At 40.6% G+C, this 144179-nt stretch overlaps 1 long non-coding RNA gene across 1 annotated transcript; it reads right to left on the reverse strand.

Annotated features, from left to right (window-relative positions):
* Window positions 1-11314: 11314 nt before the first annotated feature.
* LOC124595976 lies at window positions 11315-115907 on the reverse strand. The gene is made up of 6 exons (XR_006978271.1): window positions 115862-115907; window positions 115632-115775; window positions 89226-89449; window positions 89007-89137; window positions 49993-51133; window positions 11315-11762 (listed from the first exon to the last, which is right to left on the reverse strand). It is a non-coding gene; the product is annotated as an uncharacterized LOC124595976 (long non-coding RNA).
* Window positions 115908-144179: the final 28272 nt, after the last annotated feature.

Here is a 144179-nt window from a genome sequence, read left to right on the forward strand (position 1 = left end):
TTTTTAAAGAAACTTTTTCCCTTACTGTACATCATTAAAATGAAGGAAATAAAGTAAAGTGGATTACTGAAGGAATAAAATCACTAGCGAAAAAAAAAAAAAAAAAAAAAAAAAAAGCGGCTACATAGGGAGCTAAAACATAAAAGAAGTCATGATTTTATTACCTATGTAAAAAAAAATTACAAAAATACTTTTTTAAAAGTTGTGAAGGCAGCGAAAGAACTGGCAAATAATAGGTTTATTCTTGATAGAAAAATAAATCAAAGACATTATAGTCAGTGATCACGGCTGGAACAGGTGCCACAGCTAGAGGCCATGATATTTCGGAAAGATAGAGGACAAAACTATTGTAAATCCTGCTCAAATTTCTGAATTATTTAATGAATTGTTTGTAAACATAAATAAATCAAACATCATTGTAGAAGATTACCCGCAGAAGCTAAATTTCTTCAACAATGAGCAATTTGAAGGTGAACTTTTCATTACATTTACCAAAGCTATCATAAAAGATATAGAAAATGTGATATCATCACTAAAAAGTAAAACATCAGCAGAAGGGGATGGGATACCAATAAAAGTATTAAAAACAGTCTCTAAAATAATTGCACAGTCACTATCTACAACAGCTAACCAGTCTCAGCAAGAAGTTTATTTTCCAGACACATTGAAGTACACAGTACTTAAGCCATTATTCAAAAAAGGCACAAAAGAACATATGGGAAACTATCGCCCAAACTCTCTTCTTCCATCACTATCAAAAATATTTGAAAAGGCAGTCACCCAGTCACCATAAAAATTCAAAATTTCATAGAAAAATTTAAAATAATCTCAAAAAACCAGTATGGATTTCAAAAAGGCAAAACCACAATATCTGCTATAAACCATTTTGTAGATAATATTAGCTCCTCGCTAGACAACGCACTGCATGCCACAGGAATTTTTTTATGACCTATCAAAGGCCTTTGATACTGTAAACCACTCCTTGCTACTCTGTAAATTGGAAAAGTATGGAATTAGGGGCACGGTATTAAAATGGTTTAAGTCCTACGTGACCAACTGAACACAAAGAGTGGTTATATCATCAGAGAGAGGAACTTAACAGTACTGACCAAATTCCCCAAACTGTATTAAATACTTTAGAAAAACTAGATACCTGGTTTGATTTAAACAGGTTAAAATTAAACATAGAGAAGACTCAGCTAATGCAGTTTAATACAAAACAAGCAAAATGAAATTATATTGGGGTCAGTCACAGAAAACAAGGATTTGCAAGAAGCTAGATGTGTAAAATTCCTAGGAATGCAACTACATAAAAATCTATTATGAAGCTCAAATATGCATTACCTTGCAAATAAATTAAATAGCTTAGCATCTGCACTGAAGATATTGTACAATGCTAGCAGTATGGGCATAAAAAAAGTATTATATTACAGCTACTTGAGTCAGTATTAAAGTATGGAATTGTATTTTGGGGTAACTCAAACCATGTGTGTTGAATATTAGAACTTCAGAAAACCATCAGTAGAAATATGCACGATATAGGGCAGAGAAAGTCATCTCGCCCACTCCTAAAAAAAAATCTAAGTATATTAAGTGTTCCCTAACTATATATCTATGAGCTGATTATCTTTGTACACAGTAACCCTGATTTATTTGTAGCAAATCATTTTCAACATGATTACAACACCACTGTTTAAAACTTTATGCTGAAACTCCACATTATACGGGTACGAAAATTTGTAAAAAAAAAATTACAGGAAGAGAATTGCTCAGCATAAATTTAGAAACGCTGAAAAAAAAAAAAATAAAATAAAATAAAGATCTTGTGTGTGAAATTAGTGCAGAAATGTTACTATTCAGTAGAAAAATTCATGAATGACCTGAAAATTTGAGCATGAGAGAGAGAGAGAGAGAGAGAGAGAGAGAGAGAGAGAGAGAGAGAGAGAGAGAGAGAGAGAGAGAGCAAGTACTTAGGGTTGTTAATTTTTAAAAGTTTGTTACTTTCTATGAAAAATTATTAATTGCTTAATTATTTAATTAAATAGTACAGTACATTACTTTACTGATATTAAAAGAAAATTTGTAAACCTGTTTTTGTGTTCTGATGTGTCTCCTGTACATTAAGTCAATGACCTGAAATTGTATGTTATGAGACAATAGACTTCTATTCTATTCTATTCCATGCTGGATTATAGTCAGGGAACTGTGAGTGTTTATGACAATCATAAAATAATTATCTATATCAGTCACATTTTATTTACTTCCACAATGCATGAAGCAGTGGAAGTTATTGGGCATAATTTTGTAAACGCAAAAACCTGAAACTACCGAATTCATTGATTTGCTTTAAATGGCACTAAAGTAAAACTATTTCACTTTCAATGATAAAGTATACAAACGGCCAATGACAAGATGGCGACAAGTAAAGCTGTACATGATGTTACTGCTAAACTAAATTACAGTGATATACACTCCTGGAAATTGAAATAAGAACACCGTGAATTCATTGTCCCAGGAAGGGGAAACTTTATTGACACATTCCTGGGGTCAGATACATCACATGATCACACTGACAGAACCACAGGCACATAGACACAGGCAACAGAGCATGCACAATGTCGGCACTAGTACAGTGTATATCCACCTTTCGCAGCAATGCAGGCTGCTATTCTCCCATGGAGACGATCGTAGAGATGCTGGATGTAGTCCTGTGGAACGGCTTTCCATGCCATTTCCACCTGGCGCCTCAGTTGGACCAGCGTTCGTGCTGGACGTGCAGACCGCGTGAGACGACGCTTCATCCAGTCCCAAACATGCTCAATGGGGGACAGATCCGGAGATCTTGCTGGCCAGGGTAGTTGACTTACACCTTCTAGAGCACGTTGGGTGGCACGGGATACATGCGGACGTGCATTGTCCTGTTGGAACAGCAAGTTCCCTTGCCGGTCTAGGAATGGTAGAACGATGGGTTCGATGACGGTTTGGATGTACCGTGCACTATTCAGTGTCCCCTCGACGATCACCAGTGGTGTACGGCCAGTGTAGGAGATCGCTCCCCACACCATGATGCCGGGTGTTGGCCCTGTGTGCCTCGGTCGTATGCAGTCCTGATTGTGGCGCTCACCTGCACGGCGCCAAACACGCATACGACCATCATTGGCACCAAGGCAGAAGCGACTCTCATCGCTGAAGACGACACGTCTCCATTCGTCCCTCCATTCACGCCTGTCGCGACACCACTGGAGACGGGCTGCACGATGTTGGGGCGTGAGCGGAAGACGGCCTAACGGTGTGCGGGACCGTAGCCCAGCTTCATGGAGACGGTTGCGAATGGTCCTCGCCGATACCCCAGGAGCAACAGTGTCCCTAATTTGCTGGGAAGTGGCGGTGCGGTCCCCTACGGCACTGCGTAGGATCCTACAGTCTTGGCGTGCATCCGTGCGTCGCTGCGGTCCGGTCCCAGGTCGACGGGCACGTGCACCTTCCGCCGACCACTGGCGACAACATCGATATACTGTGGAGACTTCACGCCACACGTGTTGAGCAATTCGGCGGTACGTCCACCCGGCCTCCCGCATGCCCACTATACGCCCTCGCTCAAAGTCCGTCAACTGCACATACGGTTCACGTCCACGCTGTCGCGGCATGCTACCAGTGTTAAAGACTGCGATGGAGCTCCGTATGCCACGGCAAACTGGCTGACACTGACGGCGGCGGTGCACAAATGCTGCGCTGCTAGCGCCATTCGACGGCCAACACCGCGGTTCCTGGTGCGTCCGCTGTGCCGTGCGTGTGATCATTGCTTGCACAGCCCTCTCGCAGTGTCCGGAGCAAGTATGGTGGGTCTGACACACCGGTGTCAATGTGTTCTTTTTTCCATTTCCAGGAGTGTAGTTAAAAAGATCACTTGTGTGAAGTGCAAAGATGAACTTAAAATGTATAGTGAACGTATTTCAAGTTTACAATCAGTAATATTAGGATTAAGAAGAGAAAATGACAGCCTAAGGCATGCAAATATGGAGCTTAGGTCAAAACAAAGCACGGGTGTACTGCCGAAAGCTAGTAACTATAAGCCAATGGAATGGAAGACAGTGAACGGCAAATGCAAAGCAGAAGGCGAAAAAATGTCACCTACAGTGAGTAAACCAAGTTTCGAGTGCGAAAACAATTTTAATATCCTTTATTCCAAAAACTGTAGTAAAGTGACTGGATCGAAATATGAAGTAAATTCGAGTGTGCCTATGGAAAACGTTACAAAAAGTAATCTTCACAGCAAAAAAAGTGAAAACTCATGCAAAACAGTTAGATTTGCCCTACCTGTGCCTCAGCTCTTACCAGAAACCAATAGTGATAAATGTGAAAGTGTGAAATGTGGCAAAAACTAATTTCGTAAACTATGCAGTGGAGAAACAAACAAAAAAAATGGTAAAAAATACGATAGTCAAACCGTCGAAAAAAAGGTACAACGTTCTCTTATTAACAGACAGCCACGGCAGAAATTTTGTGAGTGTTTTACAGGACAATTACAAAGATATCCAAGCAATAGGAATAGTGAAACCAGGTGCAAGTACGAAATCTGTTACTGATGTCGACCTGCAGGGAAATAAGAAAGAAGAGAATGGATATGTAGTGTGTATAGCTGGTGCCAATGACATCGCAAGAAATGAAGAACAAAATTTCCTAGCAAGCCTGGAAAACTTCCTAGAAGCAAGTAAATCACGAAACACCATTATTACAACGCTGCCTCACAGGTATGATCTCATGTACAATTCGTGTGTAAATTAGTTGATTTGAAAAACAAACATTAAAATGAAACAAAAGTGCGCTCGTTTTGGCAAATGTAAAATATTAGATATAGGCAAACTGAAAAGAAGCCTACATACTAGACATGGTGTGCACCTAAATTTTGAAGGCAAAAAATTCTTATGCGACAAAATATGGGAAATTATCAAAGAAAAAGATGATTTAAACAGAATTCTCAGTCAAAAAGTAGACAATGATGTTTTTTTTAAAGGACAGCAGTATGTAACTAATAAAACAGAGCAGCTGAGTGTTTACCTAAATGAAACTAAGCACGTCTTCCTGGCAAGTGAATTGGGATGCAAGGAAGAGGAAGCATATGGTTACAGGCTAAAAAAATTACAAACTTATAAACTTGTACTGCACAAAGACATACAAAAGTGGTGGTGTAGGCATTTATAGTAGAAATGACGTAAAATGTGAAAAAGTTAAATGGATAGATGTTCTGAGTACTGAAATGGTATTTGAGGTTGCAGCAGTAAACCTGAAGTATGGAAACAACAGCCTTATTATAGCAGCACTGTATAGGTCACCTGGAAGTAACACAGAAGAGTTTCTAAATTGCCTAGAGGACTTGCTGGAGGGGACAGCAATGTATAAAAAACACCTGTTGCTTGTTGGAGACATCAACATAGACTCATTAAATAATAGTGTTAACTATTTGCGCTATATGGATATATTACAGTGTTATAACTTTAAACAAATGAACTCGGAACCTACAAGAGTCACTGCAAATACGAATACATGTATTGACCATGTTCTCACAAATGTAGGAAAAGAGGAACTAAATGAAAACACCTTAGAAAACTACATTTGTGATCACAGAGCCCTTACTATGGAAATTGATGCAGGGAACATAGATGTAACAAAGTGATACAGTTATATATATATATATATATATATATATATATATATATATATATATAAAAATTTAATCATTCTAAACTTAAGATGGCACTAGGGAATGAAAAATGGGAATATTTCTATAAGTTATTCAGTAACACTTTAAATGAAACCTGTCCTTTAGTTAAAAAAGTTAATAAAGCTGTAAACCATAAAGCCGAGAATCTCCCTTCTGAAATTATTGAACTGAGGGAGAAAATGAAAGATCGCTATATACTTTTTAGAGATACTAAACTACAATATTTCTCAGAAAAACAGAGAGAGTCCTTGACTAACCTAAAAGCACAGAAATATACCTCTGAAATAAGAAACTGTAGCTGTATAAGTAAAACTGCCTGGAAAATAATGCATAAAGAAAGTGGGAAACAGAATTCCTATGAACATAGCAACATTACATTAAAAGAAAATGGTGAAGAAATAAATGACCCAAAAGAAGTGTGTGAGAAATTTATACAAAAGTTCAGTACAGTTGGTTCAAATGAAGTTCATGTCAAGCCACACGATTTTAGTCTTGGAAAATCTAGACAATCCTTTCATATCCACGGCATTACTGAGAGGGACATCCTAGCAATCATATCAGCACTTCGACCAAAAATGTCTTGTGGCTGGGATGACATTTCACCTAAACTGCTAAAGGAATGCAGGGATGAATTAGTGAAACCCCTGACTCACTTGATAAATACCTCCCTCAGAAATGGAGTATTCCCTGACCTTTTGAAAATTACTGAAATTATACCAGTGCATAAAAAGGGATTAAAAACTGACACTAAAAACTACAGGCCAATATCATTAACCTCAGAACTAGGCAAATTGTTAGAGAGAGTAATACTAAATCAAGTTGAATCGTATTTCACCAAACACAATCTGTTAAACAACCTTACAGCATGGATTTAGAAAAGGGAGATCTACTACAACAGCAGTAGCATCTTTTATACATGAATATTAAATAAGCTGGACAAAAGTGACAAGGTAATAGGCACTTTCCTAGATATGAGTAAAGCCATTGATACTGTGAAGCTAGAAGAGTATGGGTTGAGAGGACTAGCCTTGAAACTACTTACCTCGCATTTGAAAGACAGGAAACAGTGTGTAAAGCTGACTTATCAAAATAATGAGCAGCTCCTAACAACCAAATCAAACTTCAGGACAATTCAATGTGGCGTGCCTCCTTGTATATGTAAATAATTTATTTGAAACCCAAAATTGCATGGTTGTAAACTATGCCGATGACATATCCTTCATCAGCTGTGGCAGTGATATGCAGTCTGCAGCTAACAGTACCGAGATCTGTTTCAATATTCTGTCCACATACCTTACAGCAAACAAGCTTCTTGTAAATAAAGACAAAACGGTAATAATGAAGTTCATCCACAGTTATAATGCTGCCGTAACTGATACTGCATTTACATCCCCATTGGGTCTTGCATATGCAAATTCACATAAATTTTTGGGCATCATTTTTGATGAACACTTATCATGGAAAGACCATATAGATAATATTGGCAAGAAAATCAGTAGAAATGTGTATCTACTGAAACGGGTCTCCGCCTTCTTGGACCATGATACTTTAAGGCAAATATATTTTGGGTTGATTCATCCGCACCTTCAGTATGGTATCGAGATATGGGGTGGGGCATCAGCAGTTCATATAGATAGACATTTTAGATTACAAAAAAAGGCAGTAAGAATGGTAGCAAAGGTAAATAAGAGAGAGCCAGACAGTCATGTTCGTGAAACAAAATCCTGAATTTCATATGAGAAACAGTAATGTACAAAACTATGATACACAGGGATGGGAAAATTTTCATAGAATTGTGACCAATAAAAAGGCAACAGACAACAGCCCACACAGAATGGGAGCAATTTTCTACCATGCACTACCCTGTGAACTCAAGAAAGTAAATCTAAATATGCTAAAGAGTAGACTGAAGCAATTATTAATAGAGAAGTGTTGTTACTCTATAGAGAGAAAACAGTGTATATAGACAATGTCTCCGATCTATCAGTGGTATAAAAGAACGTAATTATACACTGTATTATGTGTACGGTACTATTATAAATATATGCTAAATTGTGTTACACTATAGAGGAATCTACTTGTAGTGCCCTTTTGAAAAATAATGTATACAGACATGTGTCTGATCCATATGTTGTTATGAAAGAATGTAAATATTTTGCTGTATATGTGTAATGTAATTAAATTTTCCTGACTATGTCCAAAAACTTTTTGTTATATGGACAGAAAATAAATAAGTAGCAATGGGCTCCAACATATCTGGGCCTATAGCTAATATCTTCCTAAATTGAGCAAAAATTATTGACTCACAACATCAGGGTGGCGAAGTGGAACCAACATTTATTGTGACTATAATCTTGGCTCTGCTGCACAAAGTATACATTGTAAGAAACAATGGCTTACCATTTCACCCATTTGTATTTTGTTAACTGAGAATTATAAGTGGATGCATTATTATAATACAAATTCATGACAATAATGATAATCTATGAACAAATGCTTAAACCATAATATTTTCTTACAACATGCACATATAATGAACAAAATTTCTCCATGAAATGTACACAGTGGATAACACAATATAAAACACAATTCAGCAGAATTTCAAATTTTTGCGAGTGACCCTCTAAATATCCTGATTTGTATAGGGCATCTTTCAGTATGTTACTAAGCCTTGGTGAAGGGAATTGATTATGTACTAGTGATTACAGCTTGATTATATTGTTTCTCAAGTGGAGACTGACGTCATATTCATTCAACAGAACTAAATCTGAAAATCTTCTCTCAATATCCTTCCGAAAATCGAAATCAGATGAACAGGTTCCTGGTTCTCGCATGTGATGGTTGAAAGGGTTTTTCCAAAATGACTATCCACCATTTTATAGTTTTAAAATAGACTAACGGTGAGTTTGGACTAGGAATTCGAAAGTCTCTTTGACTGCTACGTACCTTAAAGACGACACGTCAAGTTGCAGGCAGGTACGAAAAAGACGACACTCACATGTAGCTTTTGGCCCTGTATTATTGAGAGATTCTTGGGGTTGTCAATGTGAAACAACCATAGAGAGCATCGTAACTGAGGACATGGGACTTGTCCATCTGGTGATCCCAAAGGGCCTGACAACATCTAGTGAACATATGTCTGACCAGCTTAAAAGATATTTGAAAGATGTTTTTTTCCCAGTGAGGCACAAAAACCTGCATAGTTGTTAGAGTCTTGGGGCTGTCAATGTGAAAGAACCATAGAGTGCATCCATCTGGTGATCCCGAAGGGCTTGACGGCAATTGGTACAGTCGTGAGCCGTATACAACTTTTGATGTTGGAAGAACTTTGTGAGAAGATCTTCAGATCTAGTTCTGCTGACCGATTATGATGTCAATTTCCACTTGAGTCACAATATAATCACGCTGCAGTCACTAGTAAGTAAATAATCAATTCTCTTTGCCAAGGCTTAGAAATGCACTGAAATATACCTGATATAAATCAGGATATTTCAAGGGTCATCCACAACAATTTGAAATCCTGCTGAATTATATTTTATATTGTGTTCTCCGTCATGCATAGAGAAATTTCATTCTTCATTTTATGTGCATCGTGAATAAAACATTATATTGTAAGCATTTATTTCTAGATCATTATTACTGTCCTGATTTTGCATAATAATAATAATAATAATAATAATAATAATACAGTACTTATTATTTTCAGTTATCAGAATACACAAGGGTGAAATGGTAAACTAAAAGCAAAAGAAAATAATTAACTGGACTAATAATGAATGTTTTGATATTTTAATAATGTATGTTGAAAATACTCTGACAGGACACTGTGTACAGCTTATTTTTCAGAGATGATATTTCAGAAACCAGCTTTATCACACATGGATGCATGTACCTTGAAAGCTTCTTTACTTTATGTTGTAACAAAAGTTTTCATTTTTCAAAATTAATTATGGGTTGTGGGATATTATGAAAAATTTCACATAATTACAAAATTCGATTACACAGTTTTCATGAATGTTAATTACATATCAACTTTTATAACAGAAACATTTTTTATATATCATTCTTTCAAAGACATTCCCCTCCTACTCTAATATGCCAAATTAGCTTTCGAGGTGTGTTTTACCTCTTAAAAAGGTAAATTGGGCACAAACAAAACCAAATATGTATTGCATTGTTTCGCCTCATGTACATACCCGCTAAGTTTCATCAACATTGTTTATTGATGCCTGGGAATGTTCCCTTGTCAGAAGTGTCGATCAGTATTAAAAAGACTGTACCCAGTAGCAGTCTCTGAAAAACAGACTTAGTCAAGAGAAAATCAATAAGGTTTTAAATTGTTCATGGTTCTTATTCACCCAGAACAATGTATTGCAGATTCTACTATTGATTACAACCATTCTTTGATTGTACATTCAATTCCATTATATTTAGAGCCTAATATGAACCCGATATATCATGCAATATAAGTCTACTGCACACCAGGAGTTAGATAAGTATAACAGCCACTTCAAGGATATGCAAACTGGGCATATTTTAATGTCAGCCAATGATAAAGCTGACATCACAGTTCATGCGAGGTATAATATAAAGACAATGAAAGAATGAGAAAGCAGAAATCCCAAGAAAATATTCCAGAAGGATACGGAAATTTCAGAACTGCAGTTCTTAACGAGTGATATAAAGCTAAAGCATTATAAAAATGCAACATCATAAAATTTTGTGGTTCTGAGACTATGTTTGCATACTGTGCAAACTATGTCATAACAATAACAATGGAGACAATCTAATCAGTGAGCTAAAAATTACAATTAATTTAATCAATTATGGATTTATACTGTCCTTATCAATATATGTTCAGCCATTCAAAGGTGCATGGTTAGCCACAAAATTAGTTGTGGTATTAAATAAAGTGGTAGAAGGAATATTATGTTAATGTACATTTCTGTATGCAGATGTAATACCTGAATACAAACAGCAGAAGCTAAGAGTCATCGACAGACACACACGACAGAGGAGATCTGCTAGTTTTTAAAATAAATGCTTTGTTGAATTAGAGTATATGCACACACATGTGCAAGCACACATGGACATTCACACACCCATGCCCATACAACATGCCAGCTGGACACAAAAAGTCTTCCTTTCTGCAGAACTTTCCTTGCTATTTTTATACCTGAATATGAGCACTCCATGCTTGCAACATATGGAAAATTAACTGACATAAATTATCGTGGGAAATGCTTCATAACATGAACGTAATATTGTGTAATGGTCATAGTATACTACTCTCAAAGTTCACTGAGGATTACTCTGCTAATGACTAACAGCAGTACAACTGGGAAACCATGCTGAATGTCAATATCTCTGAATTAACAAACTCTTCAAGAATCACAATATGGATTACAGTTTCCAAAATCCTGATGTTCAACACATTTTCAAATTCATGTTTATGTCAGCCTTTTTACATTCCATTAGCTTCTGTTACAGATGTTAATAAGTATATAATCTTCCTCTGTCTCACATACAGGTAATTATCATTTCATTAGGTAAAGTCTTGAGGCACCACAAATACTAAAATACTGACAGTAATTAACTTGAGAAGTTTCATTTTAAAACTACAGCTGATGGAAATCAATCAAATGATGGCAAGTATCTCTACAGCATAGTGACAATATATTGCTGGGATCTTGAAAATTTGTATACATCTCAGACCTTGAGTGGTGCTCTTGATGCAGCCTCTTCTTTCAGTACACTCAAGAATCAGTTCTGACTGAACTCATACAATGCTTTTTCAATGTAAAATATATTTATATCAAAATAAAGCTCTTGACTGTTAATAGTTTAATTATGTGGAATTTACGTGACACTTGAAAAATCCATGATTTTAGATGTAGCTTAATTACTTCCATCTGTAATATATGCTTGAATGGTTTTTTTCACTTACATAATCTTGTTAAAAAGTGAACCATTTTGTGACTTCTGAGGCCTCTTCTTCCAGGTGACACTATACAACACAGCTTGCTTCAAGAAGAAATATCTGAAACAAATGTAAAACAACTGGTGAACTTCCAAAATTGGAATAAAGTATTAAAAATGAAGCCAGGCAATCAATAAGATATGGAATAAATATAGACAGAAGATAGGCGGCACACATGGAGACATCATACAGTCTCAAGAATTTGAACTTTCATTCTTTTTCCTGCAATAATGAACGAACACACATCCAAAATTTCAGAAACTTAACAGGAAATGTGTAACTGCATACTGTCACCACACCGCTGAGACAGATAATACTTTTTGGGTGTTGAAGGAAGCAACTGGTACAAATAAATGATGACACTATAAATGATGACACTATAAATTCCTCACACTTATGAAGAAGTTGTGGTTCAGCACACATTAACATTGTAAAAGGTGCAGGGGTCATTGTCAAACAGCCCAAACACTGAACTTTTAGTTTTATTGCTTGTATTTCTTGGGTGAATAAACTGTACTGCACAACTGAACCATTTGCCTATTCATGATGTCTCTTTTTCACACATCACATCGTCCCTCTCACAGCAGCTGTCATGACAAATTGAGCTGTAGGTTGAGGAACACTGCAGTTGATGGAACAGCCTCAGCGACAATATTCCCAAACTCTATTGACTTCATGGTGGGAGGCAGGAGGGGGCAGATGGAAGGGAATTTTATCATCTTGGGTGAAGCGAATGAGATTCATATGAAAAACGAGAGAGGAGAAAAAGTAATTTTTATTGTATGTACTTATTCACATACCTCACAAGACATATTAGTTTAACAGCTGACCACAGGATAACCATCTATGCTATCAGCACCATCAACTGTATTTCAGAGACTGCACATTATGCACTTTCTCTTTCAGTACATCGAGATGCTCTTCTTTCATATCCGTTTCCTTTATAAGAGCTTTACCTTGACTTGGCAGTATATTAAATTTCACAGAATAAGATTAGGAGAAACAGCTGGTAAGGGTCTGGAACAACTTTTTTTTCCTCTATCATTATCACTTCTCTTTTCTGTCTTCTCTTCCCCTTCACCAATGAGCCTGCGTGAAGGTGGCCTCGTGTGAATAGGATTGATGACACAAATCCCACAATCGTGGTTGCTTGGTGAAGAAACCAGTGACAGAACTGCTTCCAGTGTTTAAAGACTGTCACCAGTAAGTGCTACAAATGCTGTAAGTGGTGAGGGTAGTAATGATTGTTCTGCAGAATGTCTCACAGGGTCATCTGGCTTACTCTGTACTGGCGGGCCAAGTACCTGGTACTGACATGGCGGTCACCTTCCACAGTGTTAATCACATTTATCTTCAAGTTTGGTGTTCAAATTATTCGGGTACATCCTTCGTGATGCCCTGCTTCCTGAAATGACTGTACCTCAGACAGTCGGAGAAACACTGTTGCAAACATTGAATACTGTGGTTATGTTGAATACCCCAACATTAAATTTCTGATTCAACATCCATGTGAAGCATACCTTCCCTCAATTCACAATACTAATTACACAAATGTCATTTCCTTACGAACATTAAGTTTTTCATGAAAATATTCATTTCAGAGGGAAATACAAAAGTCAAAGAAGATTTTCCCCAAGCCACATCTACACAACACCTCTTTTCTCAAGTACAAGCAAGTATGGACAGGTGAACAGCGAAATAGGCATCAAAACTAGCCACACACATAGAATGAACACATCTTCACTATTGTCTGCACATACTGCCCAAGTGCATTTGCCATGTGCATTTGCACTTCAGTACATGCTGTGTTTATTGTTGTAAAAAAAAGAGAGACAAGAAGAAGCCATGAACATGTCATGGGGTGAAACACAGACACCAGTCTTTCTCAGTGAATTTCTTCGATTAAATCTTACTGACAGGCAAGTGACATCATCATCTTGAAGCAATGTTTAGCACACTTCTTACTTGCTTCTGCAGGGAAAGACGAACTGTAGGAAAATTGGCTACACAGCATCCAAGCAACATTTTAACACTCAGCTGATAAACTACAAGATTTCATTGCGTTACAGTGGCATAAAATCAAGTCAAATTTTTAATATCACATAATATGCCTCATAAAATCAAAGACTGTGACATAGGTGACTTGTCAATTTTAAGACTAACATAGAGACTAATCAAATAATCTAAGGTGACAACACATTGTATTACTTTACACAGTTATCATTTTTAAAAATAAATCTACGGTTGAAATACACAGGGTGATTTTTTACTCAATGTACGAACTCTAGGGGCTGATCGATGGGAGGATACAGAACAAAAAAGGTCTAATGCACTTGTGTCTGGAAGTGCAAGATTTACACACTAGAGACCATTTATTCAATCATACTTTATTACAGAGACTGCAGTCTAATATGCGCTGTACCGTGCAGCCACAGTTACACTACGCATGGTTTCCTCCTAGAGGGTGGTACTGTTCCTCACACTTCATGCCCTAGTGCGCTCTCCTGCCATAGTAACAGGTAATGTTATGTTTGATTCATTTCTCTTGCTGACTCGCCTTGTAGTGAATGTGATACAGCGTCGTGCACAATGGCTCTGTATTTGAATCGAGAGCTTGCCGTCATGGCGTTTACCTGCGGAAAAACAAATGGCTATGGGCGACAGGCAGCAAGGTTTTATCAGGAGACCAATCCCCGCTGACAACAATCACAGTATTCAATGTTTGCAACAGTGTTTCTCCGACTGTCTGAGATACAGTCATTTCAGGAAGCAGGGAATCACGAAGGATGTACCCGAATCATTTGAACACCAGACTTGAAGATAAATGTGATTAACACTGTGGAAGGTGACTGCCATGTCAGTACCAGGTAGTTGGCCCGCCAGTACAGAGTAAGCCAGATGACCCTGTGAGACATTCTGCAGAACAATCATTACTACCCTCACCACTTACAGCATTTGTAGCACTTACTAGTGACAGTCTTTAAACACTGGAAGCAGTTCTGTCACTGGTTTCTTCACCAAGCAACCACAATTGTGGGATTTGTGTCATCCATCCTATTCACACGAGGCCACCTTCACGCAGAGTGGTATCTCCCAACTTTCATAACAACCATCTGCGGGACAGTAGGTAGAACCCCCATGGTATGACGACAGTGAATCAGCAAATCATCAGCATTGGTGCAGCCGGAATGTGTGGGACAGGATAACTGGGATCAGTCCTGCTACACAATGGTGCTCCAACCCAATTCACCATTAACATCTAGACGCATCTCAATCATGTCTTCCCTTGTCAATGGATCGAACAGGTGAGACAGAACACGCTATGGTGCGTACAAGCATGAGTTGAGGCACATGGAAACCATTTTCAACACAAACTGTAATTGTGGCTGCATGGTACAGTATGTATTACACCGCAGTCTCTGTAACACTGTATGACTGAATGAATGGTCTCTAGCATGCAAACCATGCATTTCCGGATGTAAGTTCACTAGATGTTTTTTTGTTCTATATCCTCTCTTTGACCAATTCCTTACATTCTGCTCATCGTTCTGGTTGCCAGCCTCTAAAAAACATACAGTAAACATTGTGTTTCATCAACTCTAACATTCTCAACATCTGCCCTTAAAATATGCATGTTTTCAATAAATGTATGTCATAAGTCTCAACCTTTTGGTGGATCTCATAGCTAACACTTAATATTTTGCAAATAAGAAGTTATGGTAATTGTTTCACAATAGCATTTCTAAATTTCTCAAACTCCGACTTTTGCAGAGCTTTGGTAAGTATGTCTGCCAGTTGTTGTTCTGTACTACATATTGTATCTCAAACAAGCCTTCCGCATGTTGCTTCTCTGTATTACTCATTAGTGGAGGTTCACAGTTATATGTTTTCTTCGTCTAACTAAATGTCCTTATTCGATCATTTTTATACCACTTTGATTGTCCACAAGTAGAATGGTCTTCACTCCTCTTTTGGTTACCTCTTGTAGTAGATGTTTGATGCATTTTATTTCCTTGGTACACTCTGCTGCAGAAATGTATTCTGCTTCAGTTGATGATGTAGTTATTACACTCCGTTTTTTGAAAAACCAACTACTGGGAACACAGTTCATGTCTCTTTATGCATTGTTTATAGCCATCATCTCAATACAGATTTAGATTAATAGAATCATATTCTTCTTCTTCTTCTTCTTCTTCTACTACTACTACTTCCTATGGCTTCATGATATGGATCCTCCTGATTTTCTTTACTTTTCTTCTCCCTGAACCGAAAGACGTCTTCATGGCCTTGCTGTCAGCCACAATGAAGTTTTCCAGTACAATCTTCACATACTATCCTTAATGAACAAATATCCCATTCTCTGTCCTCATTGTCTCCATACATAAACATATCTGGATTTTCTTTTCAAAATATTTCTTAAGGTTGTTCAGTATGTTTTAAGTTTCCTCAAATTCTTTTCCTATTATGATGTAATCAACATGAATAGCCATGTACATTTCTTCAGTTACGTAAATCAAACAACGGAAAATCCAGGATGGAATATACGAAGGTGGTTTGAAAAGTTCTCTGTCTGGAATAAAAAAAAAGTACTTACCTCACTGATTTTTTTTTCCCAATGTAGTCTTCTTGTAGATTAATGCACTTGGACCAACAATGTTCCTGTGCCTTGATCCCACCTCAAAAATGAGCTTCCTCCAGGCCTGCAAAATAGCTGTCTAATCCTGCTATCAATTCTTCGTTTGAAGTGAATCTTCATCCACCAAGAAAAATGTTCAGTTTTGGGAAGAGTTGTAAGTCTGACGGAGCCATATCAGATCAATAAGGCAGGTGTGGCAACAATTCAACCTTAGTTCATGTAATTTTGCCATGGCAACAGCACATTTAAGCAGGTGCAATTGATCCAGCGTCAAGAGTCGTGACACCCATCTTGCAGATTATTTTTTCATTTTTAATTCTTCAGTTAAAATGTGGTATACCCTTCCACATGACATGTGGCAAGCGTGAGCAATTTCACGCACTTTAAATCGGCGATTCTTCATGACCATTTTGTGCACTTTTGCAATGATTTCTGGAGTAGCGACACCTCTAGGTCGACCACTGCGTGGATCATCATGTAAGCTCTCCTGACCAAATTTAAATTCATTTGTCCACTTGGCAACAGTTGAATATGAAGGAGCAGAGACCCCAGTGTATTCTGGAAATTGGCATGAATGTCCTTTGCTTTCATACCTTTCTTTCCTTAGTACTTAATCACTGAAACACCCTGAAGAAGGTCATCTGCAATAGGGACCAAAACACTGGTAGTGTCATATATATTGACAACATTCTGCGAACTTATCAAACCATCCTCATAACAATATTACGAGAAGTAAAGTTGCTACTCACCATACAGCAGAGATGCTGAGTCGCAAATAGGCACAACAAAAAGACACTCACAATCATAGCTTTCGGCCATTAAGGTGTGTGTGTGTGTGTGTGTGTGTGTGTGTGTGTGTGTGTGTGTGTGAGGGGGGGGGGGGGGGGGGTGACGAAGGCTTTAACGGTCGAAAGCTATAATTGAGAGTGTCTTTTTGTTGAGCCTATCTGTGACTCACCATCTCCGCTATATCTTCAGTTACACATCTGAATATGCACCAATCTGAATAGGTTATTTTCGTATGTTTAACATATGGTTCAGATTGTTGTTATTCTGATTTATTATAACATTTAAATAGCATTTTCAGTCAATATTCTCACAAAACTCTGTTAATTTTATTTATTTATTTAAAGCTTTAAACTGATTAAATTTCAAGATTTGGTCCTGTGATCGAAAACACTCCTGCTGGCTAAAGCTCTAACGATGTCACAGGCTAGGAGTAAGATGAAGCTATACGTGTGTTATAAGTGTATTAGCCGAAGTTTCTAGTGTTTTTCTGTACCTTTGCTGCGAATAGTTTAGGTATTTAGCGGTGGCAAGTACATTTATAACTTTTAAGTAACAATGGAAAGGAATTTTTGATAGCTTATAGTGGAAACTTTCTGAAAGTCGATGTTTTTATGGTCACCCAGTTTTTCTAAAAAAACCTCACGATTTCTATGTTACTTAAATAAGAAATGTGAAAATTGCATCACATAGCAAATGGAACACAAGTATTGTGACACAGCAATAAGTCACAGAATTGCCCTAAAACTGAGGGATTCTGCAACAGGTTTATTTGAGCGGACTAGGCTGAAAAGGTTTTCCAGGGTAACTTGTGGAAGCCTGCACAATAAAAACACAGTGGAAACTTTTTCATTCTGATGATACTTCTGATTGTTAATTGCCGTGGAAGTTGCCAGAAATACTACTGTTTTCGAGGTATCTCTTTTTGCAATTTTTACAACACTTATGGGGAACTGCGGAGCACCGTCATGTTAGCCTTAAGCAACGTTACATATTGCTTGCAGTTTTTCAATTCCTCCAGGTCATTAATTTAAACACCTGGAAAATTATGTCTTATAAAATATTCGGTTTGTGTGGCAGAATTTTAAATCTGTTGCTCTACTGCACACTTCACTGCTGCTGAAGCACTGTGCTTTGAAAGTGCTCAAGCAATTTCCATTTCAGCATAATGCTGTGTCTTATTACATTTTCTTGTAGGTTCCTAACAGTGTTCAAATTTTCTCTTTGTCAAAATCATATAGCTTTACAACTGGCTCAATAGAGACAGTTGGAAGTAGCAAACTGTTGTCTTCAGTGACTTATTTGGGAAGAATAATGTGGTCAGAAATTGTTAAGAGGTTTCTCAGTCTTCACAATAAGAGCTACACAAGACATGAAATACGGTTTCTTACACTATCCTTGTGATTCACTCAAATTGATTAGGGGTTAAAGAAAGATAAAGTAAACTTAAGAAGGCAGCAGTTTAAAAAAGGAACTTGGTCCAAATAAGGATCAAGTTTGCAAACATTGCAGTAGAAGTCCAGCACGCCACCTATTCGCTACAAGCAACAGCATGTTCATTTGGAGTGTTTATTCACATCAAGCTGATCCTCGCACAAATAAACACACGTAGTGACCATCATCTCATTTGGATTTCTACGAGCAAGTTGCAACCATGCTTTATGCATATTTTTGGAACTTCCAAAAACAATTTTTCAGGAGCCTTTACAGATGTGTTTATATAACGTGGTACTGCACACCATTTGTAACCCATTTTCCAAAATGTAAATTGCAAAACAAGATATCACTGTGAATGACCTTGACGACAGTAAGAGCAGCATGCTAGCCAGTGACATTACAGGAATCACAAGACGAAAACTGAGCTCAATAAGCATTTGTATACAGAAATTACAGAAATAATTGTTTGAAATACCAGATGGTCACAAAGTGAAGGTATTCACCGACAGCCAGTGTGTCTGTAATTATCACATGGGATAAAAAATAAGCAGACATGCTAGTGTGTTATGTAGAACCAATTTATGCTGGGAAAAAATTAGTTCCAATTTTGGCCACCAAGTGCAAATATGGCACTGTACAATGTTTGTACGACGATATGGCAGCCACACTGTCATCTGACAAGCCATAACGTGTGTGAACACTATGGCTATCGAGAAAAGATACCACTCACTGTTAGTGAGACTGTTTTATACGAATGGCAGAGTGAGTGAGTCAGAGAGTATTGGTGACTGACTGGTATGGGGAGAGGTCCAAAGTCGTTAAATGGTTAAAAGAAGGTGATAAATTCTGAATTTGGATGGATGGATTGATGGGGTTAAAGGCACCAAACTATGAGGGCATTGGTCCCTTAATCCTTTTTGCGTCAAGCCGGGAAAAATCCCCAGAGAAGGACACAGAACACAATGTCCAATGACTCGACTGTATCCAAGAATCAAGAAAGCTAAGAGATAGAAACAAGAAAAATTGAGCAAGGGGTAGAAAGGTGGATGTGGGAAAGTTCTCCCACCCAGAAAACAAACTGAGACCTCTGGGACATGCTACGCGACTGGAGACACACACACACACACACACACACACACACACACACACAGCATTTGACAAGAAAACTACCAATATGGACAAAATAAAATCTCAGATAAAGAATATTGACGATGAGTCTATCTATCAACCGATGAGTCTATCTATCAACCGATGAGTCTATCTATCAACCGATGAGTCTATCTATCAACCGATGAGTCTATCTATCAACCGATGAGTCTATCTATCAACCGATGAGTCTATCTATCAACCGATGAGTCTATCTATCAACCGATGAGTCTATCTATCAACCGATGAGTCTATCTATCAACCAATGAGTCTATCTATCAACCGATGAGTCTATCTATCAACCGATGAGTCTATCTATCAACCGATGAGTCTATCTATCAACCGATGAGTCTATCTATCAACCGATGAGTCTATCTATCAACCGATGAGTCTCTCAACCAACAACAGGTGTGAAACAATAAGAAGATTAGAAAAGGTGGGAAGGGCGCGAGCCAGGTCGGACAACTGACCAAAAGCAGCCATGGGCCTCTTGAGTTGGAGCAGGTGATGAGGCACTCCTCCGATCCCTCAAGCAGCCAATGAGGTTAATGTGCTCAACATCACAGAGAGGAGTAAAAACCACTTTCACGGGTAAAACATAAAATCAAATCAGCTGCTTTGGTGTCATCCGCTAGCAGCAGAGGTAGCATGTCTGCAGATTTAAGGTTTTGCTGTAAGGTGACCAAATTAGGTCAGTGCAGCACGGTGTGGGCCACAGTGAGACAGACACCACACCGACAGTAGGCTGGATCCTCATGTCAGAGGATCTGTTTGTGGGTCAGCCAAGTGTGGCCAATGCGGAACCAAAAGAGGACAGTAAATTCCGTGCGAGAAGAATGAAGAAACGAAATGGTTCTCAGCTTATTCGGTGAAACAATGGCACACCAATCTACACTCTAAGCCTCCAACAACTGTCAGTGTAGAGTAACCAAAGGTCACGTTCCCTCATCTCCAAAGTCGCCCTCCTAGTAGCCAACTTGACCAACCAGTCAGCATGTTTATTTCCTGGGATCCTAATATGACCTGGGGTCCATACAAAGATGACAAACTGTCCAGCATGTCTGAGCTCATGTTGGTGACCCTGGATAATCACAACCAATGAGTGTTGAGGGTAGCACCAGTTGACAGCCTGAAGACTACTTAACAAGTCACTGGCAATTAAGAATAACTTGCCAGTGCAATAACAAAGGTGGCTGAGGGCTTGAGCAATGGCCACTTATTCTGTAGTGAAAAAACTGCATGCATTTGGCAGGGAGCGTTGTTCACTGCATCTCGCATGCATGTAAGCAAAACCAGTTCATCTGTCTACCACAGAGTCATCAGTATATACCACTTCTGAGTCTGGAAATGCACCAAGGACATCCAGGAACAGCCAGCAAAAAACCAAAGGGTCTTATTGAGTCTTTTCATCCAAAGGAGAAATCAAGGTAGATCCAATGACAGAGTATACACTATGGGGGCATACACAATTTCTCCCTGGGAAGAGATGGCAGTTGGGAAAGATGCCAGTTCAGAGCTCAGACTCTGTGGCAAACTGCTATCATGATTCAAGACCTTGGCCTCTGTTGTGGGAAGTAGATCTCCTTACCAGGAAGAAGGACATGGTTAGTTCAAATGCAGCAGAGCAGTGACTGCTTACTGAACAGTTGGGCAGCAGTTGCCGGCATCTGATAAGTAGAGGAGGGACGCCAGCCTCCTCACGTAGGATGTTCACAGGGTTGGTCCGACAGGCACCAGTTGCAAGTCAGACCCCACACTGGTTTATTGGGTAAAGCATCCACAATACTTAAGGCTCCCATAATCAAGATGTGACAGGATCAGAGCTTTGTAGAGTCACAAAAGTATAGAGTGGTCTGCACCCTAGTTGTGTTACTGAGATAATAAACAGCATTACGTTGTGACCAGCACCTCTGCTAAAGTTGGTGAGGATGGGGAAGTCATGTCAACTGGGCATCGAAGACCAGTCCCAAAAAACGAGGAGACTCCGCCACATTGAGCACTTAGACCTTGAGGGAGAGTTCTGGCTGGGGATGAACAGTATGACAGGGACAGAAGTGCACAACACTTCTTGGCGGCAGAAAATCCGAAGCAAAGGGTGAGAGCCCAGGACTGTGCCTTTTGCATGGCACCCTGCAAAAGACATTCTGCAACACTCACTGAAGAAGAGCAATGGTAGACGGAAAGGTCGTCAACATACGGGGAGGGTGACACTGTAGACCCCACAGCTGCAGCTAGACCTTTGATAACCACTACAAAAAGGGGGCACACTCACTACAGAGCCTTGTGGGACCCCATTCTCTTGCATATGGGGGGTATTGTGGAAAGCACCAACTTGAACCCGCAAAGTAAGGAGAGACAAGAAGTTCCAAACAGAAAATTGGGAGTCTGCCCCGGAAATCCCACTGACAGAGAGTACCTAGGATTTGGTGATGCCATGTGATGTCATAAGCCCTAAATCAAAGAAAACATCGGTAAGATGCTGACACTTGGCAAAATCTGACAGAATAGCTGACTCCAGGCAGACTACATTTTCAGCAGTAGAACAGAACCAAATGACCCCAAGACTCAATGTACCAACACAGCTGTCGACTCAACATACATTCGAGCAACCTACAGAGAACATTAGTGAGGCTAATTGGGTAACAGCTGTCCACATCAAGGGGTCGTTTACCCCTTTCAGTACTGGGACAAACACACTTTCTTGCCACTGAGATGAGAACTCAACCTCGCTTCAGATGCGGTTGACACTGGTAAGGATGAGATGTTAGCAGGCCACTAATAAGTGTCTTATCATTTAGCTGTGGATTCAGGATGACCATGGAGCTTTGGCGGGATGAGGGTCTACAGGCTAGGGCACTGACAAATTCCCTCTCATTGAACAGGGCATTATAAGTTTCCCAGTGACAAGTAGTAAATGAAGTCGCTATTCACCGACTGAGGACACAAAATACATGCTGATAATTCTCAGACACAGAGGCCCAAGCATGATGAAAAGCAAAATGTTCAGCGAAAGTGTCTAGATCAGTGTAGACATCACCATTCACAACGATACCAGATACACTCACAGTGTACTTATGTCCTCCATAGAGGCATCGTATCTCTATCTAAACCTGCAAAGGAGATGTACATGGTCCAATGGTAGCTACATACCGCACCCAGCAGTCTTGTTTCTGTCATTTTATGAGATGTCGGACTTGGGCATACAGTCATTTAAAAGAAATGAAATGCCCCACTGACAGATGCTGTTTTGGTGTAGGAGAATCCACCTGAGGTCTCTAATGGCCACAGCAATTTCGGGGGTGCATTTAGGTACTGCCTTCTGACAGGGGGACCCCAAGGGAGAGGGATCGCCGAGTCAGCTGCCAATAGAATAGCTGCAGTTGTGCTCTGGACAACTGATAGCAGTTGTGAAAGTATCCCAATAAGCTTTGGAGAGAGTCCATCTGGGTGGACACCCAGGCAAATGATGCCAAGGGAGGGTCAAAATGATCGGAAAATGATCACTGTCACAGAGGTCATCATGGACTTTCCAATGGTTGGATGGGAGGAGACCTGGGCTGCAAATGGAACAGTCGATGTCTGAATAAGGCCCACATGCCAGACTGAAGTGTGTGGGAACACCAGTATTTAAGAGGCAAAGATCAAGTCTGCAAGCAAGTTTTCGACAGCTTTACTGCGGCCTAGTTCGACCCCGCAAACAGCTGCAATGACTGAAGCCACCCAATATTAGGACGGGTGGGGGAGCTGAGAAAACAGTGGAGACAACATGTTCTGGGACATTTCATAGGTAGCGAGATACATGTTACAGATTGTAAATTCCAGACATGACTTCACACCAACGGCCACAGCCTCCAAAGTCATGCTGAGTGGACCGTGTTTACTGTAGAGTCCAGAATTTATGTGCAACCACCACCCAATGCTTGCTCACAAACAGTGCAATTTTTAAAATAGGCCCAATAGCTGTCAAGGTGTAGGGGTTGGCATTGCTGGAAACAAGTTTCCTGGAGGGCAATGAAAAAAACAGGAAACCGCACAAAACATATCTTAGCTCAAACAAGTGGCAGAAAAAACTGCTACAGTTCCAGTGCCATCTGCTGGCACTGGTTGTGAGGATACACCAATGATACACATTTATTCCGAACCAGGGTTAAAAAAAGTTTCAGTGACGTAAGCACTTTTTTCTATTTAATTCCGAGAACTTTTCAAACCACCCTTGTAAAAGAAAGTTATATCAGGCACTGATGCAAATTTTATTACTTAGTGGATGAATTCTTGCATGATGACGTGAAAATTTGAGCTGGATACAATGTGTTAACATATCTCAACAAACATCATTTTAGTGTTACATCAGTATTTACTAGTACACACACTGACAGAAAAAAAAAATCGCGACACCAAGCAGGAGTCGTGCGACAAACGGAAGTTGGTAAGCATGTTTCTATATCTGAAAGATAATGTCTATTTTGCACCAGTCACACCATGAGGATGAGGATGCAAATCAGGTTTGCTTTAAATATGTGTATGTAATGGTTTTGAGTATTAGTTCCTTTGAGACTGGATGTAGTGAGTTGATATTTGTCATGAATGCCTTTAAGGTGACAAAGACGCCATTATCAACACCTCAAAGAGTCTGAAGTTTTGAAAATGGCTGACAGCAGCAACCGTAAATAAATTTTCAATATATAAAGTTTACAGCCAACTAGTTGTATAAGTTAAATGTTATAATCTTAACCAGGTTTCGATACCACTAGGAGTATCTCCTTCAGAAGGATGTCATCTATAATGTATTATTGGTGAATTTCTTCTGAAGAAGATGCCCTTGGTGGTATAATACATTACCCTTAGTGATATAATACATTATTGGTGACTTCCTACTGAAGAGGATGCCCTTAGTGGTATCAAAACCCAGTTAAGGCTTTTACATTAAACTTATGCAACTAGTTGGCTGGTCACCAAGTTCGAACAAGATCACCTAACGTGGTTATGAGAAGCTGGATCTTCCTTCTGCAAATATTGCAGAAAGACTTGTCAGAAATGTAGCCACTGCACACGACTGCTGGCAGCGGTGATCAAGAGAATATACACTTGCAAGAAGACTGGAATCTGGGCTGCCCTGTGGCACTACCAAGAGAGGAAACCATCATGTTTGGCTTATGGATTTGGCGCATCTGCAGCAGCAGTTTGGGCAGCAGTTGGCACCACAGTGACCACAACAAAATGTTACAAAGCAGTTACCTCAAGGACAGCTCCGAGAAGACACCCTGTAGTGTACATTCCAGTGACCCCAAATCAACGTCATTTGCGACATCAGAGATGTCAAGCAAGAGCTCATTGGAGGGAGGGGTGGACGTTTGTTGTGTTTTTGATGAAAGCTGGTTCTGCCTCAATGCCAGTGCTGACCATGTGTTGGTTAGGAGGAGGCCAGTTGAAGGCCTGTTATAAACCCGTCTGTGTGATCAACACACTGGACCTATACCTGGAGTTATGGTGCAGGTGCAATTTTGTATTACAGCAGGAGCACTCTTGTGGTTATAACACACACCCTGACTGCAAATCTGTACATCAATCTGGTGCATCGTGTTGTGCTGCCATTCATGAACAGCACTGACAATGTTTACCCACACACTGCTGTTGTAACCAAACATGCTTTACTGATTGTCAACATGTTGCCTCAGCCTGCTCAATTACCAGGATATGAGTCATCTTTGGACAACTCCAGCAGCATCCACAGATAGCATCAATCCTATCTGTATTGACTGACCAAGTGCAACAGGCATGGAAGCCCATGCCACAAACTGACATCCAGAAACTGTACAACACTATGCATGCATGTTTGACTGCTTGCATTCAACTTTCTTGCAGTTACAATGGTTATAAAAGTACAAGCATTTCGCATTTCACATTTGTAATGGCTTATCTCACACTTACATTAACCTGTAATCTTGCAATATTAATCACTTCAATAAGTTACCTAGACAAATGTATTCCCAAAACTTCATTACCCTAAATTAATTATTTTTTGGCAAAAATCAAAACTAGGAAACTCCAGGCAGGAACCCCACACACACACACACACACACACACACACACACACACACACACACACACACACACGGAATTCTGCCCCAAGAGTTGTCTGTCATGTGTTAATAAAGTGTGCTTGCTTCTGTGTGTGTGTGTGTGTGTGTGTGTGTGTGTGTGTGTGTGAGAGAGAGAGAGAGAGAGAGAGAGAGAGAGAGAGAGAGAGAGAGAGAGAGCGAGAGAGACTGACTCTCTCTATTGACGAAGGCTGTGGCCAAAAGCCACAACAGAGTATCTTCATGTGACTGTCTTTTAATCATGCCTGTCTGCAACTTGATGTGTCTTCTTTACGGTACGTAGCAATCTATCTTTTCCTACAATGTTAATTATTTTTGGTGTCACAATTTTTTTCCCTTAGCAGAGATCATTGTAACTGTATTGTTAAAGTCTCTCATTTCTGCTACAGGCCAATGAAATGGATTGCAAATATATGTCACAAGATGAATAAACCACAATTCCACAATAATTTACCATTTTAGACAACTTCCACAAAACAGTCAAATACCCTATTAGTAGTTCTGTTTTTAGGAAATCCATCACAGTTTTATTTCATCTCAATGGGGCTTGTTGAAGTCCACGCAGAGCTCTCTTCAAAACAAATTTTTCCACCTTTTTTGTATCCTTTGGTTATCTTCATGAAAATCTCTTCATCCAGTTTCCCATAGAGAAAGGCTGTTTTAGTATCAAACATTGCCATATGGAAATTTTTCTCTACTGCCAAAGCAAACAGTCTTAGTGAAGAGGTATCTAAAACTGGGCTGAATAATTCCTTGACACCCGAATTCTTTTCTTCTTGACTACCTGGCAGCCAGTGTGGCCTTGTATCAACAATTATCCTTGACTTTAAAGATCTATTTGTTTGTCAAGAATTCTTTTCCTATTGCTAATTTTGCATTCTTCTTCTGTTGCTTTTATCGGATTTTCTTTACCTGGACCAGCAATATATTCTCCATATGAAAGTAATGCTGTTTCATAATATTCTATTTTAAATGTTTCTTCAAACTGGTTCGGTGCCTAAAATTGTAGTTTCCTCCTTCTTCATTGCAACCTCATCCTTCTTAATTTGCTTCTCTTCCATTTTTTTCTTCTTCTTCTTCTTCTTCTGAACACTGTTTACTTGATTGTTAGTGTCATTTGATACTTCACCAATAACAAAATTTTTCTATACAAATTCTTTTGTCACTGTTCAAGTTAAGCTTCTCTTGACAATGATATTTCTTCTTTATGCATCAAACAGTCTGTAGATATTTGGAGCATAAACAACAAAAACTGTACAGATTACTTCTTTCATCTAGTTTCTTCAAGTGACCTATATTTTTTGGTACACGCTCTTGATTCAAAAGTTTGAAGTCTTGATAGATGTGAACTTCTCCAAAACCACTTTTTCGCAAACACAGCATATTCACTGGTAGTCGGGCTCCTATTAATGAAATACGTAAGTGTGAGTATTGCGTCTCTCCATAACTCTTTCTTCAGTTTGCTACTGAAAATCATAGCTCCTGCCTGAGATCCAGTCTTTCCACTTTTTTCATTGACTTGAGGACTATAAGGACTAATATAATCTGACACAATTCCTTTTCCTTCACACCAATTCTTAAACTCTCAACACATATACTCACTACCTTTATCACATCTTATTCTTGACACTTTCACCTGAACTGATTTTCATTTTCTTAACACACATTCTTGTGGACTTTGCAGCCTCTGACATGTAATGTATTCAACAGGTTACACAAAATTCAGTGAATCAACTAATACTCTAATGTAGTATGTGTATCCATTCAATGTTAGGGCACTGTCCCTCCACAGATAGTACATATTATTTCAGATGGTCTTCTTGCATTTTCTCTCACATCAGAAAATTGCTTCCATATTACTTTAGCTTTTGCACAAGCTTCACATAATTTTCTGATGAGCAAAAATTGTCAGTAACTCCATCAAACATTCTCTTGATTTTCTTCTTCTTCTTCTTCTTCTTCTTGTCAGTAGTGACTGCATTCCTGGTTTAATATCCACTTCAGAAATTCAATTCTTCTTCTTCTTCTTCTTCTTCTTCCCTTTTTTTATAAGAGTATTTGGTCTTTAGCAGTAAGCATGCACTGTTAATATTTCCAAAAACTCTGCGCATAAAAATGGTGATACGAAGGTAGGGTTACGTGTTTTGTAAAGCCCTGTGATGTTATTGCCAACAGGACATTTTATGATCAATCAATCATGGGCTGCAATCAGGAGTGACACATCTGCAAATTTTTTATAATGATAAACCTATTTGTGTTCGTATGCGACATTTGTGTAACTTGCCAAAATACGATATCCTGTCTATTTTGATTCATGGTCGTGGAATTGAGGTGAAATTTGTGTAACTTGCCAAAATACGATATCCTGTCTATTTTGATTCATGGTCGTGGAATTGAGGTGAAATTTGAATTTGTTGGTGATATGACTGTGTATCACAGTGTATAGTGAGTGTACATCGTGAACCCAGTAGTGTTCAATAGCAGTAAGGCCACTGACTTAAGGGATGTTGGTATAAATGGAGATGGCATAAATTCCACCAATCCTTAAACTTCAGCAATATAGTCCTGCAAAGCAACATCAATCAGGCCCAAACCTCCCTGCAGTAACTCCTCACCATTCACAAAATTCTCCTGCTATGCCATCTCAAATTCCTCTATTCCCGTATCATACATTGAAACTTTTTCTCTCCAGGAACTAGAGCAACATACACAAAGCCACCTCAAAAATCTCCCACCTTGGACTAACACTATCCACCACTGCTATGACAACCTCCAAACCTCCCCCATATCCCCTCATAGCTAACAAAGCCCTGTCTCAAAGATCTACTACATTTACCATGCCCTCAAAGACTCCCTCCCACCACCGTAAAGAATCCACAACCTAAACAGACCCAAAACACAGTAATGAACCTTTCCTCCAAAAGCCATAGCCTTGCACAGGTATCAGTCCTTTCCAAAGGCCTCACATTTTGCCCCACTCCCAAATTCAATTATGCCAGAATTCCATTACACTCACGGTAACTTGTTAAAGACCTTCTCTCCTCCTGGCCCCTACAGTGGAAATACTTTTTCGCTACCAACCCTACCGATCAGACACAACCAACAACCAATGTTGAACCCTGCCTGACTCAGTTCACTCCTCCGTCCAATCATGATCCACCCCCACTGCCTCCAAATCACCCCTGTTAACTTTCCAGAATTTCTTAACCTTGAACTTTGCCTCACCATCATTCCCAAAATCCCTCAACATGCACCACCACTTAAAAACAGATCCCGACCTTATAACACTACCTGCTGATAAAGGCTCCACTACTGTTGTTTTCAACCGGAAAGAGTACCTGGCATAAGCACTTGTCCAGCTGTCAGATACATCCGCCTACAAACCTTGCCACAGTGACCCCATTCCAGAAATCCAACAGGATCTCAGGTCCCTCCTTAAATCCTTTGGACCTTGGCAGAACCTCTCCCCGGAGTCCACCTCTCTCCTTACCCCTACCACTCCCCACACTCCAACCTTCTACACGCTTCCTAAAGTCCATAAACACAACCACTCAGGACGCCCCATTGTGGCCGGTTACTGTGCCCCCACTGTAAGAATCTCTGCTCTCGTAGACCAACACCTTCAACCTTGAACTTTGCCTCACCATCATTCTTATATAAAAGATACCAACCATTTCCTCGACCGACTCTCCACACAGTTCCTGTCCCTTTACCACACGGTGCCCTGCTCGTCACTATTGATGCCACCTCCCTGAACACTAACATTCCTAATGCCCATGGCCTTACTGCTATCTAACACTACCTTTCCCAATGCCCAACAGATTTCAAATCTACAGCCTTTTTCCTAGTCCCCATTACCAACTATATCCTCACCCACAATTATTTCTCCTTTGAAGGCTTACCTCAAACAAATCTGGGGTATGACTAAGGACGCCCACATGGCACCATTCTATGTCAATCTTTTCATGGGCCATCTAGAGGATCCTTTCTAAACACCCAGAATCCCAAACCCCTCACCTGGTTCAGATTCACTAATGACAACTTCATGATCTGGATCGAAGGTGAGGAGACCCTATCAACATTCCTCCAAAACCTCAACAGGTTCTCCCCCATTCACTTCACCTGGTCCTACTCAACCATACAAGCCACCTTCCTCAATGTTGACCTCCACTTTGAAGACAGCTACAACAGTACCTCCATCCATATCAAACCTACAAACCATCAGCAATATTTCCACTTCAACAGCTGCCACCCATTCCATTCCAAGAAACCTCTCCCACACAGCCTAGCCACCCATGGCTGTTACATCTGTAGTAACGAGCGGTCCCTCTCGAAATATACCAAGAGCTTCACAGAGACCTTCACAGACTGTAATTATCCACCTAACCTTGTACAAAGACCGATCTCCCATGCCTTATCTTTCCAGTCACCCACCAACTCCCAAAGCCCCACCGTCCAGCCTCAGAGGAGCATTACCCTTGTGACTCAGTAGCACCTAGGAGTGGAGCAACTGAATTACATTCTCTGCCAGGATTCCGACTACCTCTTGTCGTGCCCTGAAACGAGAAATGTCCCACCCACTATCCTTCCCACAATGTTATCCCGCCGCCCATCAAACCTACACAATATCCTCACCCATCCCTACACAATCCCTGCTCCCAATCCCTTGCCTCATGGCTCATATCCCTGTAATGGAATCAGTACAAGACCTGTACCACTCATTCTTCCACTTCCACCACCACCACCACCACCACCACCACCACCACCACCAAAGACAGTTCAGTCACAAGCTACACCTATCCCATCAAAGGCAGGGCTATCTGTGAAACCAGTCACACTATCTATATGCTAAGCTGCAAACATTGCACTGCATTCTACATGGGCAAGACAATCAACAAGCTGTCTGTCCGCATGAATGGCCACTGACAAACTGTGGCCAAGAAACAGATGGACCACCTCATTGCTGGACACACCACCCTACATGATGTTCTTTGTTCCAATGACTGCTTCACAGCCTGTGCCATCTGGATCCAGCACCAGCGTTTCTGAACAGCGCAGATGGGAATTCTCCCTGCAATGTATCCTACATTCCCGTAACCTTCCTGGTCTCAACCACTGCTAGTCTTGTCCTTACCTATCTAGCCCCCACCTCGTTCCCATTCAAGCACAATATGGCCCTCTTTCCACCAAAGCACCCACAGTCTTTTACTTCTCTCCTTTTCCACTGCCTTCCATCTGACCTCCCGACTGCACCTAGCTGCACTAGCCTCTCTTCACTTTGTCCCTGTACACTACTACAAGCAGTACTTCACCACCCCCCACCCCTACCATGCTACCATCCCCTTGCCCCAGCCTTCTCGTTACCCCCACGACCTGGTTGCCTCTCCCACCACTGTGTGTGTGTGTGTGTGTGTGTGTGTGTGTGTGTGTGTGTGTGTGTGTTTCCATTCACTTTCTGACAGTCTTTTTGTTGTGCCTATCTGCGAATAGCATCTCCGGTATAATTGAGTAACAACTATCATTTTCACAATATTGTTAGATTCCATCCTGGATTTTCCACACGCATATATGGATGTATAACAAAAATATATAGGCTACTTGCCTATGCCCATCCAAATGTTTGTTATAGTATCTTGTAAAAATTTGAAGTAAATTGGTCACAAACTTTTTGAGGTTTTCAGTAACAACATTTCCTTTTTATATATTACATATGTATTTATATGTTGTTGTTGTTGTTGTTGTCGTCATCTTCAGTCTGAGGATTGGTTTGATGCAGCTCTCCATGATATAATGCAGCTCCTGAAGCTACTCTCTGTCCTGTGCGAGCCTCATCGTCTCTGAATAACTACTGTAACCTTCGTCCTTCTGAATCTGCTTACTGTATTGATCTCTTGGTCTCCCTCTACGATATTTATCCCCCATACTTCCCTCCAATACTAAACTGGTGATCCCTTGATGTCTCAGAATGTGCCCTATCTACTGATCCCTTGTTTTGATCAAGTTGTGCCATATATTTCTCGTCTCCCCAATTCTATCAGTACTTCCTCATTATTAACGCCACTGACCCATCTAATCTTCAGCATTCTTCTATAGCACCACATTTCAAAAGCTTCTATTCTCTTTTTATCTGAACTGATGATCATCTATGTTTCACTTCTGCGTGTGGCTACACTCCAGACAAATGCTTTCAGAGAAGACTTGATAAAGCTTAAATCTATATTTGATGTTAAAAAATTTCTCTTCTTCTGAAATGCTTTTCCTGTCGGTGCCAGTCTACATTTTACATCCTCTCTACGTCGGCCATCATCAGTTATTTTGGTGCCCCAATAGCAAAACTCATTTACTACTTTAAGTGTCTCGTTTCCTAACCCGATTCACTCAGTATCACTTGATGTAATTCGACTACTTTCCATTAACCCTGTTTTGCTTTTGTTGAAGTTCATCTTCTTTCCTCCTTTCAAGCCACTGTCTATTCCATTCACCTGCTCTCTGAAGTCCTTTGCTGTCTCTAACAGAATTACATCATCGGCAAACCTCAAAGTTTTTATTTCTTCTCCCTGAACTTCAATTCCTACTCAAAATTTTTCTTTGGTTTCCTTTCCTGCTTGTTCAATACACACATTAAATAACACTGAAGATAGGCTACAGCCCTGTATCCCTCCCTTTTCAACCACTGCCTGCCTTTCATCCCCCTTGATTCGTATAACTGCTGTCTGGTTTCTGTACAAATCGTAAATAGCTCTTCACTCCCTGTTACCTTCTGATGTTCAAAGAGAGCATAGTCAACATTCTCAAGAGCATTAAATGTATTCGAAATTGCAAATGTGGAAAACCATCAGCTGTAGAAATGAATGGCAACAATGAAAATTTATGCAGGACCAGGACTCGAACCTGGATTTCCCATTTACCATGAGCAGTCTCCTTACCATTAAGTTATCTGTGCACTGCTCACGGCCTGACCGAACTTCCATATGTCGTCAACCCTGTGTCTACAAACTGTATACTTGTATATCTATTAGGTATGTTCTTGTACAGGCAAAACATTTTATTTGAAATTTGCTTGCCTGGTGTCAGCAGGTAAGTACAATATTGCAGTACCTGTGTTATTTCGAATTATGATGCAATGTTCCTTTGGACATGCAAACATGTCCGAAGGAATACACACTGCAGCAACTACGGCTGTTATGAAACACATGAAATGTATTCACAACCTTGAGTATGGACAATCATCAACTGTATAATGGAATGACGACAATGAAAATTTGTGCCAGACCGGGAATAACACAGGCACTTCAATACAGTCTTTATCTGCCAACAATGGGCAACTGACTTTCAAGTTAAATGTCTACATCTACATCTACATTGATACTCCGCAAGCCACCCAACGGTGTGTGGCGGAGGGCACTGTCTCGTCTGTACAGGAATATACATAATCAATGTATGAGTACAGTATGTGGACACATGGTTGACAACACATGGAAGTTTGGGTCTGGCCGTGAGTTGTGAACGGATAACCAAATGGTAAGAGGACTGCTCACAATAAGCAGCTGGATTCAAGTTCTGGTCCAGCACAAATTTTGTCGTCATTCTATTCTACAGCTGATCGCCGTTCCCATTTGCGATTTAATGGGAAAATTGCTTCGTTATTCAGAATAACACAGGCACTGCACTGTCAAAAGCTTTCTTTAAGTCTAGAAATGCTATAAATGTCAGTTTGCCTATCTTCTAAGATAAGCCGTAGGGTCAGTATTTCCTCATGTATCCGTACATTTCTCCAGAATCCTAACTGATCTTCACTGAGGTCTGCTTCTACCAGTATTTCTATTCTTTTGTAAAGAATTCGTGTTAGTATCTTGCAACCATGATTTATTAAACTTATAGTTTGAAAATTTTCACACCTGTCGGCAACTACTTTCTTTGAAATTGGAATTATTAAACCCTTCTTGTAGTTTGAGGGTATTTCACCTGTCTCATATATCTAGCACACCAGATGGAAGAGTCTTGACATGGCTGGCTCTCCCAAGGCTACCAGTAAGTCTGACAGAATGTTGCCTCCTCCCGGACCCTTGTTCTGACTCAGATCTTTCAGAGTTCTGCCAAATTCTTCTCACAGTATCTTATCTCCTATCTCATATTCATCTGCATTCACTTCCCTTTCTAAAATATTGCTTTCAAGTTCATCTCCCATGTACAGATCCTCTATATATTCCTTCCATCTTTCAGCTTTCCCTTCTTTACTTGGTACTGCTTTACCATCTGAGTTCTTTATATTCACACAACTGCTTCTGTTTTCCCCAAAGGCCTCTTTAATTTTCCTGTCAGTGACATCTATCTTTCCCCTAGTGAAATATGCTTCTAAATCCTTACATCTGGTCTCTATCCATTCCTGATCACAATTTTGCACTTACAGTCAGTCTCATTTTTAAAATTTTTGTGTTCCCTTTTGCCTGCTTTCTTCATTGAACTTTTTAAATTTTCTCCTTTCATCAATTAGATTCAATATCTCTTGTGTTATCCTGTGTTTTTTACCTGTTTGATGCTCTGCTGCCTTCACTATTTCATCTCTTAAAGCTACCCAGTTGTCTTCTATTGGATTCCTTTCAGCTGTTCTCGTCAACCATTGCCTAATGCTCCACCTGAAGCTCTCAACTTCTGGTTCTTTAACTTATCCAAGTCCCATCTCCTTAATTTCCAACCTTCTTCCAATTTCTCCAGCTTTAATGTACAGTACATAACTGATAAATTATGGTCAGAGTCCACATCTACCACTGGATGTGTCATATAATTTAAAATCTGGTTCTGAAGTTTCTGTCTGACCATTATATAATCAGTCTGAAACCTTCCAGTGTGTCCAGGTGTCGTCCACATCTGCAACCTTCTTGTGTTAACCACCTTCTTTGTGTTAACGATGAGTAAATTACGGTCTGTGCAAAATTCTACCAGAGGGCTTCCTCTCTCATTCCTTTCCCCCAGTTCATATTCATCTTCTATTTTTCCTCTTATTATTGAATTCCAGTCCCTCGCCAAAATTAAATTTTCATATCTTTTAACTATTTGAATAATGTCTTTTATCTCATAATGTATTTCTTCAATCTCTTCATCATGTGTGGAGCTAACAGACATGTGACCTTGTACCACTGTAGTAGGTGTGAACTTTGTGTCTATCTTGGTTGCCATAATGTGTTCACTGTGCTGTCCATAGTAGCTCACCTGCATTCATATTTTCTTATTCTTTATTAAACCCACTCCTGCATAACCCTTCTTTGACTTTGTATGTGTAACCTGTATTCAGACAATGTAAAATCCAGGCTGGACTGTAACAATATAGTGAAGAGTATAGTTAGTACTCACTACACAGCTGAGATGCTGAGTCACAGAAAGACACAACAAAAAGATAGTCACACAATTAGATTTCGGCCAACAAGGCCTTTGTCAAAACTGGGAAACACACACACACACACACACACACACACACACACACACACACACACACACACACACCTGGAGCCAGACTGAGATCAGCAGGGCATTATGGGAGAGGTAACTGGGTGGGGGTAAGGAGGAGGAGCGATAACATGGTAGGTGTGGGGGACGGTAAAGTACTGCTGGGGATGTGCAGACACAAGGTGGAGAATGAAGCAGCTAGGTGCAGTTGGGAGATTAGATGTAAGAGAGGGGAGGGGGATAGCAGAGAAGGGGAGAAGAAAAAGGATGGGTGCACTGTCGGAATAGAGGGCTCTGTAGTGCTGGAATGGGAACAGGGAAGGGCCTAGACAGATAGGGGCAATGACTAAGAAAGGTCGACAATAGGTGGGTTACAAGAAAGTAGGATGTATTGCAGAAAGAGTTCCCACATACACAATTCAGTAAACCTCCTTTCACAGTTTGTTCGTGGCCATTCTTGTGGACAGACAGCTTCCTGGTTGTCATGCCCACATAGAATGCAGCACAGTGGCTGGAGCTTAGCTTGTAGATCACATGACTGGTTTCACAGGTAGCCCTGCCTTTGATGGGATAGGTGATGTTTGTGATTGGACTGCAGTAGGTGGTAGGGGGAGGATGTATGGGACAGGTCTTGCATCTAGGACAGTTACAGGGATATGAGCCATGAGGCAAGGGGTTGGGAACAATGCTTGTGTATGGATGGACTAGGATACTGTGTAGCTTCAGTGTATTGGAATACCACCTTGGGAGAAATAAGAAGGATAGTGGGCAGGTCATTTCTCATTTCAGGGCATGACAAATGGTAGTCGAAACCCTGGCAGAAATTGTTAATTCAGTTGCTACAGTTCTGCGTGGTACTGAGTCATGAGGGAAATGCTCCTCTGTGGCCAGACGGTGGGGCTTTGAGAGGTGTTGGGTGACTGGAAAGTTAAGGTGTGGGAGATCTGTTTTTGTACAGGGTTGGGTGGGTAATTACAAACTATAAAGACCTCAGTGAGACCCTTAGCATATTTCGAGAGAGACCACTCGTCACTACAGATGCAACAGCCATGGGTGGCTAGGCTGTATGGAAGGGATTTGCCAATTAAGCTATAAATATAACTTTGACATAATGTTATAAACAACATGCAGTGCATCAAGTCACTAATAAGTATCTCAATTATGAACAAATTATGTATAATAGCTTACAACAATTATTCATTCACAACTGGAAATATTATGTACCATAAGTTTCACCAAATGTTAATATCCAACAACAATTTTACAGTTAGAAAATAAAAAATAACCCACTGAAGATAGCACAAAAAGTGCTGAAACACATCTGGGTGGAACAAAACAGAAAAAAGGTGTCTTGCATAAGGCGGAATTCCTCGCCCAATAATATTTTCTCTTCATAATCTTACAGAATTTTCTAAGATATTTTAGTTATTGTTTGCATGTTATGTCCATAATGCTTCATAAACCAGTAGCACCAACAAACTCCTCTCTTAACATCTGTAAAGTTTCATTGTGGTGCAAACTTGCCATTTCAATTGTGTCCTTGAATCCATTTCAATCCGTCATCATCTAGTTTTGGCCATTTTGCATTCAGTCCTCTATTTGCATAGTTATGTAGTAGTCCTAATTTTTTTTTTTTTTTTTTTTTTTTTTTGTTCTTCTTTACTAGCCCACCAATTGCAAAATGTTTTTCTCTGTTGGTGTAGGGTCGAAATGCCATTCAGCTGCTCTGTTTCCACATTGTTCTGCATACACTGTTACTTTCATTTTATAGGCCGCATCATGTGAATACCTTTTTCGTTTCCATTACCAAACTAGCTACTAATAAAAATACTGTACTGTTACCAATAACACACATCACTTTCAATTCAAGTTCACTGGCATCACAGACTGCAATGACGCATCATAGGCTAGACAGTGTTATGGGTTTGTGATGCCGGGGTGGGAGGGAGACAATGTTAGCAAGCTTTTGAATCCCTGCAACTTATGTTCGCCACATCGGTGCACTGCTGCTGCCAGTTGAATCCAGTGTTGCCAGATAGAGACAGGTTTCCAGTGACATCGAATACATGGCCATTTTTAAGACTGGTGGGAATGTTAAATCAAATAATGTACATTTTTTATATTAATTTCAAGTATAAGACATACTAGAATGTTGGAGGCAATTTTTCGAAGGAAAAAAGTGTGTCGCATAGTCCGTAAAATACAGTATATGCCACCATAGAAGACCTGATTTCTCTTATCTTCGCAGTCCTTACATGAAATATGCATTGGTTGCAATAGCATCATTCTGCAGTCAGCTTCAAATGCCTGTTCTCTAAATTTTCTCAACAGTGTTCCTTGAAAAGAACATCGCCTTTCCTCCAGAGATTCCCATTTGAGTTCCCACAGCATCCCAGTAATACTTCCACATTGTTCGATTACAAATGTAGCAGCCCGTCTCTGAATTGATTCGAGGGTCTTCCTTTAATCAGCCTTGTGCAGATCCCAAATGCTCTAGCAGTACTAAACTATGGGTTGCATCAGTCCCTATACGGGGTCTCCTTTGTAGATGACCCATATTTCTCTAAAATTCTCCCAAAAAAATGAAGTCAACCATTCACTTTGCCTACTACAGTCCTCACATACTAATGTTATTCTGCTAAGCACTACTTAACTAACGCTGAACTCTAACATTATGGGTTTGCTTTTCCTACTCATTTGCTTTGACTTACTTTCTCCCCCCGCCCCCCCATTCAGAGCTAGTTGCTATTCACCACACAAATTAGAATTTTTGTCAAGTCATCTAGTATCCTCCTAAAGTCACTTAACAATGACACCTTACCACACACCGCAGTATCATCAAACAGCCACAGATTGCTGCTCACCCTGTCCGCCAGATCATTTAGGTACACAGAAAATAGTAGTAATATTATCACACTTCCCTGGAGCACTGCTCATGATACCCTTGTTTCTGATGAACACTCAATGACAAAGACAACATAATGGCTTCTGTTACTGTCTTTGAGCCACTCACATATCTGGGAATCTATTCCATATGCTCATATCTTTGTGAACAGTTTGCAGAGGGGCACGGTGTCAAATGCTTTTTAGAAGTCTATGAAATCTGCCTGTTTGCCCATCATCCACAGTTCAGAGGATATCAGAGACTGACGATTATGATAGTGCTACCATCCAGGATGAAAACATAGATATCCTGGAAATGCTGAGGCATTAGCTTCTTTTCAAAATAACATCTGTAGTTTCGTACATTGACACTACATTGGGTATCCTTTGTCCAGAGGTTGGCAGTAACATACTTTACTGTCCTGCCAATCTGCAGCCAGCTCATAAACACACCATCTGGTGTATGCACAAATAGTGCCACCACCGAGCCAGCCCATGAAGATATCGCATTGACACCAGCCAGTCTAATTGTGGAACTGAATTAGAGCGTTTGCAGCATTACTACATTCCCACTCTGTTATTGTGATTGTTTATGTTCAAGATACTTGTGTAACAGTCTAGTGTGGAATACTATTTGGACTTGCAGAGGAAAGTTAAGTAGATGATGTTACATAAATACTATGTGTGCTTCTAATTATTTTTCTCTCTGCCTCAGCAGCTACCTATTCTTTGGTACCCAACAAAATTTACTTACATAAGAATGAGAGCATCTTTCAGGCATGGCCACAAAAGTGTGTGCCAAAAGGCAGAGTATTAGGACCTGCCCCCCCTCCATTCTTTTCCAGGCCCCTGTGCTGTGTCTTCTGAAGTTTCATTTTTCGATACAGTTATGAGGATCACCTTTCCTTTTGTTAGTGTCCAGCTCCAAACCGATGGAATGTTTTTGTAAATGGTGCTGACTTTCTTCTTCCTTTGCCCAAAAAGGGACTGAAGTAGTGTCGCATCCACTTGCTGCATAAAGGGGGTTGACAGGGAAAGCCTAACGGATCACATTACCATTGATAACAAAGAAGTTAATGGCTGCTTTGGTCTAGCATACGGACTAAATTGGTCAAGCCATTGATTTTTTTGTGATTCCGTATTCTGTTACTTTTTTTTCATTCAGAGTAATTTTAATTTTTTAGCTACACACTTAGCTGGTAAGAAATGAGGTTGTATTAGGAGCAAACAGTGTTCATGAAGTTGTTAAGCTTTGACAATTAGAAGCACACCTTTTCAAAAAGTTTTATGATTAAAATTATAATGCTAACACCTGAACTTCTTACAGTTTCTTTGGCAATATAAGAATTCTGCCATTCGTTTCATGTTCTGTAGCTTGGTAAGCTATGATGCGAACATACACTTGTCCAGTATAAGGGAAAAATTTATAGAATAAACAGAAAAAAGTACCAAAACTTCATTGTTTTTCTGTTCCCTCCAAGCTAGCTCAGGGTTGTCGAGATTGAAAACTTGGATCCTACACTACAGACCACCTACATAAATTGTACTGAAAGTTCATAAAATTCAGACCCTTTGAAAGTACAATGTACCTGCCGGCTGAACTAGCTGTGGGTAAGTTCACTGTTATGTGGTAGACTATTTACCAGCTTGTTGCATTTCGGGTCTGAAGAATGCTTGCAAGCAGGCACTCAAGGACTTCCATGTAGAACACCCTTGTCACAGCATAGCCAGGGGGGATGAATTCCCAGTGAGTGGGTTCCTGATTATCAGAAAGTTCCTTGAGCTTGGTCTTTATCTTTGATTTCAATACATCGGCTTCTGTTAGGTGCCCCTCTTTAAGTTACTACCATCCTACCAATAGGCTCTTCATCAACAGCCCGTATTCAAAATATCGTGTTTCACCTGCTCCCAACCTCCCTCAGTCATGCAAACAATCCTACTAGCTCCCATGCTTTAGAATAAACTTAAAATGGGCAGTTGTCCTGAGACTGGCATTTCAAACACAATCAACATAAGACAGAAGCTAAAATAATTACACATGGAAATGCTACTGGTAGCTCACTTACTAAAAGCGTAGATGAGCCGGCCACCCTGACAACACTTTAAAAACTTGACCTTAAAAGTTTTATCACATTTCTTTGATTGCCAGTTAAAATAAGAGAGAAAATCCGTCAGCAAACAAGCTGCTGCCACTTGTCCTAACAATAAAACACAGTAAAATGTGGCACAATGTCATCTGCATGCCACAGTCACTTGGAGGGCCTTCACACCAGAGCAAGAAGCTATGCATCATTGGGCTGTGGCCTATCCAAAGATGAGTGAGAAGGATTTCATCCTGTCAGCTTGGCTGGAAGGAGGTATGCTACGGCCGAGTTCCAGTCTTTACCAGGCACTGCTTATTGTCTGTCAGTTGAGCCACTCTTCTTACCATCAATGTACTTCAAAAGCAAGATGATAGCATGCAGGGCAACTGCACACAGTTATCCAAATGTCAAGATACACCTAATTAGCTGCTACATCTGCCACTTAGTTTCCCTTGATACCCCTGTGCCCTGGTACACAGAAGAAAGACACCTCCTTTCCCAGCTTTGTACGTGGAAGACATCCTGGATATCCCCCACTATGGTACCTACTGGGTACAAGTGTTGTAGAGAGTAAAAAGACACTTGGGGAATATGACCAGATGAGGAATATAGCAGTCACAACACATCTCATCTACTTAAGTGCCAGTAAGATCATGTATAATCCTGCATCAAAGAGAGTGAAGTCTTGGGACAATCACATCTTGGGGACACCATCAGTGAAAACAGCACAGCAGCCAAGAGAGTCCCCATGTTCAGACCCATCCATGAATACAGCTATGCAGATGTGTTGTTCTTTTAAAATGTCATACAATAATGTATTAAAAACATAAGCAGAAGTTCAGCCTCTCTTGTACTCCATTCAATCTAAAATGACTGGTTCTTTTCAGTAACCAGGATGGCAGTCAGTTAAAACCCTGGATTTGGATTTGTATTTGCCCCACATCAAGTAACTCCACAACATGCTTCACGCAGAACACAAGTGGCCTTGTTGCTGTTGGACAACTGATGAAAATGTGTTCCACAGCTGAACAAGCAACAGTACGATATGCTAATTAATTGGGAGCAGAGAGGAACTTACATGCCTGACACCATAACGAGCTGGTTGCCGCCAGATGAAGAGCATTAATTCCCTAGCAACAGCACAGGGACTGGGTATGGGCTGGCCCTGTAAGCACCATCGGCCAGACTAATCCACTCTCATGCTAGCTTTTGTCACTGCAGTAGCACATCAGAGGACACCATTTTCATCTGCGAGATTGACACAGCTTCTCATAAGAAGCAACATATTTCAAATTTCCTCTGTGCTCCTTAGTTTAAACTCATTAATGTCACATGTGTTTGTGTATTTCTCAGGAGCAGTTCTGCATGTATTAACTGTGTAGAGCACATTTTCACCATCTTTAGTATGGACAAGAACTGTGATTCCTCTGTTCGGAAGCAATTTGAGTTGCTGACCCTTCACACATAGCTACAGGCAGCATTTGCTTCAGTCACATAGCTTGAAGCTGCAGCCAGCGGACATCATTGTGGAGGACCAGACGTGGAGATCCAAGGGGCAACCATCCTGACCTGCGTTCCCTGATTGATGCACTATAGCCCCATGTGCTGCCCACACTGAGGTGGATGCCTCACCCTTGGTTGAAAGGGAGGTCATTCCCAGGTATGGCAGGCAGCGAAAGAATTTCTGAGGGGATGATTGGAGGGTGTCCTCAGTTCATCTGACAAACAGGTTTTGGACGTTATCTGTGGCTGACAAAGTCCCTGAGACACATGCACTCGTCCTATTCCATAGAAAGCCTCTCAGCCCACATGGTCTTGGCAGTAACAAAGGATGTGTTAACTGGTAGTTGGGAGCTACATTAGGCAGATAATGGGGCACTTAGGGATATTATGACTGCCAAGGAGTGGAAGGAAACCAGTATGCCCTCTGTGTGCATACTGGATGGAGAGGGGGGGGGGGGGGGGGGGGATTAGTGTTTAACACCCCACCAACAACGAGGTCATTAGAGACTGCACATAAACTTGGGTTAGAGAAAGATGGGGAAGGAAATCAGCCATGCCCTTTCAAAGGAACCATCCCAGCATTTGCCTGAAGCAATTAAGGGGAATCACGGAAAACCTAAATCAGGATGGCCAGACACAAGTTTGGACCATCGTCCTCCCAAATGCGAGTCCACATACTGGGAGGAGTCATTCCAGATGTGGAAAGAGTGCTTCCAGGTGTCACGAAGAGCACAGAATGCAGTCAACTAAAGGTGGTGGCTCGTGTCGGTACCAACAAAGTGTGTCACGTATGACTGGAAGAGATTCTCTCTGGTTTCAGGTGGCTAGCTGAAGTGATCTACATGACTACTCTGCAATTCACATTTAAGTGCTTGGCAGAGGGTTAATCGAACCACAATCATACTATCTCTCTACCATTCCACTCCCGAACAGCGCATGGGAAAAACGAACACCTAAACCTTCCTGTTCAAGCTCTGATTTCTCTTATTTTATTTTGATGATCATTCCTACCTATGTAGGTTGGGCTCAACAAAATATTTTCACATTCGGAAAAGAAAGTTGGTGACTGAAATTTCGTAAATAGATCTCACCGCGACGAAAAACGTCTTTGCTGTAATGACTTCCATCCCAATTCGCGTATCATATCTGACACACTCTCTCCCCTATTACGTGATAATACAAAATGAGCTGCCCTTTTTTGCACCCTTTCGATGTCCTCCGTCAATCCCACCTGGTAAGGATCCCACACCGCGCAGCAATATTCTAACAGAGGACGAACGAGTGTAGTGCAAGCTGTCTCTTTAGTAGACTTGTTGCATCTTCTAAGTGTCCCGCCAATGAAACGCAACCTTTGGCTCGCCTTCCCCACAATATTGTCTATGTGGTCTTTCCAACTGAAGTTGTTCGTAATTTTAACACCCAGGTACTTAGTTGAATTGACAGCCTTGAGAATTGTACTATTTATCGAGTAATCGAATTCCAACAGATTTCTTTTGGAACTCATGTGGATCACCTCACACTTTTCGTTATTTAGCATCAACTGCCGTCTGCCACACCATACAGCAATCTTTTCTAAATCGCTTTGCAACTGATACTGGTCTTCGGATGACCTTACTAGACGGTAAATTGCAGCATCATCTGCGAACAACCTACTAGAACTGCTGAGATTGTCACCCAGATCATTTATATAGATCAGGAACAGCAGACGTCCCAGGACGCTTCCCTGGGGAACACCCAATATCCCTTCAGTTTTACTCGATGATTTGCCGTCTATTACTATGAACTGCGACCTTCCTGACAGGAAATTACGAATCCAGTCACACAACTCAGACGATACCCCATAGGCCCGCAGCTTGATTAGAAGTCGCTTGTGAGGAACGGTGTCAAAAGCTTTCTGGAAATCTAGAAATACGGAATCAACTTGAGATCCCCTGTCGATAGCGGCCATTACTTCGTGCGAATAAAGAGCTAGCTGCGTTGCACAAGAACGATGTTTTCTGAAACCATGCTGATTACGTATCAATAGATCGTTCCCTTCGAGGTGATTCGTAATGTTTGAATACAGTATATGCTCCAAAACCCTACTGCAAACCGACGTCAATGATATAGGTCTGTAGTTAGATGGATTACTCCTACTACCCTTCTTAAACACCGGTGCGACCTGCGCAATTTTCCAATCTGTAGGTACAGATCTATCGGTGAGCGAGCGGTTGTATATGATTGCTAAGTAGGGAGCTATTGGATCAGCATAATCTGAAAGGAACCTAATCGGTATACAATCTGGACCTGAAGACTTGCCCGTATCAAGCGATTTGAGTTGCTTCGCAACCCCTAAGGTATCTACTTCTAAGAAACTCATGCTAGCAGCTGTTCGTGTTTCAAATTCTGGAATATTCCATTCGTCTTCCCTGGTGAAGGAATTTCGGAAAACTGCGTTCAATAACTCCGCTTTAGCGGCACAGTCGTCGGTAACAGTACCATCGGCACTGCGCAGCGAAGGTATTGACTGCGTCTTGCTGCTTGTGTACTTTAATACGACCAGAATTTCTTCGGATTTTCTACCAAATTTCGAGACAATGTTTCGTTGTGGAACCAATTAAAGGCATCTTGCATTGAAGTCCGAGCCAAATTTTGCGCGTCTGTAAATTTTTCCCCATCTTCAGGATTTCGCGTTCTTCTGAACTTCGCATGCTTTTTCCGTTGCCTCTGCAACAGCATTCGGACCTGTTTTGTGTACAACGGGGGATCAGTTCCATCCCTTAGGAATTTACGAGGTATGAATCTCTCAGTTGCTGTTGCTACTATATCTTTGAATTTGAGCCACATCTCGTCTACATTTGCATAGTCAGTTCGGAAGGAATGGAGATTGTCTCTTAGGAAGGCTTCTAGTGGCACTTTATCCGCTTTTTTAAATAAAATTATTTTGCGTTTGTTTCTGGTGGATTTGGAAGAAACGGTATTGAGCCTAGCTACAACGACCTTGTGATCACTAATCCCTGTATCAGTCATGATGCTCTCTATCAGCTCTGGATTGTTTGTGGCTAAGAGGTCAAGTGTGTTTTCGCAACCATTTACAATTCGCTTGGGTTTGTGGACTAACTGCTCAAAATAATTTCAGAGAAAGCATTTAGGACAATCTCAGAAGATGTTTTCTGCATACCACCGGTTTTGAACAAGTATTTTTGCCAACATATCGAGGGAAGGTTGAAGTCCCCACCAACTATAACCGTATGAGTGGGATATTTATTTGTTACGAGACTCAAATTTTCTCTGAACTGTTCAGCAACTATATCACCGGAGTCTGGGGGTCTGTAGAAGGAGCCAATTATTAACTTAGTTCGGCTGTTGAGTATAACCTCCACCCATACCAATTCGCACGGAGACTGCCAGTCTTGCTTGCAAGATGAAGATGGAACTCACCAATTGTAGCATTGCTGACTGGAATGGTCCTTTGGTACAGAGACGACAGAAGTGGTCCTTTGGTACACAGCTAAGTGGAGTGTCTGCAATAGAAGTGGTCCTCTGGTACAGAGCTGAGTGGAGGGACTGCATCAGAGGCTCACAAGGTTTTGCGACCATGGAGGCTGCAGATTCCGTGTGGGTTTCTAGGTTCTGATTAAAAGGTCATGGGTCCACTACGCACAGGAAGCAGCTACACAGGTAGCAGAGGTTGTGTGGAGAGGATTGGGCAGTTTTTTGAGGGTCTCGGGAAACTACAGAAAGGGCATCAGTCTAAAACTGTGCAGGGCAATACAGGAAGGAAGACGTAGCGACAATCGTTTTTCTAGTCATGAATTGTCATAGCTGTGTTGGGGAAGAACCACAGCTCCAAGCAGTGAAGCTGAAACCGTTATAGGTAAAGAAAGATGGCTAATGCCAGAAATAAGTACAATCAACATTTTTACGAAGTACATAACTGTGATCAGAAAGGATAAATTATGTGCAGTTTGGTGATGGATTGTTTATTGCTGTCAGAAGTAGTTTACCTTAGTGAAATTGAAGTAGTTAGGTCCAGTGAGTTAGTATGGGTAGAAGACATACTTGAAAACCTGAATAAATTAATAAATGGTTCCCTGTACTGACCTTCTGACTCAGACGATACAGTTGCTGGATAGTTCAAAGAAAACTCTAATCTTATTTCAAATAGGTACCCTACTCATACAATCATAGTTGGTGGGGACTTCAGTCTACCCTTGATACGTTGGCATATGATTCGACCAGTTCGCTACCTACTCCTGTCATTATATTTTGCATGCCCACGACACCTTTGTGAATATATTCAATTTTCACTTCCTCCTTTGGAACATTTGCAATATCTCTGCATGATTACACCATAGCTCTAGATCAAGGCTTTGTGTAGGTCCACTTTGATTTCATATTCCCCAAGGCATTTTGCTTTCTGGATGTTTGTTGCTAGATGGAAAGTATAGTCTGTCCAAAATTGATTTAGGATTGACAGTGAGGATGGAACTGGCAGAAGGGGAAGCCCACACAGCAGGGCTGGGCCACTTTTTGCCAAAACTGCACTACCTGCAGCTGCAGTACATCCTTGAAGTTGTAGAACATTTATCCCACACCACAACACTTCCTGCTTGCAGTGGGCTTCAGTTGCAGCCAGCTTGCTGCCCTATGTGATCGCTGCGTCCTATGACTTTCTATGTGTGTGTTTTTATGGGTGTAGAAGTTAATTCTTTGATTTGCTGATACTGTTAATCATTGTTACCAATAATCATTTTGTAGTACTGAACAATATCAGTAGAAAGGTCGTTGGAAGTAATAAGTGGACATCATTCTCTTGGTCACAGGGTTGCCATGCGAGGGCAGTTGAGAGAAATGGTTTGCGTGTTACTTGCCTACTTTCAGAAATCAAAACTTAATGGTGGCCCACTGCTCTCTGTTGCCATAGTAATCAACAGAACAGTTGCAGCTTTAAATATAAATAAAACACTGTTGTGAAGATTGGGATGGAAATGTTCCACAAAGAAAAGGAAGCTGAAGAACCATTGAAACTTAAGATCCCCGGGAAAAACATCAAATGGATAAACGGGTTACTGATACTGATTTGTTTGCAGAGGACACAATTCGTCGTCATTTTCATGATTATTATTGCAGAAAGGGGAGTCCGATGCTCAGGAAGTTACTGGTCACATTTATAGAATGAGGACTTTATCAACGCAGTCGCACATCCTTGTCCACAGTTTGACACAATCTTGGCTTTCACTATGGAAATTTCTGTGGCCATAGGCTGTTGATGGAGTGGGAGAAAATAGCTGCATGGCAATGCTGGTTTTTAAGGGACATCTATAGCATGAATATTAATGAATTGGTGTGGCTTGACAAAATGTGGGTCAATTCTGGTCACATTGTCAAGCAGGGATGGACAGACAACACAGCTAAATGGACAACACCAATGCCTTCTGGCAAGGGGGGCACATTTATTCTTCTTCATGTAGGCATCTCACAAAGTTTTCTCCCAGACAGTCTCCTGCTTTTTAAATCAAAGAAAACAAGATTATGGCAAAAAAATGAACCATGTTACATCTACAAAGTGGTGCAATGATTCACTGATAACAAATCTCTGAAAACCATCAAAAATTCTTCTACAGAATGCTCCTTACCCTTTAGTTGTTGTTGACAAGGCATCTACATTGACAAACTAAGAGGAGGAGATGATTGATTGGCTTCAGCATCATAACACTGATGTAAATGATGGCCTTATAAAGGTGCCCTACACAAAATCAATGAACTGGCTAAAGAATGTGATTACACAGTTCTTAGGCTCTCACCTTACCACTGCCAGTTCAATTCAACAGAGTTAATATTGACCCAAATTACAGGTTATGTTGCAAGGAATAACAATAAATTATTCTCACTGCAGTCAAAGCGCACACAAGAGAAGCTGTAACGAACATCAACGCTGAAGATTGGAGAAAAGCCATCAAATATATGAGGAGCATCATGGAAAGAGCATGGCTGAATGAAGCTCTTTTTGAAAATTCAGTGGAGGAGATGATAATTTCATTAAACACTAACAGTGACAGTAACACTTCAAGAATCCATCATAGCAATGAGAGTGATATCAGTGGAGTTTTTCCATTATCCCTGTAGAAATGGAGCACAGGCGGATCCCACTACATGTCTGGCACGCGCAATTTATAAGTGTCTACATAACAAAATTATATCATCGTTAGTTTTGAATTTTTAATAAGAAGGCCTTAATAGCAACTAATTCCAAAGGATGTTCATATAAGAAATTCAGTACATATCGCACAAAACAAGTATTATTGTTTACAATACGGCTGCTGCAATACAGAGGCTCTGTTACTTGTATCACTTTTGTTCTTTCTAATACCAGAGGTTGTCCTACTTAAGATACATTTTACCACCATGTTTCTAACATGCTTCATCTTATTTTTTGTTGTGTTATAATTAAGTAGGTGGACCAGAAAATTTTACAACAGTTTCATTACAATCTTATAGTGATCTGTTTCTCGTGTTAAAACCATACAGGCACCTGATTCATAGTTGACACTTGAGCGTCATATTTAACTCAAATTATCTTACAGTAGAGATCTCCGACAGAGTTCTGGTTTTGAATATGACAATATGATGTATTTTTAAGATTTCATTTGTATAATGTAGTCACCTAACTTCAATAACAAAAAAAGTTTGGCGCATGTCATAAACTCAGCAACATCGTAAGAAAATACACATTCGTAAACTGTCCTTATACAGTCTTGGTAATTTGATCTCGCTGATAAAACTAAAATCAAAATGTAGTGTAATTCTTCCAGAACACACTGATGCAATTTCCATATTTATAAAGTGAATAGTTTACCTGTTTGCACAAGTTGAATGAAATGTTAAGATTACGCATGTGTTCCATATGGGACGTGGCACCTCTGTTCCACATTTCCACTTGCTCGCCATAGTGTCAATCCTAAAGTAATTTTGGACAGACTACATAAGTTTCAACCAACAGCGCCCATTTTTTTACAGAGTTTAAAGTGCCAGTAATGGCTTCTAAACTCTTTTGAATGTATAAAGATGTAACTTTCTCAAAGCTGCCCTCTTTCAACTATTAAAAACACATTACGTCTAGCAGCATGTGTTCCATTAGTAGAAATATAAGAATCTGAATTAATTCCTGTAGCAAGAGGACTGACAATATAAGCCCATTTGTTAAATTGGTTGTTCACGGCCTCCACTGGTACATCCACTACAATGGCATTTGATACGAGTAAGTAAGAGAATTATGTCTCCACCCCACAAACATTTAAGGACACAAGGGTCCACCTAGACAGAGCCCCACATGCCTAGGTAAGCTTTTACAAGCGAGATGCAGCTGGTTGCCCAGAAGTTGCCTGCTATGACTGTTCCGTCACAACAGCCATGTGTCTTACTGCCATGCAGCACTCCTTGAGATTGAGGATTTTTATAGAAGTTTTTGTCATCCTTGCGAGCCAGGCAATGAAGCAGAGATCCCCATTTCCTGTGATGCCATGATGCACAATGCTCCATCGCAACATTATGGTTACAGAAGCATGCCCACAGCTTACACTTACACAGAACTGGTGGCACTCACCAGCCCCAACTCAGGAAACCTGAATTTGCCAAGCACGTACCCAGCAAATGAGTACTGAGCTCCCTCAGATGCTCACCATTTAGCACCACCCGTAGGGGCACATATGACTTACCGAATGCCACAGAAGCAGCGAGCATAAAACCCTATGCACGTACAATTTCGTCAGCATCTTGCACAACTTCATAAGTGACATCTGAATGTCATTTTCAGCACACACATATATGCAACCTGCCTTGAATTTTCTGCACCACTCCCTCACAACAGCATCCCTCTTCACCCAATCCCCATACGCACGACACAATCACCGCTGAATTACAGCAGCATCCACTACTGTTTGCAGGAAGCAAATGACAGAAGGTACCTCACAGCTGGCGGGAGATACAATAAAACTGTCCATTTACATCATTTGCTGCTCACATTACTGACAAACGCAACAGAGTTGTCTGATGCAACATGATGTTCATAGTCGTTTCCCAACTACACAAGCACTATGAAGCTACAAGCATTTATTTACTTTTATTAACCAATCTCAGGTTACTTTATGAATAGCATCAAAATTAAATTAATAGAAATATTCTAATCTTACACACTAAAATGTTTCTTTTCTCAAGAGAAATCATATTCGGCAACAAACTGCTTACATTTCCAGAAACTCAAGTTTCTACATATTAAATAAAATTAAACTCACATTAGAGGGAAACAGAACTTCCAATGTTGCTGATCCATCACACAGCTTTATGGTCAGATACCAACCATCAAATTTTGTCTTGAGAAAGGATGTCAAAGGCAAAAGAAACCTCTTCACTGTGGACACAGCAGCTGTAGTTAGTTTTGCAACTTTTCTTTGTCGTATATAAAAAAATGGTTTCCTGTCAATCACCAGACACTTTCCTCAATATTACTAACAGAAGAGATGGATGGATGGATGGCTGGATGGATGGATGGCTGGCTGTGGTCTTCAAATGCAGGTTCAACAAATGGGCCAAAAAAAGTTTCCTAAACACACATGACCATGTCGCAGTGAAATCTGAGCTGTTCTAGGCTCTTCCTCACTATGTTTCTCAACAGCAGCACGAAAATCAATTTTGGATAATTCAGAATGTTGTCTGTTTGTTGAAGTACAGCCTCTACTAAAAAAGGAACTGACTTTTGCTTGATTCTCATCTTTCAAGTTCACTGTCATTGCAAGCAGCGTCTGGAACTTGCCTGCACTTTCCTTTTGCAGTTTATAGGAATTATTCACCATCATGGCATATATCACCCAGACCAGGCTGCATGAACAAACTCTGAGACATCCGAATCATCTAAATGAGATATAACCTCGGGTTCTCTTCTTGGGCTTGCACTCCTACACAAATTTGTGGTAGTCTTTACGACTTCTACAATTTCTAGCCTTCGGTTTAGTTCTGTAGTCAGTTCAAGACCAGTAAATGAGACATTAAGGAAAAGTCATAATCTCTGAGCAGCACTATTTCTACCACAATGCCACCATTCGCTCGATTCTCTCTCTTAGAAATACTGCTTTGACTATGTGAAACAGTATGTTTACTGGATATAGCAAACAATGCCTGGTGTTCTACTGTTTCTATATCATCTTCCATGTCCATCATCTCCACTTCTCTCTGGTACGCATCTTCAAATGGGTGTACTTCCTCTCATGGCCTGTCGTTAACATTTCTAGCATTTTCTGAGTGTTGTTCCAACCTTTGCTGTTGTTCTTCCAGCTGACTCAATTGTGAACCTACTCCCTGCACAAAAATGGTGTCACTGTCATCATCTTCAACAAGGAATGCTGCCTCATTTCTTTGCCTAAGATTTGTTGGTTGGTCCTGAAAGAAGAAATTTATTTATAACCACCAATACATAAAGAATGAAAAAAAATTCTACCTATAAAGTAGCAGCAAATCAGTCAACCAAGAGTTAATTAGGAAAAAATACCGAAGACTCTAGGTCACAGGAGACACAGCACAACAAGACAAGAGGGAATCAACTAAAACATTTTACCAAAAGAAACAATTTAATAACTAGAGAACTTAAAAATCATAAAGGACAGTTAACAAGTCAGAAATAAACTAAGAGCAGGTCGGAAATATACAAAACAGAGAAGGCAAATTAATTAATTTATTTATTTAGTAAGAGGTGCAACCAGTGTTCATGATAACTCTGAGCCAGCACAAGATGCGTCTCCCGTTGGGCCAGTGGTCGATTTTTCAACCCAGTCCGGACAAGTACAGAGGGTGGGTATTCTAGTCATTGGGAACAACAATGTTAGGCGAGTGATGGAGTGCCTCAGGGAGGGAGATCAGGCAACGCGGGAAAGAATTCCAGTGCGCATTCAGTATGTTTGCCGGAAAGTTCTGAGCACTATGGGACTTAACTGCTGTGGTCATCAGTTGTTTGCCAGGAGGTCTCAACCGTGATGTGGAGGAGGCCTTGCCGGCAGCTATCAAACGCACTGGGTGCAACCGTCTGCATGTAGTGGCACATGTCGGCATAAATGATGCCTGCCGCTTGGGTTCTGAAGCCATCCTTGGCTCCCTTCGGCAGCTGGCTGATTTGATGAAGGCAACTAGCAACACACGCAGGTTGCAGGCTAAGCTGTCTATTTGTACCATCATACCCAGGGTTGATCACGGTCCTTTAGTTTGGAGCAGAGTGGAAGGTCTAAATCAGAGGTTGAGACGGCTCTGCGATGGTATTGGATGCGAATTTCTCGATCTCTGCTATTGAGTGCAGAATTGTAGAGGTCCCCTTAATAGATCAGGCATGCACTACATGCAGTAAGCAACTGCTAGGGTAGCGGAGTACATGTGAAGTGCAACTAGAGCTTTTCCAGGTTAGAGAACCCCTCCCTTGGAAGCAAAGACGATTTGCCTGTTAAATTAGTCACATGGACCTCGGTGAAGCTTGGTCCTCACAGATCAGAGATAGGAAAGATTAATATGATTTTAGTAAACTGCGGGAGCATCCAAGGAAAGATCCCAGAATTAGTATCGTTTACTGAAGGTTATAATGCACAGATAGTATTGGGAACAGAAAGCTGGTTGAAACCATACGTCAACGACAACAAAATCGTAAGTTCAGACTGGAATGTTTATCGTAAGGATAGGTTGGTCGCCAACAGTGGCAACGTGTTTATTGCAGTAAAAAAAATGGATAGAATCTAGTGAGGTTGTCATGGATTCTGAATTGAACTAATCTGGGTGAAATTGAGTTTCAAAGAATGGTCAAATATGGTGATCAGATGCTTTTATAGACCACCTGGGTTAGGACCTGTAGTTGTAGAGTGCTTCAGACAGAAAATCATTAGTAATTTTCCTGATCATGCCATTGTAATAGGGGGTGACTTCAACTTGCCATGTATGATTGGGAGTGTTACGCCATCAAAAATGGTGCCAGAGGCAGGGAATCATGTGGCATCATTCTGGATCTCTTGTCCAAAAATTACCTTGAGCAGATAGTTAGAGAACCAACTTGTGAGGGTAACGTCTTAGACCTCCTGGCAACAAACAGGCCTGAACTTATCGAATCAGTTAATGTACAGGAAGGTTTCCGTGATCATAAGACGGTGACAGCATCTATGACTATGGATACCCAAGAAGTACTGAGAAAGGTAGGAAGACATATTTGCTCAGCAAGGGTGACAGGATACAAATTTCAGAATATCTCAGCAGTCAGCATCAAATATTCAGCGATGAGGACAAAGATGTGTAGAACAAATGAAAAAATTCAAAGGCATCATTCAATATGCATTAGACAAGTATATTCCAAGTAAGGTTTTAAGAGATGGGAAAGATCCACCATGGTTTAATAGCCTTGTTAGGAAAGTGCTACATATACAAAGAGCACTTCATCTCAGATTAAAGATAAGTAAAAACCTAGCTAGCAAACAAAAGTTGAACGAAGCAAAAATGAGAGTAAGGATAGCAATGAGAGAAGCGTTCAATGATTTTGAAAGTAAGACATTGTCAACCGACCTGAGTAAAAATCCTCAGAGATTTTGATTGTATGTACAATCAGTAAGTGGGTCAAAATCATGTATTCATTCTCTCAGCGACCACACTGGCACCAAAACAGAAGATAACAGAGAGAAGGCTGAAATACTGAATTCGGTCTACTGAAGTCGTTTCACCGAGGAAGATCGTAGCACTGTCCCTCCTTTCAATCGTCATACGAACATCGAAATAGCAGACACTGAGATAACTGACCGTGAAACTGAAAAGCAGCTACAATCACTTGGTAGTGGAAAGGCTTCAGGACCAAATGAGATACCTATAAAATTCTATAAATATTATGTGAAAGAACTTGATCCCCTTCTAGCAGTAATTTATCACAGATCGCCTGAGCAACGAAAGGAAAACGACTGGAAAAAAGTGCAGGTCATTCCCATTTTTAAGAAAGCCTGTAAGACAGATCCACACAATTATAGACCTATATTGTTGACGTCAACGAATAGTAGTGGCTCCAGTCAAAGACAACCATCATAACGACCGGGAGAGCGGTGTGCTGACCATACTCCTCAACTGAGGATGACACGGCGGTCAGATGGTCCCCATGGGCCACTTGTGGCCTGAAGACGGAGTGTTTTTGTTGAAATCAATCTGTTGTAGCATTATGAAACATGTTTTATGCTCAAGAATTATGACGTTCTTGGAAAATGAACATCTCTTCTATAAAAAAAATCAGCATGGATTCTGCAGACAGAGATCCTGCGAAACTCAGCTCGCTCTGTTCCTCCATGAGATCTACAGAACGCTGGCCGGGGTGGTTCTAGGCGCATCAGTCTGGAACCGCGCGACCGCTACGGCGCAGGTTCAAATCTTGCCTCGGGCATGGATGTGTGTGATGTCCTTAGGTTAGTTAGGTTTAAGTAGTTCTCAGTTCTAGGGGACTGATGACCTCAGATGTTAAGTCCCATAGTGCTCAGAGCCATCTGAACCATTTGATTCAGATCCACAGCACAGTGGACAACGGCTATCAGGTTGATGTGTTCCTTGATTTCAGTAAGGCATTTGACACTGTCCTGCAATGTCGCTTAACAAAAAAAATACAAGCTTATGGCGTATCAGAGCAGACCTGAGATTGGATTCAAGATTTTCTTGCGGACAGGACTCAACACGTCACTCTTAACGGAACTAAATCAACAGACGTATACGTAATATCTGGATTACCACAGGGAAGTGTGATAGGACCATTGCTGCATACAATATATATAAATGATGTAGTAGAAAGTGTCTGATGCTCCTTAAGGCTATTCGCAGATGATATAGTTGTCGATACCGAAGTAGCAATGCCGTAAGATAGTAAGAATTTGCAGAATGACCTGTAAAGAATTGATGAATGGTGCAGACTCTGGAAGTTGACCCTGAACGTAAATAAATGTAAAGTACTGTGCATACACAGGAAAAGAAATCCACTACTGTACAGCTACACTACTGGAGACAAACAGCTGGCGACAGTGTCTGCCATAAAATATCTAGACATAACCATCCACAGTGACAGTAAGTGGAATGATCATATGAAACAGATATTGGGAAAAATGGATACTAGACTCAGATTCATCGGAAGAATCTTAACGAAATGTAACTTATCCATGAAAGAAGTGGCTTATAAGGTGCTTGTTCACCAGATTCTTGAGTATTGTTCATCTATCTGGGATCCCTATCACGTAGGACTGATAGAGGAGATAGAGAAGATCCAATGAAGAGCGGCATGTTTCGTCACGGGATCGTTTAGTTGGCGAGAGAGCGTTATGGAGGTGGTAAACAAACTCCACAGGCAGATGTTACAAGAGAGGCGTTGTGCATCATGGAGAGATTTACTACTGGAATTTTGGGACACCACTTTTAAAGACTGTCAAACAACACATTACTTCCTCCCACATACATCTCGCGTATTGACCACGAGCAGAAAATTCGAGAAATTAGAGCCAATGCAGAGGCATTCTTCCCATGTACTATTCGTAAGTAGAACATGGTTAGAGGGATCAGATAATAGTACTGAACGTACCCTCCACCACATACCATAACGTGGCTTGCGAAGTATGATGTAAATGTAGATGTATACCATGGATCCGCACTTGCGAGAAATTTGCTTGGATGTGGAACACGCTAAGGGGAGCCGGAACAATGAAAATGACAAAATTAACTTTTTTTTCTCATTGTAAAATTATTTGAAGTTTTCTGAAGAAAACAAATCCAGTTTCACCCTTCTACGTGAATTCTAAGTGTGTTTTCTATTGCTGCAAAGCTGACGCGCCACGTAAACGGTTGTAACGACTTGGTGTGTCACCTCTGACAACACTCACTGGCTGCAAGCAGGGTATCTTTGCGGAATTAGAAGTGTTTTGTTTTCCAACGTTTTATGGCTTTATCTCTGTGACAAGTGACTGTTCATATCGGTAAACATAAACACTATACCATGTGTGTTAACTTATGGAGTTTGCTTTGTGTTGTTTAGCTGTTCAATTTTGCGTATTTGACGAATTTTGCTTTTACCTGTTTTATGTATTTGGTTTGTGGATATCAATAAGCCCCATTTCAGCGATCAAGTGTTTAAGAAAAGGCACAATGAGCGGAAGAAGAAATATTTTGTTGTTTCGAAGGGAGATGCTGCTCAGACTGCTTTACCAACTACTCCAAATGAACATGATAGAAGGTGTATGATATAAATGTTAGGCTAGTGTATGGCCTGCATTGCTTTGGCAAGGGCAGTGCTGCAGGGACAATTATGTGGAATTATGAACTTGCCAAATCCACCAACCAAGTTTGGATCTTATAATGAATTGGTGGGATCTTCTGCTGAAGATATTGCTCAAGCAACAATGAAGAAAGCACTTTAAGAAGCTGTGACAGATAATGGGAATTGTAGAGATTTAACTGTTACTTTAGATGGATCATGGCAACGTAGAGGTCATATATCTCTAAATGGAGTTGCGACAGCTACCAGTGGAGACAGTTGCGAAGTAAGTGATGTTGCTGTTCTCTCAAAACATTGTAGATGTAAGGGCAATACCAAGCACGAACTTAGTGAAAGTTCTGAAGCAAATTTTCACCGCACGGGTGGAGTGATGGAAGTAGAGGGAGTGAAAGCAATTTTTTCCCGATCACAGGAGTGGTATAATGTACGATACACTAACAATCCAGGAGATGGTGATTCTAAGGGGTATAAAGCTGTAGAGAACTCAAACCTTATGGCAATGAAATTCACATTAAAAAACAGAAGTGCAATGGACATGTGCAGAAGCACATGGGGGCTCGCTTGCACAAACTAAAGCAGAAATTAGGATACCAGAAGCTTAGTGATGGTAAGACCCTAGGAGGAAGAGGAAGATTCACAGATGAAGCAATTGATAGAGTGTAGAGGTATTATGGGTGTGCAATTAGGCAAAATACAAAAAGCAATTAGCATATGAGGAGAGCAGTATGGGAATTATTTTTTCATACTGCATCACAAACAAGCACCCACAACATGCACTGTGCCCCACAGGTGATGACTCATGGTGTAAGTACCAATCAGGAAAGGAATATGCCCATAAAAACAGTTTGCCAAATGCTGTAATTGATGTAATTAAGCCCATATTCAGAGATTTGTCACAGCCAAGTTTATTGGAAAAGTGTTTACATGTGAAAACACAAAATCCAAATGAAAGTGTAAATAACTTAATTTGGATTAGGATTCCCAAAAGAGAGTTTGTACAGATAAAAACATTGCATTTTGCAGTGTATGAAGCAGTGGCAATATACAATGAAGCAAACATTACCAAATGTGATGTGCTGAAACGTTTAGGTTTCCAACCAGGACACAACACCATTTCCACAATGGGCGTAATTGATGAAGAAAGACTAAGAGGAGCAAGAAGAAGAGACAAAAGTCTACAACATGCAGCAAAAGGGAAGAAAATACCAGTGAAAAGGAAACTAACACTCGAAAAAAGAAGAGGATACTGATAATCCATCATATGGGGCAGGAATGTATCAAGAAACTTTGGAAGCCATTTCCCATAACTTTAAAATTTTTATCTTTGAGGAACATTTTCTAAGAAACTACTAACAGTATATCAATGAAATTTATACGCAATATTGTTTACTTCTTTCCCTTCATTTTTACAAAAAATTGTACAAAAATGTTGTATAATTCAAGAGTTATAGAAGAAAAAGTGCAAAATTTTAGAGAAAAAAATAAGCATCTGTTTAAAAAAATTGTAAAACAAAAACCAATAAATATTTCTTAACATGGCATTATAACTTTGTGGAGAAATATTCACTGAACTTGTAGTCCAAATTTCAGAGCAATATGTTTAATAGTTTTAGAAAAAATGTTCCTTCTATTTGCTAAAATTAACATGGAGAAGATGGATCATTTCGGCTCCCCTTAATACAATTATACAGATACAATTAATACTACAGAATAATAATAACATAGTACAACAACTTAAATAATATAAGTATCAATTTTTCTTATTTACTAGCTAACATTTATCTAGTATTGTAATATACTGTCTAATATTAACATAGTATTGAATCTTTCATCCAGTTACTGAATAACAAGATATATCATTTTATTCAAGAAGTACATTAAAAGTGTGTATGGGAACTTTTAGTAATTTCTGGAAAAGAATTCATCTAAGGAGAACAGTGGATGGACAAGCAAGTATTTCTTTAACATACATCTGAATACCATTTCCTTTTCTCTTGTACGTACACATAATAGGCAGTACAGTAAAAGTCTTATTAGCAGCATACTTTACTTCCTTCTGTACAAGTGACAAATTTTTTAGTTCAAAATGGAGATCATCTTTATCTCTAGTGTTATAGTTCTTGTATCGACAATTTGTTTCACATTGAGCACAGTTTTTAATGGCAAAATTCATCAGAGTGTATATGTGCTGACTTATCGTTGTCAGTATTCCTAACAGTGTGAAGAGTTTTCTACATGAGGTTTGTGGAGAAACCCCACACACAATTCTCACTGCTCTCATCTAAGATGTCAGGATTTTTTTTTTTGGGACAGGTGAATTACCCCAGAAGATTATGCCGTAATTCATTAATGACTGAACATACCCAAAATAAGCTGATTTTAAAATGGTGATGTCACCAAGATGAGCCATGATTATTAAAGCAAAAGTTGCTGATGACAGCCTTTTTAGAGTCAGGTTGGTTGGTTTAACAGAAGAGAGGGACTAAACTGCTAGGTCATCAGTCTCTCGTTCCGATTAAAATAATTCCACAAGGGTGGGAGTAAAATAATCGAGACATACATAACACAGCTGGAAGAAAGGACAAAAGCATAGAGAGATGCAAGAAATATGTACAAGAGATCAAAACAAGAGAGCAGATTACCATGGCTGGCTGACCATGAGAATAAAAAGGAGAAGCCAACCACTCTGCAACACATTAGAACTTCCACCCTAAAAGCACTAGGGTGGAGGACATAGAGGGACAAAGGACATGCACTGAAACTTAGATCAAATGATAAGACCCACCCTCACGAATAAAACGTAGAACTAAAGCTGCTGTTGAGGCACTGTTTCCCAACACCGAAGGTAGGGTGCTGGAAAAGTTAAAAGTCTGCCGCAGAGCAGTCCAGCAAGAGGTGGACGACTGTCATTTATGAGCCACAGCGACTCCGAGGTGGGTCCTCGGTACGAAGGAGGTAACCATGCGATAGCCACGTATGGCCAATGTGGAGCCAGCAGAGGACAACGGATTCCCTGCAAGAGGACCACATGGAAGACTTCCACACATCCACAGTCTCCTTAACGACACGCAGTTTGTTGTGCGTACTGTTATGCCATTCCGTCTCCCAAAGCCAAAAAACCCTGCGGCATAAGACAGAATGCAGGTAAGTTTCGAAGATGCCCATCTCCAGAAGCGGTTTCCGCGAAGCCTGTTTGACCAGCTTTGTTGGCAAGTTCGTTGCTTGGGATACCGACATGTCCTGGGGTCCACACAAACACCACTGAACGATGGGACCATTCCAGGGCATAGATGGACTCCTGAATGAACACTACCAAAGGACGGCAAGGGTTGCATTGGTCAATAGCTTGTATGCTACTCAAGGAGTCAGTACACACGAGAAATGACTCACCAGGGCAAGAGCGGATGTGCTCAAGAACACGAGATATGGCCGCCAGCTCTGCAGTGGAAACACTGCAACCATCTTGCAAGGGATGCTGTTCAATATGTCCTCCATGAACATATGCAAAGCCTACGTGGCCATCAGCCATCGAGCCTTCGGTGCAAACCACTTCACGGCCCCAGTACATGTCGAGAATCTAGAGGAAGTGATAGCGGAGAGCCACCACGTTAATGGAGTCCTTAGGGCCATGCAGAAGGTCCAGAAGAAACTGCGGCCTACATGTACACCTTGGAGATGTACACCTTGGAGGTGGAGAGGTGGTAATGGGAAGGACTCCAGTTCAGACAGAAGGGACCGGACGCGAACTGCAATCATAAGCCCTGACCTGGGTCGCCGATGTGAGAGATAAACCACCATAGTTGGGAAAAGGAGGCAGTAATTCAAACGCGCAGGAGAACTACAAACATGTGCAACGTAACTGGTGAGCTGTTTTGTTCGCCAAATCTTTAATGGAGGGACTCTGGCCTCCACCAGGTCACTGGTCACTGAACTCTTTCTAAAAGCTCCCGTCGCAAGGCAAACATCACAGTGGTGCACTGAGTCGAGTAAACGCAACACTGAGGGCGCCTCTGAACCATAAACCAGACTCCCATAGTCAAGGTAGGATTGAACAAGGGCTTTGTAGAGCTGCAGCAGCGTAGAACGATCTGCACCCCATTTGGTGTTGCTCAGGCAGAGGAAGGCACTGAGGTGCTGCCAGCATTCTGCTTAAGCTGCCGAAGGCGAGGTAGCATCGAAAACCAGTCCTAAGAATCGATATGTCTCCACTACAGTGAGTGGATCGTCATTAAGGTAAAGTTCTGGTTCTGGATTAACGGTGCAACATTGACAGAAATGCATGACACACGACTTTACAGCTAAAAACTGGAAGCCGTGGGCTAGAGCCCATGACTGCACCTTGTGAATGGCTCCCTGTAGGCACTGCTCAGCAACACCAGTACTGGAGGAGCAGTATGAAATGCAGAAGTCATCTATATATAGAGAAGGTGAGACCGACGGCCCTACAGCTGCTCCTAGACCGTTAATAGCCACTAAAAAGAGAGACCCACTCAATACAGAGCCCTGTGGAACACCATACTCCTGAATACAGAGGGAACTATGGGAGGCACCGACTTGGACACGGAAAGCACAGTACAGAGCGACAGGAAGTTTTGGATAAAAATCGGGAGCAGGCCCTGGAGACCCCACTAATACAATGTGGCAAGGATATGATGTCACCTGATCGTGTTGTATGCTTTACGTAAGTAAAAAAAGACGACAACCAGATGATGGCATCTGGAGAAGACTGTTCTGATGGGAGATTCAAGGGACACAAGATTATCAGTGGTAGAGTGATCCTGGCGGAAGCCACCCCTGACATGGAGCCAGTAGGCCACGTGACTCCAAGACCCAACCCAACCACCGACACACCATACTTTCCAGCAGCTTACAAAGAAAGTTGGCGAGGCTGATGGGCTGGTAGCTATCCACATCAAGCGGGTTTTGACTGGGTTTGAGCACTGGAATGATGGTGCTCTCCCGCCACTGCAATGGAAAGATGCCATCGCACCAGAACCAGTTGAAGATGATGAGGAGATGTCGCTTGTAGTCACACGAGAGATGTTTAATCATCTGACTGTGGATCCAATCCAGCCCAGGAGCTGTGTCGGTGCAAAGTGCAAGGGCACTGAGGAGCTCCTTTCTCTCCGCCGTTTGAGGGTGCAAAAGGCTGGGGGGTAGTTCTCCAATGCAGAGGCTCGAGCATAGTGCTCAGCAAAGTGCTCGGCAATAACGTCTGCGTCAGTAGATAACACACCATCGATATTAATGCCTGGGACACCTGTTGGGGTCTGGTACCCAAAAAGATGTCTGATCTTCGTCCAGACTTGGGAAGGTGACGTATGGCACCCAATGGTCGACACATACCTGTCCCAACACTCCTGTTTCCATCATTTTATAAGCTGGCGAACGCGAGCACGGAGCTGCTTAAGGTTATTAGATGCTCTAGGGAAAGGTGCCACTTATGTCACTGTAGAGTTTGCTGACACTGTTTAATTGCCTCAGCGACTTCCTGCAACCACCAAAGGACTGTCTTTCGCAGGGGGCACCCTAAATAACGTGGGATCGCATTTTCCACCACAGATACGATAACTGTAGTGACCTGCTCAATGACAACATCGATGGCACGATGTGGGGGAGATTCAGGAGCGACAGCAGAGGTGAAGGCTTCCCAGTCTGCCTTGTTTATAAAGCCCATCTGGGTAGGCGTCTGTGGGCACGATGCCGGAGGAGTGACAGGAAGATAGGGAAGTGGTTACTAACACATAGGTCATCACATGCTCTCCAGTGGATAGGTGGGAAAAGCCAAGACTGCAATCAATGGCCGAATATGTGCCATGTGCCACACTGAAATGTGTGGGAGCACCTGTATTTAAGAGGCAGAGATCGAGTTGTAACAGTAAATTTTCGACCTCCCTACCTTGACCAGTAAGCATGGCACCATCCCACAAGAGGTTATGCGCGTTAAAATCTCAAGTAGGAAAGGTTTAGGGCGTTGATCAATCAGCGCAGCCAATACGTTCAGGGGTACTGCACCATCTGGAGGAAGATATTCATTGAACACAGTTATTTCCTGCATCGTCCTTATCCTGACAGTCACATCTTCAAGAAAGGTTGGAAGAGGCACAGGTTCACTACATATTGAGTTCAGGACACAGACGCAAACTCCATCTGACATTCTATTACAGTCGCTATGGTTCCTGTAATATCCCCTTATAGCTGCGGAGGGCAGTAGTCCGCATTGCCGGGAACCAGGTTTCCTGCATGGCAATGCAGAAAGCAGGTGTAAAGCTTACCGTAGCTCAGCCAGGTGGTGGAAAAAACTGCTGCAATTCCACTGGTGGATTACGTGATCATGAGACTGCGAAGGCATGAAACACTCAATGAGTCAGCCTACGCCTCAGAGTCACCTGCTGCCACCTGATGAGTACCTGTGCAATCAACATCCATTGTGTCTTGGGGCCCAACTTAGTGGACACGAAAATCTCCACCTCATCTTCAGACACCATGTAAGGCACCCTTCCCCAATTGGCTTTCTCTTCAGGAAAATTTTGAAATGGAGGTCAAACCCTACAGGGGACCATCACATAAAGGCCAAAATGTGAGACACTCCTTTTAGTCGCCTCTTACAAAAGGCTGGAATACCTCTGACCTATTCTAACCCCCGGACCCACAGGGGGGTCACATGATGTTCCCAGTTGAGCCTCCTGTCAATATTAGCCCCTAGCAATTTAGTGGAGTTCACCTATTCTAGTATCTGGTGTCATGTGCAATGACCATTTTTTCTGGATTTTTAGTGTGGAACTGAATAAAATTAGTTTTTTAATATTAACTGAAAGAGAATTAATTAAAAGAGGAAATAAGTAGTATGTAGTGCACAGAAGCACCAAAGATGGTGAAATGTAAGTGATTGACAAGAAGAAGAAGAAGAAGCAGCAGCAAATCAAATGGAAAACTGTGGCAGTTACGACAACGAAGCAAGTGGTAGGCCTAAATGGTATGGAAGTGAAATAAGGTAGGCAACTGAAGCACAAATCACTGTGAGGTGAGACCAGATGAGTGGCAGCAAGTTAGTATCCTATAGTAGCGAGGTCCCTGCTGTGAAATTATGATGTTTTGCTATTGGGAGGAAGAACACAAACTGCAATTATATTTTTTCTACTCTCAGAGACATATCGTCTGTGAAGAAACAATACTGCAGAAAAAGCAAAATAAGAATTTTACACGAGAGGCAAAAAACTGTCTAAAATATTTAATACATTTCACAGCAACACTTAATTTGTATCTTAGCACTACAAGGAAATATTGGATCAAATAAAAATGTGAAACAAAAAAATACGCTTTAGAAAGCTTAATTACAGCACATACGCGGAATTGTCTCGGTATTTATGCCATGATCTATTACTTACGCGGTATTTGTTTGTCAGTCTCTCGGCATGACTTGACACATTTACGCTGGTATTTCTACATCTACATTTATACTCCGCAAGCCACCCAACGGTGTGTGGCGGAGGGCAGTTTACGTGCCATTGTCATTACCTCCCTTTCCTGTTCCAGTCGCGTATGGTTCGCGGGAAGAACGACTGTCTGAAAGCCTCCGTGCGCGCTCTAATCTCTCTAATTTTACATTCGTGATCTCCTCGGGAGGTATAAGTAGGGGGAAGCAATATATTCGATACCTCATCCAGAAACGCACGCTCTCGAAACCTGGCGAGCAAGCTACACCGCGATGCAGAGCGCCTCTCTTGCAGAGTCTGCCACTTGAGTTTATTAAACATATCCGTAACGCTATCACGGTTACCAAATAACCCTGTGACGAAACGCGCCGCTCTTCTTTGGATCTTCTCTATCTCCTCCGTCAAACCGATCTGGTACGGATCCCACACTGATGAGCAATACTCAAGTATAGGTCGAACGAGTGTTTTGTAAGCCATCTCCTTTGTTGATGGACTACATTTTCTAAGGACTCTCCCAATGAATCTCAACCTGGTACCCGCCTTACCAACAATTAATTTTATATGATCATTCCACTTCAAATCGTTCCGCACGCATAATCCCAGATATTTTACAGAAGTAACTGCTACCAGTGTTTGTTCCGCTATCATATAATCATACAATAAAGGATCCTTCTTTCTATGTATTCGCAATACATTACATTTGTCTATGTTAAGGGACAGTTGCCACTCCCTGCACCAAGTGCCTATCCGCTGCAGATCTTCCTGCATTTTGCTACAATTTTCTAATGCTGCAACTTCTCTGTATACTACAGCAGCATCCACGAAAAGCCGCATGGAACTTCCGACACTATCTACTAGGTCATTTATATATATTGTGAAAAGCAATGGTCCCATAACACTCCCCTGTGGCACGCCAGAGGTCTCTCCATTGATAACAACATGCTGTGTTCTGCTTGCTAAAAACTCTTCAATCCAGCCACACAGCTGGTCTGATATTCCGTAGGCTCTTACTTTGTTTATCAGGCAACAGTGCGGAACTGTATCGAACGCCTTCCGGAAGTCAAGAAAAATAGCATCTACCTGGGAGCCTGTATCTAATATTTTCTGGGTCTCATGAACAAATAAAGCGAGTTGGGTCTCACACGATCGCTGTTTCCGGAATCCATGTTGATTCCTACATAGTAGATTCTGGGTTTCCAAAAACGACATGATACTCGAGCAAAAAACATGTTCTAAAATTCTGCAACAGATCGACGTCCGAGATATAGGTCTATAGTTTTGCGCATCTGCTCGACGACCCTTCTTGAAGACTGGGACTACCTGTGCTCTTTTCCAATCATTTGGAACCCTCCGTTCCTCTAGAGACTTGCGGTACACGGCTGTTAGAAGGGGAGCAAGTTCTTTCACGTACTCTGTGTAGAATCAAATTGGTATCGCGTCAAGTCCAGTGGATTTTCCTCTATTGAGTGATTCCAGTTGCTTTTCTATTCCTTGGACACTTATTTCGATGTCGGCCATTTTTTCGCTTGTGCGAGGATTTAGAGAAGGAACTGCAGTGCGGTCTTCCTCTGTAAAACAGCTTTGGAAAAAGGTGTTTAGTATTTCAGCTTTACGCGTGTCATCCTCTGTTTCAATGCCATCATCATCCCGGAGTGTCTGGATATGCTGTTTCGAGCCACTTACTGATTTAACGTAAGACCAGAACTTCCTAGGATTTTCTGTCAAGTCGGTACATAGAATTTTACTTTCGAATCCACTGAACGCTTCACGCATAGCCTTCCTTACGCTAACTTTGACATCATTTAGCTTCTGTTTGTCTGAGAGGTTTTGGCTGCGTTTAAACTTGCAGTGAAGCTCTCTTTGCTTTCGCAGTAGTTTCCTAACTTTGTTGTTGTACCACGGTGGGTTTTTCCCGTCCCTCACAGTTTTACTCGGCGCGTACCTGTCTAAAACGCGTTTTACGATTGCCTTGAACTTTTTCCATAAACACTCAACATTGTCAGTGTCGGAACAGAAATTTTCGTTTTGATCTGTTAGGTAGTCTGAAATCTGCCTTCTATTACTCTTGCTAAACAGATAAACCTTCCTCCCTTTTTTTTATATTCCTATTAACTTCCATATTCAGGGATGCTGCAATGGCCTTATGATCACTGATTCCCTGTTCTGCACTTAAAAGAGTTGAAAAGTTCGGGTCTGTTTGTTATCAGTAGGTCCAAGATGTTATCTCCACGAGTCGGTTCTCTGTTTAATTGTTCGAGGTAATTTTCGGATAGTGCACTCAGTATAATGTCACTCAATGCTCTGTCCCTACCACCTGTCCTAAACATCTGAGTGTCCCAGTCTATATCTGGTAAATTGAAATCTCCACCTAAGACTATAACATGCTGAGAAAATTTGTGTGAAATGTATTCCAAATTTTCTCTCAGTTGTTCTGCCACTAATGCTGTTGAGTCAGGAGGTTGGTAAAAGGAGCCAATTATTAACCTAGCTCGGTTGTTGAGTGTAACCTCCACCCATAATAATTCACAGGAACTATCCACTTCTACTTCACTACAGGATAAACTACTACTACTACTACTACTACTACTACTAACAGCGACGAACACTCCACCACCGGTTGCATGCAATCTATCCTTTCTAAACGGCGTCTGTACCTTTGTAAAAATTTCGGCAGAATTTATCTCTGGCTTAAGCCAACTTTCTGTACCTATAACGATTTCAGCTTCAGTGCTTTCTATCAGCGCTTGAAGTTCTGGTACTTTACCAACACAGCTTCGACAGTTGACAATTACAATACCGATTGCTGCTTGGTCCCCGCATGTCCTGACTTTGCCCCGCACCCGTTGAGGCTGTTGCCCTTTCTGTACTTGCCCAAGGCCATCTAACCTAAAAAACCGCCCAGCCCACGCCACACAACCCCTGCTACCCGTGTAGCCGCTTGTTGCGTGTAGTGGACTCCTGACCTATCCAGCTGAGGAAGCTAGTAAGAACATGTTTTGGAGCATTAACGATTTTTTATTGAAAGATTTCATAGAAACATTTTAAATAAATATACTGTTTACTATGTTCCGATAATGTCTCCACATTTCTTCAAGAAAAATCCTGAACGTCACTCAAAGAAGCAACAGAGAATTACACTGCACTGATACTCGTCACACAGTTACCTCCACGATAATTTTCATTCATAAGGAATGTTGTCATAATAACTATGACAATATTTAGGAAGAACAGATTTAAGTTGTTGTAAATGATCCCGTTTGGATTTCTTGATTTTCAGTCTTTCCTTGTACAGTTTCGGGAAGCAAACATCTCCAAGAATTTTCCTCTGACGCCTCGGTAATTCTTGCCACACCTCGTAGAAAGAGCACTTTTAGTAAATACTACCATTTGGGCGGTACTGTAACGTCCTCAGATCAGTAACTGTAGGCTCATTTTTTACAGCTCTTCCAGGCATAATTGAGTCGTACAGCCCAAACTTCTCTCTGCATGGCTGATGAAAAAGGAATAATCTAGGTAATGGACTTCGTGTGGCTGTGGCTTTTTTCTCACTTCTTTAGATAACATAGCTTATTGGCTAGGAAGTGTAACTTCGCGTCCTTTAAGCCTGCACTCAATGGAACTGTGAACCGAGTCACATTCCATCCGAGTATGGCCTATCTCCAAAAACTTTTGTGTTACTAATACTCCAGTATCAATTACTAATCTTAAAGGAGTATTTGATAATGTCACATTTCTGTTCTGATATGTGCAGCTGTCAGAATACAGAATGACTTTCCGGGATTTTCCTTAATCGTTCTGGATAGGGTGTCCACGATGAATGAGGCAAAACATAATGCAACCAAATCACCTTGCGTTTCATCAAACCAGTAACATACTGCATCACAACTTTCTAAATTATACATTGTAAAGTTATGAACAGCCAACTTTGTTTTATAATGAACTACACTTGCACTTGCTACTTTCACGGCCTGTAAGTCCATGGTGTACAGTGAGCAGAGCTTCTGCTGGACGGTATTGCCATCTATTTATTTGCTGTGTCACATACGCAGTATTGTTTTTGATTATTTTTTGTACTAAATAATTAAAAATTCGGCATTATGGCGTTAAGAGCAGATGGGCGTACTGTCAATGGCATCATCTGACTGAAAAACGAAAAATCGGCAATTTGTCCGTTACGCGGTATTGTTGAAGCATCGACGATATGCTACAATGAACAACAATAGTAAGTGGAAGTTGTGGTCTTGACTGGGACTCAAACCCAGATGTCTTCCGTTGGTGGCTAATTCAGTGTATATGCATTCTTCATAGACTGTCTTATAGAAGGTTAGAAAGCTTGGAGGGCAACATATGACAAGTTGAAACTGTGAGACAGGCACAGATAACGTAGCTGGCGCCCCCCCCCCCCCCCCCCCCCTCAAAAGGTAGGGATCTGCTTAAAGTCCTGATACAAAACAAAATTTGAACTTGTTACAAAAATTTGGAATGCCATTAGCATACATACATTGTGAAACAGATATCAAGATTGCTGCTATTGTATTTCATGGCCAAATGAGTGACAGGATTTGTTACCAGTACAGAACAATGTGTAAATCCACTGTGACAGAATAACCCATTTTCTCTTTACCTAAATGAGTAGATCTAGTTGAAAGGAAGAACAGTGACATGCACGCACGCACGCACACACCATGTTGGAAGGTGTTCGTGCTGATTTCTGGTCACTATCTGCCCCTTGAGGAGTATATCTGCAAGGAAGGTCCAATTGGAACACAAGTCATCCGGAGAGTGTTTTCGGTATCATGCTGTTATATGCCAGCCATTATGAACATCATAAATTAAATGATATTGTTGAGCGTGTTGCATGATGTACTCGTGTGAGCCGCATTTATGAATTTACTTGGGCAAATAGTTCAAGTACAAGAATGCTAAAAATTAGGTGGGTAGATCACACAACAATGAGGAGGTACTGAATAGAATTGACATCCAAAGGGCACTTCGTACTACCAGCCAACCACAGGGTACAGAAGAGGAGCCAGAGGAGGCAAAGAAGGTGGCATACCTGCCATATGCTGGACCTATTTCTGCAAAGATCAGCAGAATTCTTTCAAAATATGATATAAAGAGTATCTTCTGTCCACCCTCCGGAATTGGGACAATGCTAGGGAGTGTGAAGGACGACTTGGGGCTACGTAAACCAGGCATTTACAGCATCCCGTGCCAGTGTGGAAAGTCATACATTGGCCAGACAACCAGGACGGTGGACGTCAGGTGCAAGGAACACCAGAGGCACACCAGACTGACAGGCAAGCAAATCTGCCATAGCGGAGCACTGTCTGGAGCTCGGTCACTCAATGGACTACAAGAACACCAAAATTGTGACACAGACGACAAGATTTTGGGACAGTGTCATAAAGGAGGTCATCGAGGTCAAGGTCACAGACAACCTAATAAACTGAGACAGCGGTTACCAGCTCAGCTCGGCGTGGAGTCCGGCTCTGGAGCTTATCAGGGCCGAACGAAAGGAACCAAGAAACTCCTCAAGAAGTTGTGATACCGCAGGAGCAGTGTCGGGCGGGCGCGGACTGCGAACGCAACTCCCGACGCGGGACGGGCCTCTGGCAGTCTGCAGACTGCAGATGATGGACTAGCTGGGCGTGGACAACCGTCTGAGCACCAGGGAAGAGTCAACACCTCAGGAGCAGCGCCAGGCGGGCGCGGACTGCAAATGGATGCCCAACGTGGGACATGCCTCAGAGAGCTACCACGACCACAGATGACGACTGAATTGGGTGCGGACGTCCAACGGAGCACCGGAGAAGAGACACCTTACAAGCAGCACCAGGCAGCTGCGGACCGCGAACGGAGCGCCCGATGCGAGACGGGCCTCAGACAGCTGCCACAGATGGCGACCAAGTCAGGTGTGGATGTCCGAGGGAGCACCGGAGAAGAGACAACACCTTACAAGCAGCGCCAGGCGGGTGCGGACGGCAAACAGAGCGCCCACCGCCCTCTGGGCACAAATACTGGACAAGATCCTGCACTATGGCAGTCTCAGGTAGCACCTGAAGAAGGCAATGAGTTACGTGGCTGAAATATTGTGCCAGAGCAACACAAACATCCGGCAGTAGACCTGATTATTCCACATGTCAAGATCTCACCGGGAAAGCCTGAAGAGTTACACAAGCCATGGCTTGTTTGATGGTTTCTTACAATTTTATTTCACTTTTTTCTTGGGGAAACAGTTTTCAAATATACTCGCAAAGGTATCAAGATATAGGTTAAATTTTAAATTAACATCAGGTTCCCTGTACACCTCATCCTAATCTAACTGTTGCAAGCTTTCCTTAAAACTTGCAACTGTTAAATTGTTAATTAAACGCACTACTTTCGAGAACTGTTTTGTATTACTGTATGGAGCAATGTCATATACTACAACTAGCTGTGCATCATGATCAGACAGACTATTCTAAACAGGAAAAGCTCTTACTTGATTAAATTTATCTTGGTCTATAAAAACATTATCAGTGTGCTGCTTTCCTGTACCATGTGAGTAGGAAAATCAATAACGGACTTCAAATTGAAAGAAGCAAATAATACTTCAAGGTCAAGCTTTCTATCAGACTCACTCAGAAAATCTACATTGAAATCCTCACAAACAACAATTCACTTCTCTCTGTCTGACACATAGCACAACAAAGAATCCAAGTTTTTCAAAAATAGCTGAAAATTTCCCAATCGAAACCCATACACAGCTACAATTATAAAAGTACCATTATTTAGTTCAAGCTCACATGTACATGCTTCTGAATGTTGCTCTACACAAAATTTTTAGTTTCTAAATTTTTCACACCATGATAAATTTTAACATATATGGCAACTCCTCCTCTGTCCATAGTGTCTCTACTTACATGTACTGAAAGCTAATATCCACCTACATTTACCTTTTCCATATCTGTGACTATATGAATTTCAGACTGGCACAGTACATCTACTCCACCATGATGTTTCTAAATATTCTAAGCAAACAAGGAGTACATCTACTTTATTTTTTAATCCCCTGATATTATGATGCAATATACTAACATTAATTTCCACTGTACTTTCATGAGAATCTTGTGACACACTAACATTATTTTTCACTGCACTTTTACGAGATTCTTGTGATATTTTAAGTACCTGCCTGTCTGAGCTTCTCATTAATCTTAGTTTCATTCAATGTTCAATCACTGGCCACTGATCTTACCCTATAAAAGAGGTACTCCCATGAGTTTCAGTGCCCCACCCCCCTTTAATATTTTGCTATCATCCCAGCCAATTTACCCTTCCCTTCCCTACTGAGATGCAGGCCATGTCTTGTAAAAATCAAATGATCGTGTGGCACTGTTGGCCGGGAGGTCCTGTCCAGGGATGTTTGGCTGCCACGTACTAGTCTTATTTCAGGTGGCGCCACATTGAGCGACTTGCATGTCAGTGATGATAGGGTGATGGTGATGATGATGATGACAACACAACACCCAGTCCATGGGTGGAGAAACTCTCCAACCCAGCCAGGAATTGAACCCGGGCCCGCTGCATGTAGACAAGCACATTACCTCTCAGCTAAGCACGTGGATGCCATGTTTTGTGAAGTCCCACCTACCAATATGCCATCAACAGGAACCAAACCTATGCCTGACGAAGTAGCCACCCGAAGCAGCTGATCTAACTCCATACTGACTCCCTTCACAGAGCTGTTCAACTAGGGCTAATCATACCGCATGAAAACAGGAACCAAGCCAATATTTGTATGGTTCGTTGCAAATGCTATTTTTACCAGGTCACACTCAATATTGTAGCCGTGGTCCCTATCAATACTGTTTCCCATTCCATCCACTATCGCAACATCATCCTGCTTTGTAAAACCCTTTCACAATGATCCTATTTCCTCTAACACTTGGCTAAGACATGCACTGGACTTGAAAATACTTGTGACATGGTACCTGTCACCTAGGTGTTTCTTTTTTTCTTCCCCCCCCCCCCCCCCCCCCCTTCCCCCTGCAAGATGTGGCCCATACCCCTTCCATGGCTATTACCTAACACCAGAACTTTCCTTCTACTATCTACTTTTTTTTTTTTGAAACAGTTGGTTTCCTGGTCAAAGTCAGTTAAGCACTGACTACACTTACATCTACCCAAGTCTCTTCCTTAGTTAACTGAGATAGCAAGGCAAAGAAAGTTCCCACCTATGCAATTCAGAAAATATGCTGCTGGTAGGAAGGAATCAAATGACGCAGGCTGTGAAGCAATCACTGAAGTGTAGCACTTTTTGTTGGGCAGCGTGTTCAGCAAATAGGTGGCCCAGCTGTCTCTTGGCCATATTCTGGCAGTGGCCATTCATACGCACGGATAACTTGCTGGTTGTCATGCCAATGTAGAAAGTAGAACAGTGGTTCCAGCTTAATTTGCAGATTGTATGGCTGCTTTTACAAGTAGCCCTGCCTTACATAGGACAAGATATGCCTGTGACAAACCTGGAGTGGATGGTAGTGGAGGATGTATGGGGCAAGTCATTTGTCTAGGTCTGTTGTGGATATCACAAAATGAATGAAACAGATGAAGCAAGGGGGGGGGCGGGGGGGGGGGGGGGAGAGGTCAACCATGAGGGAGTAGGGCTGATAATGAAAGAAGACGTGCTCCAGCTTTCGAACCATGGTATCAATGGTCTCATACACACACAACACTATGTGGCCACACAGACTGTTGGTGTAACATTTTGTACCTCACACTCTTCCTGCAAATATAATTATTCCTAGACCTTCAAATTCATCAAACTTCCTCTCTCATTCTCGCATATTTTCATGTGTTATTTTCCATACCTTCCTCAGTCACACTTACTCACTGAACCCCATACCAAACCAACACGCACCCTCCCCTTCCCTCTATCTTCTCTTATTCCAGCATGCGCAAACTGACCTCGCCTAATTTGTTTACAACCTGCTGCACACTCTCTTCACATACACCCATCCACTGAAATGCATCCCATTATTATCACCTTTGTATTATTTTTCTCTTTGATCTCACTGTGTTTCATGTCAGTTTGAGTTCGTTTTCATCTTTCCCTCTGTCCCTACTCCCGTTCACCTTTTTTCCCATATTTCATCCATTTCATTCATCCTGTGATATTCCCTCCTCCCCTAAACATTTTTACGCATTTTCTACCCTCTATTATAGATCCTATCTGCTTCCACCTCCACCAAAACAAAAATTTCCCTATCCCAAACCAGAATCCAGGCCCATTTACTGTTCTTGCATTGTTGCCTAGCTCATGGAATAAACTCCCAAATGGTCTGACCATCAAATTACTCATCTCTAGCTGCAACAATAACCTGTATCTATTCAAATTCCACCAGTCCTTAGCCTTCACCAGCCTAATCCTACATAACCATATAAATCAGGCCCAAACCCCCTTGCAGTACCTCCTTTCCTTCTGTATTATTCTCCTGTTCCACAATCTAAAATTCCTCCATCCCATCTCCCAGATTGAAACTTTTACCCACCAGGAACTAGAGCAGCTTGCACAACCCTAGCTCAAAAATCTCTCCAGCCTGTTACACCACCTACTCCACCTTGGGCTAACACTATCCACCACCCATCAAACTACCCCTGCATCCCCTCACAGATGACAAACCCTGCCTTACAGACCACCTACATTACCACACCCTCAGAAACTCACTCTCACCACGGTACAGAATGCAGAACCTAATAGGCCCAAAACACAGTCCTGAACCTTTCCTCTAAAAGCCTCACTCCCATAGAAAATCAATCCTTTCCAAAAACCTGACCTTTTCCATATGCCAGAATTCAATCACACTTAACTCAAAGAGCTTCTCTCATTCTCCCGGTCCCTACCATGGAAATACCTTTTCTCCATCCATGCCACCAATCAGAGTCCATCCAAAACCAATACTGAATCTTGCCCAACTCAGATGATTCCTCGATTCAACTGTGATTCACCCCAACTGCCCCAAATAGCCCCCTGTTAACTTTCCAGAATTTGCTAATGTTACACCTTGCCTCCCCATCATTTCCCAAATCCTTCTATATGGGAACCAAGCTTACAATAGAAAGAACCACAATCCACCACCAAAAAGCTGGTTCTGATCTTATAATCCTAACTGCTGATAAAGGCTCCACCACTGTGGTTATGAACTTAAGGGATTACCTGGCAGAGGGACTCCACCAGCAGTCAGATGTATGTCCACCTACAGTGACATCATTCCAGAAGTTCAGTTCTCCAGTCACCCCTCAAAACCTTGGGGCATATCCCAAAATCTCTCCTCATGCATGCCCACCACTAGTCCTTAAACCTAACCTCCCAGGAAGCCCCATTGTGGCCAATTACTGTGCCTCCACTGAGTGAATCCCTGCACTCGTGGACCACCACCTTCTGCACACCTGTAACCTGCCCTCCTCTACAAGACACATGTTGCCGTAGACTCTTCACAGTTACGGTTCCTTTGCCACCAGGCATCCTATTCATCACTGTTGATGCCACCTCCCTCTACATTAACATGCCCAATAGCCATGGCCTTGCTACTACTGAACACTACCTTCCCCAATGTCTGACAAGACTCTAAAACTCCAACCTTGTTACGGATCACCATGACCATCTACATCCTAAGCCACTGTTACTTCCCCCTTGAAGGTATTGGTATAGACAAATCAGTGATACAGCAATGGACACCCACATAACACAATCCCTCATCGAACCTACCAACTGCCAACATCACTTCCATTTTCAACAACTTTTTTTTTTCTTTTGAGTCATCAACCTTCTGACTGGTTTGATGCAGCCCACCACGAATTCATCTTCTGTGCCAACCTTTTCATCTCAAGAGTAGTAGTTGCTACCTATATCCTCCGTTATTTGCTGGATGTACCCCAGTCTCTGTCTTCTTCTGCAGTTTTAACCTTCTACAGCTCCCTCTAGTACTATGGAAGTTACACCCTAATGTCTCAGCTGATGTCCTGTCACCCTGTCCCCTTTTTTTTTGTCAGTTTTCCATATCCTCCTCTCCTCGCCGATTCTGCAGAGAATCTCTTCACTCGTTACCTTATCAGTCCACCTAACTTTCAACAATGTTCTGTAGCACCAGAACTCGAATGCTCTGAGTCTCTTCTGATCCAGTTTTCTCACATTCCGTATTTCACTACTACACAATGCTGTGCTCCAAATGTACATTCTCAGAAATTCCTTCCTCAAATTAAGACCTATGTTTCACACTAGTAGACTGAAATTTCTTCCTCAAATTAAGGCCTATGTTTGATCCTAGTAGACTTCTTTTGGCCAGTGCTAGTCTTTTTTTTTTTTAATGTCCTCCTAGCTCCACCATCATGAGTTAGTTTGCAGCCTAGGTAGCAGAACTCCTTAACTTAATCCACTTCGTGATCACCAATCCTGATGTTAAGTTTCTTGATGTTCTCATATCTGCTACTTCTCATTATTTTCATCTTTCTTCAATTTGCTCTCAAGCCATGTTCTGTACTCATTAGACTGTTCATTTCACTCAACAGATACTGTAATTCTTCTCCACTTCCACTGAGGATAGCAATGTCATCAGCCAATCTTAACATTGAGATCCTTTTACCTCAAATTTTAATCCCACTCATGAACCTTTCTTTTATTTCTGTCACTGCTTCTTCACCATATAGATTGAACAACAGAGGTGGAAGACTATGTCCCTGTCTTACTCCCTTCTTAACCGTGCACGTCATTCTTGGTCTGCCAGTCTTATTGTTCCCTCTTGGTTCTTGTACATATTGTACGAGGGTTGGAACTTTAATAGTGACAACTATTTATTTACAGCTCGTACAAAATAGATTCATGTTTCGAAGTTTTACTGACCTTCAAAGTAGTCACCAGCATTGTGTATAACCTGTTGCCAGCGATGTGGAAGTCATAGGATACTCTTAGCAGTGCCAGTTGTGTTTACAGTTCGAGTGGCACAGTCTATTGCCCGAAGTATTTGTAGCAGTTCTGAAGCGAATGCCGTGAAGTGTTTCCTTCAGTTTAGAAATCAAGTTGAACTTACGAGGGCTTAAGTCAGGGGAGTGCAGTACGTGGTATAGCACTTGGCAGCCCCATCAGTCCAACAAATTGGTAACAGCTTGCACTACACGTGCTTAAACATTGTTCTGCAAAATTATGGTCAGATCCTGCAGAAAGTGTCATCACTTCTGTTTCTATGCTGTTCATTTTTGGAACACAACCTACGACCAGCATAGAGACAGAAATGACATTTTCTGCAAGACCTCACCATCATTTTGCAGGACAATGCTCAAGCACGTTCAGTGCAAGCTTTTACTGATTCGTTTGACTAGTGGGGCTGCTAAGTGCTATAGAACCTACTGCACTCCCCCGACTTAAGCCCTTGTGAGGTTAACTCGATTTTTAAACTGAAGGAAACACTTCATGGCATTCGTTTCAGAACTGCTACAAATTTGTCGGGCAATAGACCGCACCGCTCAAACTGTCAACACAACTGGCACTGCTAAGAGTACCCTACGACTTACACATCACTGGCAATGGGTTATACACAATGCTGGTGCAGGTCAGTACAACTTTGAAACACGTATCTATTTTGTACAAACTGTAAATAAATAGTTGCCACTATTAAAGTTCCAACCCTCATTTATGACGCATCTTTCCATACAGCTTACCTCTATTTTTCTTAGGATTTCAAATATCTTGCACCATTTTATATTGTCAAACACCTTTTCTAGGTTGACAAGTAATTTGAATATGTGTATTTTTCTTTAGTCTCGCTTCAATATCAACCACAATGTCAGAATTGCCTCTCTGGTGCCTTTACCTTTCTTAAAGCCAAACTTATCACCATGTAACATCCTCAATTTTCTTTTCCATTCTTCTGTATATTATACTAGTTAGTAACTTGAATGGACGAGCTGTTAAGCTGATTGTGCGGCAGTTCTCACACTTGTCGACTCTTGCAATCTTCGAAATTGTGTGGTTGAGGTTTCTCCAAAAGTCTGATGATCTGATGATGTATCGGCAGTCTCAATCATTCTATACTCCAACAGGAATAATTGTTTTCTTGCCACTTCCCCCAAACATTATACAAATTCAATGGCATGTTACATGCCTTCTGCCTTATTTGATTTTAGGTTTTTCCAAAGTTTGATTCTAATACTGAATCCTTTCTGCCTTCGCTATCAACTACTTTTCCTTCTTCTCTCACGTCATCAGGTAAGTCCCTCCCCCATAAAAGCCCTCAATGAACTCTTTACACCTATCCCCTCTCCCCTCTGCTTTTAACAGTGGAATCCCCACTGCACTCTTAATGTTACCACCCTCGCTTTTAATTTCACCAAAAACTGTTTTGACTTTTCTATACGCTGAGTCAGTCCTTCTGACAATCATTTCTTTTTCAATTTCTTCACATTTTTCATGTACCATTTCACCTTAGCTTCCCTGCACTTCCTGCATATTTCATTCCTACGTGACCTATATTTCTGAATTTCCCTGAACATTTTTGTACTTTCTTTTATCATCACTTAACTGAAGTACTTCTTTTCTTACCCATGGTTTCTTCGCAGTTACGTTCCCCGTACCTACATTTTTCTCTCCAACTTCTGTGATCACTATTTTTAGAAATATCCACTCCTCTTCAACTCGACTGCCTACTGTGCTATACATTACCACAGTATCTATAGCCTCAGAGAACTTCAAGCATATCCTTCGTGCTTCTGAATCTCATTTACTCTCTCTCTCTCTCTCTCTCTCTCTCTCTCTCTCTCTCTCTCTCTTCGTCTTCTGCTTGAGATGTCAGCATGTACACATGGACTAATGCCGGTTTGGCTTGTTGTCAATTCTGATGGGAACAATCCTTTCACTGAACTGTTCACAAGAACTCACTCTCTGTCTTACCATCCTATTCATAAGAAATCCTACTGCCGTTATATCTTTTTCTGCTGCTGCTGACACTACCCCATACTTGTCTGACCTGAAATCCTTGTCTTCTTTCGATTTCACTTCACTGACACCCAGTACATCTAGACTGAGCCTGTCCCTCCACAAAGGAGCACCCCTCTCGTGATGCGATACCATCCAAGATTGAAACAAATAAATCACTTTCTCTATCAGAGTTTCAACTAACTTTTGTCATGCCCTGAAATTAGGAATATCATATCCACTATCCTCCTCACTCTTTCCACAGCAGTAGTCCACTGCCCACTGAACCTAAGCAATATCCTTGTCCACCTCCACTCCACACCTGCTTGCAACACCTTGCCTCATGGCTCATATTCCTGCAACAGACCTAGATGCAAGACCTGCCCCATACATCCTCCCTCTATCACCCACTCCTGTCCTGTCACAGGCATCTCATAGCCCAACAAAGGCAATGCTATCTAGCCATGTGATCTACTAACTAAGTTGCAACCACCAAGCTGCTTTCTGCATGGGCTTGACAACTAAAAATCTGTTTGTCTGTACAAATGGCCACTGCTAAACTGTGGCCAAGAGACAGCTGGACCATCCATTTGCTGAACAAACTGCCCAACACCATGTTTTTTTTTTACTTCCATGACTATTTCACAGTCTGTGCCATTTAGTTCCTTCCTACCAACATCAGATTTTCTGAATTGCACAGATAGCTACTCTCCCTACAGCTTATCCTCCATTCCTGTAACCTCCCTCGCCTCAGTCCTCGTTAGTCTCTGCCCTCCACCTACATATCCCCTTCCATGCTCCCACTCTAGCACTACACACGTCTTCTATTCCGCCACCACACCTGAAGTCTTTTCCCCTCTGTACTCCTCTCCTCTCCCCACCCTTCCTGCCCTGACACGCTCTCCCTACTATGCACCTAGCAGCCCTATCCCATCCCTGCACATTCTCAAAGGAAGCACATCATCTTCCTCCACCCCTAACCAGCTCTCCATCCCCCTCCCGGCCCCTTCCCATACCGCCTCTGCATCCTCATTACCCACCCCAAATTGCTGCTTGTGTTAGACGCGGTCACATTCTGGAGTCAAGCCACAGCGGCTGAAGACAGTGGCCATGTGTGTGAGTTACGAATGTGTGTGTGTGTTTTCCTTCTATTTCCAAAGAAGGCTATATTTGTCCAAAACCTTAAATGTTTAGCAAGCTTTTCACACTGTGCCTGCCTGCGACTCAATGCCTCCTCTATGCGGTGAGTAGCAATCTTATGTTTTCATAATGTTGTTGTTATTCCAATCTGGACTTCCCATTACTTGACTTCATTCATACTATAGGATTGACTGCTGCTCATAATGTTGTGCTCATGAACAATCTGAAGGAATTGCAGAAATACAAGATATCCACTTGGTGTAATATAAGGCATAATGTATGTCAACTCCCATAATTGTGGCTAAATGTAAGGCAATGCATGTACGGGAATTGTACGGTATCTGACTACAAAATTAGAGGTGAACATCTTGTGCACACCACATTGTTTGAAGATTTCAGAGTCATACTTAGAGAAAACACGAAATGCAATCAATATTAGGGAAGGCAAATGGAAAAGCTTAAATTTGTTAGAACTGTCTGGGAAAACACAGTGCATCTATAAAGGAAATAACATAGAAGACACTACTGTGACTAATTCTAGAATATGGTTGTAGTGTTTGGAATCATTATAAAGTAGGTACAACACCAATGTCAATTGAATTCAGAGTTGCTTTGCTGGGATCATAACAGGTCTGTATAGCTCATACGAAAGTATTATTGAAATGCTAGGGGTATTTAAATGGGAATCTTTGGAAAAAAGACTGTTCTCCTGAAACTCTGTTGGGTAAATTTGGAGACGGCAGCAAGAAATAATGCCACCATTGTATATCCCACACAGGGATCATAAGAATTAAGTAAGAGAGATTAGTGAGCAGAATGAGAAATTTAAACTGTAATTTGACATCTCTCAACACACCCATGGAACAGGAAAGGAAACACACTATTGGTGTGAAGAACCACCCACTACACAATGTGTAATGGCATATGGAATGTACGTAAATGTACTTAGAAAGGATTCAACTGGAGAGGTATCAGCACTTTAGTTACTCACGATTTTGATGCACATTCCAGAATGGAGGTTGCTGGCAGTGAGGCTGATGCAGGAAGACGAAATGAGATTAAAAGTGGGGTACTTGAAATTTGTACAGGATGTACACAAAGTCCAGGAACACTTTTATTTATTTATTGCACAAGAACCAAACATTGTACAGATATCATACATATGTCATTTTGAAGAGAAATCCTAAAAGTTTTTTTCATGTATACCTCCACAGCATAGTTTGGTGATTTGCCAATAGCAAGTGCTAGTCACAAACATGGCAAGTTCAGGTACAGAGTGAGCTTTCTGTGTGTTGGAGTTCGACAAAAACAAGTGTGCTACAGCTGTTCAACAGATGTTTAGAACCAAGTATGGTAAGAAGCCACCAAAAAGGAAGGCCATTTACCACTGGCACAACAAATTCGTTACGACGGGTTACTTGTGCCCGGCAAAGAGAAGCAGACGTCTCAGTGTAAAGCGAATGTGGAGCACGTACAAGAGACACTCACAAGGAGTCCAAGAAATTGGTGCATTGTGCATCCCGTGAACCCAAAATGGCTCCAGTGACAGTGTAGAAAGTCCATCGACAGAAGCTGTCTATGAAACCATTCAAATTGGAGCTAGTGCAGAAGTGCGGATTGGCCATGCTACAGAAGGGGACAGCTGCTTCATGAAATGGTCTCCCTAATCACCAGATCTCACTCTGTGTGACTTTTTTCTGTGGGGACACATTAAAGATCTGGTGTATGTACCGCCTCCACCACATGATGCAGCAGAGCTCCGGGAGAGAATATGGGAAGCGACTGCCACAGTCAACAATGCCCTGCTGGGATGGGTATGGGAAGAACGCAATTACCGCATTGACGTCTGCCTGGTCACTCATGGTTCGCATATCAAATTTTTGTAAAAAAAACACTAACTTTCAGAGTTTCTCTTCAAAATGCAATATGTATGACAACTATATAATGTTTAGTTCTTGTGCAATAAATAATTGAAAGTGTTCCCAGACTTTATGTCACCCTGTATAGAAAAAATGAATTCATATTTTCTACAAAGCTCAGAAATCCAATCCACGAATAATGAAGATATCTTGAATATTTTGGTAGCAGTCTTCCCTACTCTCTGAATGGTCAACTGACTTTTCATACGCTTTGAATACCTTGTTGCTTCAAACCTCGTCAGTTGATAGAAATTCAATGTCAATTTCCCCCCATTACCTGCTTTCCTCTCTAGCCTTTCCCAGGGTCTTGAGTAACTTTCCCAGTTCCTCGTTAGTATATTTTCTTCCAATCCTTTTCTCTACTTCGTCAGGTGTATGAACCTAGCCATGTGCCTATCTCTACTTTGATTTGGCAAGTAGAAACTGTTTCCACCTATATTTATCATTGCCTGGCCATTTTTATTTTAGCCAATTAAACATAAGGAAAATGTAAAAGGACAATATACTTATGTGTACAAAAAAAAAAAAAAGTTCAGTATTCACTAGATTTCACAACATGGAATTCCTTCATTTGGTTTTTTTTTTTTTTTTTTTTTTTTTTTTTGTTTTAGGACACAAACAACCAGGATCATATGCACCCATGTCAAAACTGTAGAACAAGAAGACAATGAGAAATTAAAAACAACTACACGCAAATCCCAATTGACGGAAGAGAAGATAGCTAAAAAATAGGGACGTGAAGAAAGGTCTATAAAGTACACCATAGAGAAACAGATGCCCAGAACTAAAAATTGAATGGCCCATATTGCTAACACGGACAAAAAGTAAAACACGGTCAACAACCCACGTGTTGTTGACTAAAATGGCCAATAACTCAGATGGCAAACACAAACGAGAATGTAAATTGTTATAAAAGGGCATTCCATCAGGAAATGGCAGACTGTCAAAAGTTGAGCATAATGTGCACCAAGTGGTGGGGGAGCACCACTTAGCAAGTGGTGATGGCTAGAAAGACAGTGCCTGATATACATCCTACTTAAAATGATCTCTTCGCAGTGAAAGAGCCGAGAGGAGGTGTTTCAAACTTCTGGGAGAGGCTTAATAAACTGGAGCTGGCAACACAAGAGATCATCAGAGGGAACGCAAGAACTAGTGGGTTGAGAAACGAGGACGGCAAGCCTTGGCATTAGTGCCAGAGGCTCGTTTCCTGTCAGACAGACATAGCCGTTAACCCACATGAACATCAGAGTGGCTCCATTACGAGTGAGCAACTGAAAGCTTTCCTGGACCTGTTGCACTAAGGGATGGATCGTGTACCGTACACACAGTCTGAGCAGATGATGCAGTTGAAAGGCCTGTGTCACCAGATGTACTGTGTGGCCTGATACAGGGTGAATAGTTCTACTGTAAATACTGAGCAGTGTTCCGGAAGCTGATACCAAAAAACATCGGTGCCAATGATGATGGTACACCCAACACCCCGGTCAGTCCAAGAGCCATCAGTATACACAAAGCTACAATCGCTAAGTTCCACGCAAAGGTTGTGAAAGTGAAAGCCAATAAAGTGAGGCTGGAGTAGTGTCCTTAGGAAGCGAATGAAGGCCAAGGTGCACATGGGCCATCGCACGAAGCAAAGGTGGTGAAGGCTTCGGACCGACTGGGAAAATTGCAGATAGCGTGAAGTTAAGCTGCCGGAGCAAGTGCCGAAAGTGAACGCAGGAAATAACAGAGAAAGAGGACACACCCCATACTGGTGACCAAAGGAGGAGGCATAGTATGGATGGCCACACATGGCAGATAAACGGCATGCATATCTGCTGAGGAGAAAGTCACGGCAGCAGGACAACAGTAGTTCGGCAGCTTCTGCATCCAGACTCTCAACCGGGCTAGTGTAAAAGGTGCCAGAAGTCAAACAGATGCCACATTGGTGGATAGCATTGAGACAGCATAAGAGGGGCATACATGTAGATGCATAAGTGAAACACCCATAGTCTAGTTTCGAATGGACAAGTGTCTAGTACAAACAGATGATGGTGGTTCCGTGTGCTCCCCAGGAAGTATCACTGAGGATATGTAGGACACTGGGGGATCGCACACAGCAGGGTCCCAAGTAAGACACATGGGAGGACCAAGAAAGTTTCCTATTGAACATGAGCCCCAGGAATTTCGTAGTTTCAACAAATGGAAGAGCAATAGGTCCAAGATGTAAAGATGGTGGAAGAAACGTACTGCGCCACCAGAAAATCATACGAACGGGTTTGGCAGTGGAAAAACTAAAGCCAACGTCGATGCTCCATGAGTAAACACGATCGAGACATTGCTGAAGATGGTACTCAACGAGACAAGTCTGTGGAGAAATGCAACAGATGGCAAAATTGTCAACAAAAAGGGAGCTAGAAATGTTCAGCGGGAGACAGGTCATTATAGGGTTAATGGTTATAGAACAAAGGACAATGATCAGGACGGACCCCTGAGAGACACCATTTTCCCGGATAAAGGTGTTGACAAGGCAGAGCCCACAAGTAACTTGAAAATTGGTTCTCTTAAAAACCCCTGAAGGAAATGAGGCTTGCGGCCTCTGAAGCCCCACGTGTAGAATACCAGTCCTCCAGCAGGTGTCACAGGGTTTCTCAAAATCGAAAAACACGGCCACAGTCTGGGATTTCCGCCTAAGACCATTCATGATATGGGTGGACAGTGACGTGGTCAACAGCAGAACGGCACGCTCGACAGCCACACTGCGCAGTGCTTAGTAAATTGTGAGACTCGAGCCAACACATCAGCCGGGCACGAGTCATACATTCCATCACCTTGCTAAAAAAGCTGTTGAGAGAAGTGGGGCAGTAGCTAGAAGGTGGTGCTTGTCCTTAACATGCTTAGATATGGGTATGACACTGGCCTCATGCCAGCACCTGGGAAACGTGACCTCTGCCCAGATGCGGCTGTACGTATGAAGCAGAAAGTGCTTGCGCACAAGAGAAAGGTGCTGCAACATCTGAATGTGAACATCGTCTGGCCCTGGGGCGGAGGATCGGGATGAACTGAGAGCAGGGAACGTGGAAGGAACACAGGTGCTCCTGCGTTAGGGCAGAAGAGGTTAAGTTGATTGAGAAGGTCAGCCAAGAGGGCACCTCCCAGACAGGTTCTGGGAGAACCCCAAAGGGGATGGTGCACATTGAAGTCACCGAGCAGCAGAAAGGTGTGAGGTAGCTGCCCAATAAACTGGAGGAAGTCTGCCCGGGTAACTTCGAATGACGGAGGGATGTAAACAGTACAAAGGGAAAAGGTAAAGTGAGGAAGGAAAAGATGAACTGCAACAGCTTGAAGGCAGATACTCAAGGAGATGGGTTGACTATGAACGTCGTCCTGTATGAGCAGCATGACTCCCCCATGAGAGGGAATGCTGTCCTCGGGAGGAAGGTCAAAACGGATCGGAAAGAAGTATGAGAGCTCAAAGCAGTCATGAGGATGCAATTTTTTTTTCCTGAAGGCAGAGAACACATGGACTATGAGATTCTGGGAGCTGCCGTAAATCCTATTTGTTGAATCAAAGACGACAAACATTGGAAGAGAGTCATGATGAGGAAAAAAAGGGTGCCACCTTGGCAGCTGCCAAGTGCCAGCCTTTAAAGACTCACTGCTACAGGGTACAGTGGCAGGAGGATCCTGCTCCATGAGGTCTACAGAAGCTTCATCATTCTCCTTCTGTTAGCCTGCGGAGTCCAGGGCTGCAAAACAGTTGGTGGTATGCACCTGCAACACAGAGGTCGATCACATGAGGGTCTCATGTGGCGACACCACTGAAGAGGATCTTAGAGTTGGTGAAGGAGAAGAGCATTTGCCTCTGATTGACTTCCTGGAGCATTCCTAGTTGGCAGAGGAAGGCTCAGATGTTTGTTGGCTGCAGGGATGTAGGAAGTCTTCAATGGAGTATTTCTTCTGTCCTTTCCGGTCTACTAGTTGTGTAGCTGGTGACTTCACCCCGTGAGGCAAAAGTTCAGTGGTGTGTTTCACAGCTGGAGGAGGAAACAGGAATGCTATCACGACACTGGGCGATTTCACAACCGCAGCGCTGAATTTGAGGTTGTATGTCTGCTTGGCCATGTCCTTTGTGGAGCGAAATGTAACAAGAACAGTACTGTAGGTGCCAGATGGTAGAAGACAGGGTTTCCGGCTAGCCAACAACTTGCAAGCAACTGAGCAAGGCACTTTTTCCTTCACCCGGATCTCTTGGATAGCCCACTCATCGAGATACACAGGACAATCGCAGGAGGATTCGGCACGGTTGCCACTGCAGTTGATGCAGTGGGGAGGAGGATGACAATCACCCTTGTGAGCATCCACACCACAGGATACACATTTGGTTGGGTGTCAACAGGACTCTTGAATGTGGTTGTGACAATGACACTGGTAGTAGCACATTGGGTTCGGAATATACGATCTGACTGTGATAACTTCATAACTTGCTTTGATCTATGATGGAATCACCACACTATCAAAAGTGAGAAAGTGCGTGTGGGCACTAAGGAGGCATCTACTTTTTTATCACCTGATGGACTGCAATGACAACCTGATCAGAGAGGTATGTTTGGATTTCTGCCCTGGTCAGGCCATCGAGCAGGCTAATGCAAATAACACCACAAGAAGAATTCAGCGTTCGATGGGGCTCGACACCAACAGGACAGCCATGGAAGAGCGAAGCTGCAGGCAGTTGTTGTGCCTGAAGGTAAGTAGTCTCCGAAAGCAAAGAGCCATTATGTAAAGAAGAGCAGGATTTCACAAGACCAGGATTTTACAGGGCCAGCAATTGAATCAACATCTTTTCTCAATAATAAACAGAGTTACCGTAGCAAAGGCCATGAGGAACCGCGGTGCAGCTGGGAGGGTCTTTGAATCATTAGCTTCATTCTGTTTACATTTCGTAGCCACTGACTGTGAAGATGATCGGCTTATTGCGACAAAATCCCCCACGATTGCCAGCCTCTCCGATGGTGCACTCCTTCCAACCCGGGACCCCATTCAGAACAAGGCGCACCTCAGGTCACACCTCCCTAACACCTGACAGAGGGACAAATGGACAATTTGACAAGGTAGTAGTTCAGGCAGTCACCCCTGCCTGGACCTGGCCTATACCAGGGGGTATGTGCGAACCCTACCTGTCGACATGAGGGTTGAGAATTACGCATTACCCACCCACTTGTTACACATCAGACGCATGGGACGGGAGAAGAAAAAGAGGAACCTGAAACGCCAAAGCGGAAGAATGATAGGAAAAGGTGAACAAAGAAAGAGAAAAGGAACAAAAAACAGTGGAGATTATTCTGATATTGACAACCAAAAATGCAAAATACCTTTCCAAAAACAGCCCAGACATGTTCCCAAAGGGAGAGGAAAAAGAACGGCAAGAGGACTGACGTGCAGCATGGAAAAGATGCTGCAAAGGCTGGGGCCTTGTGGTACCCAAGCATGAACCTGCCAAAGAGCAGCGAGCCCCCTGGGGCAATTCGTTTGGTTAGAGAGACCACACAGTACTTGGAGAAATGACACTTGATAAGGGAAGTTGATGAAACCCTGTATCTGGGAAGATGCAGCAATACTCAATGAAAGTCAACTCACCAATATTTAAATCATTTTAAGAATCTTGATAAACTGCATTAAAAGACTGAAAGAACTTGAAAAAAATCTTTTACCTTAATTCATACTTCCTGAAATGTAGAATAAAAATACAAAACTATTTTCCCCTGAATTGCAATTTAGTTACAATATTTTATATGCTTTTGTAAGTATAATAATACTTTAAATCATTACCACACAGAGTTTAGAAATAATTGGTTCAGTAACACCCAAAAACTGGTACACCTGGAAACAATGTCAGCTTTACAGGATAGTTAGTACAAACACAGTGACCTTTTTTCAAACGACAGCCAAATGTGGAAAAACAATGTCCTAAAGGAACTCCTCAGTACTTACACCTGACAAAATAGTTCAGTAGCATAATATTGTGCACAGTACAAATATGTATGATCCCATGGTACACTTTCTACATATGGACGAAACTGTACTACTTCTGTTTCCATTCTCTAATTTAATGATTGGATAAAACAGTACACAGAAACATCCACCACCACCACCACCACCACCACCACCACCACCACCGCCACCAGGAACCCATTTTTGCCTTCCACCCAGAGATTCACGACCTAGCTACTGTTCGTCAGTCACCATCAGGTAAGTATCAACTGGCCAGGGCGTGTGAATGTGAAGGCACAGCAGCTTCAGGGATCTCAGGCAGTGTTATAGGCTCCACAGGCGGCAAGTATTCAGGTCAGTGACCCTGTAGTCAGTGGCCACGAGCAGCAAACTGGAGCCTGTAGATCATGGCCTACATAGCTTCCAGCTGTTTGCGGACAGTGGCCAATTCTTCGTGCATCTGCACACAACATGGACAGTCCCTATCCATTTTTAATCAGTTTTTGTCTGTATCACAAGTAATGTAGCACCAACCGAACAATCATTAGTTGCAATCTAAGTTCTGCTGCTACGCTACTTCTATTTTATACCGCACTAGAAAGTCAGCTTACACAAAGATAATGCAACAAAACGCACGCAAAAAACTTGTGAGTACAGTAAGTTAGTGAAAACTAGTCTATACTGTAAACTGAACAGGTGCAACTCACTTCTTCTCAGAAGTACACGAAAATCAACTAAATTACAGTGTATAAAACAAAGTGCTCCAGATGCATTACCTCAGCTGTGTGACAACTGCGACTAACATACACATATTACAACGTAAATGAGATCTTAGTATGGTTTTTAAGGGTTCAACATCATAACTGATTTAATCCTACTAATGCACCAGATCAAATACAGAGAGTGGCCTTATGTTCTGAGGAATTATGTATCAAGATAAAACTTGTTCTGGCATTACTTTAAAAATTAGAGTATACAGTTGGATACCTACTACTTGATTGTTTTTTATATTCTGCTGTCAGAGGGAGAACCATAAGTGGGAAGAGGGAAAGGAGGGAGGAAGACAAGAAAAAGGAATGGAAAACAGAAGAGGCTGACAGGAAGTGAAAGCTGCTCGTAACAGAGATGAGTAAAGAAAATTGTTCAGAAATAATAATTCATAAATGTCTGAGATCAATCTTTTAATCACAGCTATTAATAGTGCCCCACTGCAGACTGTTACCAATGTTCTCGTCCAAGCATATGGAATGGGTTCTCAAACATTGGAGTGGCTCAGATATGTTTTAAGTAATAAAATCCAAAGTGTTGACTTGAATGGTAGTGTTCATAAGAGACAAAAGTATCATCAGGAGTGCCCATGGAAGTGTAATAGGACTGCTTTCTTTCTCTACATAAATAAATGATCTAATGTGTAGGGTGAGCAGCAATCTGAGACTGCTGATAATGCTGTAGTGTACAGGTAAGTATTGTCTTTGTGTACAAGGACAGAGGGTGATGTTCATAGAATTTCTATTTCATAGAATTTCTATTTGGTGTGATGAATGGCAGCTTGTTCTAAACAAAGGGAAATGTTCTCAGTAAGATGTAGACTTGGCAGAAGTAGTCAAGGCCAGGGTAATACTGTGTGACAGTTTTTTTTTTGGAAAATCGAGCTGTATTCATTGAGAGGATGAGAGAAGAGCATAATTAATAGGCTTGAAACTTCCATTTGAACATCTACCATATGACAGTGAGCCAGCAGTGGCTTGAAACTCAGCTAATAGGAAAACAATACCTTTTAAAAAAATGTGGTAAATTAACTGGTTGCAGTTTCTGGCACAAATCATCTACTATTTAAATGGTCATCCTATAAATCACAAAATGTCTTTTGAGAAATTTATTATTTTCTTCCATATCAATATCACCTATTAACCACAATGCCAATTTAAGAGAGATTTGGGGTTATACAGAGGATTGCCAAGAGGTGCTCCTCCTGGGCGTCACCCATTAAAGTAACAAGGAGGAAAGAAAATGACAGGTAAAATGTGTACTCTCTGCCACAGTGGCTTGTAGAGTCCAAATGAAGACCACTGCTCTTCAGTTTTTTACCTAAATATTTCTTTGTCAAACACTAATGAAAATTAATTGATAACGAATCATTTCCTTACAGTGACAAACAATGGTACCAATATCACAAAATGGGAAAAGTGTAATTCAATTTCCACTTTTTGTTCATGTCACATATACCATCTTCCAGCAGTCCCCATTAGCGCCCTATATATCTTTTTCACGTTTGTCATGACAGTGGTTAAGAGCAACAACTAGTACATTTCTTTCAGTAATAACAATTATTGTTCTCAAATATTTGCTCAACACTTCATTGGCTAAACCAGTTTTGACTAACAAGTCACTTTCAGTATCCCATGGCTGATTCTTGGTCTAAAGCAGAATCAAAATTTACAGGGAGTCACCATGTATGTGAGCATCCTCGACACATGGAGACTCCCTGCATATTTGGATGCGGCTGTAGGCCACAACTTAGTTTAATTTAAATAATTATAATCTGCACTATTAGTAATTTAACAATTAAAAGCAATTGTAAACTGCTTACAGTGCCCTTGCCAAAACATTCTTTGGTGCATTTGATATAAGCAGCGAATCAGCTTCACCAATTAGCTGTAAATTGTGTTCTTCCAACATGACGGTGCCTCTGTAACAATCCACTTGTCCAGTAATAAGTACCTGTGGGTTAAGAAACAAAAATCTACCCAATTTTCAGGCATTTACAAATGGTTTCTTATTATGGTATGATTACTATTGCAGTACAAACCTTGAAACCCGGAAAAATCTGTCAATCCAGTGCTCTTACCGGCTTGCAGTCAGCAGCTTTTATTTTTTGCACTCCAACACAAAGTACTAACTGCACCAGTCTCTTTGTAGATGGTTTCCATTACTCCATTTACTATTCAATTGCCTTAACATGTTCAAGTGACACATTCTGAATTGCATGGAGCTGTGATGATATGATTTTGCTATGTCACACACTAATTCAACCTGAAACAATTTGGTCTCCTTAACTGTACAGAACATTTGAAACACTGTTTATGACTTACAACCGTAGAACTGGGCAATAATTAGTGACAGGTAAAATTTGAAGAAACAGGAAGGCTGGTCAATACTTACCTTCAAAAGATGTAACTTCCAGTACCACCATCTAACTAGCAAAAAGGTACACAAAAACACTCCCACCTTTTCAAACAGTATGTTCCTTCTTCATGGAGGAAAGAGGGGTTTGTAGGGGACTCGAAGAAGAAGAAGAAGAAGAAGAAGGAGGAGGAGAAGGAGAAGAAGGAGGAGGAGGAGGAGGAGGTTGGTCACTCAGACCCTAGGTCAAAACAGGACCCCTTTATGTGAGAGGCAAAGATGAATGAATAGGTGTCAAAAGAGAAGAGCAAGTGAAAGACAGCATATTACTAACAACTGTGTCAGCCTCAGTTACACACATATTTGTAAGGGACAAAGTAAAAAGTAAAGAGAGACTAATGAGGAAAAGAGAAAGAGACAAGGAAACTGGAAAAAATAACTTGACTACAAAATAGAAACAGGCCAAGAAGGGAGATCAGGGGACAGTGAGAGTGACAAGATAAAAGAGAAGAAAGGGGATGAACAGAAGTAACGAGCAAATAATAAAGTAAGTAGAAATTCTCATAAATCTATATAAGAAGAAAATTTGTAGGAGTAGAATTATGTTAATGGAAGGTTTGCCTAGGGTGGTTACAATATGAGGCATGAGGAAATGTTGGGAGAGTAAGATCCCACCTCTGGAGTTTAGGAAAAACTACAGTAGGCTAATGTTATGTGGGAGAAAACAAATGCCCACATCCAAGCACTCAGCTATATCTTATCATGCTGTGGGGTGCACTCAGAAACTGGATACCAGATGTCCCAAATGCAGACAGTTCTGTATATGTCCATGCATTCATCCAGGTAAACTCCTATTCCATCTACCTCCAAGACTTACCTTCCATTACAATAAATCTCTCCCTGCAACTTCTATTATATTGTGGTTGTTGGTACTTCGTTGTTAATGCACATTTTTTATTTTGTTTCTTTCCCTTTCTTTCTATTTCGTAAGTGATTATTCTCTCTATTTTTTCTTATCTACACATCTCACTCTGTCCGGTATCCTTTATGTCAACTATAAGGTGAAGCTGAAACTGTGTTGACTAACACACTATGTTTCACTTCGTACTACATCTGCTACTTTTTCCTTCGTCTTTGCCTACCTTCCTCCTCACAACAGTTGGATTCATCTTAATCTAGACTCTGATTAACTGGTCCCACTCCTCTTTCCAAATATCGCTCATTACCTTCATTAAGGAAGAACTGTCTCTGAAAATTAGTAATACTATTTTCTTTATTTTCCAGCTTGTGTTTCAGTTAGGATTAGGCTCTCACAAGTTGTGTACCCTAAAGATATTTTCACACAGTAAGTACAATCAAATCCAAATCTGAAAGCATTGTAGTCAATGAAAAACAATATTTAGCAATAAAAGCACATTTATTACAGACACCAACGTGCAGACAGAACAGAAATGAATGCCCGGATGGAGTTTATGCAAACACTTAATATTCCAAAGTATACAAACATTGCAAACACCAGAAATTTCTAGAACCTTCCAGAATAATTACTAAATAACAAATAATCACTACTGGTTGGGTGTGGTCTGGCAACCAGCAGCACGCCAGCCAGCGACACTGACTGTTACGCCACAATGTATGCATAATAGCTCACGACATTGCTCCCTCTCCTGCAAGAACAGCAACCCAGAAACAGAGAGACACTTTTTACGAGTTCCAATTGGAGCCACCAACATCACCCTGGATCTAGAGCTTGTCAATGGTCGTTTGCATGGCAGCAGTGGCAGTTCCTTGCAGTCTGTCCATGTTGTCACATCCTCTTCACTACTATGAGCAACGAATGTAATCCCTTGTGTTGAAGCTTCTCGGCTTTCGTGTGGGCCTTCAGTTTCCTTGGATGTCCCTGCACCTGCACCTTTGGACTGTAGTAGAGGTTAATACAGAGGATACGAACAACATATCTGCGCTTTTGTGTCCTTGATGAACATTCACAATCCTGGACTTGGAATATGATACTCAACAAGCAACATACAGCCCAAAGTAGAGTGTTTGGCAACTTTTATGATAGTCCCATTTTCCACACAAGTGTAAAAATCCATGCCAGGTGTCCCAGTTCATATATCACTAGTCAGTGCTTGCCTTTTTAATGCTCTGTCCTCCTCTTGGACATCTGGGGTCCATATGCACGCCAGCTGCCTTGCTACTTTCATATTGGTGATGAGGTGTTTCATATAGTCATCCAGTGTATCATCTGGTTGAAACAGGAACAGAGTATACACAGCTGTTTCAGCTGGTACCAAACGACGACATCATCTGTTCCTCGATTCAAGAGTGGTGCATCTGGAAGTACAGATATCCTCCAAGAATGTTTTCTGATCTAGTCGGGAGATTCATAATTGTAAAAGTGAGCTAGAAACATAATGGACATTTTTTGTAAAGTCAATAATAAAGCAAGATGAAGGAGACAGTGAGGCCAGCAGGTGGGCATCCCTGGGGCTCCACATAGGACAGGAAACGTCTCACCCTCAGCTGTCCCAACCCTGATCCATTACAGTCAAGAGTGCCGACTGTTCAACATATGACACCCAAAATTAAAAATTGAGGGCACCAGAATGGAGACAAACCAAATCTAAATGCACTTAAAACAGAGTAAAAAAGGAGCCTGGACAAGGAAGTAGGATCATGTATCCCCAGGCTTAGCATACAGCAGGAGACATCCCATCCCGAACCATCCTGTCCTCCTCCTGGAGGTAGATCAATCCTTACAACTGAGAATACAAACCACTTTCATACAGAGAACTGAGAACCATTTCAACCATCCATGAATCATCCATCAAGATTACAGGCAACGAGTGCAGAAGTCCACACTTAGCATGGAGGACAAAAAAGGAGGAGGAGGGGGGCATTCCACAACTGTCTGTAAGGATCTACAATCACAATGTGGGGGTGGCTTGTTACACAAAAGATACCTGTGGGTTAACCTGGTATGACCTACGCGGAGATGACACAGGATTCTGGGTTCCTTCTGGAAGAAGCGATGGGAAGATCACCATGCTGCAGTAGTCCCATTGGTTGAGCAGAATTTGATGGTGCAGTAGCCCACCAAACATCGTTCCATTTCTGAGTGAGCAGAGATCTCATATGCACCCATAATTCTGCACCTGGGGTTGGCAAAGCAAATGGGAGTGAGTAAGTGTTCCCCTAGCCAAATGGTCAGCCACTTCATTCTGGAGAATAACCACATGGCTTGGGACCCAGAGAAAGACAGTCAAGCAGGCAGCATGACAGGTCAGTGAGTAGTTCACAAATAGTGGACACCAAAGGGGGGGGGGGGGGGGGAGGAGGGCGGCAAGAATATCATTAGTCAATAGCCCGGAGACTGCTCATTGAGTCAGTATGTATTAAAACACAGTCAAGTGAGGTCAGTTTAATAAATTGGAAGGCTCTGCTAATGGCAGTTCTATGCTGTGCACTCATTACCTGTTTCTAGCAGTGAATGACATTCCATTCTGGCATGAGATATAAAAGCATATCTTGACTGATCCACAGTTTTACAACCGTTATTGTAAAAGATAGTAGTGCGACGGAACTCTTGAAGACGTGGGCATAACAGATGCTAAAAGGTCATGAGGGCATCTGAGACTTTAGAACTTTGGAAGAGATCAGTCCTAATCCACGGCCCGGGCTTTATCCAAGGGGGAGTGCACGGAGCACATTCTAGAAAGGGGAGATGGGACATCTTGGCAAAAGGAAGTGAGTCACGTTCCAACTGGTAATCCTAACCGAGGGCCGGAATCAGGAAGATAAGACTGTTCACATGTAAAGAGAATGGGATACACGGGATGATCAGGGAATTTTAGTTAATGGCGATTGCACAGGCAACCAAGAGCTGGCACCGTCACATGTGAAGGGGAGAAATCCCCGCTTATGCACAGAGACTGTCTACGGAACTAGTCCAAAAGGCACCTCTGGCCAGGTGCACAACATCATGGTGTACTGGCTCTAAAAGTTTCATAGATGAAGGCGCTGCTGAGTCACAAACCTGGCAAACAAGTCCACTCGTAACAAAACCAGGGCCTGATAAATACAGATAAGACTAGCATGATCCGCTCACCTAGATGTGTGGGCAAGGAAGCAGAGAGCATTAAGCTTTTGCACGTAGCTAGTCTTCAGGTGACAAATATGGGGCAGCCAGGTCAGCTTTTCCATCAGAAAGGAGGTCCAATAAACAGGGCTGTGTTACAACATCCAGGTGGAAGTAAAGTTCCAGTTCATGATGGACTGTGGTACAATGGAAGGAATGCATGACTGTGTTTTGGAGCATTCAGCAGAGGCTACCGAGTGAGAGGTGTACCAAATGCAAAAATCAGTGACCTATAACAAAGAGATGACCAGCGGCCCAACAGATGGCACTATCACATTGATGTCAATGAGGAAGAGAGTGACATTCAACACACAGCACTGTGGGATGCCAGGCTCTTGGACCTGTGCAGAGCCGAATGAATTGCTGACTCTTGCCTGGAGTAACCAGTGGGACAAAAACTGGTGAATACAATTTGGTAGGGGACCTCTAAAGTAGAGATGGGTCGTTCGCGAACTAATAGGTCCAAAGGTACAGTTCACCAAGATGAACGGAAGGAGTGAGGAACGAATTCTAAGGAACAGTCTTCCATAGTTCACTTCGGTTGTGGCTTTCTACTTATAGTTCCCGAAAATGGGGAACGGTCGGTCTCATTCCCGCAACGGCACGTCGGCGGTCTCGTTCCAGCCTCGGTCCCGTTCCTGCCTGTCTGTCTGTCTCTGTCTCCCTCGGCCAGACTCGTCCTCCTCCATGTGGCCACTCGTCGCAGTTCCACTGCCAACTGCTCACAGTTCAGTACCAGGTTGTGGTTCATTTTGTTCACTGAGCACGCACATTCTAGATCTGTTTCAAACCTTTTTTTAACTCTGGACTTTGGTTCTTTTCGAGTTCTATTCAGCGTCCACGACCGGTAATTAAAATATATTTTATAATTACATAAAAATTACATGGTATGTAATACATATATTTTTTTCAGGTAACAAAAGGGCAAATCAGCTTACTTCACTTCCGATAAACAGCAGAAGACATACTTATAAAAAAGGAAAGTTTTTTTTGTTATTACACATGCAAAGGAAGATGGCGTGGCACACACGGGTGGTCATTTTCCATCTGTTTTTGATCCAAGGTAAAACAGCATGTTCATTGTTATGGAAGGCAGGCCGACTTACAACCGAATGAAGCCCACGCTCCAAAATAGAGTGTCTGATGTCACATTTTGTGAAGAGAATATGGTAACTTTTACAATATTATTTCAGAAAAATGGGCCACGAGCACTAGACTGCTCATCGTCGCTCACCAATCGTCATCTATTGTTTCAAAGTTGTTGTACGTATTAGCTTATTTGTTGTTTCTTTGCTGCCTAATTATTACATGTTTATCTATTCTGCTCATATTGGTCAACAAATTGTGCTTAACTGGCGAGCAGTCTGTACTCGGGGCCAGATTTTCATGTGCCACCTTATACTATTTCACAGCAATCAGCCATAGAACGCTACAGTTGGCTAACTGAGAGGTTTTGTAGAATCATGAAAATTACATCTACAAGTTTGTGAGAGTCCTGTAATGAATAAAAACTTCGTACTCCAGAGGGGCGCCTTCCTTCTTCAGTCACATACGCTACTAATTTTCAATTTTTCATAAGAACAATATACTATGCACAAACGAACGGTGAACGAGTAAAAATGAATGGTTCCCAAATAAGAGCGATCACTAGTGAACTAGTTCCCAAGGATGAATGAGTTTGCCTATTTCTACTCTAAAGTACCAATCACGGAGGAGAGTAAAATGCGATGACACCAAGTAGTTACATACAGATTATGCAGGGCAGAAAACACTGTGACAGTGAGTCTGTGCTTAGAAAACTCCTGTCAGATCGCTGTTTCCAACCTAAACAGATGGTTGGTTGTGGATCGTCCTTCCCAGAAACCGTAATGATAGAGGGACATAAGGCCCCAAGATCAAAGAACTCAGCACAATCTCCAGGCAACCATCCTTTCAAGCAGATTACAGGGTGCACTGGTCGGGCTAACCACCTGGTAACTATCAAGAGACATTGTGGGTTCTTTCCTGGCTTAAGGATTGTGGCAACAATATTATCTTGTCACTGCAAGGGGAAGACAACTTGGAGCCAAAGATGGTTGAAGATCCTGAGGAAATATTGTCATTGGGGAACATTCAGGTGTTAAGTCATCTGACTGAACTGAATCAGGGCCTGGAGCAAAGCAAGAGCTTGAAGTAGTTCCCAGTCAGTTAAGGGTTCATTATAAGATTCAGCTTGGTAGGGAGCAAAACATAAGGGGATGTATTCAACTTGTCACTTCCGCAATAGAACAGTGGCCACACAGGAAGAGGACAACTATGCTGTCACAAAATGGTTGCAAGATGTTCCACAAGAACCAATAAATTGGTGTAAAGACAGCCCTGCAGCAAAAGACCTGAAAAAACTGTTCAACGCTGGCACTCTTTAAGACCATGGAGCTTGGCCCACACCCGAGATGAAAGCCATATCTGTTCCCAGGGAGGAGAGACAGTGCTCCCAGCATTTTTTCACACAGTATTTGACTCCCTAGCATTAGGTTGCTCGAAAATGATAAGGTTGGTTTGCGAAGGATGTCGTTTGAATTTTTTCATGGCTCATCACCTATGTGAATGGCTACTGCAATGTCTTTGGTCCATGACAGAACCAGCCAACAAACGGGGGACCTGCAGAAAAACGAATAGCAGTTCTAGTGGTATGGATGATTGCACCCGGGACGCCTTGCACAACATTATCAACACAATATGACAGAAAGGCGGCAAATGTAACACTAGAGGCATATGATGGTCAGTCGGATCTGTGAAGCGCTCAACATGGTAATCTACCCATCTGGTGGGGGTAAGGAAATGACAGGGTCACTGGAAAGTGGCCATTGTCACAAAGGTCATGACCAATGTAGTGAAGCCACAAGATTAGGTGAAGATATCATTAGACCAATAGCTGAAAAGATGTCAGGGGCAGTACTGAAGTAGGTCGGAGAATCATCTCTGAGGATGCTAAGAGCATGGTCTGTGAGAAGCTGGTCAATTGTAAAACCCCTACCACACAAAGTCATACTCCACCACAGGGGGCGGTGTTCACTGAAATCTCCTACCAGGAGGAAAGGCAGGAGGGGAAGTTATTGGATTAACGTGATCAATTCAACATAAGTAAGTGGCATACCTGGGGATAGGTAAATGTGCAAACGGTAACCACCGACGTCATTTGCAACCTGCACCGCTACTGCCTTCAATGAGGTACAAAGGGGATACCATTCACTGACAACAGAATGTGTGATAACCACAGAGCTTGGAAGAAAGGTCACCAGTGAAGTAAGTTTCTTGGATAGTAAACTGCAAAAGAAAAGCAAGGAAGGTGCTGTATTCCCAACAAGTGACAGCAGTACCCATTACAATTCCACTGAATGATCCCATGACTTAAGGCCAGATTAGGAGTGAAGGGGCCAGGAGTGCTGGTCAGGCTGCAGGGTCACTGTCTCTCTCTCTCTCATGGGGATGGAACTAGATTCACAAACATTGGCTCAGAATCAGACGGAGTGGGGAATCTGGCACCTCCAGGAGCACCAGAAGAACCTCGTCCCGATTTTTTCTTCTTCTTCTCCTCCTCCTACTCTGTAACCTTCGGTGAACAAGGTTAGTTCAAAGGGCTATCTGCACTGAGTGCGGGGCAGATGAAAAGCGGATGGCCCTGGGACCCACAGGCCATGGCTTCTTCAGCCATTGTTTGGTGTTGGGCCTCCAATCCGAGGGTTGCCAGGGAGAGGGATCCCAAGAGGAAACCCTTTCACCATTAGACCAAAAAAGAAGAAAGCTTCTCTCATATACACAGGATGTAGGTGTTTATATTTGTTCTGTGCCTTAGCATACAACAGACGGTCAATAGATTTATATTCCTGGAGCTTCTGTTCCTTCTTGAATACGGGGCAAACTGGGGAACATGGAGGGTGATGTTCCTTGCAGTTGACACACAAAGGTGGAAATAATCATCCACAGTTGCTACATTTTGGGTCTGCTGTCCGGTGAGATGACATGTGCCCTGAGTATAAACATCTGAAGCATCTCAGAGGCTTTGGGACATTTGGTTTCACATCACACCTGTACACCACGACATCAACTTTCTCCAGGAGGTCATTCCCTTCACAGATTAAGATAAAGGCACTTGTATCTGTATGATTATCCTTGGGGCCTTTTCGTGCAAGTCTGAAAAAAATGTAGGCATGATCACTGAAGATCAGAATGGAGCTCCTCATCTGTTTGGAGTGGAAGATGATTCCTTGGTCTACGTTCAAAAGCTGTGTGTGGGGCAATGGTCACAGGTATGTCACGTAGACCACCACATGCCTGAAGAGTTGTAGACTGGACAGCAGACGCAAACTTAATTAATAATGAACCATTTCACATTTTCCCCACAGACTCAACTGCCTCCAATTTGTCTTCAGTGTTTTCGACAAAAAATATTGGGTTTACTGCACCAGCAGAAAAAAGTTGAATTCACTTCAAGTACGAATCTTCCACCTTGGTACCATCTACTTTGACAGGCATCACCAGTCACAGAGTCCCTGTGTCCCAGCCATGACAGGCACATACTCCTTGGCTTGCATGTGTTGTTTCCAGTTCAGGCAACTGATAGTGCAATCACTGCATCGTCAAAGGTTACCACCATGCGGGTACTTTGTGACCCTCCGTGGTGGCCAAACACATACTCACAAAAGAGATGTGAGCCCCCCACCCTCCCCTGGGAGGCGGGGGGGGGGGGGGGGGGGGGGGGGGGGGGGGGGGGGGCGGGCGGCAGAGGGCAAATATAACTATAACAATCTATTTTTATAAAAACATTATTTATACAATAGCTGTGGAAGTCCACAAGATCAAAAGTTATGTGCCTTCAGTGAAGTTGTTATTGTGAAATGGGAACCATGTAGACTGGCATGGCTCAAAAGAACTAAGTTCTACATGGAGCCAACTTCTCCTTTCTTTATAATGTACAAAAATCTGTATAAATATTGGACGAGAAGTTGAAATTACCAGTTGTAACTATGTATCAACCATGTACAGCAGCACTACAGCATCTATGCCATCTAGTGTCAGTAAGTTCCCTATGTGGCACTATCTACCAGCTACATCATTCGGCTGTAAGCAGCACACATTAGACCTTAAAGTTATTTGCTGTGTGGACTAGTAAACTTTACATTTCTTTCGGCGTTAAATGACATTCTTGCCAAAGAAGCATATTAAAAAGTATTAAATCGTATTTTTTTGTTTTATATTTCTGACATTCAATAATGTTTTAGTATATGTCCTCTTTCGAGACACTTGTGTAATGTATGTGATTGCAGTCTTTCTCGGCGTATTCCACTGATGAATTCTTCTTGAGTTATCAGCCAAGTGGTGGTGTCGTCACCAAGCCATCACTTGGCTGATAACCCAAGAAGAATTCATCACTTGTGTAATCTTGCAAGATTGTAGGAAAAAGAAAATGCCTGTTACCAATTTTCCACCAAGTCATCTGAAGATGGGCACAGCTCGAAAAGTGTAATGAATAATAGATGGGTCCAGAAATATCATGTGAGTATTATTTTGTGAGTAAACAGGTTTTTGGAAACAACTGTCCTCACAGATTGATGTTAGATACAGTGAGAATTACTAAAATGTGGTGACAAGAAGAACATAACTTCTTGTCAGGTTTGTACATAATTATCGAAACAAAATCAAATAAGTGTGATGAAATAGTAGATCTTATAACGAATATGAACACTGTAATGTTGGTGAAATACTACAACTAACATAGTGAACACATTATTGTAATCAAGATGGCCACAAAGCCAACAGCCACCACAGCAGTATAATCAACAATATAGGAAAAGACAGTGTGGTGTCACCGCCAGACACCACACTTGCTAGGTGGTAGCCTTTAAATCGGCCGCGGTCCGTTAGTATATGTCGGACCCGCATGTCGCCACTATCAGTGATTGCAGACCGAGCGGCGCCACACGGCAGGTCTAGAGACACTTCCTAGCACTCGCCCCAGTTGTACAGCCGACTTTGCTAGCGATGGTTCACTGACAAATTACGCTCTCATTTGCCGAGACGATAGTTAGCATAGCCTTCAGCTACGTCATTTGCTACGACCTAGCAAGGCGCCATTACCAGTTACTAGTGATGCTGTAAAACATGTACCGTCAAGAGCAATGTTCACCAATTATGGATTAAAGTTAAGTATTCCAGAAGATACGTACGTTATTTGCTAGTCTCAATTCCTTGTCCTGTTCCAGACCTCACGCCAGCCTGCACGAGTTTAAACGCGTGCCTTTCGGCTTCCTCATAGTGGGTTGGCTGTCTTGCCAATCCACAACAGTTTGGCGACGAGGCCAAATCGCGTTCGTAACTATACTGCCCTGATTTACTTGTGTAATGGCTTCGCCACAATCTCCAGATGTACTCTCCAAATTTTATCGCTTACAGAACCAGCAGACACAGGCCTTACTGGATGCCCTTGGACAGCTCGTCCAGGGTCAACGTGCAATGCAAAACGATGCGGCAGCCGCTGCTTCACCGCTACCGCAGCCACAACACGCAGTTGCACCAACTTTTTGTCCTTTTGATGCTGCACTGGAAAGCTGGACGGAGTGGTCATGCCAATTCGGATTCCATCTCGCCGCCTACAGAATTCAAGGTAATGAGCGGCAGCCTTATCTCCTTTGTCCGTCGGCGTCCAAACGTACCGTGTGATAGTCAAATTGTTTCCCCGGTGCGACGTAGCAACTCTGTCCTACGACGAAATTTTGTCTGCATTAGATGCATATTTCAAAGAATCAGTCAATGTAGTTGCCAAACGGTATACGTTCTTTCGTACAAAACGTACGGCCGGTCAGACTAATAGGGAGTGGGTTGCAACCTTGCAAGGCCTTACTAGGGATTGTGCTTTTGAGTGTCAATGTGGACTTCCTTATTCAGATACTATGGTGCGTGATGCAATTGCACAGAACATTTCTGATGTTCGTATAAGGGAACAGATTTTGAAACTAGTCAATCCCTCCCTTCAACAAGTGATGGACATATTGGATCGGCAGGACACACTTGACTTTGCTCAGGAATCATTTGAAACTTCGGCACCCGTGTGTCAGGTTAACCGGCCTGCCGGGCGAGCTGCACGGAACAGTAAACAGTCCTCGTGCCCGGCCGCGCCAAAGCTGCCTGGCTCTCAGCCACGTGTACCGCGCCAGCAAGCAAATGCAGTGAGATCATGCCCGCGGTGTGCTACTAGACATTCGCGTGAGAATCGCCCGTCACGCCAGGCTATTTGCTTTTTCTGTAATAAAAAAAGGACATGTTCAAAGTGTTTGCCAGAAAAAGCTCCGATCGGAAGCTCAAAACCATTCCAGGCCCTTTGCTTCGCGCCGGAATCTGACTCGAACCAAGGATACTCAGGCTCGCGACGCTTCGCCCATGGAAATTCATATAGTTCATACCACTCCGCCCAGTGCCACACTCTCTAACAGTGACTGTGTTTGTCCCACAAATAGTGTGCATCGACATCGCCGGAAATCCCGTCACGTCACAAGTGATTCTGTACCAGTGTCAGTTCACGTTGCACGAGACAGTCGCTCTGGTCGTCAGCAGGACAATAAACTTTTTGTGGACTTGGACATTAACGGCAAAGTGATACCATTCCAGCTCGATACCGGAGCTGCAGTTTCATTGATCAATCACGACACGTACAAACAGCTGGGCACACTTCCGTTGCGTGCCGCAAATGTTAAGTTAAGTAGTTATTCAGGATAAGCGATCCCTGTGTTAGGACAGTGCAACCTTCTTGCAACATACAAAGGACAAACAAAACTTGTATCATTTTACGTCCTTCGTTCTTCTTCTGCAGTGAACTTGTTTGGTTTTGATTTATTTCAGTTGTTGAACTTGTCTATAGTAAATCAGGTCCTATCAGTGAACCAGACTGTGCCTTCAGCCAGTGTTTCTCGTCTATGTGAAGAATTTGCGGACATTTTTGCACCGGGCCTTGGTTGCGCTAAGAACTATAAAGCACATTTGGAACTGAAAGTAAACAAGCAACCGAAATTTTTCAGAGCGCGCAATGTTCCCCACGCATTGCGTGATGCGGTCGCAAAAACATTACACGATTTGGAATCACAAGGTGTAATTGAACGTGTGCAGGCTTCTCTCTGGGCATCACCCTTAGTAATTTTGCCAAAACCTTCCGGAAAATTGAGACTGTGTGGACTTCAAGGCAACAGTGAATCCCCAACTAGTGACTGCAACTTTTCCTTTACCCTGCCCGGAAGATCTTTTTGACAAACTGTGCCCGGGTAAATATTTTTCGAAGTTGGATCTAGCAGATGCGTACTTGCAAATACCGGTGGATGAAGAATCCCAGAGCGGCTTGGTGGTTAACACGCATCTTGGTTTGTACCGATTCAAACAACTGCCATTCGGGTGTGCATCTGCCCCTGCATTGTTTCAGCAATATCTACAAACTGTTTGTGCGTTGGTCCCTACTGCAGCAAACTATCTGGACAATATTGTGATCTCTGGAAAGACGGAAGATGAACATTTAGCCAATCTCAGAACATTATTTCAGGTCTTGCGACAAAATGGTCTTCACTTGCGGAAGGACACATGTGTGTTTTTTGCTCGTGACTTACCCTATCTGGGACATGTACTCAATGCCCAAGGCATACATCCCAGTCCAGAGCACCTCCGTGCCATACAAGACTTTCCTTCGCCACAGAATTTGAAGCAGCTACAGAGTGTGCTGGGAAAAATCAATTACTATCTCAAATATGTGCCACATGCCTCTTCCATTTCAGCTCCGCTACATTGCTTACGCCGTAAGGGTGTTCCGTTCGTCTGGACGACGGAATGCGAACGCGCCTTTCACCAGTTGAACGGCGTTGCTTTCCAATACTTGCCTTACGCCATTCGATCCCCGGAAGCCCCTTTTGTTGATGGTGGATGCATCGGATTTCGGGATCGGTGCTGTGCTTGCGCACAAAGATGGTTCGCACGATCGCCCTATTGCCTTTGCATCCAAATGGCTCTCGTCTGCGCAAAGAAATTATTCACAGATCGAGAAAGAAGCACTGGCTCTCGTATTTGGTGTTACAAAGTTTCATGATTTCTTGTATGGTCATCACTTTACCATCATCACCGACCACAAACCTTTGACATCGCTTTTTCATCCGACCAAGACTGTACCTCCACGTACAGCACAGAAATTCATTCGCTGGTCTATTTTCCTCTCGCAGTACCGCTATGATATCTTGTATCGGTCCACTGCTAAGCACGGAAACGCCGATGCGTTGTCCCGTTTGCCTGTTGCTCAGGATAGAGCATTCGATTCCACCAAACTTGCTTGCATGTTCATTGATTCGGAAACTGATGATGTGGTCGAATCGTTTCCGATTGATTTTCGTCGTGTAGCTACAGCCACAGCTGCTGACCCTGTCCTTGCTACCGTTCTGCGTTTTGTTGCTACACAATGGCCCTCATCAAAGTCACGGATCGAGGATCCGCTGGTTCGCCGATTTTTTCCTCACAAGGAGAGACTTTTTGTACGACGTAGTGTTTTGCTGTTGCGTTCTGATAATGATCAGTCCAGGGTCGTGGTCCCACGTTCGTTACAGTCCTCTGTCTTACGGCTTCTCCACCAAGGACATTGGGGTGTAGTGAGGACAAAACAACTTGCTCGTCAGCACTGTACTTGGTTCGGAATCAATGCCGCGATTACGAATATGTGCTCTTCTTGCATGGTGTGTGCCGAACAACAATCAGCACCACCGCGGAAATTCTTTGCATGGCCCAACGCCACTTCCCCTTGGCAACGCTTACACATCGATTTTGCTGGTCCCTTCTGGAATGCTCTATGGTTGGTTCTCGTCGATTCATTCAGTAATTTTCCTTTTGTTGTCCGGATGTCTTCCACGATGACATCTGCCACCATCCAAGCGTTATCCGCTATCTTTTGCATTGAAGGTCTTCCACAGACTATTGTTTCCGACAATGGCCCACAATTCATGTCCGCAGAATTTCAGTCATTCTGCAAGGCCAATGGTATTCAACATCTGACGTCCGCGCCGTTTTCGCCACAGTCAAACGGTGCCGCTGAACGATTGGTCAGGAATTTCAAGTCACAGATGTTGAAGCTGAAAGAGTCGCATTCTCGGGAGGACGCGTTATTGCTCTTTTTGTCCTCGTGTCGCTCTCAGCCTCGAGATGGTCGCTCCCCGGCTGAGTTGCTTCACGGTCGCCCTCATCGCACCTTGATGTCTTTGCTACATCCGCTGCATCAGGTTCCTGTGCAGCGGCAGACACCTGCTTTTGCCCCAGGCGACGTTGTCTACTACCGCAACTATCACGGTTCGCGGCGTTGGCTCGCAGGGCGCATTCTTCGCTGCCTCGGCCGCGCTATGTATCTGGGTTTGGGGGCCTCTGGTGGGGTGCGTCGGCATCTCAATCAGCTGCGCCTCTGTCGTCGCACGGGATCTGCCGCTCCCCGTCTGCTTTCAGCGACGGTGGCGTCCGGTCAGCGCCCTGGGGACCCATCTACTGGCTTGCCTCAGCCCCAGGTGTTACCGACGCTGCCTTCCATTTTGCTCCATGGCGACGCACCGCCGCCTGTTCTCCTGCCGGCGACGCCCGCAGTGGACGCGTCGCTGCAACCGCCGGGCGCCTCCCTGGGTCACGCGCCGCCGATCGCTTCCCTTGACCAGCTGTCCTCCGCCATGGAACTCTTGCCTGCTCCGGACCATATGTCGTCTTCGCCCGTCGGATGCCCCGGCCCGATGGAGGTCGAACCTTCGCCCCTCCTGTCTCTCTACGGCCGCATACACCTCACGTTGGCGTGCACCCTGAAGCAGGTTTTCAGGCGTTTCCTAGCTCCCCTCGGTCCGAATGGCAGGGTGCGGATGGCACAGCCTCACCTGTTGTTAGGCTCCCCACCTCGTCGCATACGCCAACATGGGGTCCTCTCCACGGCAGGCGGAAGCCTTATGCCGCAACCGTCCACCGATTTGCGGGGGAGGAATGTGGTGTCACCGCCAGACACCACACTTGCTAGGTGGTAGCCTTTAAATCGGCCGCGGTCCGTTAGTATACGTCGGACCCGCATGTCACCACTATCAGTGATTGCAGACCGAGCGCCGCCACACGGCAGGTCTAGAGACATTTCCTAGCACTCGCCCCAGTTGTACAGCCGACTTTGCTAGCGATGGTTCACTGACAAATTACGCTCTCATTTGCCGAGACGATAGTTAGCATAGCCTTCAGCTACGTCATTTGCTACGACCTAACAAGGCGCCATTACCAGTTACTAGTGATGCTGTAAAACATGTACCGTCAAGAGCGATATTCACCAATTATGGATTAAAGTTAAGTATTCCAGAAGATACATACTTAGATGCGTACCAGCCTTCCACCGTGGGGTGGTAGCAACAGCAGACAATTGCAGTCGACAATGGCCAGTCACACTCGGGTATTAAAAACATGTGACGTCACGCCATTGCACAGAAGCATGTGTAAACAAAATTTTGCTGCTGTCAACAGCGAGCCAGATGGTGCACTGGACACTCAAAGAAGCTATGATCCCCCCCGAAAATGTTCCACACAGAGGGGGACAGTATATTAACCCGGAATGTTCTATTAATTGAAAAAAGAAATTATTTTAAAAAATGTCTAGGATGGTGTAACAGGAATATGGAGAGGATAGATGGCTACTCACCAAATAGAGGAGGTGTTGAATCACAGACAGATACAATGAAAGGGAACACTACAAATAATTTCAGCTTTCAGAGAAAGTCCTTCTTCAGAAAAAGAATTCTCACCCAACAACTCGCACACATGTAGATATTGTCATGAGTACTAAGGTCCAACGGTGACTGTGTCTGATGGGTGCAGCTGTCTAGTTGGAGTGGGTAGTAGGGGTGAGGATGCAGTTTGGGATGGGGAAGGAGAGAGACAGCAGCTGGGTAAGGATGGGGGAAGGTGCTAGCACTGCTTGTGGGAGTATGCAGGGAAGGCTACTTGCTGCTAGGTGCAGAGTCAAGAGGCTGTACTCAGTGGGATTGGGGAGTGGAGGGGGCAGGGTGAGGAGGGGGAAACGGAGAGAAGAGAATTAGAGAACAGGAAAGGACTTGTAGGTGTACTGGTAGTATGAATGCCTGTGTGTACTGGAGTGGGAATAAGGAAGAGGATATGTAAGAGGAGGACAGGGACTAGCGTATGTTGAGGCAAGGAGGGTTACAGGAACAAAGGATATGTTGTAGAGAGAGTTCCCAACTGGACAATTTACGGAAACTGGTATCGGTAGGAAGAATCCAAATGGCACAGGCTGTGAAGCAGTCATTAAAGTGGAAAACATCATGCTGAGCACCACATTCAGCAACTGGATAGTCTAGCTGCCTTGGTCACAGTTGGCACTGGCCATTCTGCGGACAGACACAGCGTTAGTTGTCAAGCCCATGCAGAAAGCAGTACAGTAGTTGTAGGTTAGTTTGTAAACTGTGTGGCTACTTTCCTAGGTAGCCTTGTCATTGATGGGATAGGAGATGCCTGTGACAGGACATGAGTAATAATAGTGATATGATGTATTGGACAGGTTTTGCAACCATGTCTATTGCAGGGATATGAACCATGAGGTAACAGATAGGAGCAGCTGTGGAATAAGGGTGGACAAGGATACTGCTTCTGTTCCGTGGGCAGTGGAATACTACTGTGGAAGGGATGAGAGAATAGTGGGTATGACATTCCTCATTTCAGGGCACAATGAGAGTTGGTTGAAACTGTGGCAGAGAAAGTGATTCAGCTGTTCCCTTCCTAGATGGTACATAGTCATGAGTGGAGTGCTGTTTTGTGGAGAGACAGTGTGTATTTGTGAGGTGGTAAGTGACTGGAAAGACAAGGCACAGGAGATCTGTTTCTGAACAGTGCTGGTAGGGTAATTTCGTTCTGGAAAGGCCTCAGAGCATCCCTCTGCATATTTGGAGAGGGACTGCTTGACACCACAGTTGCAATGACCACTGGTGCTAGGGTGTAGAGAAAGAACTTCCTGGTGTGGAATGGGTGGCAGCTGTGTCCAAGTGGAGGTATTGTTATGATTGGTAGGTTTGATATGGACGAAATACTGATGTAGGCATCCTTGAGGCTGAGGTCAACATTGAGGAAGGTGGCTCGTTGGGCTGAGGACGAACAAGTGAAGCGAATGGGGGAGAAGCTGTGGAGGGGTTTGAGAGTCTGAATGGTTAGGAAGGATTCCTCTTGATTGCCCATGAAAAGGTTAGCATAGACTGTAGATGCATATCGTTGTACCATGGATTTGTTTGTGTGTGTGTGTGTGTGAGAGAGAGAGAGAGAGAGAGAGAGAGAGAGAGAGAGAGAGAGAGAGAGAGACTTCTGAAGAAGGACTTTGTCCAAAAGCTGCAAGTATTTCTAATGTTCTATTTCATTGTGTCTGCCTGCTGTGACAATGGCTTCTCGACGTGGTGAGCACCAATCTGTTGCTGGCCAAAGTGGCCGTGCAGTTCTAGGCACTGCATTCTGGAACCGCGAGACCGCTCAGTCGCAGGTTTGAATCCTGCCTCGGGCATGGATGTGTGTGATGTCCTTAGGTTAGTTAGGTTTAACCAGTTCTAAGTTCTAGGGGACTAATGACCTCAGAAGTTGAGTCCCATAGTGCTCAGAGCCACTTGAACCAATCTGTTCTTTCCATTTTATTGTTAAAGAAATTATTTGTATTCCTACAGGTGCTTCTGCACAATGCCTTTTTTGTGTTCAACTTTGCGCATGCACATTGATTTCCAACAGTGCAACTACACATGCACATGTGTGCATGCGTAATTTCCCGGCAATGGAGGCCATGCATAAAGCACATTGCCAATTGCCTTCAGTGGGAATCTTTGCACTTTTTAACAGATGACAGGCAGTTGGGGCCCATATGTGTTTGATTGCGTAGTGTGTTGAGATTATGCTGTAGAGTGATTTATGTACAACAATATCTGTTGACTCCAATGGAAGCATGCTTAAGTTTATAGATGATAACAGACAAAGAAAAAAAGTCGTGTGAAGATAATTTGAAATAAAATTCGACATGTGTTGCCCTGAGTGTGACATATTAGGTATAAAGGTTCTGTAAAGAGTAAGAAATCATAAGTTTCAAAATTCGATAACTAGGAAGAATAAGTCGAAAAAACTTATGAAAATTGTACATATATGAAAACCGTGGACAAATATTCATGCTATGGTGACTTAGGCACAACAACTAAGGAGCCCGACATCTGAACAAAAGAAGTGATGGGGTATGTGCAGCTCATCAATGAACTACTAAAAATATAAATGAAGCACATAGATGATGAAAAAAGATATGAAACTGAAAAACACAACCTCTATTTTAGTGGATTCTGGCGTCTATGAAATACCTACATTTGTCGAGTCTGAGAATGTCAATCTAAATCATATTTCATGATGAAATACATACGACACATTGAAAGTAAATTACCTTTTACATAATGACTAAGAAATTCTCTTAATTATTCCTCAGTTTCAGGAATAATCACTTTTCCTTTTAATTATTTATTTATTCATGTTCCACTGATCCAGTGTGCGAGAGAATTGCATGGGTATGGAACACATTATAATTATACATGACAACAGTACTTATAGGTGCTAATAGACGCAAATTGTAATATTGTACAGGAACAAAATATGCCAGTAATTACATGCTTATGCATTTCCTACAGCGAAAAGACATATAAAACAATCCTACAGCAAAAAGACATATAAAACAATCAAATAATAAATTACAATTATTCCACGTTACAAATTTTATAGAATTGAAATGCTTTGTTATGAAATGAGGAATAAAGAATTCAAACAAGTATGTAGTCATTAGCTAACAAAATTTTATTGCCAGCCTTATCTCTGCAGTTTCTCAAGCAGAAAATCTAAAATCTCCTTGTGACCTCCTCCTGAAATTTGCAGACAAAACATTGCCATCACTTTGTATTTCTTGTACCTCTGTTGTTTATATATCTCTCTATCACTTTCTTTTTTTGTCACCTTTTCATCACAATAATCATAACACAATCTCCCAAGGAAAGAAGGGAATTTAGAGACACAATAAGGCAACATGTGTACACGAGAACCCCCATGCAAACAAGCATCTTTTCCACAAATTTTTGTGCTTGCCCTTTTATTCCTCTGCATTTGCGATTGCACATGACGAAAGAGGCATTGTGTGGGCATACCTCACAGGAGATGAAAATGAAACTGTGATGGGGAACATGAAAAGGGAAAAGCGATTAAAAAGGAAGCCACATGATAGAATTTTGCAATGAGCAAAATTTCATCACTTGGGATAAGAAGGATGGCTGCATTACACGGGATGGCCTGGACACAACAGTAGGTTTCAGATAGATTATGCATTAGTACGACAGCAACTTAGAAACTAGTCTTTAAGCTACAAAACATTTCAAGAAGCACATCTGAAATCTGAGCATAATCTACTCGTTATGAACTGCAGATTAAAATTGGAGAAACTGACTGAAGAGAGGAAATTAAGGATAAAGGAACCAGATATGCTGCAAGAACTAGTGCTTTCTGAGTATATCAAAGGGAGCATTAGAGAACTATTGACTGAAAAATGCGAAAGGAACTCAATACAAGATCTACACCTACATGCATACTCCACAAGCCACCATATGGTGTGTGGCAGAGGGTACCCTGCACCATTACTAGTCATTTCCTTTCCTGTACCACTCACAAATAGAGCTAGGAGAAACGACTATCAATATGCCTCCATACAAACCCTAATTTCTCTGTCATATTTGCGGTCCTTACGTGACATGTCCATTGTTGGCAATAGAATCATTCTGCAGTCAGCCTCAAATGTCGGCACTCTACATTTCCTCAACATTGTTCCTTAAAGAACACCACCTTTCCTCCAGTAATTCCCATCCGAGTTCCCGAAGCACACCCATAATAAGTGTGGGTTGTTCAAACCTACCAATACCAAATCCAACAGGCAACCTCTGAATTGTTCCGATATCTTCCTTTACACTTTCGTAAAATTCTCCCAATAAACCAAAGTTAACCATTCACCCTCCTTACTACAATTCTTACACGCTCATTCCATTTCCTACCGCTGTACAACACTACACCTAGATATTTAATCGACACTACTATGTCAAACAGTGCACCACACCACTAATGCTATACTATAACATTATGGGTCAATTTTTCCTACTCATCTGCATTAACATATATTTTTCTACATTTAGAGCTAGCTGCTGTTCATTACACCAACTACAAACTTTGTCTGAATTGTCTTTTATCCTCCTACAGTCACTCAACGATACCTCCCCATACACCACAGCAACATTTACATTCTATACTCTGCACACCACCACCTGGTGCATGGCAAAGGGTACGCCCCACCGTAGCGGTTATTAGGGTTTCTTCCTGTTCCATTCACATATGGATTGTGGGAAGAATGACTGTCAGAATGCCTCTGCCCTTGCAGTAATTATTCTAATCTGCACAATCTCTGCGTTATTGATACATAGCAGGTTGTTGTTTATTCCTAGAGTAATAATCTAAAGCCAGCTCTTGAAACTTGATTAACCGACTTTCTTGGGATAGTTTACTTCTATCTTCAAGAGGGTTCCAGTTCAGCTCATACATATCTCTGACATGTATTAAGCAAACCTGTGACCATTTGTGCTGCCCTTCTCCGTATATGTTCAAAATCCCCTCTCAGTCCTATCCGATACGGGTCCTGCACACTTGAGCAATATTGTAGGACGGGTCACACGAGTGATTTGTAAGCAATCTCTTTTGTGGACTGATTGCACTTCCTCAGTATTCTAGCAATAAACTGAAGTCCACCATCTGCTTTATCCAAGACGGAACCTACCGTATGTGACCGTTCCATTTCATATCCCTACAATGTATGAGTTGGCCAATTCCAATAGACACACACTGATATTATAGTCATGTGATACTACTTTTTTTTCATTTTGTGAAGTGCAAAATTTTACATTTCTGCACATTTAAAGCAGGTTTCCAATCTCTGCACCATGCTGAAATCTTACCTAGATCTTACTGAATATTTAAGCAGCTTCTCTGAGATAATACTGAATTATAGATAAATGCATTATTTGCAAAAACCTGATTTTACTATTAATATTGTCTATAATGTCATTGACATTTAACATAAATAGCAAGGGTCCCAACGCACTTCCATGGAACACACTTTAAGTAACATCTACATATGACTACACTTTATCCAAGATAGCATGCTGTGTCTTTCCTTGTAAAAAGTCCTCAATCCAGTCACAAATTTCACTGGATGTCCATATGATCTTACTTTTGACAATAACTGTAGGTGCGGAACTGAGTCAAATGCTTTTCGGAAATCAAGAAACACTACATCTACCTGACTGCATTGATCCAAAGCTTTCATATGTCTTGTGAGAAAAGTGCTAGTTGGGTTTCACTTGCTCCATATTTTTGAAATCCATGCTGGTTGGCACTGAGGAGGTAATTCTGTTCGAGATATCTAATTATGTTTACACTCACAATATGTTCTAAGATTCTACAACAGATTGATGTCAAGGATATTAGATGGTAGTTGTGTGGATCACTTCTACTAACCTTCTTGTACACAGGTGTGACCTGTGCCTTGTTCGGGCACAGTTTTTTTGTTCAAGGGATCTACGATAGATTATAGTTACAGGAATAGCTAACTCGGCTGCAAATTCTGACAGAGATTCCATCAGGGCCTGGAGCTTTGCTCAATTTTAATGATTTCATGTGTTTCTCAACACCATTGAAACTAATACTTATTTCATTCATCTTTTCAATGGTGCTAGGATTAAATTGGGGCTATTCTCCTGAGTTTCCCTTTGTAAAGGAACATTTGAAAATGGAGATCAACATTTCAGCTCTTGTTTTGCTACCCTCAATTTTAGTTCATGTCTTATTCGCTATGGACTGGACACTAACTTTGATGCTACTAACAGCTTTACACGTGACCAGAACTTCTTTGGATTCTGTGAAAGACCTCTTGACAATATTCTGCTATGGTAGTTATTGAAGGCAGCACGCATTGCTCTCTTGACAGCTAAACGCATTTCATTCAGTACCCCTCTATCTACAGCCCTAAAGCTTTGTTTTACACCTATTATGCAGTAATCTCCGTTTCTTTACGAGTTTCCTTACAGTGACTGTATACTATGGAGGATTGCTCCCATTATGAACTGTTCTATTGGGTACTTACCTATCCTGTACATGGTCAACTATTCTTTTAAATTTGATCCAGAGTCCCCCTACACGCCCATGCCTTGTGCTGAAAGTTTCAAGTTCCTCAGTGAGGTATTACACAGCTGACTTTTATCTAGTTTACTCAACATTATCTTTCTGCTTGTTTTAGTTGCTTTTTGTACTTTGGTAATCACTGTTGCCACAACCATGTTATGGTCACTGATAATTTCGATGTGGATATCCTCAGGTCTAATATATTTCCATCATGAGAGAGGTTCCTATCTGTTCTACGTAGTTTTCAGAGTTTTCATTTAGTAGAGTTTCGCAATATGTTTTATCATGCCCATCACTAACAAAACTGTAATTTTCCCAATTAATTGATGGATGATTACAGTATGATTGGGGAATTTACTTACAAGTGAGTTGACGTTTCCTCTAACTTTTCAGTTACATCGAGATGAGTCTGGTGGGTGATAGAAGGGTCCAATTATCATTTTATGCCCAGCCCTGATACTGAGTGCCACATGCAGCTTCTATTTCCATCTCAGTGGCTTTGAGTTTCTTGTCTACTGCAACAAATACACCACCTCCATTTCCCATTTTCCAATCCTTTCGATGAACACTTAAATTTTTTCCCCCAAAAATCTCGCTGCCATCAATTTCAGATTCATCCAGCTTTCTGTACCTAGTATTATGTAAGCCTCACTGCTTTCAATGAGCGCTTCAAACTCTGGCACTTTGTTGCAAATGCTGTGGCAGTTAACCATTAGGATTTTAATACTCTCGCCTTTTGGAGGCTTTTCTTTCAACCTTAAACTGATACTTCTGGGTTTCCTACAGCTATCTGTACCTGGATTGGATGGAGTGTCTCCTAATTTAAAAAATCCATTATGTCAGCTACTTGAGTAGCAGCCTCCGACGTGTACTGCACACCTGATCTCTTTAGGGGGACCCTACAGTTCTTAACCCTATGGCATTAGTCCATGAAGTCACAGACTAGCTTGTCAAAGAACTTTCAAAGTCTCTGGTTCCATCCTTCCACTCGACTCAGAACCAAAGGGCCACAATCAGTTCTTGGGACAATGCTGCAAATTGTGAGCTTCGTTGAAACTCTATGTGCTAGGCTGATCATCTTAATCTTCTCTGCCAGTCACTGGAATTACTCAAGAATGACCTCGGAGCCCCGAGGACAAGCATCATTTCTTCCAATCTGCAGTTGGTTGCACCCTGTTCCCTCAATGGCTGCCAGAATAGCCTCTTCAACATGCTGAATGATGCCCCCTGACATATAAACCGAGAGCTCCTGGTGTCCTTTCCTGTCCCTTGCTGCCATTTCCCTAAGGGGTACAATCATTCACCTCACATCTGAACTTCCGACAGTTAATAGACCCCTACCCTATTTTTGTTTGCTTCTTCCTGACACCCGACAGTTAATAGACCCCTACCCTATTTTTGTTTGCTTCTTCCTGACACCGGACAATACAGGTTTCCCCAAAATAGGTGACGTGAGTCCCACTGCCTCAATTTCAGTGAAAGACAGCACCTCAAACTTGTTGGTTAGGCGGATCGGTACAACACTCAGAGTCGGTACAACGCCCTGAATCCTCCCTGGTCCCAGTCCACCACGTACAGGTCACCTAGATCTATCATTGACACATTATTCGCGGTCTACTGGACAGGTAATAACAAATCCTATACCTTCCGCAGAGGAGACAGGATCCAAAGGAGAGGACAGTACCTGAGGTACCTCTCGTACAGTTATCACAGGTACACGATTCTCGGGAGCCCTCCCAGCACACCGATTCACAACAGCTACCAATCTTTTGACAGTAGTCACAGCGATTTCCAGCTCCTTACTAATGTCAACTAACTCATCCCTTGTTTGAGAACAGCATTCACAGTGGAACCGCATTCATGAGCAAACAGCCATAGCCTGCTGCCGCCATATCATTTATATATGTAGAAAATAATAGTGATCGTATCATACTTCCTGGGGACCTGCATGACAATACCCTCGTCTCTGATGAACACTCACCATCAAGGACAATGCACTGGGTTCTGTTACTTCAGAAGTCTTCAAGCCAGTCACATATCTGGAAACTCATTCCATATGCTCGTACCTTCATTAACAGTTGGCAGTGAGGCACCATGCTGAATGCTTTACAAAACTCTTCAAATAATGAATGAGTAAATTATGGAGAAAAAAAAAAAACCACCATCACCCACTTTTCTATAAACATTAATGGTTCAGATGGCAGGCCAGCGTTAAGCAAAGATGGGAAGACTGAAAGAGATAAGAAATGTGCAGAAATGTTATACAAAGGAAACAAACTTCACCTTAAAGACAATATCATAGAAACCAAGCACGAAGCAGATGAAGATGGGATGAAAAATGTGATACTTCTAGAACAATTTGACAGAGCACTGAAAGACCAAAACTGAAACAAAGCCTCAAGGGTAGATGACATCTCCAAAGAATTATTGAGATCCTTGGGAGGACATATCAAGTAACAACACTATTCCATGTGTTATACAAGACACATGCGACAGGTGAAATACCCTGAGGTTTCAAGAAGAATGTAATAATCCCAACTTCACAGACAAAAGATGAACACATTAATGTTGATTGGAACGCATTCCTTGAAATTATGAAGGTCATAAGGATAAAACGCAAGAACCGAAAAATTATTACAACTTGTACAAACACCATGAATGAAACTTGACTGTGTGTTGTATCTCCATTCCAAATAGAGGCCACCAACACAAACTAAATTGAACAGGTGGTTCTTTGTGCATAGAGCCATCAAAGTATGATAATTAATGCACATTAAACTTATTTTGCCTCTGATGTGCTACATATCCAAGGGACTTGCTTGCTGACTCTGCAGAATGGTTGATAAAGTGTGCTAAAGTAATTTATGAAACTGTAAATCAACAATAACGGTAGTGCCAGTCTCAGACTGGTACACGTTTCTGAAGTTACGACAGTGGGGTTAACTGTTGATTTACCTGTGGCGTGGAAAAATTATGCATATGTTTATAACAATATAGTTAGTATATGGAAATGATCAATATTATGGTCTGCAGAGTCCAAAATATTAACTCCCTTGTGAGGAGTTGTAGACAGCATGCTACCTATATCTAAGTTTAAAAACAGTGTCAATTATGGCAATTTATCATTCAGAATGCATATTAAGCTTTGAGAAGTTCACCGCCTGGGCATTCTTTAGACTGAAACACTCATAGATTTTACGTGCCAGTAACTAACATACAAATAAATTAGTAATGAGTTACATTTCTCCCACAGGAAAAGACACTGACAATCAGCAGTTCGTATATTACACAATTAATATTGTTACAAAAGATTCATCAGCGGTGATAAAAACAACGTCATGAATTTCTTACCAATTACGTCCAAACGCTTGCAATTGCAATATTATATCATCTTACACATCGACGGTTGACTGAAAGCCTAAGGATGAATATCGGATTCTTACATGTAAGACTAAAGCATGCATAAAGCGCTGTTAATGACATTTACAAAGAAACGAGCGATTAAATTTCCTAGTAATAGAAAGTGGGATTTCGAACTTACATTTTCTTACAGAATTAACATAGATACTTGAAATTTTATTGGCTAACTAATAAAAGTTCAGTTTCAATATCGAAAATTTTGTATTACTATTGTTATTATTATTCAATATTATTATTTACCCTTGATCCTTCACTCGCTGCTCTCCAAGGTACGTAACGCATATTCCCATCCATTCTCTCGAAATATGAAATTACTAATTGACAAGCAGGAACATTTCTTTCCCAGTTCTATCCATCACAGTTGAAACACTTGCACAACAGACTCTGTAACAATCGACATTACTTTATAACATTAACCAGGACAGCAAACAACAACTTTAATCACTACCTTCTGCCTTATTAGTATTTACCGCCAAGTCAAAGTTATTAACCAAACGAATCAATCACAGCCATGATCACAGCAGTACATGAATATCTGCGGAGTCAACAGCATCAGCATGAAGTAGGAAAATCTAAGGAGTTAGCCTTCCATTTTATTAGGTTTTCGTGTGTATACAATTTAACCAGCAGTAAAACAAGTTCCATCTAAATTATTTAACAGTGAACAAATCTAAATATAAGATTTTGTCCTCAACATACCGTGCCTCCCGACCATATGATTTTGAGTGGGATTCTTAAGACAGGTTCACGTATGCAACAACAGTGACGCCATAGTTAATAGCCTACTACAGCAGCACCGCAGTTGCCAGCTGTCAGTATCACCAATGAAGTGCTCTAACTTACTTCATGCCACAAAAAGTTCAGCTTGGCCACACTTCGTGACGCCACTTGCCTTCCACGACTGCTCCCTGGTGCCTTTATTTCGAGATACGAGCATTCTATAGCAGTTAGCGCTGAATAATTGCTGCTGTACTCTATTTGATTTCAATGTGTTTTGATTTTATTACTGAAAAAAGTCAAAACAGTGATCGGCAGGTACACTTTCGCAGTTTCTGGAACTAAAAGAACAACAACTAATATTACTGTTTGTGAGACCGAGCACTATATAAATTGTGGATTATATGTGAGAAATAGCACCCGAGTCTTATGTTCACTATTAAATTAAAAATTAGTTATTCGGCTGCCTACATCAACGAATACGATAAAATTCTAAAAATCTTGAAGGAGTAACAGGCCTGCAGAAAAAAATTACATAGTTTGCCATAGTAGACAGCATTTTCGTCTTCGTGTGTTATTCTTTATATAAATGTGTTCGTGGCCTCTGATATATCACTGCTCGGAGTTTGTTTTCGGTACCCACATTTAGAATTTCACCTTACTTGCATTTAACGCTTTTCACATCTCTAATGCCATAACCTGCATATAACAGTATAGTCCGCGACTTTCTGGTTTCTGGGCTGGGGATACTTAGTAAACAGCTGCCTAGGTAGCCAATAAGTGCTCAGTCTGTTTCCGCGTCCCGTACTGTCTAAACTACCATCACATTTGAGTGTTCTATCGTGTATTACGCGAGCGAAACTACAATTGACTAACATCTGTGCTGTTCTCATAACGGCAGAAACACCTAGAAGGCGCCAAGTGTCTAACAGATAGGCAATGGACTTAAGTTTTATAGTGTACTCTTTCTTATAATGTGAGGTAAATTCAGTCAAGTCGGTATGCGACATCGACAAGGCACAGCAACATAACGTAGCTGCCGTATATGCGCTTTCAGTCGAATTGACATCGCAGTATTCCTTGTGAGCTGCATGGCCAAAGGTCATTAACGCTGTCGCCGACTATAATATCTGCAAATATGATTTCATTTGATCCAATACTAAAAAATGTGCAGCTATGTACATTATGTATGTAGATTAAAATTGAAGAAACTGCAAAAAGGTGGGAATTTAAGGAGATGGGACCTGGATAAACTGAAAGAACCAGAGGTTGTACAGTGTTTCAGGGAAAGTGTAAGGGAACAAATGGCAGGAATGAGGGAAAGAAATACAGTAGAAGAAGAATGGGTAGCTTTGAGGGATGAAATAGTGAAGGCAGCAGAGGATCAAGTAGGCAAAAAGACGAGGGCTAGTAGAAACCCTTGGGTAACAGAAGAAATATTGAATTTAATTGATGAAAGGAGAAAACATAAAAATGCAGTAAATGAAGCAGGCAAAAAGGAATACAAATGTCTCAAAAATGATATCGATAGGAAGTGCAAAATGGCTAAGCAGGGATGGCTGGAGGACAAATGTAATGATGTAGGGGCTTATCTCACTAGGAGTAAGATAGATACCGCCTACAGGAAAATTAGAGAGACCTTTGGAGAAAGGAGAACCACTTGCCTGAGTATCAAGAGTTGTGATGGAAACCCAATTCTAAGCAATGAAGGGAAAGTGGAAAGGTGGAAGGAGTATATAGAGGGTCTATACAAGGGCGATGTACTTGAGGACAATATTATAGAAATGGAAGAGAATGTAGATGAAGATGAAATGGGGGATATGATACTGCGTGAAGAGTTTGACAGAGCACTGAAAGACCTGAGTCGAAACAAGGCCCCCCGAGTAGACAACATTCCATTAGAACTACTGACGGCCTTGGGAGAGCCAGTCCTGACAAAACTCTACCATCTGGTGAGCAAGATGTATGAGACAGGCGAAATTCCCTCAGACTTCAAGAAGAATATAATAATTCCAATCCCAAAGAAAGCAGGTGTTGACAGATGTGAAAATTACCCAACTATCAGTTTAATAAGTCACAGCTGCAAAATGCTAATGCGAATTCTTTACAGACGAATGGAAAAACTGATAGAAACCGACCTTGGGGAAGATCAGTTTGGATTCCGTAGAAATGTTGGAACATGTGAGGCAATACTGACCCTACGACTTATCTTAGAAGAAAGATTAAGGAAAGGCAAACCTACGTTTCTAGCATTTGTAGACTTAGAGAAAGCTTTTGACAATGTTGAATTGAGTACTCTCTTTCAAATTCTGTAGGTGGCAGGGGTAAAATACAGAGAGTGAAAGGCTATTTACAATTTGTACAGAAACCAGATGGCAGTTTTAAGAGTCGAGGGACATGAAAGGGAAGCAGTGGTTGGGAAGGGAGTGAGACCGGGTTGTAGCCTCTCCCCGATGTTATTCAATCTGTATATTGAGCAACCAGTGAAGGAAACAATAGAAAAATTCGGAGTAGGTATTAAAATCCATGGAGAAGAAATAAACACTTTGAGGTTTGCCGATGACATTGTAATTCTGTCAGAGACAGCAAAGGACTTGGAAGAGCAGTTGAACAGAATGGATAGTGTCTTGAAAGGAGGATATAAGATGAACATCAACAAAAGCAAAACGAGGATATTGGAATGTAGTCGAATTAAGTCGGGTGATGCTGAGGCAATTAGATTAGGAAATGAGACACTTAAAGTAGTAAAGGAATTTTGCTATTTGGGGAGCAAAATAACTATTGATGGTTGAAGTAGAGAGGATATAAAATGTAGACTGGCAATGACAAGGAAAGCGTTTCTGAAGAAGAAAAATTTGTTAACATCAGGTATAGATTTAAATGTCAGGAAGTCGTTTCTGAAAGTATTTGTATGGAGTGTAGCCATGCATGGAAGTGAAAAGTGGACGATAAATAGTTTAGACAAGAAGAGAATAGAAGCTTTCGAAATGAGGTGCAACAGAAGAATGCTGAAGATTAAATGGGTAGATGACATAACTAACGAGGAGGTATTGAATAGGATTGGGGAGAAGAGGAGCTTGTGGCACAACGTGACTAGAAGAAGGGATCGGTTGGTAGGACAAGTTCTGAGGCATCGAGGCATCACCAATTTAGTATTGGAGGGCAGTGTGGAGGGTAAAATCGTAGAGGGAGACCAAGAGATGAATACACTAAGCAGATTCAGGAGGATGTAGGCTGCGGTAGCTACTGGGAGATGAAGAAGCTTGCACAGGATAGAGTAGCATGGAGAGTTGCACCAAACCAGTCTCAGGACTGAAGACCACAACAACAACAACATGTACAATTTGTGGCGTGCTGTGTGACCAGTGTCAAAAAATTCCACTATAGAGTGCCAGAAGCTATGGCATTAAATTACTTAAGTGTCCAAGAATGCGACTAAACTGATGTCAGACCTAGTAACACAATGTAGTTGCCTGTGTGAACACCCAGTTTTCACTTGTGTCACTCAAGTGACAACACGTTTATCACAAAGTGCAACTTAGTGCCAGGAGTCCATATGTAAAAACAAGTGACACAACAGCAAGTGACATGATGACCGATTGGTACTGGTGCCATTTGTTATTGTTGCCACATGCTCTTGTAAAAATTCTACACTAATTCCAGACCTATACTCTGCAAAACACTTTGAAGTGCATGAAAGAGTGTACATACCATTGTACCAGTTATTAGGACTTCTTCCCATTCCATTCACGTATGGAGTATCAGAATAATTATAATTTAAATGGCTCTGTACCTGTTGTAATTAATTTGACCTTGTCCTCATTATGCCTTTGTGAGAAATACATATTAGGTTGTAGCTGTCATTTTAAACCTGGTCTTGAAACTTTATAAGTAGGCTTTCTCAAGATAGTTTACGTATTTTCAGGTGTCTGCCTTCTTCAGCATCTGTGTACTCTCTCCCATGGCTCAAAGAAACCTGTTAATATTTGTGCTGCCCTTCTCTGTATATATTTAATATCCCCTTTTAGTCCTATTTGATACGGATCCTACACACCTGAGCAGCATTCTAGAACAGGTCATATGAACGATATGTAAGCAATCTCCTTTGCAAACTGATCGCATTTCACAAGCATTCTACTAGTAAAGCAAAATCTACTGCCTGCTTCACCCACGACTTGTAACGTTACATACATGTAGGTGAGTTGATGAACTGCTTGGAATTGGTATGAAGTGAGATGAATTTGCTTCAGAAGCTGCATGGCCCCAAGGCTGAGAGTGCATTGTGGCTGGGTGGGCCACAGCAGCCAGTGCAGGCAAGCCAGGTGCAAGGGTATCAGCAAAGGGCTGGATGTGAGTAAATTCCAGTACAGGGAATTCTGACAATGGATGGTCGCTTAAGAGAACAGACATTGCTCCAAGAAATGGCAGAGTGTGAGACAATCTCAAATACAGCTTAGTTAAAGTTCTTTGAACTTCGCCAATAAATGACATTTACAAATTAAAGCAAACCTGAATGCATCTGCGATCGAAGAAAAAAGAGGTGCATCCTATGACACCACAATATTTTCAATAGCTTCAAAATTACAGAAGTTAATATTTCACAGTAAAAAATATTTTTACATTTAACCTCTGAATTAACTACTTTTAAACGCTTCATGAGAGTTCAGTATCACCTCTGCAAGCTACATATCTCTATCTATTTTACTTACTGATTTATTCCAGTTTTTATATCTTTTCATTATACAAATGTTTATCAGAACATTGTATCCTCCACAATTACATAGCAAATGAATACAGCATGAATACCTCACATTTTGTCACACTTGAGCTTTTATTTAATCAATGGTTTACCATTCTGTGAGTAACTTTATTTAAATATTAATTACAATTGATAATTATACATCATGGTAATTGAAGAAGTGGTCAATTGCATGTATTAGCTGACACCACCCATATAAAAAAGTGCCAAAAGACACTTCTGACAAGCAGGCCTAAATAACTGTGTAAACCATATTTAATGACAATCTTTGATCATTTATCATGAATGTACTTCCACAAGAATACTAGCTAATTTATGTATGGATAAATCTTTATTTATATTTATTGTGAATGTCTGAGTGTGACTGAATACTTATAAAATTTCTTTATTTGTATACTATTGTAATATAATAGCTTAGTCCGATAAGTGGTCAAACTGAGTCAAATCGTGTCTGTAGAACTTAAGAACGATGTATTTTTGGTGGGAACGACCTTTAACCAATGGAAAAGCAGACAACAGCTGAATACTACGGGAGTCAAGTGGAGACTCAGACATTATCAGGTGAAGAGGCTGAGAGATTCTGGGCACTTTAATGCGAGTTCTGGAAAGAGGCAGATCTGTCTGAGGTAGCATATGATGTTCGATCTCAAAGTGTTTGATTCTGTGTGATCAACAGCACTTCCATAGTTTATACTTCTGAAGGGACTTCATATTTCGATAGATTTGAATGTGCTCTAGAGGACGACTCTAACTTTATCCATATGTATTATGGAACTGAGGATAGACAGAGCATGAGCTTTTACTCATCTTAACACATGTGTTAATTTGTAAATCGTGTGTGAACTGTTTTCAGCAAGTGAATATTTGGTGTATAGTGACTTGGAAAAGAACTTAGTTTTTACACATCTTTGATAATAGCTTGTGGATTTTGGTACCGTTCTCGAGATGCTCTCAACATAAAATTACTGCATTTGATAACAGTATTTTCTATCTGCATTTTAATTTAACATTGAAGGACCACTTCCCATATGCCTGAGATGTCCTTTCTTGACTAAACATTAGTCAACATAGTTCTCTGTCGTCTGTATCAATTACAGACATTAGAATAGAGCTATTGTTATTAAACTATTCATTTAACGTTTATTTCGTGTTTTTGTGCATTTTATTAGCTCAAAATTCCAGCCATTGGATAGTCTATTTGACTGCAGGATCACAGCTACAGGTTATTATATGCAGCGAATTAGCTGCAGCACATCAAAGCAAATGTATGCAGCTTGACCCTATCACTACATCGAGATATTCCTTTTAAACAGTGCACTGCATAGCCCAAGCGCCTAAAGTATGACTAACCACAGGTAAAGACATGACTGGCTTGTTCGTATGGGATGCTGTTTAGAAGAGCAACTACACTAGCAGTTAGGTACTGTTGCAGACTGAGCCTAAATGATCATTCCATTTTATATGAGTTGGCTGATTCCAAGTGTGACTCATTGACACTACAGTCATAGGATACTACGTTTTTTTCGTTTTGAGAAGTGCATAATTTTACATTTCTGAACATTTAAAGTAGACAGTATAGTGACTGGTTTGTTAATATGGGATGCTGTTTGCAAAAACAACTACACTAGCAATAACCTTTAGGTACTGTTGCAGACTGAGCCTAAGTGATCATTCTGTTTCATATGAGTTGGCTGATTAAAAGTCTGACTCATTGATACTAAAGTCATAGGATACTATGTTTTTTCCACTTCATGATGTACACAATTCTACATTTCTGAACATTTAAAGCAGACAGTATTGTTATAGATAAATGAGAGCATATATACATATATATATGTTTTAAATTCTTAGATTTAAAACCAAGATTTTAATTTTGATGTTTCCCCATTTAAAAATTTCTCCATGTAAAACCAAGATTTTAGTATTGCTGTTTCCCCCATTTAAAAATTTAAATATTTGCAAATGAAGTTTAAATTTAATTAAAAAATATTTTTTTGATGATCCTATAAACCATGCGAATTCAATAACATGAATCGAACGAGCTTAATTTTGTCTTTTGTTCAGTAAATAAATTTCCGTTCAACAATTTTTTCTAATTTATGATCACCATCTAAAAAGACTAGTGTAACAATCTGAAAGACTAATTTTTAATTTTTTATCTAAAAGTAATAAAACTTTTTTCCATATTTAGTTTTTGAAATATTGTAGTTTTTTAAATTAAAAATTTAAATTTTTTGATATTTAAAATTTTAAACATTTTTAAATTTAGGTTTACAATAATTAAAACATTTGACCAAATGATAAAATTAAAAAGAAACAAAATGAAGTACTTTATCCAAAAGCATTATTTGGTGGATTTCTTAAGAATTTTACACAAACAATTTGGGAAAGAGGTTTAACATTTGACCAAATGTTTTAATTTTTGGAAAAAGAGAAATTTCAAATTTTTTATTCATTTATACAACTAAAAGTTCTCAGTTAAAATTCTATGATTCTATCATAAGTTAAATTCTTTTTACCAAACATAATTATTTAAGCAATTGTGTCATTTGCTCTCTTTTCATTATAACATCCACATAATTTCATCACTGTTTTCTGTGTAGTTAAAACATTCATTCTATAGCCATATTTATGATAGAGATAAGGAAAATTGGAATAAAAATGAATGGATTTATATATACATCGTTATTTATTTGTGTTATTCTTTTAAAATCTCTAAAGCATTGTAAATATTTAAAAGGTTTTTTGGTGGATAAAGATTCCATAATTATTGCGATTCATTATTCCAATTGTAGTTTTTTAAATTAAAAATTTAAATTTTTTGATATTTAAAATTTTAAACATTTTTAAATTTAGGTTTACAATAATTAAAACATTTGACCAAATGATAAAATTAAAAAGAAACAAAATGAAGTACTTTATCCAATAGCATTATTTGGTGGATTTCTTAAGAATTTTACACAAACAATTTGGGAAAGAGGTTTAACATTTGACCAAATGTTTTAATTTTTGGAAAAAGAGAAATTTCAAATTTTTTATTCATTTATACAACTAAAAGTTCTCAGTTAAAATTCTATGATTCTATCATAAGTTAAATTCTTTTTACCAAACATAATTATTTAAGCAATTGTGTCATTTGCTCTCTTTTCATTATAACATCCACATAATTTCATCACTGTTTTCTGTGTAGTTAAAACATTCATTCTATAGCCATATTTATGATAGAGATAAGGAAAATTGGAATAAAAATGAATGGATTTATATATACATCGTTATTTATTTGTGTTATTCTTTTAAAATCTCTAAAGCATTGTAAATGTTTAAAAGGTTTTTTGGTGGATAAAGATTCCATAATTATTGCGATTCATTATTCCAATCTTCCAATTTTATATGAATACTTTGTCATTAAACATGATTGAATAAAGAAGAATCAGTTCATTGACTATTTTTTCGATTAGTTTGGAAAACAACTAAAATAAATTAAGGCATATCAAATTCAGCAGAATTATGATAATTAGTAATGTGGAGTTCAAAATTTCTTTTCCCATTTAAACCAGCAAATTCAATTGTTTGTAGTTCAAAGATAAAAAATTGGAATGTTTGGATTTTTCAGTCTTACTTATTCTAGTTCATATTTAACAACAGGGACATGAGTTTCCATACTTTTTACAACAATTTTACCATCTTTTGGAAGTGTACTATTATCATTATTAATAGTCCATAGAAAGCTAAAATCTTCTAGATCTCTTCTTGAGCTCCAAGTAAAAATTACTGTTAAACCTCTTTCCCAAATTGTTTGTGTAAAATTCTTAAGAAATCCACCAAATAATGCTATTGGATAAAGTACTTCATTTTGTTTCTTTTTAATTTTATCATTATTAAGAATATGTCCTTCTGTAGTTAATTCATTTGATAGAGATGAAGTTAATTGAGTAACAATTGATGAAGAAATAAATGGATGTTTTATTCTAGATAACATATTGTTTCCTTTTTTAGTTGTAATCACATTGAACAAATTTAACACATTTTCATCAATTAGTTTAATATTCGATTTACTATCATATGCCAAAAAATTCATTCCATTTGTGTGGTTAACATCAAAGATCATATAAAGTTGGGAATTACTAGGATGAATTGAACCATCGCCAATATTAATATTAATTTCTGTCTCCTTGTTACGAAGATTTAAATTATTTCTTGTTCTTTTATTAACAGGAAATGAGCTACTTTGATGACTCATAATTTTGTTCATGATATATTAAGTAAAATATTTATTAATTCTTTTTAAAATTACTATTACATAACCACCACTGAAGACAATTGAATTACCATTTTTATCAGTGATATTAATTGTTAAATTTTGAATAGTATCAAAGATTTGAATGCTTATGGATAATTTGGTTCATAAATGATTGGTACCACAAATTCAGCATTTGGTTTAAATGAAGAAATAATATTATTTTCCCTATGAAAATGATCATTCCATCAGCTAGATTAAAAATAATATTTATTAATTCAAATAGAAAATTTTTAGTAATTGCTATTCCATTAGCTCAGTACTTTGATGATTGAAACCTGAAATTTAACCAATACAATCTTCTTAACCCATAAATAATGTAATATAACTTTCAATAACAACTTAATTTAAAATTTTATCTTCTTTAGTGTGTATATTAGTTTTTCGATTGGAACTTTTTTCGAAATTTTTCTAACTATATTGTCCAATAGGAATTTCTATAATTTCCTCGTTAGTGTATAAGTTAATACTTTTCATTGTAATATTTGGCATTACAGAAATTGAATAAAAACCAATTAGTGAAACATTTTTATAAGTTTCTTTTATAGAAACAGTTAATCTTGTTTCAGAACAGATGAATTATCAGTCAACTGAAATAAATTACTCACTTATATTAAAAAATTAGGTAAATAAATGAAAGACAAAGAACCAAAAATGAGAAATCCTAAAAAAATTAAAAAATAAACATGATAAAGTTTAACAGAATTCTATTCATTCTTCAATAATAAGGTGAAGGGGTTGTGGAAAAACAACATTAATGACTGATAATTATATTCTACCTTCTGAATGGTTAAACTGAAAAAATAATCATTTGTATGTTTATTCTAAAAGTTTAGGTCAGTCAAAATATCAACTATTTATAAAAAGATCTGAAAAAATTGAAGGCAACATTAATGAAAAAATGCTGCTTTTATTGAGAATAATGATGAAATTATTCCAATAGATGAATGTGAAGATAATTCAGTTGTAGTTTTTGATGACTTCTTTCTTGAAAATCAAGATAGAGAATATGCTACTAGAGGTAGACATATAGGAATAGATTGTTTTTAAGTAACTCATTGTTATTCAAAAATACCAAAACAATTAAGTAGAGATAATCTCAATTTTCTTAAATTTTCAGACAAGATGATACAAATTTAAATCATATTTATCATGCATTTGTTTGTGGTGATTCAGTTGATCACACTGGTACCAGCAACTCTTTCCACTGACTTCTTTTTCCTGATTTTTGGTTTACACTCCTAAAGACAATACTCCTTACATTAAATTTTTCCTTTGGCTCTACACAATAACACACTTCCCTCACTAGGCCAGCATTTATCCTACTCTTTTTTAGTTAGTTTGAATAACTCTTTGACACTTAATTGTATGACAATATTAATAAAATAATAAAAGGTACACATGACAGAAATTACATGACAGATACGGTACAGTTACAGAATTAATTGTGCAAAAAATTTATTAGGGACTGTATAGTTACGTTTCAACCAGACTGTATACTTACGCAGCCTCTTTCAAGCAGTAGTTCATTATAGAGATTAGATTAGAGATACGTTTTGGTCCAATGATCCACATAAGGAGATTCTCTGGGATATGAAACATGTCAGAAAATAAGAATACACAAAAATATTTACAAAATAGGAACAGATATGTTAATGTAGCTCCACAAATCCCAAATAAAACTGCAGTTGCAGATGTGGAATTGGTTAGAAACTAAATAGCTTAAGCATATTTACATTTAAATGATATAAAACTTGTACCAAATATTACATGTTCAGTGCACTTTGGTGCATATTATGATTGTTAGGCTATTGTAGCAACGCTTCATGAAATAAAAAAACATTTTACAATACTTATTTACAATGATCACATTAGTGCACAAAATTTGTACAGAAGTCCGATTGTAAGCAACAATCACATTATGTGATATTATTAATAACATACAAGCATCAATTGGTTCCACTAAGAAATCCCTTAAAAGAGTAGAAGGTGTTAGCCACTAATAAGTCCTTTAGACTCTTCTCAAACTGAACTTTATTCTGAGTTAAACTTTTTATGACTGCTAGCGTGTTATTGAAAATGCTGATCAGTGAACATCTTTCTGAATCAAAGCACATGACTTTAAATCTTTGTGAAAGCTATTCTTATTTATAGTATTGATCTATGATCTGTGCTGTTGGTTTGAAAAAAAATATACATTTTTAATGACAAATTTCATTAAGGAATAAAATATTGAGAAGCAGTAGTTAGTATTCCAATTTCCTTAAACAACCCTCTGCAGGACATTCTTGACTTAGCACCACAAGTATTTCGTATTGCACATTTCTGGGCTCTGAAAACTTTAGCTTGACTTGGTGAGGTACCCCAGTAAACAACATTATGGAATGAAAGTAAGCATAGTGCACAATATTTTTCTTTTTCTTTCACATTCACATTGGAAATAGAGACAGATAACTGCATCATCTGCACAATTTCTGGTGTTAATATTAATATTGTCTGCAAAGTCATTAACATACAACTTGAACAGCAATGGTCCCAATGCCTTTCCGTGGGGCACACCTGAAACACTTTTTATACATCGTTTCAGACATATTCCATCTAAACCTAAAATGGAAATTTACCTTTCGGTGTGTGTCGCCCCCTTCAGAGTGAAACTGGGTACAAACAAACAAAGAAATATGTATTACACTACTCTGCCCCCTTCACACATCCACCAAATTTCATCGAGATCGTTTACTGAAACTTGGAAATGTTCCCCCGTTAGTCATATTTGCATTACTCTATCACAACTCAGGAAAAGGTCATACCCCATTGAATAAATAATACGATACTGCAGTAAAAACAAACAATATTGTTAAGGCCATATGTTCAATTAGTTTGATTTATAGTAGTAACAAGACAAATGCAAAGGTACAACTCACACGAATAAGGATTGGTTCAAATGGTTCAAATGGCTCTGAGCACTATGGGACTCAACTGCTGTGGTCATAAGTCCCCTAGAACTTAGAACTACTTAAACCTAACTAACCTAAGGACAGCACACAACACCCAGCCATCACGAGACAGAGAAAATCCCTGACCCCGCCGGGAATCGAACCCGGGAACCCGGGCGTGGGAAGCGAGAACGCTACCGTACGACCACGAGATGCGGGCGAATAAGGATTCTCAAAGGCTATGGAGTAGCTGCCAATACCGATTGACAAGAAAAACTTTTAACTTACTAGCGACTCCTGCCTGAGAACACAAAAATACCACTGCTGTGCAGGACTTCGAAAGAACACACCAGGATAGGTCTGAATCTGCTTAGTAACCATGCAACATATTCTCCAAGATGATGGTGTTGGCGACTATATAGCACAACATTAACAAAGTTCACAAAACGATAATAAACATTGTCCTACTTCTCATCAGCAAGATGACACGATTTAACAATCTGACATAAACATTGTTCATCTAAGTTACCAATTTTTAAGGGTGTAAATACTGTCATGGTCGCAAAGATAATTTCAAATTACCAGTTGAAGTCGTTTCTTATGCAACTGTCCACATTCTGACTTTGCCAAAATAAGATGAACACTGAAAAAGCTTTTTGCGCCATTGAGATTGAAGTGCCATCTTGTACATCTGTCTATAGTCAACACTCACAATTTATTGTCCTGAACAAGAGCCTGTCACCACTATTTATCACTTTTTAACCACTTGTGACATCAGATGCCACTTTCGGTAATATATACAATTTTGATATGATTATGCTTCCCCACTAGTTCCTATAATAACGGAGGTCAGATTAAAATGCAGTTTGAACCAATCAGTAATAATGCTTTGATTGCTACATAGCTACTGGTGACCACAACAAAGTCTAATGCCTGATGCAGCAGCCCGACAATAGAACATCCATCACTAGTCATTCTGCAACACCTATTTTTGACCTGTTTTTGTATCTGTATCGATATTTCTATATAATTTTGTAGTGCTGCTTATGTAGAATGTTGTATCTTTCATGAGACTTCTCTATCTATGTATATGTGTCTCAGTTATGTGAAACCTTTGAACGATGTTGTTTAACATGCACCTGTGAATTTAAATAACTACTGAAAGGATTGTTATAAAATGCACTGTAAATGACTTGGTCCATAGTTAGGGAACATAGGGTTGAATGTAAAAGATGTGGGGAAGCCCCACAACTATGGAAGTAGCCCGGCCTGACAGAGTGGAAAAGGTTTGGGTGGTGCACAAGTGGCAACTCGTTCTTTGTGACAGGTAGGGAGTCTGTGCTGATCAGTGCTGTGGTTAACATCTTGCTAGCAGTAGCGGATCGTTGTAGCTCTTATTCATGGAGTTTTGAGGTCAGAAGGGCTTAAGAGCAGTTTTTATTGGCCTCAGATGCTGTATTTGGTGATAATATTATCATGCCATGGTTTTTGAGCCCTATAAAAATATAATTCCGACGCCAAGAAGATCAGTAATAGAATGAGGCCAACAGTATTGCCATGATTACATCGCCACTAGGTTAAGAGCCACTGCTCATTACACCACCACTACCACTGGACTACCACTAAATTTTTTATACTTGGCACTCTGTAAATGGACCATGTATTTGTGAAATTTGGTTGATTTTAATAATAATCACTGTGTTGTTAAAAACCCTTATCTTGCACCCATGATTAACTCAAATCACAAACCTGAACAGAATCCTAGCTCAGTGAATTTAATTCCAAGTGTGCTTATTTATTGCGGAACGACTTATTCAGCAGCTATAAAAATAGTCGTGATTGCTTTCTAATTTGTGGAGTTATAGTGTTTAAAGTTCAGTTTCATAATTTGAGAAATACTCCATTTCCAGTGCAATTTTAAATCAATCTGCAGTTATTTTCTTAAATAATGTGCCTTACTTGAAAATCTGCCTAAAAATAGTATATTCAATCATAAATGAAAAAGATATTTAATGTCGCATTTATGCACTTTGATCAAAATTACAAAGTTTTATCAGTGAGAAGTGGTTGAACTTGAATTTAGTGTTGTGTTGGCACTTGCAAAGCCAATTATATTTTGAGCAGGTGGCAAGACTGCTTATCAAAGCACATTAGTTATTTAAAGAGTTACAATTTGTTGTGATTTACATAATTTATAAAAATGCAAAGCAAAGGCACCTTCAGAGCCAGTGTAGATAGTTTTAAATTCTGTTTAATTGCTTCAAAAGCTTAAGAAAGAAATACTTACTATGTTGACTATTCTAATGCAAGTTGGTTAATGTACAGGCATAGAGACCCTGTACTAAGCTATGAAGTTATATAGTATGATCATTAACAGACCCTCTGATTTAAATTAGAATCATTTCGTGCTCTTCCCTGTTCAGTAGTGCTACTAGCTTCACGTTTGTTGTTAATTGGTTCCATAAACTGTTGCATCTTTTTCATTTAAGGCGTGTGTTGTTGCGAGGGATATGTCACTGTTTGCTATCTCATTGGCTATTAGTTTGTCTGATTTTCAAGTTAGTAGTACATTTATCTGCAAGGTTGAGTTACTGTGTTTTAGTGTGAACAGGTATAAAGAAATAATTTAGTGTGTGTGTCAAGAAAGGTTTGGTTAGCCTTAGAACTGCCTTCTGCTATATTATATTGATTTATTGATTCATCCTATAAATCTTTCCAGATTATGGGATACAGAAGATACAGGACACACACACACACACACACACACACACACACACACACACACACACACACATATATATATATATATCAAAGAATACAGTACTTATTTCAGCTGATACACGAATTTTAGCTTTATCCACAGAGGTTGCTGCAGTAGTACTTGCACTATCTTGTTTCAAGTCTTTTGTATGTTTACAAAAGAGTAAGAATGATGATATATCTTTTATTTTATACAGAAGACTATTGTAAATTTGTATAGTGCTGTTTACTGTGGAGGTTTCATATGCTGATGTCCTCATTGACTGGACATGAAAATTTACCTTTTGTTTTGTGCCATGTTCATGGGTATGAATATTTTCATTTACATTCTTTAAATTGTTTCCAATATATTTACAGATTTCTAGTATATACATACAGGGAAGAGCGAGATGACTTTTGAAAGAGGGGTTTCCAAGAATCTGTTTGTCGAGCATGTTGCATTGTTATTATAGTTCTTTTTTGAGTGAAGAAGATGACTGAACTAGGTGGCGTATTACCCCAGAATATAATTCCATATGGTAGGATGCTGTGGAATTGGGCAAAGTAGGCAGTTTGGACAGTGCTATAACTTGTTTTGACAGAGAGTAAACGCAGACTGTAACGTATTTTATTTAGTGTTCCATTAAATTTTTTTTATATATGTGTGCCATCTGAACTTAATTTGAAACCATAAGCCTAAAAACTTTTTTTTCCGGAGAAGATGAAATTTTGTTGGAGTTTCTTGTCACACTGGTGCAGCATGCATCACCTTTTAAACAGAAATTTAGGAATGTTGTTTTTTGGTGTTTATCCTATGTTTATTCCCCTCAAAGCATCTATGTAGGTGTTCTGTAGTCTTATTAATAGCTGCTTGAAGCTGACTTGGGGTATTTCCTGCAATTAGGAAGCTTGTGTCATCTGCAAAAAAGTGTTTGCATGGTACTCAATTCTCAGGTCTAGATCCTGTATATACAGGAGAAACAGGATTGGCCCAAGAATGGATCCCCAAGGGACTCCTTTATTTAGAACTTCTGCATCTGAGAAGCATGTCCTGGTGTTTTCCTTTAGTTCATGTTTTAGTTGTAATTTTTGTTTCCTTTTCGTCAAGTATGAAGTGAACCATTTTAGTGCATTGCCTGTACTGCCATATACTTGGAGCTTCTCCAACAATATGTTGTGGTCCAGTATGTCAAAGGCTTTACTTAAGCCTAAAAAATGTCAGTGGTTCTTTGTTTTTTGTCTATTGCTTGCAAGACATTTTCTATAAAATCATAGATTGCAGTGGTTGTTGATTTGTTTTTCCTGAATCCATGATGAGAATTAGTGAGAATTTTATTTTTCTCTAAGTATTTCATTAATCTATTATACATTACTTTTTTTATGATTTTACTAAAGCCTGATATTAATGAAACCTGTCTATAGTTTTCCATATTTCTTTTGTCTCCTTTCTAATGAAGAGGGACCACTAGCAATTTTTAAACTATCTGGAAATGTGCCTGTCAGAAAATATGAATTTACTGTATCTGCAAGAGGGAGCGAAATGTTTTTAATACACTGCTTTATGATGTAAACTTATGTAAACTTGATAGAAGAATGCCTAATATTAAGCTGGTGACCGATATTAACATGTAATGTTACAACTTGCTTTTGTTCTGGGAGAACGTCTGTTGGTTATACCCTGCTGGAGTGTTTCAGAAACGAATCCCAGTTTGATTGTTATGTTTCCATTTCGTTATCTCATGGTCAGATTTCTCAAAAATTCCTCACAAAGATACAAAATTAGCATCTATTGCTGTTTAAGGCGATCAGTGTTACCGTTGCAATGTGGTACTCAATGTGTTAAATTAAACAAAGCACGTATTGAGGACATGTTTCACTATCATTTCTACTCTTACTCTACTGTCTTGATTACTTAACTATAGCTTTAGGAAATGAGTGTGGTCAGTGAGATAGTGGATGGTTTTAAAACTACAGGAGTTTTAAAAATAAAAATCTGGAAAACAGTTTGCACTACATAATGTCTCTGTAAGTGAAATTCGATATCTTATTGTTAACCCACAAGTTTTTTTTTCCAAAACCTAATGACTTCATATTCTGTTTTATTTCTAGATTACCATTTATTGCAGACTTTCGGCTGTATCAGCTTACTTGAATTATGTTGCTATAACACAAAAAAATCTCACTAATAATCTGCAGAAAAATTAACTACTAGATGCAACCCACAACTAAAAGCAAAGACAGTTCACAACTTCCTAATGCTACAACATTTTTTACGCCTGCTACTCTACTTCCTTCTCTTCAACAGAACCCACTTTCTAATACTCGCACTAATAATTGCAACACATGTCACGTGTTGTCATGGTTGTGGCGATGTTTGTTGCAGTTAGGGACAATTGTACAGGGACTCTTTGCTCTCCATCGATGTTGATTCCTTTGGTAGTGAAATGTGCTGAAAGATGTGGAACCATTGAGTAGTGTTCTCCCTGACGCAGTGGAACAATGGCATCGGCTCCTACCTTGTTGCAGACAATGTCTGGGACTTTCCATAAGCTTTGTCTCTTTCAGCTGTGAGCTAGGCTCACAAACCTCACAACTTGGCCATGCAATGGTGCCTCAGTGTCATCAATTGCCGATTCGAGTGACAATGGTTTGTTGCAGCCTATACCCAGTTTATTTTCTCTTCCTGCTTTGCCTTCATATCATCTTGATCCTATTCCCTCGAATCATGAAAACAACAAAAGCCTTCCTTGTCTCTATCCAAACCTCAAACAAAAACAACAATAAATACAAACCCTTTGAACTTAGGCTTTCAAATCTTTGGAGTGAAATTTTTTGAATTCAGGAATATGTCTTACTTCATCTTCCTTTAGTCCTTGAATGTATGTTCATCAAAAATTTACTATTCCATTTTGACACTCATGAATACTCAGTCCCTTTACTTTGACACTAACGCCAAAAACCGATTATCTGCAACAGTAGCATTCAATGTTGCCTAGTCCATTTTCTTACACACCTAAGACTAAACGCTACTACACATATGTTTCCAGTGCCCATAGCTGTTTAGTCCCTTTTATTAGGTTCCATATTGTATTTATCATTTATAAAGTTGCTTGTGTCTCAAAAGATCTAACATTCAGTGTGTTACCTTTTTGTCTTGCCCTATTTTATTTTCAACTGAAACTTTACAACAACTTTCTAACCAGTACATTTCTAGCATATGCACACCAGTGCTCTCTTGCCATCCTTGGATCTGTCAGTTCTCTCTCTAATTTAGCCTTGGGTTGTCTTATCCACTTATCCACCACAACTTACGACCACTTATTGCGTATGACCTTCCAGGTTTCATCTTATATGCCCATAAGATCGTTCCAACAACGTTATTTAAACCTCAGAATTATCTCGTCTCTCTTTGTACCTGCAATATCAAAACTGCCCAATGACCAAAGAGGGAAAATAATAGAATATAGAAGCAAGTAGAATAAGAGGAAAAAAACTGTTCCACACATCTCGAGTGCACACAGTCACTCAACTGCAAAGCTTCCTGAAGACAAAGAAACCCATATTCCTTTTTTGCATTTACTGAATATACCTCTTTAAGTGTAACACATTTTTAATCCAAATACTACTTTGGATTTAAGATACACTAATCGATAGGTGTTGTTGTTCAGGGAACTCTTTACCAGGAAGAGACCACGGTAAACTACCAAAAACTTTTAATTTCCTTGGAATCCTTGCATGATCAAATCGCCAGGTTTAAAAGTGGCAGGCTTTGCCTTGTCATCATGCCTTTCCTTTCTCTCTTTTTCCTTCTTTACAATTGACTCCCTGGCCAGTTTCTCTATCTCATCCTGAGTTAGTACTTGGCACACAGGGAAAGCAAATTCTACACCAATAATATTCATGTGCTGTCTACCAAACTTTAACTCAAATGGTACAAAACCAGTAGCCTCATGCTAAAGTTGTTAATGATGTCTTCAAACAACAGAATAAAGTTTTCCCAGGATAGATGTGTTTTGACAACGACAAAAGGTAGAGCACATCCTTCATCACTCACTTGCTACCGTTGCCTTGTGGGAAATATGGTGAAATTTTGATGTGTCTGATGTTATTTCTGTCCAGCATTTCTTCACATCTGTGCACTGTTACTTGTGAGCCATTATCGAACAGTAAAGACAGTAGTTTACCCATTTGCACGAACTAAACAGTCTCCATTTTCTCCACCATCATCTTCGCTCAGTAGATTGGATAGAACTGCATGTATTTTGAAAAAACATCTAATATGGCGAAAACATATGACACTGACAACTACAAAAAAAAAAACACACACACAGTGCCTCCAATTGTATATATTGCTTGGAGCTTTGAATTGATACATTAGCTGCCCTCACTGTCTAGCCCTGATCACATGCTGCAATACTCTTTGACACATGTACTCTAAGTTTCTAAAAATCACCACTCTTACAACTCAGCAACACATTTGCATACACCTCTAAATAACAGAACTGATGAGCGTTTCCATATGTTGGTTAGAAAGCACAGTTTCTAATTCTCCCTGTCTGCTTTTATTCAGTGGAAAAGTATACCTTAATGGATTTTGTAATAAACCTTCACCTTAGAGTGTTTGAAAGAACTTAACATTTGCTTGACATACAGGGTGACAAATATTGAACTAATGAAATAAAATCGTCATAAGTTCTGAATGGTGTGCGTTAGGACGCTCAAACTGCACGGTTGGATGCTTGCATGACAGGAATTAGTATGTTTTGGTTTGGTGACGAAGCCCATTTTCATTTGGATGGGTTTGTCAATAAAAAAATTGGCGCTTTTGAGGGACTGAGAATCTGCATTTCGCGATCGAGAGTCTCTTCACCCTCAACAGGTGACTGTGTGGTGTGCAATGTCCAGTCACAGAATAATCGTTGTGATATTCATTCATGGCACATGAAGGTGTTGGAAAATGATTCCATCCTCATTATCCAAGGTGGCCCTGATTTCGACAAGATGTGCTTCATGCAGGAAGGAGCTCGACCCAATAGAGGCAGGAGAGTGTTTGATGTCCTGGAGGAGAGCTTTGGGCACTGTATTCTGGCTCTGGGGTACCCAAAGGCCACTGGCATGAGCTTCAATTGGCCGCCATATTCTCCAGATCTGAACACAAGTGACTTCTTTTTGTGGGGCTATATTAAAGACGAGGTGTACAGCGATAACCCCAAAAACATTGCTGAACTGAAAACAGCCGTTCAGGAGGCCACTGATGGTGTATCATTCGTCTGCAACACATCATCCCAAATAATGGCAGGCATATCAAACATGTCATAACCTAAATCCGAAATCTGTAGTGACATTTACATGTTGATTAAAGTGGGTACACGCTGTATTTTGTAACTAATTCACGTTTTTTATCACATAGTTCAATAGTTATCACCCTATTCATCCCAGTACTGCTCTGCAGACATTTCTCTGCATATTCATTGAAATGAATCTTCTTATTTTGTACTTTTCATGAAAATGAAGCATATACTCTCTGCAACTGGGTCGCATTTCTTTTGTGGGCACTCAGCAGATTGCATGAACATTACCTCTCTTCCTTTTACTGATCAGATCTCCGTATCAACCTATTGTAGACTCACAGCCCACGGTTCAAATCGATTATGTCAAAGCAGGCAGTTCTTCAGAAAAATAAGCAACTAATGGCCTTTTGACAGCACTGTCTGATTTCCTGATATGTACCCTTCGACATTCAGGAGACCATATACCATGGCTAACGCTTCATGTTCGATCATGTAGTAGTTTCTCTCGGCAACTACCATCATTCGACTCACAAATGAAATATTACAATATGTATTGTTACTTTCGTTACCTCTCAATATGAAGATCTCCACACTGATGCGATTTTATACATTTCTTTCAAGGCATGAAAGTAGGTTTGGTAACATCAGGATGATATAAAAACTTACTATTTATCAATTCCAATACAAGGTCATGGAATGTCATTTCATGTTCTGCTGTCCATGCCGTAACTGAACCCACCCATCCCATGTGTGACTGATTCATCTAAAGTTTTTAAACTATAAGAATTATGTATAGTAAAACTTTGTAATGTTTTCATAACGAGGGAAGTATTTCTTTTAAACCACGAGACCAGCAATTTTTTTACAGCCATTGCAATGCCATGTGTATCGTCACAAACAAAAATCTTGCTCTCCAACTTCTCTCTCAGCCCAGGAAACGAAAGCCTTTTTGTTTGTCGAGTTAAGCAGTGTATTTAATCTGCATCATATATCTGTCACTATTTTTTACAGAACTGACCATGTATGACCTAAAGAAATCTTGTTAATTTTAGCGAACTATTTTTCTCTTCGATCTCTCTCCACAGCACAATGAGGGTGAGGGGGCTCGACTTGCAATAACTTCGGCACATAACTCAGGATATTACACTTCACTGCCTCACCACAGCTACGATGGGATTTAGACAGGTATAGTCTTAATACCAAATGACAGTCCTCTGAAAAAGACGCTAATTCTATGAAGATTTCTGGTCTTCATTTCTGAAGGAGCAATTTAACTTTATTCATTCGAAAATTATTTAACTATAAGTGAAATGTATTTATGTTATTGCAATTAATTTTCAATGATTTACTTGGAATCGACATGGATGCAAGCTGTGAGATTCTGACATAGCTCAATGCCTACAATACTTAAATTCTGCAATTACATTATAATGAAAATTCAATCACTGAAAATCAAGTGATAGTAATCCAAGAATCTAAAGCATTAAGTGAATTTACAATGCAACCAGTCAGATTTATATACAGCCACATAAAGTTAAGGCTGTATTTTCCAGCAATACACTTGTGACAATCTTCCTTTGCTGTAACTTTGAAAATATTTTATATGATCTTTCGACCATTTAGATTTACTCAAAGTTACTTAAACATGGAGTCAAGGAAATTGGGATTCAGTTTGTGATTTAAATATACTGAATTTAACATAGCATTTGGATAACTGAATATATTCAACAGGGAGATATTAAGTTTGTAACTGTAACATTCATGGTACTTCTATTCACTTAGATTTAATAAAAAGTCTTGCCTTGTTTATCATAGCTGCTATGGAGTTTTAGTTGTAGATAGCAGACTGATAACTGGACAGGTTCTCGCTGTGTCCAGTAGGAGTTTATTAATTTATTATGACCACAGTGCTTGCAGTAGCCATTTTTCTTGATGTTATGTTGAATCCAAATCTCATCACAGATGAATGGTGGATATTCTTGTTTTCTGAAAAATCACCATTTCTTGACACAACTTATGGACACAATGCTGCTTCCACACGAACTTTCACTCATTTATGCAGTTTTAGCTCTAAAAAATGTTAACATCACCAGACAGACAGAGCTATGTATACATCCCAGGTTATCCTGCCTGTAACTGCTGTCCCCAGCATTTCTGTTCCACTTAGTGCCAAGGTCATCAACAAACACTGAAAACCCAAAGTGTCTCCTGAATTATTTCCTTTGGCGACATTATTATATATATCAATTAACCTATGAATATTACAGCCATGATAATTATAAAAACCATCTATTACTACGCTTTTGGTTATGTTAAACAACATATATTATTATTTTACTTTTAACAGATTTTCAAAGATATTTAACACGTATAACCTGGATATTTTGATCCATCGATTTTAAGCGTTACAGTTTAACTGAAAAATTTTAATAATTTTGGTCAAATTTATGCTATTAAGTTACATATGCCCCATATTTCATTGAATTATTCTTTAAGGATCACTTCAAAGAAATATTTCTTCAGACAAAATAACTGTCATTGAATTATTAGTTTACTTTCAGTAGTACTCCTTTTTTAACAGGATAACACACATAGATGAAAAATTACAAATAATGTGCTTAGATAAAATGGTAGTATGTGTGTTTATGGTTACACAGGGTAACATTTTGTACGTCATAGTCATTTACCCTTCACTTAAAAAAATGACAATCATAATTTTCAATTTGGTAAGTTGTAGACTAAATTACTATGTTTTCATTCTGTTTACTTATTTCTGAACACAAATCATTCACAATAAACAGACGATTATATTGACAAATTTTCTAAAATAAAAGAGTGCTGTGCACCCTAGAATGTCCCTTGCCCACCCTTTATTTTGTGCCTTCACTTACAGTGAATTCAGTGAGATTCTCTCACTGTCTTTAACACCCACTTTCTCACCTTTTGTGAGACCTTCATCACAAGTCACCTTCCTGTCTTTTTTTTTCATTTTCAAGTTCCTTTTTTCTAAAAGCACTGTCCTTTTTGTTACATTTTTGTGTGAAACTTCAAAAACCATATTTATACTTTTCACTTTATCAATAACATATACATATAAGTTATTACTTTCAAGAAACCTAACTAATAAAATTGTTATTTTGCACATTTCAAATGCACAAGTATTTCAAACTAAGTTTTATGTCTGTAAATTATTACAAGCTCTAGGTTTGTATTTCCTTAAATCTTCTATAGTTCTTATAGCAAGACTCTTCTTTGATATTTGAAATTCCAAAAAAGTAAGCCTTAGAATGACGAATATTTACAATTTTGTAAGGTCCATTGTAAACATATTTGAAATTGCAAATTTCATGATCAATTTCACTTGACGTTGAAAGGTGGCTACACTGAGTCACAGCGCCAGAGATTGCGCCAAAGATTATTATTCTGCCGCCTCCACTGGTGCAGTAGTAGTTCAGAGGATGTTGAGTGCAGTTGTTGTTCTGTTGGGCGAGAGAGTAGATGCTGTTTGGTTGCTATGATCACAGTGTATTTTTCCGTCAATATACGAGGTGCATTCAAGTTCTAAGGCCAATTTTTTTTCTAATTAACTACTCACCCGAAATCGATGAAACTGGCGTTTCTTCTCGACGTAATCGCCCTGCAGACGTACACATTTTTCACAACGCTGACGCCATGATTCCATGGCAGCGGTGAAGGCTTCTTTAGGAGTCTGTTTTGACCACTGGAAAATCGCTGAGGCAGTAGCAGCACGGCTGCTGAATGTGCGGCCATGGAGAGTGTCTTTCATTGTTGGAAAAAGCCAAAAGTCACTAGGAGCCAGGTCAGGTGAGTAGGGAGCATGAGGAATCACTTCAAAGTTGTTATCACGAAGAAACTGTTCGTAACGTTAGCTCGATGTGTGGGTGCGTTTTCTTGGTGAAACAGCACACGCGCAGCCCTTCCCGGACGTTTTTGTTGCAGTGCTGGAAGGAATTTGTTCTTCAAAACATTTTCGTAGGATGCACCTGTTATCATAGTGCCCTTTCGAACGCAATGGGTAAGGATTACGCCCTCGCTGTCCCAGAACATGGACACCATCATTTTTTCAGCACTGGCGGTTACCCGAAATTTTTTTGGTGGCGGTGAATCTGTGTGCTTCCATTGAGCTTACTGGCGCTTTGTTTCTGGATTGAAAAATGGCATCCACGTCTCATCCATTGTCACAACCGATGGAAAGAAAGTCCCATTCATGCTGTCGTTGCGCGTCAACATTGGCTTGGCAACATGCCACACGGGCAGCCATCTGGTCGTCCGTCAGCATTCGTGGCACCCACCTGGATGACACTTTTTGCATTTTCAGGTCGTCATGCAGGATTGTGTGCACAGAACCCACAGAAATGCCAACTCTGGAGGTGATCTGTTCAACAGTCATTCGGCGATCCCCCAAAACAAATCTCTCCACTTTCTCGATAATGTCGTCAGACCGGCTTGTGCGAGCCCGAGGTTGTTTCTGTTTGTTGTCACACGATGTTCTGCCTTTATTAAACTGTCGCACCCATGAACGCACTTTCGACACATCCATAACTCCATCACCACGTCTCCTTCAACTGTCGATGAATTTCAATTGGTTTCACACCACACAAATTCAGAAAACGAATGATTACACGCTGTTTAAGTAAGGAAAACGTCGCCATTTTAAGTATTTAAAACAGTTTTCATTCTCGCTGCTGGCGGTAAAATTCCATCTGCCATACGGTGCTGCCATCTCTGGGATGTATTGACAATGAACATGGCCTCATTTTAAAACAATGCGCATGTTTCTATCTCTTTCCAGTCTGGAGAAAAAAAAATCGGAGGCCTTCGAACTTGAATGCACCTCGTATATTGAGGTAAAAAAAAGTATTACAGATTTCTTTAATGACAATGCCTCTCGGTCACAGGTTCAGTCAACAAAGTATCTGGCTCATGTTCATTTATTAGACTTGTAATTCTCGTTTCTATGTACAATTATAATATTTCTGGTTTTTCAATTAGTTCATTGTAAATGGTGTTTAAAATATCTTGTCGTATTGATGAAGAACTGAGCCAGATATATGTACGTTGAGTCACACTACCACACACAGAACAGTTACACTTGTGCTTTGTTGTTTCGTAGTTTTTATAGTTGCAGGGGACTTAATCAATCAATTGTGTTAATGGAAAACCCTTGTCATTCTTTATTTTTGTATTTTATGCAGTCAGATTGTGTGTTAATACTAGTCAGGGCCAACTGGTTATGAGACTTCGTAACCGGTCACACAGCTACTAAAATTATTACATTTATCCTTTCTTTTTAATTAAGCCCCCATGCACGTGGCGATCGCTGCTTTGGATCGTCCCTTGGAATTCTTTTGATAGTAAAAATAGCAGACAGTAGTATTGTTGTAGTAATTTGTAGTTTAGCAGTTGTAGTCTATATTGCACATATAGATTTTGTAATAGAACATTTGTAGTTGTCTTGTCATTCTTCTGATGGTATTTTTGTAGAATTTAATTTTTGATGAGTCGTATATGAATTTGACAATTTTGTGCAATTGTGAAGGTTTTAATTGTTCGTTAATCGTGTTTGTCAGGAAGCATTTCGTGTGGATGGTATTGTTGGTGATAAAGTGTTATATTGTGTGTAATTTTCGTATAGTGACGAGTTTTGTATGTTTTGTAAATGATTATGCAAGCGATGAAAAAGGCAAAAATGAAGGATAGTCATAATTACGAAATTGTTAACATGGCGAACTCGCCAACACAGGAGAACAGTATGATGAATAATGAGGTAGAAAACAATTTAATAAGCCAGGAAAATAGTCTGGAACCAGTTCAAAATTTTTCACAATCAAAAAATTTTCAGAATACGGGATTAACGACAGACGATTCTGGAATAGCATCGAACAGAGATAGCTTTACGGCTATGACGAAGGAAGTTAGTTTTATGGGAAATGTTAGGGGCGAAAAGAATTTCGAACCATTTAATATGAAGCAGTTGATGAGTGCAATATTATATTTGGGATCACAGTTAGGAGCTGAATTAAAAACAGAGATGGGAACATTAGCAACACGGTTAGAAACTGGTATGGGAACAATGGAAACACGATTAGACTCACGAATAGGGACATGTTTTAAAAACACAAAAGATGAATTAAAGAAAGAAATTAGAGAAAAGTACAACCGATTTTGAATGTTCACAATAATAGATTAATTTCAGTAGAAATTAGACAAAAGGAACAGAAAGAAAGAGATCGTGTGATAGTACAAAAATTTTCAGAGTTAAATCTTCAACGTGCACATGATAAGGAAGAAATATTTGAAAGTATCGAGGAATCCGTACCAAATGACAGAATAAATAACCTAACACAACAATATGAACAGTTAACTACTAAATGTGTCAATACTGAAACCCGAGCCACGACACTTACAGAAGACGTAAATAAACAGTAAGAACAAATAGGTGACTTATTGGAAAGAGTCGAGGAGATTTCAGATAAATTGACAGGACTTAGTTTATATGGGGACAGGGATTCAGATGATACAGCTCCATTGCCATTTGCAGAAACAGAAGAGTACCAGAACATAAATAAACATGTTGAAAATCAAGGAAAATTTAATGAATGTGTTAAAAGGGAATTTGAAGCGTTGCGAAGCAAGTTAAACAAATTTAAAGCGAAATCGTAGGAAAAGACGCTATAAGAAATTTAGAATCACTGATAGCAGCAGGTTTTAAAGAAAATAATTTATTTCATTTACTAGATGCAACAAGAGAGCGCCAGGCGCGCGAACTTAACAATAATCGACATTCGGACTGGGACAGACGCGGTAGGTCTTTGTCGCCACGAGGCGAAAACTTTGACTATAAACACTTTTTAACTGTTCGGAATTTAGGATCTTTCGCAAATCTAATAATGAAATACATTCACGTTCATGGTTAGATCAATTTATGTGCGCACTTCCACCAAATTGGCCACTATGTCACACACTGGAATTTATGTGTGGTTATTTAGGTCCTCAGGGGATTCACTACACTAAGTGAATATGTGCCGTAGCATGCACAGGGCCCCGAGCTGTAGTGGTGCTATTTCCCTTTTAGTTTTCTGCACTGCTGCCTACTCTTTTACTATTCTTTCTATCTATAAAAACAACTCTTCTACTATTACTCTATCTAGAAAAGGAGTCACTAAAGAATAACCGGATATGACTATTTTACCCAAAAGTGGCAGTTTTCAGGATATTGATGAAAAACGAAACGGCGACGCACATGCGGGCACTTATTAGAGATTGTAATAATTTAAATGATTTTTATCATGCATTTCTATCGGCATATTGGTCCGAAAACACGCTAGATGGAGTCAAACATAATCTTATTATGCAGCGTAATATTAAACAGTCTGAGTTCCGCACGCCGGAAGAATACTTTGAAGATATGATTTGAAAGAATCAATTCCTTTCCAACCCCTATAGCCCGACTGAATTAATTCACATTTGTTTAACAAAGCTGCCACACTCGATAAGACACATTGCTTTAGTCGGAAGATGTAAAGACGACATTGAAACTTTTAAGACTTTGCTACAAGAACTTGAGTATGACAACGACGACGGAACTTCTTGTAATTTTTTCAGTAACGGTAATCACAATATATTTTCAGAGAAAAGTGATAATGATCGGAACGGACGTTATAGCGATAATTTTGAAAACGACAGACGAAACAGACAGGACAATAGATACCAGCCTTATAACAATAACAGATGTTCTCACAGAAATTACACAGACAAGTATAATAACATAAATTCTTCCCAGAATGATCAATCATACGGAAACAGTAATCGGTATCATCAAGACAGAAATATTCATAAAATAACAGAAATTCTTACTACAGAAATAACCAGGGTAGTAGATCTAACAATAATTTCAGAAGTGACAGTCGAAATTACACAAGAAGTAGTCATGTAGATAGCCAGGAAAATAGAAATTTTAATAACAGACACAAACAACAATTTACATGTAACAGACAGGAGGGACCTAATTCGCATCCACCACATGACAGA

Source organism: Schistocerca americana, chromosome 2, assembly GCF_021461395.2.
Source record: "Schistocerca americana isolate TAMUIC-IGC-003095 chromosome 2, iqSchAmer2.1, whole genome shotgun sequence".
Taxonomy (NCBI): Eukaryota; Metazoa; Arthropoda; class Insecta; order Orthoptera; family Acrididae; genus Schistocerca; species Schistocerca americana.